Source organism: Thalassophryne amazonica, chromosome 3 (assembly GCF_902500255.1).
Source record: "Thalassophryne amazonica chromosome 3, fThaAma1.1, whole genome shotgun sequence".
Lineage (NCBI taxonomy): Eukaryota > Metazoa > Chordata > Actinopteri > Batrachoidiformes > Batrachoididae > Thalassophryne > Thalassophryne amazonica.
The window spans coordinates 39,763,442-39,907,620 of NC_047105.1; the positions used below are offsets into that span (position 1 = coordinate 39,763,442).

Consider the following 144,179-nt stretch of genomic DNA (forward strand, 5'->3'; position numbering starts at 1 on the left):
AGTTAGCATGAACTCAGTATACTTCTGCATGAAGATAGCATTTGATGCAGTTGGTTAACTGCTTTTATCATCATTTTAGTATGCTAACAGCAACTGCTAACATGTTACATGAAATCAGTATACTTCTGCATGAAGATAGCATTTGATGCAGTTAGTTAACTGCTTTTATCATGATTTTAGTATGCTAACAGCAACTGCTAACACGTTACCACATGTAGCGTTTGACAATAACTTATGGTCAAAAACAGTTAGCATTAACTCAGTATGCGTCTCCATGACGATTGCATTTGACACAGTTAACTGCTTTATCACGGCTTTAGTATGCTAACAGCAACCGCTAACACATAAGCGCATGAAGCGCCCTGACACTAACTGTTAGTGTCAACCAGTTAGCATGACTTCAGAATACAAAAGCATGAGGATAGCATTTGATGCTAGTTAACCACTTTTAGCATGACTTCAGCATAGTAATGTGTAACAATAGTGACTGATGCTGTTAGTCAACTTCAGTTAGCATGACTGCAGTATGCTAAAAGTAACCACTAACACATTACACATGTAGCATTTAACACCTCACGGTTTCTGTTCATAATTTATTTTATTTTGTTTTCTGAACTATTTTGTGTGAAGCGCCTTGCAGCGACTTTGTTGTGATTTGGCGCTATATAAAATTAATAAATTGAACTGAATTACTGTCAACTGCAGCCAGCATGACTTCGGTATACTAATGCGTGAGTGTTTTCTTTGGTATGGCCTGTCAGTCATCACATCACATCATACCAACGTAACACTGTCTGGGATACAAATATCTACATTTCATATCTGGAAGTCATTTATCACTGAAAATATAGTGAACAAAATTCCTCGTTATGTTTCCCTTTAATTAAAAAATGACAGATGGGGTTCAATTCACTCTTGCTCACAAAGACAGAAGTAAAAAAACAACTCTCTCTTTAGTGGGTGAAAACTTTGGTGATGCATAAACGGGCTAAGATACCTGAACACTTTGATTTAATATTGCTTTGACAAACTCTTTACAATAGTCACTTGACGGCACACATTTACACACACATGGAAACCTGACAAGAATTTGGCAAGCAAACATTTATGTGTATAGGGGAGCTGCAGAGAGGACTTGGCTTTGTCCTACAGGATGAAGACCGATGCTTTATGGCCGGTACGATTACACCATTTACATTTACCACCACCACCTCTGGAACTTTATACACAACAAACTGAGCATATTGCCTGGGACGCTTCATTTTAGACCTCACTGATTTTTAATCTTCTTTCTCTCCGTCTTCCCCTCAGCCAGAAATAAACTGAGATCACTTGTCAGTTTTTAAAGTCCCTTCGCGGATCCATGATCTGTGGGTTTTGGACAAAGATAAACATGTTTCCATCTGTTAGGGAGATCTGTACGTCCAACTGATGCATCTGAGACGAGTCCTTGTGTTCTTTTCCAAAGCCAAAGTCCCAGCTGACATATCTCTCAAACAGTCATCCCATAATCTGTCCTTTTTTATGACAAAGATTATGATGAAAAATCTGGTGTCCTAACTTAATCCACAAAGAGGTCCCTCGTGCTGATGATGGTGATTTAATCCTACTCGCGGGAAAGGTGTTAGATTAATCACTGGTGTCCTCCTCTTCCTAATGTCCATTGGTCTCAGCGGTTGAGGGCGGGGTAGAAGGGGTGGAGGAGCGAGACGCAACGGAAGCCTTCTCTCCTGCTGGACTGGAGACTGAAGGTACACTATCGCCAGCCTTGAACCCAGCAAGACCAACAGGAGACACCCCGGTGGCGGCGGTTGCTGTGGCCGTGGCGGCTACCCTTGTTGCACTGATTGCAGACACGGGTTTGGGTTGGGTCTGAAGCCCCGGGCTGCAGATGAGGTGATGCCTCTCCCAGTCTTTATGCTGACAGAAGGAGCCGCAGTAGCGAGCGGCGTTGCAGCCGCTACATGTCTCGCTGGCCTTACGGCCACAATTCCAACAGCACTGTGGAGAAAAGGAAAGTGAAATAAGTTGTTTAAATCTAAAAATATAGAAGATGTGACAGGTGATTGTGTTTAATTCACCACATGAACAAGAACCATCCAGGGCTATTATGACGTCACTATGGAGCTAGTTAGATAAATTCTAGTTTATACATTTATTATTATTTATTTATATTTATAAGTGCTAATTAGATAAATTAGACCTGCAGCAATCCACCAATGGACTGCATTTATATAGCGCTTTTCCATCTGCATCAGACGCTCACAGCACTTTACAATAATGCCTCACATTCACCCCGATGTGAGGGTGCTGCCACACAAGGCGTGGCACTACACACTGGCCAATCAGGCCTGTATGGTAGAATGACCACACGGATGCCACTCCTTGGTAAAAGGCACATGAAAATTCAGTAAGGTATATCTTATATATTATATTCCAATTTTAAGGCGGTACTATGCCAGTATACAAAGGTATATCTAAATATCTAAAAAGGAAGAGTAAAATAGCAGAGTAGAAAAGAGTAGAGTAGAGCCACTTAGGTGCTTGGTCTTGAGAACCAGGGATGGTAGGTTAAAAAGCTTTTTTATCCCATGGGAACTCTCCCTACACACCCAAGCAGCTCAAGAAAAAAGTATACATGATATAATAAGTAATAAGACATAAGAAGGATAAGACATCACAGGAGAAGATTGTAGTAAAGGTAATTAGTATGTATACTAGTAGTGAAATCAAATATAGTTAGTAGGCTAAGCTATAGAAGCAGAAGCTGTGAGTGTGTGAGTGTACTGGTATCTATCTAAAGTAACTGTTAGCATACTATAGGAAAATAAAAAGTATAATCATTATGTTATCAAATGGAAACCTAAGAACTTAGGTACTATATGTTGATATCTTCAGAGGAACCTAAACTGATGAATCATTAAAAATCAGCAGCCCACCTGGAGTTTGCCAAAAAGGCACCTGAAGGACTCTCAGACCATGAGAAACAAAATTCTCTGGTCTGATGAGACAAATATTGAACTCTTTGGTATGAATGCCATGTGGCATGTTTGGAGGCACCATCCCTACAGTGAAGCATGGTGGTGGCAGCATCATGCTGTGGGGATGTTTTCCAGCAGCAGGAACTGGGAGACTAGTCAGGACTGAGGGAAAGATGAATGAAGCAATGTACAGAGACATACTGGATGAAAACCTGCTCCAGAGTGTTCTTGACCTCAGACTGGGCGATGGTTCATCTTTCAGCAGGACAATGACCCTAAGCACACAGCCAAGATATCAAAGGAGAGGCTTCAGGACAACTCTGTGAATGTCCTTGAGTGGCCCAGCCAGAGCCCAGAACTGAATCTGATTGAACATCTCTGGAGAGATCTGAAAATGGTTTTACACCGACTCCCCATCTAACCTGATGGAGCTTGAGAGGTGCTGCAAAGAGGAATGGGCAAAACTACCCAAAGATATGTGCACTAAGCTTATAGCATCATATTAAAGAAGACCTGAGGCTGTAATTCCTGCTACAGGTGCATCAACAAAGTTTCGAGCAAAGGGTGTGAATACTTGTACATGTAATTTCTTAGTTTTTTATTTTTAATAAATTTGCAAAACATTCAAGAAACCTTTTTTCATGTCATCATCATGGGGTATTTGGGGGGAAAAATTGATTTACTCCATTTTGGAATAAGGCCGTAACACAACAAATTGCGGAAAAAGTGAAATGTTGTGAATACTTTCCAGATGCACAGTAGTTAGGCTATCACCGTGGCACTTGGCTAGGTCAGCCCATCAGGAAAAGCAAACACTTTTCGTGACGGGGTATGAAAAAACCGTGAGACCCGGGGTGGCTCCACTTAGTGGCAGAGAGCATGTGCCAAAACAACATCAAGGTTGTTTCTGAGCTAGCTACAAGTAAGAAGCCATGCTAGCTAGCTTAGCGAACCATTGCAGTAATGACCAAAAAATAAGTGAATTAATTGCACGAAGTCCTAATCTATCTGAAGCTATCTGTTTTTGGAACAGTTTGTGCTTTGCTACTTCGAGATGTCCGAAAATGGATTATGTGACATAGCTAGCTAGCGTGACGTGTCACACACTGTTTACACAGTATGTATGCTTGTTACCTTCAAGGTAATAAATATGAAGACAGTTTGTGATTTGGTACTGATGAAAATTTGTGTGTACCAACATCGAAATTTTGTGAAATATTCGTATAGATGACTTTTACAAATATTTCACTTCCTTTGTACAAAAGCACATGTAACACTGAAGTATGCTGAAGTTCTTTAAAACTGACTCTAAATCTAGCACCCGTAAATGGTATTGCGTATATGGTATTTACTGTACTGCCTCCACATTGACCATGTGTGTTCACCTCGCTGGAGTCCTCTTGCTCATTGATGACCAGGATGGCATCCTCCTGAGCCTTTCTCTTTGCCTCAGCAGAGTCTTTCCATCTTGGCCCTCTCAGCTGCAATCATCTCAAAGCTTTTTGCTCAGCCTCTGCCACTGCCTTCTGAACCTCATCCATCGCCTGACGCTTCACCTCATTGACTGCTTCCTCTGTATAGAGTGGAAATAAAAGTATTTTTGCTTGAAGACAGCTTGTTAAGGTCTGCACAACACACATATTGGACTCGCGTCTACCTAAAACACAATATTTCTTTCAGTTTTATGCATTCTGGCTGACAGTCAATGGGACTGAAGCCAATCGGCACCACCTAAAGTGGCAAAACTATACCTTCAATCCAGCATCAGTACATGACCGACACAAAAATGTATTATGACCTCTCCAGACGGGTAGCTATAGTCATGCAGGGGTCAATGAGGGATTACACAGGGGTTATATTTCAAAAACACTTCAGTCAAATTATGCCTCATTATTGGACTATTTACAGTCTAAGGTAACTGATTTGTCTGTGGTGGACAAGTGATACCACAACACTTCCAAATTAAGACACAACACTAACAAATACAGAAAACAAAAATACCCCCCCCCCCGCCAAAAAAACCCCATAAATTTTCCATCAGTTGCATTAAAAAATATCTTGCATATTAAGAAAATCCTTGCAAACAGAGGATACAAGCAAATCAAGCCTACAGCACATGCAACAATTTTATTTGATAATGTATCTGCTGCAAATCCAGAAAACACACGAAAACATACAACCCCAATTCCGGTGAAGTTGGGACGTTGTGTAAAATGTAAATAAAACCAGAATACGATGATTTGCAAATCCTCTTCAACCTATATTCAATTGAATACACCACAAAAACAAGATATTTAATGTTCAAACTGATAAACTTTTTTTTGTTTTTGTGCAAATATTTGCTCATTTTGAAATGGATGCCTGCAACACATTTCAAAAAACTGGGACAGGGGCAACAAAAAAGTGGGAAGGTTGATGAATGCTCAAAGAACACCTGTTTGGAACATTCCAGAGGTGAACAGGTTAATTGGAAACAGGTGAGTGTCATGATTGGGTATAAAAGAAGCATCCCCAAAAGGCTCAGCTGTTCACAAGCAAAGATGGGGCGAGGAAAAAGTGCTGTAGATATCCACAACATGAGGTGTGTGCTTCATGCAAAAGAAACAAAAGCACTGACAACATGAAAAAAGGTTTCTGCATGGAGGAATTTTACTGACGGGTCACTCAGCCCACTGCAAATACAAATATAATGTGACAAATATAGAGAGCTTATAAGAGTAAAACTTCAATAAAGTCAAGTTACTCTGCTCTGCTGACCAGGTACTACTGCATGTGCTATACCTCAGAGACAATGGACAGCCACAATCCATAGAACAATTTATGTGCGTTTTCTAAATTAGCAATTAAATTGTTACATGTACTGTAGATTTTATTTGATTGCTTATGATTGAGTGTTTTCTCCTTTTGTACTTTCTGCATATGCTAGTGTTGTCTTGTACTGTAGCTCTCTCTCAGCCCCCATCATCGTGGTCTAAAAGAGCAAAAACAGCAACAAAAGCCTACTTGGTTTTGTACAGGTATCAAAAAGAAATTGCTGCTTCAATTTTGGTAAAAGAGCGATGCACATTTCTGATTAAAAGGAGTAGTTTTGTCCAATTTAAATGCCATGTCCCCAAAGAACTGAGCAAAATCCACTAGATTATATTGCATATGCCACCACATTTACTATTCCAGTGTAATTTGCCCAAAACCTCAGAGAAAGTGCCATGTTTCTGATGAGGACAGACGTGGGCTGTCCCCGGATGTAGGATTATTGCATCATATTGCATCACTCTTTAGTGTCCACCCTCAAATGAGACTGTGGTGCCCAATTGTCAAAAACCTGGTATATGCATTATGCATAGTGACCCCAAGAAGATCATCATTTGTGGGGTCAAAAGGTCAAAGATCAAGGTCTCTGGAGCCTACTTTGCAAAATTCTCATGAGCCTAATGACCTCTTTTCTAATTGTGTGATTGTCACCACATTTGGTTTGTGTGTTAGGCGTCGTGACACCAAAAACAATATCGATTTTGCGGCCAAAGGTGAAAATCACTGAACTGTACTTTGTAAAAAATGAAGTCACTTGTCAGCGGTAAGGTTATCAATGTCTGTCCAGGGAACTGTGGGTTAATGTAGACTATGTGCTTGTTAAAAGTAAGGTCTCTTTGATCCACAGTCTATTCAACAAAACTTTTTATGACCTCTCTGTAACATAAATTTCAGCCGCACTGAAAGGTTCCCTTTTCATGGTGGTCTTACCAGCTTTCCTCCAGATCTCATCTGTAACGTAAGCCGAGCCTGGCCGTGGACCAAAGTCACGTTGAGAGTCTGCAGGAAATCAGAGTCAGAGGGGATTATCACCTGCCAAAGCCGACACAAACTTCAAGATCAAGGCTTGTCGAAATAATGGACGACTCTGTGAGTGGCGGTTCAATAAAAGGTAACAGGTGTTTGCCAAGAATGGTCGTACAGATGGGTTCACCAGGCCGCAACAATACCTTAGTCATCGCTGTGGCATTTTGTCATCTATGCAAAACACGTCTGTGCACCGCGACAGCGCCAGCGATCGTACTGAGCCAATATCTGACAGAATAGCCGATATCTGACAGTATCTGACGTTTGTCAGACAAACGCTACCTGCTTCTTTCTCGCCGACGCCGCCAGCTGCTTGTGTGTTCATTCTCTTCTTCCCATTTCACATCTTTAATATCCTCTCTTCCACCGTCACTTCTCTATTTGCATCCTCTCCCAAGCCTGCATTCGCCCTTCCAACTGCCATTCCCACCCCCCCATTTATAGCCTTCGTCAGCTCGGGCCCGGCCAGGCAGGCTTCCCGGCTGGGGGCCCAGATGGTGCTCTGGCGAGTCAGCCAGCTCTGGGTCTCTGAGCCTGCAGGACGGCAGGACGGCCCTTCTGTGGCCGATATGGCCGAGGCCGGTCCTGGCACCTGCTTGTGACTACAGACCAGCAGGGGGATGGTGAGGCTGGCACTCAGAGAGAACTCTGCCAGCACAGAACAGACCGAGGGACTAACTGCCGAGGGACTCGCAAACACAGACATGATGGTTGCAATTCTCCCAATGACCACCAGATGGTGTATTGAGTATGGACTAGAAGAAAGGCTGTCCTGGTTGGTGTTCAGGCTTTTTAGTGTCATCAAAATGAATTGAAAGTCATTCAAATGGCCGTCTATTGAATTGCATCTGAACAGATTGGAATTAATGTTGATTTTCCCAACCTCAGACGTTCCTGACAAACATCCGAGTTGGAAGACTAAACTTATGATGCTCATCTATCTTGATAATTCAAATTAAATTCAACAGTCACCTCTGAGTTGCATTTTTTTTTTTTCTATAATGGCCTCAAAGTGATACAGACAGTTTTGATTGTGTGCTGCCACATTTTAACGTATTTCTAATAAATGACTTTGGGCTTTTCAAAGCAGTTAAAACAATATTTGTGTTTTGAGATGCGAAATGAAAATTGTTTATCACAGTACAGTCAGGTTTCAAAAATATTCTGACCAACCACAAATAGTCCATGGACCTGCAGGTAAATTTGGACTTGATCTGTACAAACATAAGGTAGTAATCCAGCCTCAGTATATCATGGCAAACACAAAAATATAGACAGCCATCCCAGGGTGGTCGCTATATCCAAGTACGACGGGTCAAAGAAGAATTACACAGGGGCCAAAATTTAAACATTATCCAATCATATTAGAAAGTACACCACATTATTTATCTAATCATAAAGTTTCCAAAACAGTATAGTTGGATTATTTATGACTGAATGTTATGGAGTTATGGGGTAAAAATTGCAATAATGGTGACACAAGGTCAGTTTCAGTTTGTACAGGTGTCAAAAGTTAAAGTTGCTCCAATTTGGTAAAAATTGCAAATTATTAGTTGAGTTAATGGGATTAATCAATAGAATTGTTTTGACTATGTTGAATGTTTACTGTCCAAAGGCCACTATGACATATGTTACCGCATAATGTGATAACTAAACAGATGGTGCAACCTGCACGCTTTAAAACCATTCTAGCCCACCTAACAATTTACATTATATTCTACCAAACTGGAGCAACCTTCACTTTTGAACCCTGTACAACTTGAAATATAATGTCCACCAATCACAGACACTGCCGTTTCAATTTAAGATTGTGGTAGTGTAGTTCCTTTCGGTGAGGTCCTTACACAATGTCGCAGCTCTTAGTATGTCTATTTTGGGTGGTTACAACTTTTTAACCCATGATCTAAATCCTATCCTATCATCTATGATAATAATGGGATTTTTATTTATTTTTTTTTTACTCTTGGAACTGCACTGTTGAGCTCTATACAGGAACAATGTAAATAACAATATATATTTTTTATTAATATTTGACTATTTAACAGTTTCTTTTTATGTTTGGGCAAGTGTTTTGCTCTCATAAAAACCTCAAAAACAAAACATTGGCATCTCTAAACCCACCTGTTTCTGCAGGGCTGTGTGTTTTGGAGAAGGGGGCGGGACCCGAGCCTCCTTTACGTGGATCCTCCTGCTCGCTAGAACGCCGCCTCCAATAGTTGAGCTCCTCGCGGTCTGACTCCTGACATCTTCTCAAGACGCTCACGGATCTTCGTGTCTTTTCCACCATGTCCACAATGCAATTCAACACCTGATAAAGATCATTAAATGAAATGTAAGAAACATTTTCCTATTGTAGAACTGTGGGGGTCATGAATCGTCCAGTGAAACAGTAACTCAAAACATATATATATTAGCTGTGATAAACAAACAGAAATAAGCATTTAAAAAAATACAGGATGCAGCACAACATACACATCAGAACTTTCTTCTCTAAATTTTGTTGTTCAGTGGAGTAGTATGTTTTTCTTCTTTGTGCATTTGTGTACTGTGCTTGTGTAATTTACCGCGAATGCAGTTGACATAATTAGCAAAAAGTGAGGTCACATCATGCTAATTCTCAGGGGTTTGCACGCTTGAAATAAACACAGGACACATGAGGCTGCAGTTGTAAATTTAATAACAAGTTAGCTGACAAACCAGTTTAATGAAATTTGATGAAGAAGGATGAGCCGGAGAAAATACAGTTAAATCTGACAGATTATGGTAAGCCACAGCCTTTTATTTATTTATTTATTTTTAATAAACAAAATATTAATGAATGGATTGCTGTGAAAATATTGGAGCTGTTCTCGAAGAGTCCAGATGAAAATTCTACATAACGGTTTAGAGATGGGAAATAGCCTGCAATTAGCAAGGCGATCATACGCGCAATGAAGTCAGCGGGTTCACAAATTTCAATCATGAATGCCACACTAACTACAGCATACAGCTGAGGACCAATGAAACTTGTTTTTGGCTATGATGGCATCTTTTTGACATAATATGCAGTTTTATTATATGACTACAATGCTACGCGTGCTCAGATTGGCTGATTTCCAGTCTGATATTTTCCCATATCAGACCATTATCATGACAATCGGTCTGGATCGTGGATCAGATTCATTAGAAACCAGAAAGCTAAAAACACAATAAGAAAAAAAAACAAGTCAGACATGAACATACTCCATAAATATCTAAACAGCATTGGAAAAAAAACACACACATAAATTGAAAGCTTACCAGCTAACGACCAGACCATCTGTTAGCACGTTTTTCATGGAGGTGAAGCAAACAGGTCTCTGACTATTAGCCCAAAACCGTCAGCAGCTTTCATATTTGGGCGATACCGCATGTTTGCATGTTATATATATATATATATATATATATATATATATATATATATATATATATATATATATATATATATATATATATATATATATATATATATATATATATATATATATATATAATATCCATATAATAAATGAATTATTAACTTGCTTACTCGAGCTGTATGGGCCTATCAAACCTCTGCCACTGCTGCTTGTTTAATTTTTTTAGATGCCTAGTAAGGTTTCTTGAAGCAGTTTCACAAGGATGGATAAAAAAACAAAACAAAACAAAAAGTTCTGGACTACAATAACAGATGGCAGTACTGTCCAAGGTGGATCTGGAGTAATTGTTTTGGCAGTAAAGCATAAAACACCGCCATCAAACTTCCCTTGAGTAGTGGCAAAATTTTGATGCCTTTGTTTGATGTCTACGTGTCCTGTAGATGTTCTGAGGGTGTGAAAAGATAAAACACTTTTGCTCAGAACCACAGTAAAAACCAGAATGACGCATTACTGTTGCTAAGCCCTAATACGCCCATCTGACAATGGCTACATTCCAGGCCTGACCCAGCGTTTCAACAAGTTTTTGAAAGTAGCTTTCAGAAATAGATGAACAGACATGGGCTAAAACATAACTTCACTGATGGATGTCTGCATTTGGCATTCTGTCTGTTTCATACATCTCCAGCTGTTGGGGGTGTTTATCTACAGACTTACATGATCCAGATGCCTCCATTAGTCTCGCCCACTCTCTGTCGGTCAGTCTGTGGTCCACGGCTCTTCTCGGTAGCCTCCATTAGTACCTGATTAAAAGACACAAGAGATGCCATGTGATTAACTTTATTTTAATGTACTGAAAGCACCAGGACTGTACTATAGGACCGGGACAAACCTCCGTGACATCACCCATAGGTTTCCTGAAGACCTGGTTTGAAGCTCAATGTCACCACTTGGTAGTGCATCACTCCGCCAACCCATGAGTGTGTAAAGAGGTGGAGCGTGGGCAAGATCAGAGTGACCTGGGTGGCACAATGAAGCCCAAACATGGCCACTGATCTCATAATTACCAAGCGAGCTAACATTAAGTGGCTATGTATCTTTGTTTAGGTATTGATTAATGGATATTTTTGCAGACCGGGCTGTTGTTTTTATAATGGGGTCTTGGGTGCAGGTATTAAAAACTTTGACCATCAGACTGGCTCAATAACTGTGGCACAATCACTTTAGCCAAAGTCAAAAAGCTATCAACACCTGTTAATTAGTGCTCATATTGCTAACATACAAATCATACTAAGATTTCACTTAGTAGAAATATTGCAGCATCGACTTCATATGCTACGGTCACATCAGCTACAAATGACGGCAACATGCAGTTGGCTTTGTTGCGCGATTGGCGTTCCCTGGGCATGATAGATAGATCTCTTTCAGTGCAGCTTCTTGTTCTGACTTTAACACGAAGTTAACACCCAAGTCTTTCATCGCCAACTGTAAATGGTAATGAAAAACATTCCAATCATATCTTTCTGAACTCTTCCGCATCAAATTCTATTGTGTCAGTGTTTACAATGCTCATAAACGTTTAAGTTTCTTAAAAATTTATTATGGCCACTCTTAAAACTTCAGTTCTCTTTATAATTTTATTACTGGTAACGTTTTAGAATTAATTTTAGATGAGATATACTCATTATCTCACAGGAATATATCACCAATTATCTGGGAACTACCATTTTGCATAGGAAATTCATCAAGCACCTCAGCCGCAATGTGCGTACTAACACAGAATCAATTGTGGATTGATTCACTTTTGGCGCCGGAGCTTGGAGCTTGATCGGAAGCCACAAGTGGCTGGCAAGATGAACGCGTGTTGTCGTACACTTCTTATTTAACCACATAAAATGGATTTCTATTTTGAAAACAATTTCACAGCGTATCGATGAAGCAGTCATAATTCGGGAACACGTTCACAAACAAATGGCTGTGCATCCCCACTTTTCTCACACGGCCCCCCGCACAGACCTATGCTCCAAAATTAAGGTAATTCTTTATTATTCCCAAAATTAAGAATGAAAGGAGTGAGATAAAGGAGACCAAAATGGGACAAAGATGGACATGAGCAGGAAAGGCAGACAGAAAGAGAAGTTCGCGAGGCAAACGAGACTTGCCAGAGCCTGTGCGCATCTGGAAGTCAGCTGTCAACCACACATGCACCCACCCCAGAAAGCTCCCTTCGCGCCTCCCCTCCTGCAGCTCAGAGCATTCCAGCAGAGAGACGCTCAGGCTGAGTGGAGTGGCTCCACCCTAAACACAACCAGCCGCGCCGAGGACCATTTCAACCTTGCGCACGCAGCGTTTGTTTTTGTCACTCAATGTCATGGCCTCCACCTAAGCTGCTTTTTTTTTTTTTGCTAGGCGTTGTCAGGAGGCGCTATGCCCCGTGTTGCCTCGTCATTGCGGAGGCTTTGTGTCGTCAACCTCTGTGTGTTGTGGTCACCCTACCTCGTGCTTGCGACTTTATGCGAACGCCACACGTACAGTGGCACAAACAGGACTTGCAGTTGACATCTGTTATTTTATACACGTCAAAGCGAAATAGCACACGTGTAAGTGCAGTGCTGATGACTTAAGGGTCAACAAGTGTTGCACCGTGTTGTTTCAAGCCTTCACTAAGACGAGATGACGTGCAAACTATCACTCATAAAAGTCACGAATGCCAAAAAATGATTTGTGCAGTTTTAAAAATACTTTGATATTTATACCAGTTCCCTTTGAGAGAATGTCTTCTTCTCATCATCGAGACTCTTGTTTAATATACTTTACTACTGCCAGTTGCTGGTTCAGAGAATACTGCAGCAGAACGTGTGAAGAATAAACATGTGCACCATGCATGATCAACCCATCTATATGTCCTATAAAATATATAACTTACTTGAACTGTAACATACCGCAAACATTTAATCCAGCAGCCTCTTTGGTTTACTGTACAAGCCCAGATTACAAGAGTGGGTCAAGCTGAAGGGGTATTGAATGTATAACTGTGGTATCTGAACTGAGATTTTTCATGGGATGAGGTTGTTTATTTGGAAAAAATGGACTTGTCCCTCTCTATTGTCACCAGGATTGCAGCTACAGCGGTAATACAGTGTCCCACATGCCAGACAAGATACCTGCAAGAGTCATTCTCAATGGGATTCAGTGCAATTGGTTTGCTGCTTATGGACCATACAGTGCAGCAGATACAGTAACTGAAACAATCATTCCAATGGTGATACAAGCACCAAATTTGGTATAAATACTCCTTAGGCATTCCTCTTTTAAAAAACTTACTGGCCACTTGAATTTTCAATAGACAGCCAGATAGGGGTCAACTGAAAATTACATAAGGGTCAAAATTAAAAAATGTTCCAATCATATTGAAAACTACACCATATTATTTGTCCGATCACAAAGATTCCAAAAAAGGTATAGTTTGGACAATCTGTGACTGAATGTTATGGGGTAAAAACAGCAAGAAGTTGACAAAGATCAATTTCAGTTTGTACAGGGGTCAAAAGTTAAAGTTACTCCAATTTTGGTAAAAAGTGATGCATATTATTGGCTGAGCTAATAGGATTAGTAAATGGAATAGTTTCGACAGTGATGAATGCTTGGTCTTCAAAGTAAAGGTCAAACAAGGTCAACGTCCATTGGATTCTATGACGTGGCATATGTTTCCCTGTAACGTGATAGTAAGCATGATATATGGTCTGAACTATTCCTTTTTAAAACCCTTTTAACTCAACTAATAATTTGCATCACTTTTTACCAAAATTGGAGCAACTTTAACTTTTGACCTCTGTACAAACTGTGACATTAATGTCTCTGCATCCTTGGCCTTTGAAGTTGAGAAATGCCTGGGAAGAGTTCATGGAGTCATGAGATCCCTGGACAGAGGTGTCTGGTGATGCTGATATATATGCAGAAGAATCAAGGTCCAAATTATTTCCATCCTGGTGTTTCCACCTGGATGCTAACCAAGGTAAGAAGACTGGATGTCTTGGGTGCTAAGTCTCTTGAGCACCACTGGAATGACTTTTTGTTAAATGCGGGGGTTACGGGCAGCATTAACCACAACATGATGGCCATTTGATGTGTTTGCCTGAGGATGACCCATCATGGAGGTGCCATAGTGCTGATGAGCCCAGCACATGGTCACGCCCATGTGTCACCTGTTTGCCACAGGTAGATGGCTGGTGTTGGGTGGTGGAGATGGACTGGAGGACTGCCTGTGTGGTTGCCATTCAGGTGGTTTGACATAATAATGCCTACAGCTGTGCACAACAATAGCTCATGGGCCCAGACCTCACCTGATCTCACTTTGATTTAAAAAAGAAAATGTGTGAAAGCACCTGGCAAAATATGGAACTTTTCAATTCCAACATGTTGACACGTGCACCAGTCTTGCACTTCTGTTGTCACTATATGTCAGTACATTGTATCCCAACTTTCAGTTAGGACTATTTCCAAGAAGTAATGGAGCTCAGTACTATGGATCTCATAGCGAGCTCCTCATGACCTCTTCAGTAATCTGCATATTTGTTATAACAGTAATAATACTGTGTTTCTGTAGATAATAAAGTCTTGACATACAAATAGTACAAGACAGAAAACAACAACCTCATCAACCAAATTAGAAACATGCGTAAAAAGTCTGCTGAAGAGAATTATAATGTTTTGTCTTCTCTTGGACCTTTCCTTCACTCCTGGTTCTCATCAGTGTTCATCAGTTCAAAGCCATGAGTGTGTGTGGACTGATGTGTTTAAGTGCATGGTGTGTCTTAAGTGGCGGCAGGCAGGCGGGATTCTGTCAGACGAGGGATTCAGGCCTCATAAACACAGCTCCTCTCCCATGAACATATCAAGGTGTGTGTGTGTGTTTGTTCTTGAGCTACTGCTGTTTCCACCGTGTGCTGACAAGCTCCAAATGAAGGGTAGATATACACCAGAGTAGATCCAACCCTCCTGCCTCGACAGTATGGCTCTGTTTATATACACGTGTAGGTTTTGGAGATATATGAGGCACTCTTTCATATAGAGCCGCGGCTACACAAACAGTAAGGCCACCCGTTATCACTCATACAATATCATGTATATGCGTTTAAGTAGATTCATTGCCTTTGCCAAAGGCGGTACGCTACATTTTTAGCTCCTACCACCACGGTACAGGACCTATAGAAATTGGTTCTGTCCATGTGTGCATCCATGGCTTTCACCGCATGATCGCGCTACATCAAACTGATGCAGTTCCAAATCATTTGGGATAAAGTTCATCTTTTCCTGGGTCAAATCCAAGTCAACACGCAAAAATAATTCTTCGCTACGCAATTACTCAACATCAAATTATCTCAGACCAAAGATATTTGGCAGCATGGTGGCTTAGTGGTTAGCACTGCTGCCTCACAGCAAGAAGGTTATGGGTTCGATTCCCACCTGTGGCCTTTCTGTGTGGACTTTGCCCCGTGTTTGCAGGGGTTTCCTCCAGGTGCCCCGGCCTTTGCCCACATTTAAAAGGACATACAGGTTAGGTGATTTGAAAACTAGAATTGTCCAGGTCTCCGTTGGCAAACAAGTTCATCTCACAAGCCATTGACCTGAGTTTAGAGGTTGTCAACTTTGATCTACTTTATCTGGGCTAAAATTCACAGAGGATTTGTATACTGGCGACTGCCCTGCCCTGGTACTACACTATACTACCAGTTTGGTGGGAGATAATAGTCCTTCAGGACAGACAGGAGTATTGAAAAACAGCAAACAGTTATTCTGCACTTCTTGTAAGAGAAAGAACACAAAAATCTGGTAGCAATCTGGGTGTAAATCCCCTTCCACATCAAAATATCACTGTTATGGTAACACCTTAAATAAAACATTTACTTTGAGAACATGTGAATCTTATGAGGTTTTCAACAAATCCACAAACAGATCCTGATCAGAAAGACGGCTCCGCTCCGGAAACAAGCAACATCAGGTTAAGATGATTTTAATTTTGTCATTCAATCATCTTACCCTGGAGATACTTTTGAGAAAAGGGACCTAACTGGCTTAAGGGCCACATCACACATAGTGCAAATTTGGATGAATTGCGCATAAAGTGCGCATGAAGTAGGAATCATATGCAATACGTGTATAATCGTAGCTCCCTCCAAGGCCTCGTACACCTGTTGCTACAACTATTTGCACACACCAGCAGGTGAAAGACAGAGTGTGCACTATGAGAGCCCATTGAACCCTCTCCTGGCAGGTGTCGGCCAAATTCCAGCTGACACACATGAACATCTAACACTGCTCGCTTGGCACTTACAAAATGTGTGGCCATTCGCATTATTAGCACAACAACAGTCAGCACACGAGCTCTGTCGGGCTGGATGTGAAATTTGTCATAGTGCAGTGTTGTGTTGCAAACACAGTGACACGCTGGTGTGTGCACTGAACTGATAGGGGGTGTGTCCATCAACAGGAGCGGCTGTGGTTCTGGACGTTACGGATGGGGAAAACGTACTGTGTTTGGACGGATGTGAACTAACAACTGTCCAATGTGACGAGCGCGTCTGCTTGCTGTCATCACATGGACATACATAAAACATATATCGCTGCAATGGCTGCAGCAAGCGCGCACGCCGCGCATGTTTTCGGGCTACCCCAGGTGATCCGGACCGTCAGATCATAACACGCAGTGGGTGATCTGAATGTCACGTCACCCATGTGAGCTCTGTTCCACATGACGCGGTGTCAGTCCTGCGGCACAGTGTCCACAACACATGCGTGTCAAGCAGGACATGCGCGTGGGCCCGGTTGGACATGCCGCCAGCAGATGTGGACATGATAAGAGAGCCCTGCTTCCATTCATGTCATTTCATGACTGTACGTCTGTGGCCATGGGTCATCTACAGAGGAACAGATGGCTCATACTTGTATTGCCCACTTCATAAGAGGGATTCAATAAAATGCGGTGTTTTTATATGGTGTGCGTTTTTTATTTATTTTTTAATACCTCCATGTCCTTTTTGATATCAGGCATTTTCCCGCACCTTTTACAGGACAACGATGGCAGCTCAGTGGTAAAGTTTCTGACTGGCAAGCAGAGAGCTTTTGGAAAGTGCAGGTTTGAATCCCATGGGTGGCATGTATTTTTTATTTTTATTATTTTCACACTCACTGTGTTCCCGTGTGCGCGAAACCATCGCTGCATGTATTTTTTTGTTTTTTTTTTTTTCTTCATAGCAGCTGCGCAAGCTCTCACTGTGTTCCCGCACGCACGAACCATCGCAGTGGCATCGTGGACGCCTGCCTGTCGGCCCGAAGTTTTTTCGAGCCGACGGGCAGGCGTGAGTTGCCCATGAGTCGCCCTGAGTTGTACTTATTAGTACTATGTGTGAAGGGGCCCTAAAGTATGCTTAGTAGGTGCTGATCTACTTTGTAATGAAGTTTATTACCACAGTCAACTGACAGAGGATGACACTGATTATGTGTCTGTCTAAAGTTCATCACGGTAGACAGAATTTTGAGACAATTTTGTGCTGACAGAAATGGCACTTGTTTAATTTTTCTACACCACATTTCAGACTTTTTGTCCTAATTCTTGGTCACCAGATGGAAGCATTAGTTGTAAAAATTAGCTGGCCTGACAACTTTTTTTATTTCCTATAGGTGTTTGCGTAAGACTGCTCTGTCCGAGTACCTCTGTCCGGTTGGTTAATTGTGTTCACACCAGAATCTGATTCCTGTAAAGGACCAGATTAAGGTGTTTGACTGTAGTGTTAACTAGATTAACATCCAGAACAATAAAAGTAAGTCCCTTCGGCTGCACCCTTGTTTTGTACTCGGGGTCGCCACAGCAGATCCAAGGTGGGTCTGCATGTTGATTTGGCACAAGTTTTACGCCGGCTAGCCTTCCTGACGCAACGCCACATTACATGGATAAATGTGGCAGGGGCGGGGTTTGAACCAGGAATCTTCTGCACATCCAGAACAATACTGTATGTAAAAACTAAGCAGAGAGAAAAAAAAAGACTATTTCACAACCAAACCTTTCAGTTCACTCTTAGTTTTTGGTTAAAGGCGAATCTGGACAATTTGTTTTGTCACGTACCAGGAACTCGGGGCCTGTCTTTGAGCTCCCGCAGATCCAGCATGCGTTGACTGTGGTCGCGGTGTAGAATGTGTGGCGCTGCGATGTCATCCAGGGCATAGTGCTGCAAGGGCGGAGGCGTGGGATGGAGCTGCGTACTGAGGGGCAGCGGGTGTGCAGGACTATGTCGGGGAGCAGGACTGATGGTGCAGATCCGCTTGGTGGCAGGCTCCATGGCTACAGGTGGACGCTCGTGGAAACCGTTCTCTTTACCTCTGCAGGGGCGAGGGCAGCGTTTTTGTTTTTAGAAAATGACCAGTTAACCTCAGGCTGAAGTCGTGTTTGCGCCTCGCTCTAACCCTGCCGGGGCTGTGCCTCTTGGTTGCGGCGTCGCTCGGCTCCATCAGCAGCTCCGAGGAGTCTGGCGAGGAAGCCAAGGGTGGTGCTGAGCAGGAGGTGCTCGTGCTGGGGACAGATACTTGGCCGGGTCTGCTTGGCTGCCCTTGCACAGTGGAGCAGCTCCCTCTGCAGTAGGGTAGTTTGCCTGCCAAGAAAAGCCAAAAGTTGTTGAGGTAGGTTGCAAATATGTCTGTGCAGCATAGAAAGAAACAAACAGAAACAGGCCAAGCAGACCGTGTCATTGAAGAAGAAGAGAGCACGCCGATGCTGTTGTAGACAGATCGCTACCACATGGCGAGCAGAGGGAAAGCTGAAAACGTAAAGACACAGTGCAGATGTGCCTCCTGGGGGAAGCTGCCTGGCTTTGAATAAGAAGGGGCAAAGGGAACGATGACTCCTTGAGACCCGGCGGCCGGGTTCCATCTGGTTTCTTGGTGTTTATGCGGCTGCCTCCATGGCGGTTGTGGATTCCCTCGCTCAAATTAATTGGCCGGTTTTCTAAGCCGCTGCCAAAATACAGCACCGAGTCTATTTATCATGGCGTGACACCCGAGTACTAGATGTTCGTCAGAGCGTGCACATACGCGATCATACGCAGGCTCATGGACTTTGAAGCCTTTCAAAACAAAGTGATGAACGGAATGCACGTCTCCTTCATTTCTTTCCCATTTTCCTTTTCATATTTATCTCTGACTGTCCCCGTCCTACCTTTCCAACTCTCTTTTGTTCCCTGCATTTCCCTAATGAGGACCAGACCTCAGTGTGTTTGCAATTACGCCACTTCCTCACTCCCTCTTCCCCGACCTCACAAACTCCACTAAAATAAGCACGTTCTTCTCCGGCTCTACTTCTAATGGCATCATCGGCCATCTTCTAGGAGTTTCTACATGCCTCCTCTGACCTTTCCTGCTCTGCCTTGTCTACCTACAACCTGTCAGACTGACCAGTCCTGGCATGTCCACTTTGTGATCACACTCTTACCTCCCTGTGTGCTCCTTCACCCACCTCCTATGCTCCTTTGCCTCCCTTCTTTCCTTGGGGCCCCAGCTTGCAGACACGTGCTCTGGGTCAGTTGAGCGGAGGGCTTTTCTGATTTTCGTCAGGGTGGATGCTGGATTGGTGGCGCCTTGGCAGATGATGCTCTTTTAAACCAGGACATGGGCTCCATGTGGCGCGCGGGAGCCCGTAAAAAAGGGAAGAGAACACTTTATAGGCATGTTTCACACTTCTGAGTTCCCTCTTTTTCCTCTCTCCCCTCCTCACCCCACTTCTCTCTTTTCCACTTCTTCACCCTGAGACTCGGCCCATCTGTCAACTCCCCCCTCTCTACCACCCTTTCTTAAGAGAAACTACTCTCCCAGAGTTGGAGTTAGTTGTGTGGAGCCACCTCCTCATCATAAATTAGTGGAAGGCAGAGAACAGACGTCTTTCTGTCTCAACAGTCTCAGACGGATGGACGCACTCCAAAGGTGAGTAAGAGGTAAGTGTGGGAAAAAGAGCAGATTTCTGCTGCTTGAAGTTGCAGCCGTAGAAATGACCTAAGATTTATGATCTGCTTTCCTGAGAAGAGGTATAAAAAAATGTCTCCAGCCCAACGCAAGTGTCACTGCTAGTTGTTAGTTTCCAACCAATGCATTGTCACCCACAATGCCCACATTGTTTAATAGAAAATAGCCTTGTCCTCATCTGTGTACCCATGGATTTCTTGAATTGCACCACTGACCACCAAAAACATGGTCTAAAGTTGGAGCACAGAGTTTTTCTGCTATATATAAGCCAAAATATTGAAATCCTTGTTACATAGGTAGGATCATGACATATGTACCCTCTACTTTATTCAATATGCTTCTCTACGCCGAGGTCAGGTCAGGACGAGGAGCATGTGCCACATCCACCACACTCTGGAACAGCCCTGGGTCCCAGATAGCACCCTGAACAAAGAGTCAAACTGATTGTAAAAATCACCATGAGCTACAAAAAAGCACTGTCAATAATCATGCTTGAATTCAGTCTCGCAGAGCTAGTACTCATTTTCAATTTATTTCATTTATATAGTGCCAAATCACAACAAAGTTGCCTCATGGTGCTTCACACAAGTAAGGTCTAACCTTACCAACCCCCAGAGTAAGCACACAGGAGACAGTGGTAAGGAAACACTCCCTCTGATGATGTGAGGAAGAAACCTCAAGCAGACCAGACTCAAAGGGGTGATCCTCTGCTTGGGCCATGCTACAGACACAATAGACATTACAGGAAATTATACAGGAAATCTTGGGAGATTTTGGGAGTCTCATGCAAGGTACCTTTAAAAGGTACCTTCGAAGATTCAAGCTTCTCTACTATGGAAACCACCTGGTCAACTGAGAGCCTACACAGAAACAAGGTACCTTTAACTTGCTTTGGGTCAATTATATTGGGAATCATGATTCTGAGAGTGAGATGTATGATTCAAGACACTTTTGAGGACAAACAGAGAGACAGACATACAAATTTCTTTTGCAACTGCAGTCTGTTTTATTTCTGGCCATTTTTCAGACTTCATACTGAAGCAACATATGACCACCTGAAATGACACCATTTCCAAAAATAAATATGATTGAGGACCCTTCCAGCACGGTGGAGATACCCTATCCAGTTATCAGTGCTGGACAGAAAGGAGACGTTAACCCACATGAGATCTTCAGAAGACACATTTTCTATTTAAGTAATTCAAGTAGTTATAATTTGTCTGTCTATGCTGGAGCTATTTTCACTTATAAAATGGACAATTAGACAAACATTAAAAGTCATTTTACAATACACCTGAGGGCCAGAGATGACAAGTGCTCCTTAATGTTCAGCGTTTGTTAGAATGTTAACTGGGGAGTGATGCTGCAGCAAGAAAAAAAGGTGATCCAATGAGATAATGTGGAACAGAAACAAGAATTGGAGTGCATTTACCTTGAGAAAGGGGATAACAAAGGGCCGTAAGGGGAAGTTGGTTGCCTCCTGAAGCCGTGAGTGAAATTCCTCAATTGTAACTGTCGAATTCTAGAAAATAAAGAGACAATCAAGAAATGCCGATGCACAAAACCCAAAGGTCATGTTTTCAATAACAATAATGTTGGAAAATCTGATGAAAACCCAACATCAACTTAAGTCATGGAAATATGGGCTGCCTCAAGATATTCATTTACTAAATTCTGTTTAAAAAAACTAAACATTTAAAGTGACAACATGGGACATACCACAAGGGCCAGAACTAGGCTTCGAACACTGTCTCCAATCTCGGGAGAGATGTCATTGCCAAACTGCTGTAACGTGGTCAGAAAACGTTTCAGCTTGCTCAGCTGTCGTGCACCACAGGTTGCCGGCAGTTGCTGGTTAGCCAGTGAAGAAGAAGAGGAAGAAGATGGCCCATTGCTGTAACGCTGCGGTGGAGATGGCACAGCATTCAAAGTCGGTGGGGAATGATGATGACCATTGGTCACTGAGGGAAATAAAGACAAAACAACGCAATGAGAATCTGAGAATTAAGATCATTCCAGCACAGACTGAACATTTGTACCAGTGTATGTGACTAACTATACTTTGTTCCAAATAGTTGTCCAGCTCAGTTTAATGAAAGAGATTGTGTGCCAGAGGGTATAAATGATTTAACAACAGAAAAAAGCAAAGTGTTTCTGCTCATAGTTGAGTGGCTCACTGTTGAAGCTAGAGCCATCTGCTGGTGAACACTATGCAGCAAATGTACACCGATAGAGACTAAGAACTAAAAATAAATGGATTTTAGGACTCTAATTTTGAACAGAGAAATGCAAATAAAAAAACCTTTATTTTATTTATTTCTTTATTAAATACTGATTTCTTTTTAGACCACTTCATAGCAGTTTTCCATTTGGTCCTGATCCACTCAGACCAGATCCGCTCAGTCGGCAACAGTGGAACACACCTGATATGGCTCGTTATGTGGAGTTAGAGGAGGAAGAAATAGAAAATGCACAGTACGCCTGGTCCAGGGGACCAGGATTGGCCAGTACTTGCAGTGCAGCCTGTATCTCACGGAGTGGCGAATGCTGATGAATGGAGCAAATTTTGGGTTTCGTCAGGGTTCATAAAGGCTGCAAAACAGTTTGCAAACAGTTTTCAGGGTAACAAACAGTATTTCTTTCGTAAATAAATTTTGACATGCTCAAAATTTCTTAGCGAATACATTTTGCAGATGTTTACAAAACAGTTTTAAGAGTTTGTAAATGGTTGTAACGTGTCGCTAATGTTCTTTTTTGGCTTACACCAGTCTCTGACCCAAACAGTCTACTTTTTCTTCTTCCTTTCTTCCTCACATTTCCTTCTCTTCTACAACAGGATAGCTGTAGCATCAGCCAGGCAAAGCAATTCTTGCTCAAGAGCAGCTGAAATTTGCAACATTCCTCAGCATTTGCCGCTCCGTGAGATGTGTTTGATTTTCGCCAACAAATTTGGCAAATCCAAAAAATCACAGCATTCATCGGCATTCGCCACTCCAAGAGATAGTAGCCTGAGGGACTCAGAAAAGCCATGACTCATATTGACTCAGCGGGTCTACCTACAGAGATGCAAACAGGCGCTACATGTTGCTCTTTTAGTTGCAAAAACATTGAATCAGCCATTTTGTGATATGCATCCACTCAAAATGTAGACCAACGTAGGCATGACTGTCATGCAACTTCTCCTTGGAACCACTTATAACAGTTCTAAACAATCGACATGGCAGTGAGTCTGGCACTGATCCCGAAGAGGAATAACTCATTTAAAAATGCCATTATTCAGGAGTATTGCCATACACATCCAAGAACAGATCAGCCAATGCCGAAGTCAAGATGAACGATACAGTCTACCATGTTCAGGTACACTCCACTAACGTTGTGTCAACCTGTGTAGTTAACTTGGTGTGCCCAAAGCTGGGTTTCCATTGCAGATTTGTTGGAAAAATTAAGCAACATTTTCAGAATCTAATCAAAAAACTCGCAAAATAACAACGCTTCCATGGATTGATGGAATGCAACCGCTGAATGCAATCGCGGTAACTGTAATTCCAATGGTCATGGCGACAGAAGGGTAAATCTTCCACAAAAAAGTCCACACGTTCCCTCACTATGTATTGTAGAATGTCACATAACTCTTTCTTTATCATGTGACCTGTGATAGTGGAAAAAGTCTTTTCAATGCAGTTCTGTGAAATAAGGATTTTTAAAGACGCCTGAAAACCATTATTTCGAAATATACTTAGTGGAAACATGTATAGTGTTATAACTCTCAAATATCATACAAAAGTTTATACGCTTGCACAAGGTGGGTTTTTAGGTCCAAACTTTGGTGACCTTTGGACCTAAAAGACAGTACCACTAAGTTCACCACAAAGGAAATTATATCAGAGACCAGAACTCAAGAAAACAACAGACAAAGGTGTGATTGGGGGAACTTAATAAATGAACACCGAACAGAATCACCATGAAAGCAATGCAGCTGTACAGTATACTGGTGTCTTCACTGGGTAAGAACTTTGGGCATTGAAGAATTTAAAAGATTCTTACATGTTGTGGATGAAAATGAGGCCGGGCGAGGGCCACTGGGATTGATAGAAGGCAGGGGTGGCATCGTGGAGCTGGCACTGCTGCTAGGGGCTGATCTGGAATGAGTCTTTGCATCCACAGGAGAACCGGGCATGGCAGGACTCTTCTTCTCTCTACTGTCTGCAAAGACAGGAAAGATCAATTAAAAAATACCATGCAGCTTTAAAAAAATAAGTAAACGAGGTCATGGCTTTGCACCAAAAAATCCAAACTAGATGTGACTATACATATGGCTAAAAAATGTGTATGCACTGATAAGAAGCAAACATGCCCCCCCTCCCCCAATCATGCCCTTCTACTTGTTTTGTCAACTTAAACTTTCTTCACAAAACTATCTAGACAATAAGCTCAAAACGAGTCACAAAGAAATGCCCACCACAAGCCACTCCACCACACCCCATAATGCCTGGGCACCAACCACCCTGCCCCCAAACAACCAGATGTCTAAAGTGTAGCCCTTCACTCCAGGCCATTCAGATCCATAACAGAAGAAAAGCTGAAGAAAGGTATTGTGTAAAAGAAGAATGCCCCCTCAATGAGCTCCCCAGAAAAGTAGGGAGGGGCAAAGAAAGAAAGAAACAAAGAGAGAAAGGGACGGGCTATTTCACGCTTTACTAACAAGATCGGCTAAGCTTTTGAATGTTAAACGCAACTTTTCAATATGCTATCGGTGCTGAATGAGACCACCAGATAAGGGCTGCGGACATTGTGAAGGGTGGCGGTGGAGAGTCATGGGATCAGAAGCGGTCTTTGTCTTCTGGAGATCCATGAAGGCTGGGTCCTGTCTCCATTTAGAGTGGATCAGACTTTTGTAAATGCTTCAAGAATGGACGATTAATAGACAAGCATGGTTTCGCAGGTCATGGGTCACCAGAGAGTAGCTTTTTAAAATGTGGCTTCATGGTTTTAGGGTTTTGGCTTCAATGGAACCCTTTATATCTTTTTCACAGCTATGAACTCTGCATGGCCTTGCGCTTCACAGCTCTCAGTTTATAAAGGCTTAAGTTGAAAATTTTAAGTCTCGAGGAGGGAACTCAGAAGAAGAAATGCCCCTATTGTATAAATAAGAAACATTTTGGATTATTTAGCAGAAATAAATAAATAAAAATGAATAGCGATTCTAAGGGTATTCCAAAAGTATTTTTTTAAATGCCAAAAGTATCTTTCCCTGTGTAATAATGACAAAATACACTTGTTGAATAATTGAAGTTTGTGGTGTTTTTGCCCAAGGCCGTCAGATACAATTAGACATTTAGTTTTTTAGTTCAGTGCTGTAGGGGTGCAGGTATTTTAAAGTGAAACATTTGTTTAATTTAATTATTCTATTTGTATATTCAGAATTGCTGGAAATTTGCTAAAGCAAAGCAAATACAATAAATAATTCAAGATTTGTAATGTTTTTATTTATTGTAAGAACCACAACTACACTTCATATTTCATTATTTTGTGATATTTTTGGTTATTTGTCATATATTAGTCATAAATAATATTAAAAGCAAATTGATATTTAATGGATAAGCATTTGCTGCTTTTCAACAATCTACACACAGTATGTTTAATCCGAGCCTCAGAGAGCCGATCGGACGGTATAAAGCAAAACTGCACATTTCAGAGTGGCCTTTTATTGTGGCCAGCCTAAGGCACACCTGTGCAATAATCATGCTGTCTAATCAGCATCTTGATATGAAACACCTGTGAGGTGGGATGGATTATCTCAGCAAAGGAGAAGTGCTCACTAACACAGATCTATACAGATTTGTGAACAATATTTGCAATCAATGGGTCTTTTGTGTATATAAAAAATGTTTAGATCCTTGAGTTCAGCTCATGAAAATGGGAGCAAAAACAAAAATGGTGCATTTATATTTTTGTTCAGTGTAGATCAAGGGTACAACTTGTATTGTGAGGGAGTATCATGTACAACATTATGACTATGTCCTACTTCCTTGAGTATAATCCATCATGCAGGTGCCTCAGTGCTGAGTATCCCAGGAATGGGAATAGGCTAAGGGAATGTTCACATATCACCTGGTTGCAGCAGGCAGATGGCTACTTGCAGGTGGTGGGGATGGACTGTTTGTTCTCCTGGGTGATTGCCAAGGAGGACCCATGGTGGTTCCAAAGTATGGCACCACCACATGCTCTCTAACCTCACCTACAGACCTTTGAAGCAGCGAGACATATTCTCTGATCAAATAACTGAAGTGCAAAGGGCATGAGGTTGTTGCACCTTCTATGAAATTGGAGTTACCTAGTTTTTGTAAAGTGCACAATACTGTACAAAAAATTTTAATACTGTAAATCCCTAGCCCTAATACCATAACCCTGACTTAGAACTGGTGTGGACCAAGGGAATCTGAGAGTTAAATTAAAACACAGTGACAATGTTTGTGAAGATTCCAGCTTTTAATGAATTCCTGGACTCAGTCATCAGAAGTGTATCTGTATGTGGTGAAAGGCATTCACTTATCTTGGCAGTGACATAATGTCTCTGGGTCCTTGGCCTTTGAGACTGAGAGGCACCTAGAAAGAGCTTGTAGAGTCATGAGGTCACTGGACAAAGTGCTGATATCTTTGCAGGCAAATGAAGGTCCAAGTCTTTAGGGTCCTGATGCTGCCTGTCTTGCTGTATGGTTGTGAGACTTCGACGTTAAACAGTGACCGAAGAAGAAGACTGGATGTCTTTGGTACCGCTAATCACATCATAATTCATTGATCCAGTTAGTGTTTGTTGTCTATGTGGAATCATGAAGTGCAAACCGATAAGGTTAATCAAAGGATATGACTAAATGTGTAACGTTGTGTGGTGTTTTTGCGTGACTCGAGTTAACTGTCTGATTCATGCTTGCACTCTTCCTCCATTTGAGACATTACATCAGAGACAAAAAAAAATATAAATTTTGAAGTAATTCTATTTATTTTGTACTTTGTGTCAAAGATATCTTTTCATATGAGGTTATAATCTCATAATAAAAGAACGTGTTAAGGAACAACAGAGGAAACAACATGGCTCAACAAAATAAAGGGATTCTCTCATAATATTCTTTACAAAGTCATCTTACAACAAACAAAACAGGAACGTAGACTGTCGTGACAGCAAAGTACAATCAATCAAAGATCTGCACTAAACGTTTGACTTTAACCTAATGGAAATATAAGGTGAACAGCGCAATCTGCAGATATCAAGAGTTTGGCTCCTGAGATTCTTTGCGGGACAGAGTCACGACTCTAAACCTTCACCACATCAACGTAAGCACCGGAGCTTCTATTTTTTTTATTTCATAAAAGTATTAGACATCTTATCATGAACCAACTTCATCTGATCCAAACACTGCTATGGTGAAAGATCTGAAGAATCATCTGACCCTCGAATACACAACTGCTGATTTGGACAGGAAACTGGAATGAAGACACAAATCTTTCTGTGCTGACTCAGTCCAATCATTCAAACATCTTTTGTGAAGATGTTTGCGGATTACAGATGGGATTTATCCAGTTACCGGATGTGGAATGCACCTTTATTATTGTTACATCAACATGGCACGATGACATGTAACAGGCCATATTAAAAATAAAATTAAATTTAAAAAATAACTAAAAATTACTCCCAATAGCATATACTGATATTTGTTAGTGGTTAGCATTACATATGTGGCCCAGTAACTGAGGTTGATGTCAACTGTTTAAGTCAACTGCAGTTAGCATGACATTACTGTTAGCTGTTACTTTATGCTAATAGTAACTGCTAATACAATACAACATGCAACATTTGACACTATTACTGTCAACCACAGCTAGCATGAACTCAGTATACTAATGGATGACGATAGCGTTTGACGCTGTTCGTATACTGAAGTCATGATAAAAGCAGTTAATGCTAACAGCAATCAGTAACACATTAAAGGATGTAGTGTTTGACAATGACCATTACTGTCAACCACAGTTAGCATGACTTCAGCATACTAATGCATAATGATAGTGTTTGACACTGTTACAGTTAACCGCTTTTCACATGACTTAAGTATACTCGTGTGAGGACAGTGACTGGTGCTGTTAGAGTCACCTGCAGTTAGCATGACAGCAGTAAGTAACAGTAACCGCTAACACGTTACCACATGTTGTGGTTGGTTAACTGTTACGGTCAACCACAGTTAGCATGAACTCAGTATACTTCTGCATGAAGATAGCATTTGATGCAGTTGGTTAACTGCTTTTATCATCATTTTAGTATGCTAACAGCAACTGCTAACATGTTACATGAAATCAGTATACTTCTGCATGAAGATAGCATTTGATGCAGTTAGTTAACTGCTTTTATCATGATTTTAGTATGCTAACAGCAACTGCTAACACGTTACCACATGTAGCGTTTGACAATAACTTATGGTCAAAAACAGTTAGCATTAACTCAGTATGCGTCTCCATGACGATTGCATTTGACACAGTTAACTGCTTTATCACGGCTTTAGTATGCTAACAGCAACCGCTAACACATAAGCGCATGAAGCGCCCTGACACTAACTGTTAGTGTCAACCAGTTAGCATGACTTCAGAATACAAAAGCATGAGGATAGCATTTGATGCTAGTTAACCACTTTTAGCATGACTTCAGCATAGTAATGTGTAACAATAGTGACTGATGCTGTTAGTCAACTTCAGTTAGCATGACTGCAGTATGCTAAAAGTAACCACTAACACATTACACATGTAGCATTTAACACCTCACGGTTTCTGTTCATATTTTTTTTTTGTTTTCTGAACTATTTTGTGTGAAGCGCCTTGCAGCGACTTTTTGATTTGGCGCTATATAAAATTAATAAATTGAACTGAATTACTGTCAACTGCAGCCAGCATGACTTCGGTATACTAATGCGTGAGTGTTTTCTTTGGTATGGCCTGTCAGTCATCACATCACATCATACCAACGTAACACTGTCTGGGATACAAATATCTACATTTCATATCTGGAAGTCATTTATCACTAAAAATATAGTGAACAAAATTCCTCGTTATGTTTCCCTTTAATTAAAAAATGACAGATGGGGTTCAATTCACTCTTGCTCACAAAGACAGAAGTAAAAAACAACTCTCTCTTTAGTGGGTGAAAACTTTGGTGATGCATAAACGGGCTAAGATACCTGAACACTTTGATTTAATATTGCTTTGACAAACTCTTTACAATAGTCACTTGACGGCACACATTTACACACATGGAAACCTGACAAGAATTTGGCAAGCAAACATTTATGTGTATAGGGGAGCTGCAGAGAGGACTTGGCTTTGTCCTACAGGATGAAGACCGATGCTTTATGGCCGGTACGATTACACCATTTACATTTACCACCACCACCTCTGGAACTTTATACACAACAAACTGAGCATATTGCCTGGGACGCTTCATTTTAGACCTCACTGATTTTTAATCTTCTTTCTCTCCGTCTTCCCCAGCCAGAAATAAACTGAGATCACTTGTCAGTTTTTAAAGTCCCTTCGCGGATCCATGATCTGTGGGTTTTGGACAAAGATAAACATGTTTCCATCTGTTAGGGAGATCTGTACGTCCAACTGATGCATCTGAGACGAGTCCTTGTGTTCTTTTCCAAAGCCAAAGTCCCAGCTGACATATCTCTCAAACAGTCATCCCATAATCTGTCCTTTTTTATGACAAAGATTATGATGAAAAATCTGGTGTCCTAACTTAATCCACAAAGAGGTCCCTCGTGCTGATGATGGTGATTTAATCCTACTCGCGGGAAAGGTGTTAGATTAATCACTGGTGTCCTCCTCTTCCTAATGTCCATTGGTCTCAGCGGTTGAGGGCGGGGTAGAAGGGGTGGAGGAGCGAGACGCAACGAAGCCTTCTCTCCTGCTGGACTGGAGACTGAAGGTACACTATCGCCACCTTGAACCCAGCAAGACCAACAGGAGACACCCCGGTGGCGGCGGTTGCTGTGGCCGTGGCGGCTACCCTTGTTGCACTGATTGCAGACACGGGTTTGGGTTGGGTCTGAAGCCCCGGGCTGCAGATGAGGTGATGCCTCTCCCAGTCTTTATGCTGACAGAAGGAGCCGCAGTAGCGAGCGGCGTTGCAGCCGCTACATGTCTCGCTGGCCTTACGGCCACAATTCCAACAGCACTGTGGAGAAAAGGAAAGTGAAATAAGTTGTTTTAAATCTAAAAATATAGAAGATGTGACAGGTGATTGTGTTAATTCACCACATGAACAAGAACCATCCAGGGCTATTATGACGTCACTATGGAGCTAGTTAGATAAATTCTAGTTTATACTTTATTATTATTTATTATATTTATAAGTGCTAATTAGATAAATTAGACCTGCAGCAATCCACCAATGGACTGCATTTATATAGCGCTTTTCCATCTGCATCAGACGCTCACAGCACTTTACAATAATGCCTCACATTCACCCCGATGTGAGGGTGCTGCCACACAAGGCGTGGCACTACACACTGGCCAATCAGGCCTGTATGGTAGAATGACCACACGGATGCCACTCCTTGGTAAAAGGCACATGAAAATTCAGTAAGGTATATCTTATATATTATATTCCAATTTTAAGGCGGTACTATGCCAGTATACAAAGGTATATCTAAATATCTAAAAAGGAAGAGTAAAATAGCAGAGTAGAAAAGAGTAGAGTAGAGCCACTTAGGTGCTTGGTCTTGAGAACCAGGGATGGTAGGTTAAAAAGCTTTTTTATCCCATGGGAACTCTCCCTACACACCCAAGCAGCTCAAGAAAAAAGTATACATGATATAATAAGTAATAAGACATAAGAAGGATAGACATCACAGGAGAAGATTGTAGTAAAGGTAATTAGTATGTATACTAGTAGTGAATCAAATATAGTTAGTAGGCTAAGCTATAGAAGCAGAAGCTGTGAGTGTGTGAGTGTACTGGTATCTATCTAAAGTAACTGTTAGCATACTATAGGAAAATAAAAAGTATAATCATTATGTTATCAAATGGAAACCTAAGAACTTAGGTACTATATGTTGATATCTTCAGAGGAACCTAAACTGATGAATCATTAAAAATCAGCAGCCCACCTGGAGTTTGCCAAAAAGGCACCTGAAGGACTCTCAGACCATGAGAACAAAATTCTCTGGTCTGATGAGACAAATATTGAACTCTTTGGTATGAATGCCATGTGGCATGTTTGGAGGCACCATCCCTACAGTGAAGCATGGTGGTGGCAGCATCATGCTGTGGGGATGTTTTCCAGCAGCAGGAACTGGGAGACTAGTCAGGACTGAGGGAAAGATGAATGAAGCAATGTACAGAGACATACTGGATGAAAACCTGCTCCAGAGTGTTCTTGACCTCAGACTGGGCGATGGTTCATCTTTCAGCAGGACAATGACCCTAAGCACACAGCCAAGATATCAAGGAGAGGCTTCAGGACAACTCTGTGAATGTCCTTGAGTGGCCCAGCCAGAGCCCAGAACTGAATCTGATTGAACATCTCTGGAGAGATCTGAAAATGGTTTTACACCGACTCCCCATCTAACCTGATGGAGCTTGAGAGGTGCTGCAAAGAGGAATGGGCAAAACTACCCAAAGATATGTGCACTAAGCTTATAGCATCATATTAAAGAGACCTGAGGCTGTAATTCCTGCTACAGGTGCATCAACAAGTTTCGAGCAAAGGGTGTGAATACTTGTACATGTAATTTCTTAGTTTTTTATTTTTAATAAATTTGCAAAACATTCAAGAAACCTTTTTTCATGTCATCATCATGGGGTATTTGGGGGGAAAAATTGATTTACTCCATTTTGGAATAAGGCCGTAACACAACAAATTGCGGAAAAAGGGAAATGTTGTGAATACTTTCCAGATGCACAGTAGTTAGGCTATCACCGTGGCACTTGGCTAGGTCAGCCCATCAGGAAAAGCAAACACTTTTCGTGACGGGGTATGAAAAAACCGTGAGACCCGGGGTGGCTCCACTTAGTGGCAGAGAGCATGTGCCAAAACAACATCAAGGTTGTTTCTGAGCTAGCTACAAGTAAGAAGCCATGCTAGCTAGCTTAGCGAACCATTGCAGTAATGACCAAAAAATAAGTGAATTAATTGCACGAAGTCCTAATCTATCTGAAGCTATCTGTTTTTGGAACAGTTTGTGCTTTGCTACTTCGAGGATGTCCGAAAATGGATTATGTGACATAGCTAGCTAGCGTGACGTGTCACACACTGTTTACACAGTATGTATGCTTGTTACCTTCAAGGTAATAAATATGAAGACAGTTTGTGATTTGGTACTGATGAAAATTTGTGTGTACCAACATCGAAATTTTGTGAAATATTCGTATAGATGACTTTTACAAATATTTCACTTCCTTTGTACAAAAGCACATGTAACACTGAAGTATGCTGAAGTTCTTTAAAACTGACTCTAAATCTAGCACCCGTAAATGGTATTGCGTATATGGTATTTACTGTACTGCCTCCACATTGACCATGTGTGTTCACCTCGCTGGAGTCCTCTTGCTCATTGATGACCAGGATGGCATCCTCCTGAGCCTTTCTCTTTGCCTCAGCCAGAGTCTTTTCCATCTTGGCCCTCTCAGCTGCAATCATCTCAAAAGCTTTTTGCTCAGCCTCTGCCACTGCCTTCTGAACCTCATCCATCGCCTGACGCTTCACCTCATTGACTGCTTCCTCTGTATAGAGTGGAAATAAAAGTATTTTTGCTTGAAGACAGCTTGTTAAGGTCTGCACAACACACATATTGGACTCGCGTCTACCTAAAACACAATATTTCTTTCAGTTTTATGCATTCTGGCTGACAGTCAATGGGACTGAAGCCAATCGGCACCACCTAAAGTGGCAAAACTATACCTTCAATCCAGCATCAGTACATGACCGACACAAAAATGTATTATGACCTCTCCAGACGGGTAGCTATAGTCATGCAGGGGTCAATGAGGGATTACACAGGGGTTATATTTCAAAAACACTTCAGTCAATTATGCCTCATTATTGGACTATTTACAGTCTAAGGTAACTGATTTGTCTGTGGTGGACAAGTGATACCACAACACTTCCAAATTAAGACACAACACTAACAAATACAGAAAACAAAAATACCCCCCCCCCCCGCCAAAAAAACCCCATAAATTTTCCATCAGTTGCATTAAAAAATATCTTGCATATTAAGAAAATCCTTGCAAACAGAGGATACAAGCAAATCAAGCCTACAGCACATGCAACAATTTTATTTGATAATGTATCTGCTGCAAATCCAGAAAACACACGAAAACATACAACCCCAATTCCGGTGAAGTTGGGACGTTGTGTAAAATGTAAATAAAACCAGAATACGATGATTTGCAAATCCTCTTCAACCTATATTCAATTGAATACACCACAAAAACAAGATATTTAATGTTCAAACTGATAAACTTTTTTTTGTTTTTGTGCAAATATTTGCTCATTTTGAAATGGATGCCTGCAACACATTTCAAAAAAACTGGGACAGGGGCAACAAAAAAGTGGGAAGGTTGATGAATGCTCAAAGAACACCTGTTTGGAACATTCCAGAGGTGAACAGGTTAATTGGAAACAGGTGAGTGTCATGATTGGGTATAAAAGAAGCATCCCCAAAAGGCTCAGCTGTTCACAAGCAAAGATGGGGCGAGGAAAAAAGTGCTGTAGATATCCACAACATGAGGTGTGTGCTTCATGCAAAAGAAACAAAAGCACTGACAACATGAAAAAAGGTTTCTGCATGGAGGAATTTTACTGACGGGTCACTCAGCCCACTGCAAATACAAATATAATGTGACAAATATAGAGAGCTTATAAGAGTAAAAACTTCAATAAAGTCAAGTTACTCTGCTCTGCTGACCAGGTACTACTGCATGTGCTATACCTCAGAGACAATGGACAGCCACAATCCATAGAACAATTTATGTGCGTTTTCTAAATTAGCAATTAAATTGTTACATGTACTGTAGATTTTATTTGATTGCTTATGATTGAGTGTTTTCTCCTTTTGTACTTTCTGCATATGCTAGTGTTGTCTTGTACTGTAGCTCTCTCTCAGCCCCCATCATCGTGGTCTAAAAGAGCAAAAACAGCAACAAAAGCCTACTTGGTTTTGTACAGGTATCAAAAAGAAATTGCTGCTTCAATTTTGGTAAAAGAGCGATGCACATTTCTGATTAAAAGGAGTAGTTTTGTCCAATTTAAATGCCATGTCCCCAAAGAACTGAGCAAAAATCCACTAGATTATATTGCATATGCCACCACATTTACTATTCCAGTGTAATTTGCCCAAAACCTCAGAGAAAGTGCCATGTTTCTGATGAGGACAGACGTGGGCTGTCCCCGGATGTAGGATTATTGCATCATATTGCATCACTCTTTAGTGTCCACCCTCAAATGAGACTGTGGTGCCCAATTGTCAAAAACCTGGTATATGCATTATGCATAGTGACCCCAAGAAGATCATCATTTGTGGGGTCAAAAGGTCAAAGATCAAGGTCTCTGGAGCCTACTTTGCAAAATTCTCATGAGCCTAATGACCTCTTTTCTAATTGTGTGATTGTCACCACATTTGGTTTGTGTGTTAGGCGTCGTGACACCAAAAACAATATCGATTTTGCGGCCAAAAGGTGAAAATCACTGAACTGTACTTTGTAAAAAATGAAGTCACTTGTCAGCGGTAAGGTTATCAATGTCTGTCCAGGGAACTGTGGGTTAATGTAGACTATGTGCTTGTTAAAAGTAAGGTCTCTTTGATCCACAGTCTATTCAACAAAACTTTTTATGACCTCTCTGTAACATAAATTTCAGCCGCACTGAAAGGTTCCCTTTTCATGGTGGTCTTACCAGCTTTCCTCCAGATCTCATCTGTAACGTAAGCCGAGCCTGGCCGTGGACCAAAGTCACGTTGAGAGTCTGCAGGAAATCAGAGTCAGAGGGGATTATCACCTGCCAAAGCCGACACAAACTTCAAGATCAAGGCTTGTCGAAATAATGGACGACTCTGTGAGTGGCGGTTCAATAAAAGGTAACAGGTGTTTGCCAAGAATGGTCGTACAGATGGGTTCACCAGGCCGCAACAATACCTTAGTCATCGCTGTGGCATTTTGTCATCTATGCAAAACACGTCTGTGCACCGCGACAGCGCCAGCGATCGTACTGAGCCAATATCTGACAGAATAGCCGATATCTGACAGTATCTGACGTTTGTCAGACAAACGCTACCTGCTTCTTTCTCGCCGACGCCGCCAGCTGCTTGTGTGTTCATTCTCTTCTTCCCATTTCACATCTTTAATATCCTCTCTTCCACCGTCACTTCTCTATTTGCATCCTCTCCCAAGCCTGCATTCGCCCTTCCAACTGCCATTCCCACCCCCCCATTTATAGCCTTCGTCAGCTCGGGCCCGGCCAGGCAGGCTTCCCGGCTGGGGGCCCAGATGGTGCTCTGGCGAGTCAGCCAGCTCTGGGTCTCTGAGCCTGCAGGACGGCAGGACGGCCCTTCTGTGGCCGATATGGCCGAGGCCGGTCCTGGCACCTGCTTGTGACTACAGACCAGCAGGGGGATGGTGAGGCTGGCACTCAGAGAGAACTCTGCCAGCACAGAACAGACCGAGGGACTAACTGCCGAGGGACTCGCAAACACAGACATGATGGTTGCAATTCTCCCAATGACCACCAGATGGTGTATTGAGTATGGACTAGAAGAAAGGCTGTCCTGGTTGGTGTTCAGGCTTTTTAGTGTCATCAAAATGAATTGAAAGTCATTCAAATGGCCGTCTATTGAATTGCATCTGAACAGATTGGAATTAATGTTGATTTTCCCAACCTCAGACGTTCCTGACAAACATCCGAGTTTGGAAGACTAAACTTATGATGCTCATCTATCTTGATAATTCAAATTAAATTCAACAGTCACCTCTGAGTTGCATTTTTTTTTTTCTATAATGGCCTCAAAGTGATACAGACAGTTTTGATTGTGTGCTGCCACATTTTAACGTATTTCTAATAAATGACTTTGGGCTTTTCAAAGCAGTTAAAACAATATTTGTGTTTTGAGATGCGAAATGAAAATTGTTTATCACAGTACAGTCAGGTTTCAAAAATATTCTGACAACCACAAATAGTCCATGGACCTGCAGTAAATTTGGACTTGATCTGTACAAACATAAGGTAGTAATCCAGCCTCAGTATATCATGGCAAACACAAAAATATATGACAGCCATCCCAGGGTGGTCGCTATATCCAAGTACGACGGGTCAAAGAAGAATTACACAGGGGCCAAAATTTAAACATTATCCAATCATATTAGAAAGTACACCACATTATTTATCTAATCATAAAGTTTCCAAAACAGTATAGTTGGATTATTTATGACTGAATGTTATGGAGTTATGGGGTAAAAATTGCAATAATGGTGACAAAGGTCAGTTTCAGTTTGTACAGGTGTCAAAAGTTAAAGTTGCTCCAATTTTGGTAAAAATTGCAAATTATTAGTTGAGTTAATGGGATTAATCAATAGAATTGTTTTGACTATGTTGAATGTTTACTGTCCAAAGGCCACTATGACATATGTTACCGCATAATGTGATAACTAAACAGATGGTGCAACCTGCACGCTTTAAAACCATTCTAGCCCACCTAACAATTTACATTATATTCTACCAAAACTGGAGCAACCTTCACTTTTGAACCCTGTACAACTTGAAATATAATGTCCACCAATCACAGACACTGCCGTTTCAATTTAAGATTGTGGGTAGTGTAGTTCCTTTCGGTGAGGTCCTTACACAATGTCGCAGCTCTTAGTATGTCTATTTTGGGTGGTTACAACTTTTTAACCCATGATCTAAATCCTATCCTATCATCTATGATAATAATGGGATTTTTATTTTATTTTTTTTTTACTCTTGGAACTGCACTGTTGAGCTCTATACAGGAACAATGTAAATAAAATATATATATTTTTTATTAATATTTGACTATTTAACAGTTTCTTTTTATGTTTGGGCAAGTGTTTTGCTCTCATAAAAACCTCAAAAACAAAACATTGGCATCTCTAAACCCACCTGTTTCTGCAGGGCTGTGTGTTTTGGAGAAGGGGGCGGGACCCGAGCCTCCTTTACGTGGATCCTCCTGCTCGCTAGAACGCCGCCTCCAATAGTTGAGCTCCTCGCGGTCTGACTCCTGACATCTTCTCAAGACGCTCACGGATCTTCGTGTCTTTTCCACCATGTCCACAATGCAATTCAACACCTGATAAAAGATCATTAAATGAAATGTAAGAAACATTTTCCTATTGTAGAACTGTGGGGGTCATGAATCGTCCAGTGAAACAGTAACTCAAAACATATATATATTAGCTGTGATAAACAAACAGAAATAAGCATTTAAAAAAATACAGGATGCAGCACAACATACACATCAGAACTTTCTTCTCTAAATTTTGTTGTTTCAGTGGAGTAGTATGTTTTTCTTCTTTGTGCATTTGTGTACTGTGCTTGTGTAATTTACCGCGAATGCAGTTGACATAATTAGCAAAAAGTGAGGTCACATCATGCTAATTCTCAGGGGTTTGCACGCTTGAAATAAACACAGGACACATGAGGCTGCAGTTGTAAATTTAATAACAAGTTAGCTGACAAACCAGTTTAATGAAATTTGATGAAGAAGGATGAGCCGGAGAAAATACAGTTAAATCTGACAGATTATGGTAAAGCCACAGCCTTTTATTTATTTATTTATTTTTAATAAACAAAATATTAATGAATGGATTGCTGTGAAAATATTGGAGCTGTTCTCGAAGAGTCCAGATGAAAATTCTACATAACGGTTTAGAGATGGGAAATAGCCTGCAATTAGCAAGGCGATCATACGCGCAATGAAGTCAGCGGGTTCACAAAATTTCAATCATGAATGCCACACTAACTACAGCATACAGCTGAGGACCAATGAAACTTGTTTTTGGCTATGATGGCATCTTTTTGACATAATATGCAGTTTTATTATATGACTACAATGCTACGCGTGCTCAGATTGGCTGATTTCCAGTCTGATATTTTCCCATATCAGACCATTATCATGACAATCGGTCTGGATCGTGGATCAGATTCATTAGAAACCAGAAAGCTAAAAACACAATAAGAAAAAAAAACAAGTCAGACATGAACATACTCCATAAATATCTAAACAGCATTGGAAAAAAACACACACATAAATTGAAAGCTTACCAGCTAACGACCAGACCATCTGTTAGCACGTTTTTCATGGAGGTGAAGCAAACAGGTCTCTGACTATTAGCCCAAAACCGTCAGCAGCTTTCATATTTGGGCGATACCGCATGTTTGCATGTTATATATATATATATATATATATATATATATATATATATATATATATATATATATATATATATATATATATATATATATATATATATAATATCCATATAATAAATGAATTATTAACTTTGCTTACTCGAGCTGTATGGGCCTATCAAACCTCTGCCACTGCTGCTTGTTTAATTTTTTTAGATGCCTAGTAAGGTTTCTTGAAGCAGTTTCACAAGGATGGATAAAAAAACAAAACAAAACAAAAAGTTCTGGACTACAATAACAGATGGCAGTACTGTCCAAGGTGGATCTGGAGTAATTGTTTTTGGCAGTAAAGCATAAAACACCGCCATCAAACTTCCCTTGAGTAGTGGCAAAATTTTGATGCCTTTGTTTGATGTCTACGTGTCCTGTAGATGTTCTGAGGGTGTGAAAAGATAAAACACTTTTGCTCAGAACCACAGTAAAAACCAGAATGACGCATTACTGTTGCTAAGCCCTAATACGCCCATCTGACAATGGCTACATTCCAGGCCTGACCCAGCGTTTCAACAAGTTTTTGAAAGTAGCTTTCAGAAATAGATGAACAGACATGGGCTAAAACATAACTTCACTGATGGATGTCTGCATTTGGCATTCTGTCTGTTTCATACATCTCCAGCTGTTGGGGGTGTTTATCTACAGACTTACATGATCCAGATGCCTCCATTCGTCCGCCCACTCTCTGTCGGTCAGTCTGTGGTCCACCGGCTCTTCTCGGTAGCCTCCATTAGTACCTGATTAAAAGACACAAGAGATGCCAATGTGATTAACTTTATTTTAATGTACTGAAAGCACAGACTGTACATATAGACCGGACAAACCCTCCGTGACATCACCCATAGGTTTCCTGAAGACCTGGTTTGAAGCTCAATGTCACATCTTGGTAGTGCCTCACTCCGCCAACCCATGAGTGTGTAAAGAGGTGGAGCGTGGGCAAGATCAGAGTGACCTGGGTGGCACAAATGAAGCCCAAACATGGCCACTGATCTCATAATTACCAAGCGAGCTAACATTAAGTGGCTATGTATCTTTGTTTAGGTATTTGATTAATGGATATTTTTGCAGACCGGGCTGTTGTTTTTATAATGGGCGTCTTGGGTGCAGGTATTAAAAACTTTGACCATCAGACTGGCTCAATAACTGTGGCACAATCACTTTAGCCAAAGTCAAAAAGCTATCAACACCTGTTAATTAGTGCTCATATTGCTAACATACAAATCATACTAAGATTTCACTTAGTAGAAATATTGCAGCATCGACTTCATATGCTACGGTCACATCAGCTACAAATGACGGCAACATGCAGTTGGCTTTGTTGCGCGATTGGCGTTCCCTGGGCATGATAGATAGATCTCTTTCAGTGCAGCTTCTTGTTCTGACTTTAACACGAAGTTAACACCCAAGTCTTTCATCGCCAACTGTAAATGGTAATGAAAAACATTCCAATCATATCTTTCTGAACTCTTCCGCATCAAATTCTATTGTGTCAGTGTTTACAATGCTCATAAACGTTTAAGTTTCTTAAAAATTTATTATGGCCACTCTTAAAACTTCAGTTCTCTTTATAATTTTATTACTGGTAAAGTTTAGAATTAATTTAGATGAGATATACTCATTATCTCACAGGAATATATCACAATTATCTGGGAACTACCATTTTGCATAGGAATTCATCAAGCACATCAGCCGCAAGTGCGTACTAACACAGAATCAATTGTGGATTGATTCACTTTTGGCGCCGGAGCTTGGAGCTTGATCGGAAGCCACAAGTGGCGGCAAGATGAACGCGTGTTTGTCGTACACTTCTTATTTAACCACATAAAATGGATTTCTATTTTGAAACAATTTCACAGCGTATCGATGAAGCAGTCATAATTCGGGAACACGTTTCACAAACAAATGGCTGTGCATCCCCACTTTTCTCACACGGCCGAACAGACATATGCTCCAAATTAAAGGTAATTCCTTTATTATTCCCAAAAATTAAGAATGAAAGGAGTGAGATAAAGGAGACAAAATGGGACAAAGATGGACATGAGCAGGAAAGGCAGACAGAAAGAGAAGTTCGCGAGGCAAACGAGACTTGCCAGAGCCTGTGCGCATCTGGAAGTCAGCTGTCAACCACACATGCACCCACCCCAGAAAGCTCCCTTCGCGCCTCCCCTCCTGCAGCTCAGAGCATTCCAGCAGAGAGACGCTCAGGCTGAGTGGAGTGGCTCCACTCCTAAACACAACCAGCCGCGCCGAGGACCATTTCAACCTTGCGCACGCAGCGTTTGTTTTTGTCACTTCAATGTCATGGCCTCCACCTAAGCTGCTTTTTTTTTTTTGCTAGGCGTTGTCAGGAGGCGCTATGCACCGTGTGCCTCGTCATTGCGGAGGCTTTGTGTCGTCAACCTCTGTGTGTTGTGGTCACCCTACCTCGTGCTTGCGACTTTATGCGAACGCCACACGTACAGTGGCACAAACAGGACTTGCAGTTGACATCTGTTATTTATACACGTCAAAGCGAAATAGCACACGTGTAAGTGCAGTGCTGATGACTTAAGGGTCAACAATGTGTTGCACCGTGTTTTTCAAGCCTTCACTAAGACGAGATGACGTGCAAACTATCACTCATAAAAGTCACGAATGCCAAAAAAATGATTTGTGCAGTTTAAAAATACTTTGATATTTATACCAGTTCCCTTTGAGAGAATGTCTTCTTCTCATCATCGAGACTCTTGTTTAATATACTTTTACTACTGCCAGTTGCTGGTTCAGAGAATACTGCAGCAGAACGTGTGAAGAATAAACATGTGCACCATGCATGATCAACCCATCTATATGTCCTATAAAAATATATAACTTACTTGAACTGTAACATACCGAAACATTTAATCCAGCAGCCTCTTTGGTTTACTGTAAAAGCCCAGATTACAAGAGTGGGTCAAGCTGAAGGGGTATCTGATGTATAACTGTGGTATCTGAACTGAGATTTTTCATGGGAGAGGTTGTTATATTTGGAAAAAAATGGACTTGTCCCTCTCTATTGTCACCAGGATTGCAGCTACAGCGGTAATACAGTGTCCCACATGCCAGACAAGATACCTGCAAGAGTCATTCTCAATGGGATTCAGTGCAATTGGTTTGCTGCTTATGGACCATACAGTGCAGCAGATACAGTAACTGAAACAATCATTCAAATGGTGATACAAGCACCAAATTTGGTATAAATACTCCTTAGGCATTCCTCTTTTTAAAAAAACTTACTGGCCACTTGAATTTTCAATAGACAGCCAGATAGGGGTCAACTGAAAATTACATAAGGGTCAAAATTAAAAAATGTTCCAATCATATTGAAAACTACACCATATTATTTGTCCGATCACAAAGATTCCAAAAAAGGTATAGTTTGGACAATCTGTGACTGAATGTTATGGGGTAAAAACAGCAAGAAGTTGACAAAGATCAATTTCAGTTTGTACAGGGGTCAAAAGTTAAAGTTACTCCAATTTTGGTAAAAAGTGATGCATATTATTGGCTGAGCTAATAGGATTAGTAAATGGAATAGTTTCGACAGTGATGAATGCTTGGTCTTCAAAGTAAAGGTCAAACAAGGTCAACGTCCATTGGATTCTATGACGTGGCATATGTTTCCCTGTAACGTGATAGTAAGCATGATATATGGTCTGAACTATTCCTTTTTAAAACCCTTTTAACTCAACTAATAATTTGCATCACTTTTTACCAAAATTGGAGCAACTTTAACTTTTGACCTCTGTACAAACTGTGACATTAATGTCTCTGCATCCTTGGCCTTTGAAGTTGAGAAATGCCTGGGAAGAGTTCATGGAGTCATGAGATCCCTGGACAGAGGTGTCTGGTGATGCTGATATATATGCAGAAGAATCAAGGTCCAAATTATTTCCATCCTGGTGTTTCCACCTGGATGCTAACCAAGGTAAGAAGACTGGATGTCTTGGGTGCTAAGTCTCTTGAGCACCACTGGAATGACTTTTTGTTAAATGCGGGGTTACGGGCAGCATTAACCACAACATGATGGCCATTTGATGTGTTTGCCTGAGGATGACCCATCATGGAGGTGCCATAGTGCTGATGAGCCCAGCACATGGTCACGCCCATGTGTCACCTGTTTGCCACAGGTAGATGGCTGGTGTTGGGTGGTGGAGATGGACTGGAGGACTGCCTGTGTGGTTGCCATTCAGGTGGTTTGACATAATAATGCCTACAGCTGTGCACAACAATAGCTCATGGGCCCAGACCTCACCTGATCTCACTTTGATTTAAAAAAGAAAATGTGTGAAAGCACCTGGCAAAATATGGAACTTTTCAATTCCAACATGTTGACACGTGCACCAGTCTTGCACTTCTGTTGTCACTATATGTCAGTACATTGTATCCCAACTTTCAGTTAGGACTATTTCCAAGAAGTAATGGAGCTCAGTACTATGGATCTCATAGCGAGCTCCTCATGACCTCTTCAGTAATCTGCATATTTGTTATAACAGTAATAATACTGTGTTTCTGTAGATAATAAAGTCTTGACATACAAATAGTACAAGACAGAAAACAACAACCTCATCAACCAAATTAGAAACATGCGTAAAAAGTCTGCTGAAGAGAATTATAATGTTTTGTCTTCTCTTGGACCTTTCCTTCACTCCTGGTTCTCATCAGTGTTCATCAGTTCAAAGCCATGAGTGTGTGTGGACTGATGTGTTTAAGTGCATGTGTGTGTCTTAAGTGGCGGCAGGCAGGCGGGATTCTGTCAGACGAGGGATTCAGGCCTCATAAACACAGCTCCTCTCCCATGAACATATCAAGGTGTGTGTGTGTGTTTGTTCTTGAGCTACTGCTGTTTCCACCGTGTGCTGACAAGCTCCAAATGAAGGGTAGATATACACCAGAGTAGATCCAACCCTCCTGCCTCGACAGTATGGCTCTGTTTATATACACGTGTAGGTTTTGGAGATATATGAGGCACTCTTTCATATAGAGCCGCGGCTACACAAACAGTAAGGCCACCCGTTATCACTCATACAATATCATGTATATGCGTTTAAGTAGATTCATTGCCTTTGCCAAAGGCGGTACGCTACATTTTTAGCTCCTACCACCACGGTACAGGACCTATAGAAATTGGTTCTGTCCATGTGTGCATCCATGGCTTTCACCGCATGATCGCGCTACATCAAACTGATGCAGTTCCAAATCATTTGGGATAAAAGTTCATCTTTTCCTGGGTCAAATCCAAGTCAACACGCAAAAATAATTCTTCGCTACGCAATTACTCAACATCAAATTATCTCAGACCAAAGATATTTGGCAGCATGGTGGCTTAGTGGTTAGCACTGCTGCCTCACAGCAAGAAGGTTATGGGTTCGATTCCCACCTGTGGCCTTTCTGTGTGGACTTTGCCCCGTGTTTGCAGGGGTTTCCTCCAGGTGCCCCGGCCTTTGCCCACATTTAAAAGGACATACAGGTTAGGTGATTTGAAAACTAGAATTGTCCAGGTCTCCGTTGGCAAACAAGTTCATCTCACAAGCCATTGACCTGAGTTTAGAGGTTGTCAACTTTGATCTACTTTATCTGGGCTAAAATTCACAGAGGATTTGTATACTGGCGACTGCCCTGCCCTGGTACTACACTATACTACCAGTTTGGTGGGAGATAATAGTCCTTCAGGACAGACAGGAGTATTGAAAAACAGCAAACAGTTATTCTGCACTTCTTGTAAGAGAAAGAACACAAAAATCTGGTAGCAATCTGGGTGTAAATCCCCTTCCACATCAAAATATCACTGTTATGGTAACACCTTAAATAAAACATTTACTTTGAGAACATGTGAATCTTATGAGGTTTTCAACAAATCCACAAACAGATCCTGATCAGAAAGACGGCTCCGCTCCGGAAACAAGCAACATCAGGTTAAGATGATTTTAATTTTGTCATTCAATCATCTTACCCTGGAGATACTTTTGAGAAAAGGGACCTAACTGGCTTAAGGGCCACATCACACATAGTGCAAATTTGGATGAATTGCGCATAAAGTGCGCATGAAGTAGGAATCATATGCAATACGTGTATAATCGTAGCTCCCTCCAAGGCCTCGTACACCTGTTGCTACAACTATTTGCACACACCAGCAGGTGAAAGACAGAGTGTGCACTATGAGAGCCCATTGAACCCTCTCCTGGCAGGTGTCGGCCAAATTCCAGCTGACACACATGAACATCTAACACTGCTCGCTTGGCACTTACAAAATGTGTGGCCATTCGCATTATTAGCACAACAACAGTCAGCACACGAGCTCTGTCGGGCTGGATGTGAAATTTGTCATAGTGCAGTGTTGTGTTGCAAACACAGTGACACGCTGGTGTGTGCACTGAACTGATAGGGGGTGTGTCCATCAACAGGAGCGGCTGTGGTTCTGGACGTTACGGATGGGGAAAACGTACTGTGTTTGGACGGATGTGAACTAACAACTGTCCAATGTGACGAGCGCGTCTGCTTGCTGTCATCACATGGACATACATAAAAACATATATCGCTGCAATGGGCTGCAGCAAGCGCGCACGCCGCGCATGTTTTCGGGCTACCCCAGGTGATCCGGACCGTCAGATCATAACACGCAGTGGGTGATCTGAATGTCACGTCACCCATGTGAGCTCTGTTCCACATGACGCGGTGTCAGTCCTGCGGCACAGTGTCCACAACACATGCGTGTCAAGCAGGACATGCGCGTGGGCCCGGTTGGACATGCCGCCAGCAGATGTGGACATGATAAGAGAGCCCTGCTTCCATTCATGTCATTTCATGACTGTACGTCTGTGGCCATGGGTCATCTACAGAGGAACAGATGGCTCATACTTGTATTGCCCACTTCATAAGAGGGATTCAATAAAATGCGGTGTTTTTATATGGTGTGCGTTTTTTATTTATTTTTTAATACCTCCATGTCCTTTTTGATATCAGGCATTTTCCCGCACCTTTACAGGACAACGATGGCAGCTCAGTGGTAAAGTTTCTGACTGGCAAGCAGAGAGCTTTTGGAAAGTGCAGGTTTGAATCCATGGGTGGCATGTATTTTTTATTTTATTATTTTCACACTCACTGTGTTCCCGTGTGCGCGAAACCATCGCTGCATGTATTTTTTTGTTTTTTTTTTTTTTCTTCATAGCAGCTGCGCAAGCTCTCACTGTGTTCCCGCACGCACGAACCATCGCAGTGGCATCGTGGACGCCTGCCTGTCGGCCCGAAGTTTTTTCGAGCCGACGGCAGGCGTGAGTTGCCCATGAGTCGCCCTGAGTTGTACTTATTAGTACTATGTGTGAAGGGGCCCTAAAGTATGCTTAGTAGGTGCTGATCTACTTTGTAATGAAGTTTATTACCACAGTCAACTGACAGAGGATGGACACTGATTATGTGTCTGTCTAAAGTTCATCACGGTAGACAGAATTTTGAGACAATTTTGTGCTGACAGAAATGGCACTTGTTTAATTTTTCTACACCACATTTCAGACTTTTTGTCCTAATTCTTGGTCACCAGATGGAAGCATTAGTTGTAAAAATTAGCTGGCCTGACAACTTTTTTTATTTCCTATAGGTGTTTGCGTAAGACTGCTCTGTCCGAGTACCTCTGTCCGGTTGGTTAATTGTGTTCACACCAGAATCTGATTCCTGTAAAGGACCAGATTAAGGTGTTTGACTGTAGTGTTAACTAGATTAACATCCAGAACAATAAAAGTAAGTCCCTTCGGCTGCACCCTTGTTTTGTACTCGGGGTCGCCACAGCAGATCCAAGGTGGGTCTGCATGTTGATTTGGCACAAGTTTTACGCCGGCTAGCCTTCCTGACGCAACGCCACATTACATGGATAAATGTGGCAGGGGCGGGTTTGAACCAGGAATCTTCTGCAATCCAGAACAATACTGTATGTAAAAACTAAGCAGAGAGAAAAAAAAAGACTATTTCACAACCAACCTTTCAGTTCACTCTTAGTTTTTGGTTAAAGGCGAATCTGGACAATTTGTTTTGTCACGTACCAGGAACTCGGGGCCTGTCTTTGAGCTCCCGCAGATCCAGCATGCGTTGACTGTGGTCGCGGTGTAGAATGTGTGGCGCTGCGATGTCATCCAGGGCATAGTGCTGCAAGGGCGGAGGCGTGGGATGGAGCTGCGTACTGAGGGGCAGCGGGTGTGCAGGACTATGTCGGGGAGCAGGACTGATGGTGCAGATCCGCTTGGTGGCAGGCTCCATGGCTACAGGTGGACGCTCGTGGAAACCGTTCTCTTTACCTCTGCAGGGGCGAGGGCAGCGTTTTTGTTTTTAGAAAATGACCAGTTAACCTCAGGCTGAAGTCGTGTTTGCGCCTCGCTCTAACCTGCCGGGGCTGTGCCTCTTGGTTGCGGCGTCGCTCGGCTCCATCAGCAGCTCCGAGGAGTCTGGCGAGGAAGCCAGGGTGGTGCTGAGCAGGAGGTGCTCGTGCTGGGACAGATACTGGGCCGGGGTCTGCTTGGCTGCCCTTGCACAGTGGAGCAGCTCCCTCTGCAGTAGGGGTAGGTTTGCCTGCCAAGAAAAGCCAAAAGTTGTTGAGGTAGGTTGCAAATATGTCTGTGCAGCATAAGAAAGAAACAAACAGAAACAGGCCAAGCAGACCGTGTCATTGAAGAAGAAGAGAGCACGCCGATGCTGTTGTAGACAGATCGCTACCACATGGCGAGCAGAGGGAAAGCTGAAAACGTAAAGACACAGTGCAGATGTGCCTCCTGGGGAAGCTGCCTGGCTTTGAATAAGAAGGGGCAAAGGGAACGATGACTCCTTGAGACCCGGCGGCCGGGTTCCATCTGGTTCTTGGTGTTATGCGGCTGCCTCCATGGCGGTTGTGGATTCCCTCGCTCAAATTAAATTGGCCCGGTTTTCTAAGCCGCTGCCAAAATACAGCACCGAGTCTATTTACATGGCGTGACACCCGAGTACTGAGATGTTCGTCAGAGCGTGCACATACGCGATCATACGCAGGCTCATGGACTTTGAAGCCTTTCAAAACAAAGTGATGAACGGAATGCACGTCTCCTTCATTTCTTTCCCATTTTCCTTTTCATATTTATCTCTGACTGTCCCCGTCCTACCTTTCCAACTCTCTTTTGTTCCCTGCATTTCCCTAATGAGGACCAGACCTCAGTGTGTTTGCAATTACGCCACTTCCTCACTCCCTCTTCCCCGACCTCACAACTCACTAAATAAGCACGTTTCTCCGGCTCTACTTCTAATGGCATCATCGGCCATCTTCTAGGAGTTTCTACATGCCTCCTCTGACCTTTCCTGCTCTGCCTTGTCTACCTACAACCTGTCAGACTGACCAGTCCTGGCATGTCCACTTTGTGATCACACTCTTACCTCCCTGTGTGCTCCTTCACCCACCTCCTATGCTCCTTTGCCTCCCTTCTTTCCTTGGGGCCCCAGCTTGCAGACACGTGCTCTGGGTCAGTTGAGCGGAGGGCTTTTCTGATTTTCGTCAGGGTGGATGCTGGATTGGTGGCGCCTTGGCAGATGATGCTCTTTTAAACAGGACATGGGCTCCATGTGGCGCGCGGGAGCCCGTAAAAAAGGGAAGAGAACACTTTATAGGCATGTTTCACACTTCTGAGTTCCCTCTTTTTCCTCTCTCCCCTCCTCACCCACTTCTCTCTTTTCCACTTCTTCACCCTGAGACTCGGCCCCATCTGTCAACTCCCCCCTCTCTACCACCCTTTCTTAAGAGAAACTACTCTCCCAGAGTTGGAGTTAAGTTGTGTGGAGCCCACCTCCTCATCATAAATTAGTGGAAGGCAGAGAACAGACGTCTTTCTGTCTCAACAGTCTCAGACGGATGGACGCACTCCAAAGGTGAGTAAGAGGTAAGTGTGGAAAAAGAGCAGATTTCTGCTGCTTGAAGTTGCAGCCGTAGAAATGACCTAAGATTTATGATCTGCTTTCCTGAGAAGAGGGATAAAAAAATGTCTCCAGCCCAACGCAAGTGTCACTGCTAGTTGTTAGTTTCCAACCAATGCATTGTCACCCACAATGCCCACATTGTTTAATAGAAAATAGCCTTGTCCTCATCTGTGTACCCATGGATTTCTTGAATTGCACCACTGACCACCAAAAACATGGTCTAAAGTTGGAGCACAGAGTTTTTCTGCTATATATAAGCCAAAATATTGAAATCCTTGTTACATAGGTAGGATCATGACATATGTACCCTCTACTTTATTCACATATGCTTCTCTACGCCGAGGTCAGGTCAGGACGAGGAGCATGTGCCACATCCACCACACTCTGGAACAGCCCTGGGTCCCAGATAGCACCCTGAACAAAGAGTCAAACTGATTGTAAAAATCACCATGAGCTACAAAAAAGCACTGTCAATAATCATGCTTGAATTCAGTCTCGCAGAGCTAGTACTCATTTTCAATTTATTTTCATTTATATAGTGCCAAATCACAACAAAGTTGCCTCATGGTGCTTCACACAAGTAAGGTCTAACCTTACCAACCCCCAGAGTAAGCACACAGGAGACAGTGGTAAGGAAACACTCCCTCTGATGATGTGAGGAAGAAACCTCAAGCAGACCAGACTCAAAGGGGTGATCCTCTGCTTGGGCCATGCTACAGACACAATAGACATTACAGGAAATTATACAGGAAATCTTGGGAGATTTTGGGAGTCTCATGCAAGGTACCTTTAAAAGGTACCTTCGAAGATTCAAGCTTCTCTACTATGGAAACCACCTGGTCAACTGAGAGCCTACACAGAAACAAGGTACCTTTAACTTGCTTTGGGTCAATTATATTGGGAATCATGATTCTGAGAGTGAGATGTATGATTCAAGACACTTTTGAGGACAAACAGAGAGACAGACATACAAATTTCTTTTGCAACTGCAGTCTGTTTTATTTCTGGCCATTTTTCAGACTTCATACTGAAGCAACATATGACCACCTGAAATGACACCATTTCCAAAAATAAATATGATTGAGGACCCTTCCAGCACGGTGGAGATACCCTATCCAGTTATCAGTGCTGGACAGAAAGGAGACGTTAACCCACATGAGATCTTCAGAAGACACATTTTCTATTTAAGTAATTCAAGTAGTTATAATTTGTCTGTCTATGCTGGAGCTATTTTCACTTATAAAATGGACAATTAGACAAACATTAAAAGTCATTTTACAATACACCTGAGGGCCAGAGATGACAAGTGCTCCTTAATGTTCAGCGTTTGTTAGAATGTTAACTGGGGAGTGATGCTGCAGCAAGAAAAAAAGGTGATCCAATGAGATAATGTGGAACAGAAACAAGAATTGGAGTGCATTTACCTTGAGAAAGGGGATAACAAAGGGCCGTAAGGGGAAGTTGGTTGCCTCCTGAAGCCGTGAGTGAAATTCCTCAATTGTAACTGTCGAATTCTAGAAAATAAAGAGACAATCAAGAAATGCCGATGCACAAAACCCAAAGGTCATGTTTTCAATAACAATAATGTTGGAAAATCTGATGAAAACCCAACATCAACTTAAGTCATGGAAATATGGGCTGCCTCAAGATATTCATTTACTAAATTCTGTTTAAAAAAACTAAACATTTAAAGTGACAACATGGGACATACCACAAGGGCCAGAACTAGGCTTCGAACACTGTCTCCAATCTCGGGAGAGATGTCATTGCCAAACTGCTGTAACGTGGTCAGAAAACGTTTCAGCTTGCTCAGCTGTCGTGCACCACAGGTTGCCGGCAGTTGCTGGTTAGCCAGTGAAGAAGAAGAGGAAGAAGATGGCCCATTGCTGTAACGCTGCGGTGGAGATGGCACAGCATTCAAAGTCGGTGGGGAATGATGATGACCATTGGTCACTGAGGGAAATAAAGACAAAACAACGCAATGAGAATCTGAGAATTAAGATCATTCCAGCACAGACTGAACATTTGTACCAGTGTATGTGACTAACTATACTTTGTTCCAAATAGTTGTCCAGCTCAGTTTAATGAAAGAGATTGTGTGCCAGAGGGTATAAATGATTTAACAACAGAAAAAAGCAAAGTGTTTCTGCTCATAGTTGAGTGGCTCACTGTTGAAGCTAGAGCCATCTGCTGGTGAACACTATGCAGCAAATGTACACCGATAGAGACTAAGAACTAAAAATAAATGGATTTTAGGACTCTAATTTTGAACAGAGAAATGCAAATAAAAGAAAACCTTTATTTTATTTATTTCTTTATTAAATACTGATTTCTTTTTAGACCACTTCATAGCAGTTTTCCATTTGGTCCTGATCCACTCAGACCAGATCCGCTCAGTCGGCAACAGTGGAACACACCTGATATGGCTCGTTATGTGGAGTTAGAGGAGGAAGAAATAGAAAATGCACAGTACGCCTGGTCCAGGGGACCAGGATTGGCCAGTACTTGCAGTGCAGCCTGTATCTCACGGAGTGGCGAATGCTGATGAATGGAGCAAATTTTGGGTTTCGTCAGGGTTCATAAAGGCTGCAAAACAGTTTGCAAACAGTTTTCAGGGTAACAAACAGTATTTCTTTCGTAAATAAATTTTGGACATGCTCAAAATTTCTTAGCGAATACATTTTGCAGATGTTTACAAAACAGTTTTAAGAGTTTGTAAATGGTTGTAACGTGTCGCTAATGTTCTTTTTTGGCTTACACCAGTCTCTGACCCAAACAGTCTACTTTTTCTTCTTCCTTTCTTCCTCACATTTCCTTCTCTTCTACAACAGGATAGCTGTAGCATCAGCCAGGCAAAGCAATTCTTGCTCAAGAGCAGCTGAAATTTGCAACATTCCTCAGCATTTGCCGCTCCGTGAGATGTGTTTGATTTTCGCCAACAAATTTGGCAAATCCAAAAAATCACAGCATTCATCGGCATTCGCCACTCCAAGAGATAGTAGCCTGAGGGACTCAGAAAAGCCATGACTCATATTGACTCAGCGGGTCTACCTACAGAGATGCAAACAGCAGCGCTACATGTTGCTCTTTTAGTTGCAAAAACATTGAATCAGCCATTTTGTGATATGCATCCACTCAAAATGTAGACCAACGTAGGCATGACTGTCATGCAACTTCTCCTTGGAACCACTTATAACAGTTCTAAACAATCGACATGGCAGTGAGTCTGGCACTGATCCCGAAGAGGAATAACTCATTTAAAAATGCCATTATTCAGGAGTATTGCCATACACATCCAAGAACAGATCAGCCAATGCCGAAGTCAAGATGAACGATACAGTCTACCATGTTCAGGTACACTCCACTAACGTTGTGTCAACCTGTGTAGTTAACTTGGTGTGCCCAAAGCTGGGTTTCCATTGCAGATTTGTTGGAAAAATTAAGCAACATTTTCAGAATCTAATCAAAAAACTCGCAAAATAACAACGCTTCCATGGATTGATGGAATGCAACCGCTGAATGCAATCGCGGTAACTGTAATTCCAATGGTCATGGCGACAGAAGGGTAAATCTTCCACAAAAAAAGTCCACACGTTCCCTCACTATGTATTGTAGAATGTCACATAACTCTTTCTTTATATCATGTGACCTGTGATAGTGGAAAAAGTCTTTTCAATGCAGTTCTGTGAAATAAGGATTTTTAAAGACGCCTGAAAAACCATTATTTCGAAAATATACTTAGTGGAAACATGTATAGTGTTATAACTCTCAAATATCATACAAAAGTTTATACGCTTGCACAAGGTGGGTTTTTAGGTCCAAACTTTGGTGACCTTTGGACCTAAAAGACAGTACCACTAAGTTCACCACAAAGGAAATTATATCAGAGACCAGAACTCAAGAAAACAACAGACAAAGGTGTGATTGGGGGAACTTAATAAATGAACACCGAACAGAATCACCATGAAAGCAATGCAGCTGTACAGTATACTGGTGTCTTCACTGGGTAAGAACTTTGGGCATTGAAGAATTTAAAAGATTCTTACATGTTGTGGATGAAAATGAGGCCGGGCGAGGGCCACTGGGATTGATAGAAGGCAGGGGTGGCATCGTGGAGCTGGCACTGCTGCTAGGGGCTGATCTGGAATGAGTCTTTGCATCCACAGGAGAACCGGGCATGGCAGGACTCTTCTTCTCTCTACTGTCTGCAAAGAGACAGGAAAGATCAATTAAAAAAATACCATGCAGCTTTAAAAAAATAAGTAAACGAGGTCATGGCTTTGCACCAAAAAATCCAAACTAGATGTGACTATACATATATGGCTAAAAAATGTGTATGCACTGATAAGAAGCAAACATGCCCCCCCTCCCCCAATCATGCCCTTCTACTTGTTTTGTCAACTTAAACTTTCTTCACAAAACTATCTAGACAATAAGCTCAAAACGAGTCACAAAGAAATGCCCACCACAAGCCACTCCACCAACACCCCATAATGCCTGGGCACCAACCACCCTGCCCCCCAAACAACCAGATGTCTAAAGTGTAGCCCTTCACTCCAGGCCATTCAGATCCATAACAGAAGAAAAGCTGAAGAAAGGTATTGTGTAAAAGAAGAATGCCCCCTCAATGAGCTCCCCAGAAAAGTAGGGAGGGGGCAAAGAAAGAAAAGAAACAAAGAGAGAAAGGGACGGGGCTATTTCACGCTTTACTAACAAGATCGGCTAAGCTTTTGAATGTTAAACGCAACTTTTCAATATGCTATCGGTGCTGAATGAGACCACCAGATAAGGGCTGCGGACATTGTGAAGGGGTGGCGGTGGAGAGTCATGGGATCAGAAGCGGTCTTTGTCTTCTGGAGATCCATGAAGGCTGGGTCCTGTCTCCATTTAGAGTGGATCAGACTTTTGTAAATGCTTCAAGAATGGACGATTAATAGACAAGCATGGTTTCGCAGGTCATGGGTCACCAGAGAGCAGCTTTTTAAAATGTGGCTTCATGGTTTTAGGGTTTTGGCTTCAATGGAACCCTTTATATCTTTTTCACAGCTATGAACTCTGCATGGCCTTGCGCTTCACAGCTCTCAGTTTATAAAGGCTTAAGTTGAAAATTTTAAGTCTCGAGGAGGGAACTCAGAAGAAGAAATGCCCCTATTGTATAAATAAGAAACATTTTGGATTATTTAGCAGAAATAAATAAATAAAAATGAATAGCGATTCTAAGGGTATTCCAAAAGTATTTTTTTAAATGCCAAAAGTATCTTTCCCTGTGTAATAATGACAAAATACACTTGTTGAATAATTGAAGTTTTGTGGTGTTTTTGCCCAAGGCCGTCAGATACAATTAGACATTTAGTTTTCTTTAGTTCAGTGCTGTAGGGGTGCAGGTATTTTAAAGTGAAACATTTGTTTAATTTAATTATTCTATTTGTATATTCAGAATTGCTGGAAATTTGCTAAAGCAAAGCAAAATACAATAAATAATTCAAGATTTGTAATGTTTTTATTTATTGTAAGAACCACAACTACACTTCATATTTCATTATTTTGTGATATTTTTGGTTATTTGTCATATATTAGTCATAAATAATATTAAAAGCAAATTGATATTTAATGGATAAGCATTTGCTGCTATTTTCAACAATCTACACACAGTATGTTTAATCCGAGCCTCAGAGAGCCGATCGGACGCTTTAACACCGTGAGGCAGAGTGTAAATGTAAACTAACACACAGTAACTTTAATCCGAGCCTCAGAGAGCCGATCGGACGCTTTAACACCGTGAGGCAGAGTGTAAATGTAAACTAACACACAGTAACTTTAATCCGAGCCTCAGAGAGCCGATCGGACGCTTTAACACCGCGAGGCAGAGTGTAAATGTAAACTAACACACAGTAACTTTAATCCGAGCCTCAGAGAGCCAACTGGATGCTTTAACACCGTGAGACAGTGTCCACTCTATTGACCTTTACAGATGTATGCTCAAACACAGCAGGAGGAGACTTCCTGCAGACAGGAGACGGAGGAGCTAACAGCAGCCAGCACAATCAAATAAAAAGGAGAAATCGTTCATTTAAAACTCAATTATGAATGTTTTGAAATTCTCAAGTGCGGCTGTGGTACATTTTTAGCCGAGGCCAAAATATGGGCATCGGGTATTGCGTAGATTTTGCGTCCATCCGTCTGTCTGTCTGTGCTCAGCATAAGTCCAGTTATATTACTGCCAGGGTCTTCAAATTCACAGGGAACATTCTTGGGACACAGATCTTGGACAAGTTCAAAGATGGCTAACCTTGACCTATTATAAGAGGTCAAAATTCTGTTTCCTATTATATGCTCATACGGCTGAGGGCATTTCAGCATTGTGTTATATTATATAACAGCTGAGTGGATGCTTGTAATTTGATTGGTGCTTTGTATGTCATGTGACATAGATTATTGTTTCCACTTGTGTTGCGTTGCATTTAGCATGCAAATATGTTTCCATGCCTTTTGTACCATTGCACGATGTGAACCCCGCCCACGCACGCACTAGTGTGCGTGGGCGGGGTTACGTTAAACGGGTGACGTTAAACATTAAGCTAAACATGTTCTGCTGATGGACGACGATTTCAACAAGCTAATTGATGGTAAATGGTAAATGGACCGTATTTATATAGCGCTTTTCCATCTGCATCAGGCACTCAAAGCACTTTACAATAATGCCTCACATTCACCCCGATGTCAGGGTGCTGCCACACAAGGCGCTCACTACATACAACTAGGGAGCAACTATTGGAAAGACGTGCGGACGGGTCCGCGCGTCGGGACGCAGCCGGCGCGGTGCGGCGGCACAGGAAAAACACCTCCGTGTTGATAACCATTTGTAAAATACAGGCAGCTTTTGATGGCTTTCAGTGGAGTGAGTATATGAGAAATTGTTTAACAGCTGGGCATGTTCCAACTTGTCCTTAAGGCTTCCAACGGAGGTGTTTTTCCTGTGGCGGAGCGTCGCGGAGACTGCGAGCCGACGCTGCAATCCGTCTGCACGTCTTTCATTAAAAAAATCTCCTTTAACAGTGGAATATCCAGATAAAATGCTGAAACCGACTTCTTCTGAAACTTCTCTGCTCTCTCACGACGTCCTGGATCAATAGAGCCTGAAATGTGGAGGTTTTCAGCTTGAAACAGGCTGACGACGGCGCCTGAGAGCGCTGCGCGACGTCTCGCACCGTGGGAAGTCCTTAAAGCGACAGTATCACCTCAAAATCTCTCATCAGCCGTTAAAATTTTCACTGAAAACCATCTTAATTTTTCGAACCATGTCCACTTCGATGTGTCTCACAGGTTTAGAAAAAATTTTGATCAAACAACGCGCCAGTCTCTCAGCAACTTCTCAGACAAAGGAATTCCGACGAGGGGCTGGAACGACTCCTCCCACAAGGAGTGCTCACAGGCGAATGACGTCACCGACAGGCGTGGAAAAACGCACGAGGGTTCAAGCATGTCTGACGTAAAAACATATGAATGAAATCCATATAGTTTTTGAAAAAAATAAAAAGGACCGTTACTTTATTGACAGACCTCGTATAAAACATCATGAGGTTTATGTCACAGAAATCCTACTTTACAATCACACTGCAGTCATTGTTAAATTATTTCCTTTTGCATTTATAATAAACATTTGTATTTATTTAGTGTTTGTTTTTCTGGTTGAAATAAGATATAAATAATCTACCATTCAAAAAAATATACAAGTTTCCATGTTATTTTATTTGTCTAAAAATAAATGTCTGAGGTTCCTTATCAATCAATCAATCAATCAACTTTTTTCTTATATAGCGCCAAATCACAACAAACAGTTGCCCCAAGGCGCTCCACATTGCAAGGCAAGGCCATACAATAATTATGAAAAACCCCAACGGTCAAAACGACCCCCTATGAGCAAGCACTTGGCCACAGTGGGAAGGAAAAACTCCCTTTTAACAGGAAGAAACCTCCAGCAGAACCAGGCTCAGGGAGGGGCAGTCTTCTGCTGAGACTGGTTGGGGCTGAGGGAAAGAACCAGGAAAAAGAGATCGATCACTAATGATTAAATGCAGAGTGATGCATACGGAGCAAAAAGAGAAAGAAACAGTGCATCATGGGAACCCCCCCACAGTCTACATCTAAAGCAACATAACCAAGGGATGGTCCAGGGTCACCCGATCCAGCCCTAACTATAAGCCTTAGCGAAAAGGAAAGTTTTAAGCCTAATCTTAAAAGTAGAGAGGGTATCTGTCTCCCTGATCTGAATTGGGAGCTGGTTCCACAGGAGAGGAGCCTGAAAGCTGAAGGCTCTGCCTCCCATTCTACTCTTACAAACCCTAGGAACTACAAGTAAGCCCGCAGTCTGAAAGCGAAGCGCTCTAATGGGGTAATATGGTACTACGAGGTCCCTAAGATAAGATGGGACCTGATTATTCAAAACCTTATAAGTAAGAAGAAGAATTTTAAATTCTATTCTAGCATTAACAGGAAGCCAATGAAGGGAGGCCAACACGGGTGAGATATACTCTCTCCTGCTAGTCCCCGTCAGTACTCTAGCTGCAGCATTCTGAACCAATTGAAGGCTTTTTAGGGAACTTTTAGGACAACCTGATAATAATGAATTACAATAGTCCAGCCTAGAGGAAATAAATGCATGAATTAGTTTTTCAGCATCACTCTGAGACAAGACCTTTCTGATTTTAGAGATATTGCATAAATGCAAAAAGGCAGTCCTACATATTTGTTTAATATGCGCTTTGAATGACATATCCTGATCAAAAATAACTCCAAGATTTCTCACAGTATTACCAGAGATCAGGGAAATGCCATCCAGAGTAACGATCTGGTTAGACACCATGCTTCTAAGATTTGTGGGGCCAAGTACAATAACTTCAGTTTTATCTGAGTTTAAAATGTACAATTTCTTGTTTCTTATGTTAAACAAGAAATTATCTAATCTGAAATAATAGGTGGTTTTAATACAGATGAAAGGTTTCTAAAGAACATTTATTAATTTATTTACCTATTTTAATTACAAGTGTTCTAAACTTTTTTTTTAACAGTAATCAGAAATTTTGAGGTAACAACAACAAAAAAACATTTCCAATGATTTTTCTTCAGAAAACTGCTCTCTAAATGCGCAGTCCTGTCACATGTTAATGTTTTGAACAGATCAGTGGTTTCTGCACCAATCGGATTGGTCCAATCCATTTTGTAGAGCTCAGTGGTTTCTGCCACAAGTCTTCCGTGTTTTGGCCCGACGCGTCGTTCCTATTGGACAATGCGAAGGTACGTCACAGCTCAGAGTGTCAAACGTTGGCGCACCTCATCTCGACAGAACACCAGCTCTGTGGAATGCAGGAGATCACTTGACCGAGTGTCTATACGTTCAAATAATAATAAAAAAAATACTGTCATCACTCTTCACTCTTAGTCAGTCTCTTACAACGGTGCAGCGTAAATACACGAGCTTTCGAGGAGCGCACGTCTCCTCCGGTGCGCACTTTTTTTGGGGGGGGGGGGCGACCCCGCCCCCTGTGATATATATATATATATATTTTTTTTTTTTTTTTTTTTTTTTTTTTTTTTTTATTTTATTTTTTTTTTTTTGCCTGGTGCCGGGTCTGACAAAACGGAAGCAAAAGCACACAAGCGGAAAAAAAGTTTTTGTGTCTCCAAAGTGTGTGTGTGTGTGTGAGTGAGTGAGTGAGTGAGTGAGAGAGAGACAGAGAGAGAGAGGTAATGTGTAACCACTACTAGGATTCACACAGCAGCAAATTAAGGAGCTGAAGTTCGTAGCTGTTGCATTTAAAGATTAACGAAAGTAAAGCACAGTTAATTAAGATAAAAGAAACGATTCCAACCTTGTATCAGTAGAAGAGCGGAGAGAAGTCCAGGCGCCGAGGACTCAATCCATTCACAGGGGCAGGAGCGGCTGCCTGCTCTTCCTGCAATCTGACTGGCCACCCTGTATGCTTCTCCATTGTCATTGGCTGTTGGGCATGTCAATCATTGTGCTCGATGTAAGTCTCCGTTGTGTGATCAAATGGAAACAAAACTGAAACCTACAATAAGACTGCGCCGTGAATGAAACACTACAGAACTTTTATTTTGACACAAATTCAGGAAGTGGCTCTGCAGCTGCGCCGATTAAATGCTGTAGCTTCACCGATCACGGATTTTACTCGTGTTGACAGCAGCGCGCGGTTCGAGAACACTGTATATTTCCATAATCTCTATAAATATGGGACGGCCGGCCCACGCACGTCTAAACATGCAGCGGCCCACCGGGCAAATGCCCAAAATCACAGATTACCAGTCCGAGCCTGCGTGAATGTTATTGTGGCCTTGTCCTTGTTGGGAAAAAAAAATGTGGGAGAGGAAAAAAAGTGAGTAAAAACACCTTAATAATACTTAGAACTACAAAAAATTTGATTCTTGGTTTATTTATTTATTTTGCCGTTACAATTGGCCATCATTCTCAAAATAAAATAACTTCTCAAGGCCAAGGCTTCTCAAAGTCTGCTGCTCAGTTTGAACAGAGACTAGTGCTTTCACTTTTGAGTCACCAAACACCAGAAAAGTCTCTAGATATGTAGCTAGATATGTTACTAGTCGCTGTTGATAAAATAAGCATCCACAGGGTTTGGAAGGTCACCAGATTTAGCGAGAAGGTCACTAAGTTGGCAAAACTAGGTGTCGCAGACCGAATGGTCCGCCCCGAAAAATTGGTCCGCCCTGTCTCCACTGCACAGGTGTCATTTTGAAGCTCAGCCGCTTGTCTAAAACAGAATCTCTTCACCCAAAGCGATCAAATGGATTAATGGGATTATTAACCATCAGATGACAAGGTAAAACCTCTTAAATCATTCTAAAGTCAGTTTTAAGCAGACACGAGGCCAGACATGAGGCCATACACGGTGATGCTTTGAAATGACTGATGCCCAATGAATGCGACCGCTAGCAGCCCATGTAGCCGCAATGCTCTGATCGCTTTCTCTGTCTTTTATGAAATAATTTATGTGGAAATAATTGTTGTACAAAAGCTTCAGATATTTGTCACTGTACGAGGTCTATTAGAAAAGTATCTGACCTTATTACTTTTTTCAAAAACCATATGGATTTGAATCACGTGTGATTGCGTCAGCCAAGCTTGAACCTTCGTGCGCATGCGTGAGTTTTTTCACACTTGTCGGTTGCGTCATTCGCCTGTGAGCAGGCTTTGAGTGAGGAGTGGTCCACCCCTCTCGTCGTTTTTTTCATTGTTTAGGAATGGGCCGTCCTTAAAGCGACAGTAACACTCCGCAATCTCTTTGAAGCCCATAACATTTTCACCAAAAACCATCTGAATTTCTCGAATGGTGTCCACTTTGATGTCCCTCACAGTTTCTGAAAAAATTTGGATCAAGCAAGGCGTCAGTCTCTGAGCCATTCCTAAACAATGAAAAAAACGACGAGAGGGGTGGACCAGTCCTCACTCAAAGCCTGCTCACAGGCGAATGACGCAACCGACAGGCGTGAAAAAACTCACGCATGCGCACAAAGGTTCAAGCTTGGCTGACGCAATCACATGTGATTCAAATCCATATGGTTTTTGAAAAAATAATAAGGTTGGATACTTTTCTAATAGACCTCGTAGATGATGACTGAAGTGCAGTTTTAAGCAGAAACAAGGTGATAATCAGTGAACCAGTGAAGGTGGGGGGGGGCCGATTTTAAGGGGGACCGTTTGGTTGGAGGCACCAGTGTTCTGTCGAGATGAGCTCCCGTAGAGTAAATTGACAGTTAGTATGTCTGCTTTAAAGGCAGCGTGTACATGCAAATCTTTACTTTTTTAAAGTGAAAAGACACTTATTGCTGTATTGTTATGTAAAGGCAAAACATATGTGAGTTTTCTTTGGTGGGGAAACTGAATGCGACGGATAAGGTGTGTAGATTTTATCAGTTGCACTGAACGCAACACGGGTGTGCCGTTCCTATGCTTCGAAATATAATACATAATAAACTATGACTATTAATACTGTGATTTACTGCTTTTGATAAAGATGGTGACAATGTTTGGGCTTTTTATTTTTATTTATTTATTGTTTGTGCATTTGTTTTGTGTTTGTGAACGTAGCGCCGTTAACGGTTCATAAATATTTAATATAGAAATAAACTGTGACTTCTAATACTGCGATTTACTGTTTTTGATAAAGATGATGGCAGTGTTTGGGGTTTTATTTTTTATTTATTTATTTATTTTCATGCGTTCGCTTTGTGTTTGCCATACCGCAGTCCCTGTGGCACTTAAACTCAAAACTAGATTGTAGCTGACAGATGTGGCCGCGACTGCATCAATACTAAAAGTTAGCGGTTAGTGGTAACGTCCGCTAAATTTTTTTTTTAGCAGTTTATCGGTTTAGCGTTATAAACGTAAACTTTTCAGTTAGCAGATTAATGGTTTTCGAAGGTAACTTTTCAGTTAGCTGTGCCCACCACTGCAATCAGGTGTGTATAACCCCTGGAGTACTGGAAATGGATCCAGTTTTATAAAACTGATACTGATCCATCATAAAATATCCACATTTGTCTCAGTACAGATACTGTAGTCCAGCTCTGGACATCCCCGGAGAACATGGAGAAGTTACTGGAAATCCCCAAATGTCATTTTGTAGGCACGAACTCAGCTCTCCACTAACTGTCATGAGTGGCTTCCCAGGTGTCGCTCCGTTTTCACACTTTCTCCATCTGCATCTGTCCTATGCAACTCATCTGTCATGTCTGCGGCTCATTATACAGCTTTGACTGTTCTTCCTTCTGTGCCCCCCCGCCTCTGTCTCATTCATTCTCAGCTCTGTGGCCTGCCTGCCATTGCTCCACCTGTTCACCAACACAGGGGGCAGGAAGAAGGGACCTCTGCAGACATTTGGATCGTCATACCCACCTCACATGCACTCTGTGCCTGTGCTCCGGGTGCACTGACAAAGACACACTGGTTTAGTGCAGCACACTTTGTCCATATGGCCAGGAAATCAGAATGACGTCTCAATAACAGAATCAAAAGGGGGCATATGGCCGGAGTGTGTAAACAACCGACAAGCAGTGATATGCGGAAATGTTTATACGAGATTAATCTACTTGTTTCTGATCGGTGATATACTGACATGTCATCAGCAAAGAATGAAAACATCCCCACTGGCAGTGAACAGACGTTGCAAATCCAAGGAGAGTTGCCCTCGTAAAATGTGAATTTGACTGTCATGCGGCTAAGTGAAACCATAGCACATAAACTTTCACAACAGAGTCAGAGCTCTTATTCACGGAGGTTCAGGAATGTCAAAAGGTCACGGGATGTTCTCCCTCACTCCCTGTAAGTGCCAGAGTCCTGTGTCAGAGATGGTGACATTATGGACGCCGAGTGGACAGACCAGTCAGAGGAGAGAGCTCATCGGCTGGCTGCTGACACTTTAGTGGAGGATGGAGGGTAGCAGTTGAACAACCATAAAAGTTTCTGTCCAACTCCTTGTCTTTATGCTACGCTCCATAAAAAGTGGGATGTTGGAGTTTCCCATCTGAAGCTGCAGATGTTGGACTTCAAGCTGTTCCAACATTGAAATAAATGGAAATGAAGAACCACGGCAGCAGTGATGTCATTACTGTTGATTCATGTAGAGATGTTTCTTGACCCCCCTTGAGTGAGTCCCTTCAGCTTCTCCCTTTCTTCACGTGGGGTCACCACAGCAGATCTGCGATAGATCAGCATGTTGATTTGGCACAGATACCCTTCTAATGCAACTCAACATTACATGGAGAGGGTGATCTTCAACCAGGAACCTCCTGCTCTGGAAACCAGCATGCTAATAACTTGGCCAATGTGCCACCTTTGTCTGATCCCTGGTGACATATTGAAAGACCTCTGCGGTGAAACCCCCCCCAAAAATTAGATGCAGTGGACAACAGTCCAGAAGCCATTTCTTGTGCACATTGGTGGATGTTAGGCCATATGTCAGGAATAACTGGTTGCAGTAGAAGTGACAAAAGTATTTGGAAGATACAAATTTCTATCACCATACGTCACCCCAAAAGTACAACACACCTTGAGCAAGCACACCAGCAACAGCGGGAAGGAAACACCAAGCTCCAACGGCCGGCCAACCCAGAAGAGGGGAATAAGCCCTCTTCCTTCAACTGCTGCTTGAGGCTGGCTCCAAAAAGGAGCAAATTCCCATAGAAGCCAGTGTTAAAATATCCAACTTTAGAGAAAAAATAATCACATGTACAGCCTCGTATAAATAAAAATAAATGTAAATAAATTAGAATTTTTTGTCTTTATAGCAAGTTCCCCCTCCATGACAACAACTGTACAGGAGGAAGATTTTATATATATATATATATATATATATATATATATATATATATATATATATATATATATATATATATATATATATATATATATATATAAGACATTTTAAGCTATAAAGTTCTGCATAATTAGCGGTGTGGCTGATTTGTCTTATAAGGCTGTGTGTGCCGTTGAGTCGCTGTCAGAACTCTGGTTGCAGTAGACATGGTTGCTAGCTTTTTTGGAAGCAGCAATATTTAAGCTTGAAAGCAGTTCTTCAGGGTCTCGTCACAAACCTATGGGTGACATCACAGGGTTCGCCCAGGAATTAAGATTATATAAAATAGGAAGAAATTTCAAGAAGATCAAACACATTGGGGTGACCATCTGCTTTGGCCATGCTAACAAAATCAAAACAATAAAATAAAACAAAAGCGTGACAAAGAATTTGACAACATAATCAAGGTTAGATATCAGTTCAAAAACCAACTTGGAGGACTCTGATTGTGCATTACCAACAACTGCAAGGAAAGATTCCTTTATAACAAGAAGAAACCTCAAGTAGACCAGACTCAGTGGAGTGGCCATTTGCTTTGGCCATTCTATCACAACAAAGCTCAAAAAGGCCCCAAAACAACACAAAACAAACAGAGTTTACTTTTCCATGCAATGACTGCAATGTGAATCAACCAAATATGCCGTGCATCTGGAAAGTATTCACTCCGTTTCACATTTTCCATATTTTGCTATTTTTACATATATATCTAGATATATATCCCATTCTCCCAACAGAGGGCCTAGGGCTTTCCACGCAAATGTCTGCCTGAAGAGAGGGCAGGCTGATGCATGAGCATGGCCAGTATCATGTACATCGGAATGCCAATTTCAATATACTGTCTAATTTCTTCACAAATAAAAATATATCATAAATAACTCACTTAACTACATCCATTTTTGTCCTTTTCTGATTCATTAAATGCATTCCATGTAATTTAATTTAATTTAATTTCAGGTGGATGTTTATAACCAATTTTCTTCAAAAATGGGGTGGGCTGAAGCTTGGCCATGGGCCCTCGAATGGGATATATAAAGAAAATGTTGATAAAATAACCTATTTTTTTCCCCAGCCATGTATTGACACACTGCTGTTTTTCAGACAATACTAAGATTTTGTGACTTTCAGCAATTTTAAGATTATCTTTTTGGACTGGTCATTTTATCATATTACACTCTCACATTATATTTCTTGGCTACTTGAGAGGCATTTGATGACTCTGCTACATTTAGCAACATTATGTTAAAGTTTGCATTATGACATCTTGTAAGTTACAGGTTAATTTCCAAACTTTTGACCTGCACTCTTTTCAGTATCATCAAAATGTCTCTCTCTGTCATGTAGCACTAGCACTGTTTGTTCGTTCGATTTGTGGGTCACTTCAGTCCTGTGAAACACACTCATTTCCAAGGTTGGGTAGGATTACTTTGAAATGTAATCCAAAAGTAATCAGATTACAAGTAATCCAAATGTATGTACATACATACATGTAATCCACATGTATTCTTTCAAAGTAATCCTACCCAACCTTGCTCATTTCACAGGTATTTGGTGCCATCTACTGCTGCTGCTGCATCTACATGACATCTAAAAGAGGATAATATCACCCTATTTTTTTCAGATGTATTTTGGGAAAACACACGGTCTTATATTCAAAACAATGTTGTACTTCACAGTTGCTGTAGTGCATATTATTAAAGCAGATGATCATAGGGAAGTCACTACAGATGGATCTAGTCTGAGCTGAATCACCATCTTCAAGTGGCTTTTCATTTTGTCACTTTCACGTATCAGGTTAGAAATGTTCAAGTTCCAAAGTGTCTAAGAAGCAGCATTATTGCATGCTACAATACGCTTTTGAGTACATTTTCTTCGATTTCCCATTTAAGCTACCGGATGTTTGAATTTGTTTGCAGGTAGCAACATATCCAATTTAATCCATCAACCTATTTATATAATGTGCTTATTTGCAATCTCGTTTCAGAATGGAATTGAGAAACGAGGTTACAGCTGCACTCGCGTTATGTTAAGATTTGGTTCGAGGTGTTGGTAGCCGTGCCGGAGGTAACAGCCGGAACACGAGACATCAGGTGCGTGTGCACGTAGAGCCGAGAGCCCGCAGGGAATTGCCTCTGCTTGACAATTAGACAGCGCACACAGCTTGATGATTTCATCCGTCTTACAAACACCTGAGTCCACCTTATATTGTCACAGGACTGACAGGGAGCGCAGCTGTCGCAGCAGTCAGAAAGCACAGAGGACACTAAGTGGACCAATGTTAACTCAGGTGGACAGCTTAGAAGGAGGATGTGAGGTGTTTAATTGCCACCTGTTGCCTTCACTGTAATGGAACAAAGACAAAGTACACAAAGAACCTCACTACACATCTACAGGATTATGTGGGAGGGGGAAAAAAGCAATAATGCAAAGTTGGACAGAAGATGTTTGGATTTTGAATGTTACAATGATAAGAAAATGTTCAATCTGCAACTGTGTCAAAGTGAGTTTCTCCATTAGTACAGCAGATAATGGAATATTTACAGAGGAATAGTTCAAATGGTGATGCAAGCACCAAATGGGGAAAAAATACTCCTTAGACATTACTCTTTTGAAAAAACAGAGTAGTCACTTGAATTTTCAATAGGCGGACAGGTAGGGGTCAACAGAATAATTACACAGGGACCGCAATTTAAAAATGCTCAAATCATATTGAAAATTATACCACATTAGTTGTCTGAACCTAAAGATTCCAAAAAGGTATAGTTTCAATTATCTATGACTAAATGTTTTGGAGTTATGGGGTAAAAACAGCAAGAATGTTAACCAAGGTCAGTTTCAGTTTGTACAGGGCCAAAAATTAAAGTTGCTCCAATTTTGGTAAAAATTGCTGGAAATTATTGGTTAACAGAATTTGAAAAAGGAATACTTTGCACCTTGCATCACCCTTAGTTATCATTTTACAGGGTAACCTATGTCACATGTCATAGAATCCAATAGACGTAGACCTTGTTTGACCTTTACTTTGGAGACCAAGCATTCAACACAGTCAAAACTATTCCATTTATTAATCCTATTAGCTCAACCAATAATTTGCATCACTCTTTTTTTTAACAAAATTGGAGCAACTTTAACATTTGACCCCTGTACAAACTGAAATTGACCTTTGTCACCATTTTTGCTATTTTTACCCCATAACTCCATAACATTCAGTCACAGATTGTCCAAAATACACCTTTTTGGAATCTTTATGATCAGACAAATATTCTGATATAATTTTCAATATTACTGGAGCCTTTTTTATTTTTTGACCCCTGTGTAATTCCTCAATTGATCCCTACCTTTGGATTTTGAATGTTAAATGATACGAAAATGTTCAATCTGCAACTGTGTCAAATTGAGTTTGTCAATTCGTGCAGCAGATAATGGAATATTTACAGAAGAATAGTTCAAATGGTGATGCAAGCACCAAATGGGGCAAGAATACTCCTTAGACATTACTCTTTTAAAAAAACAGATTAGTCGCTTGAATTTTCAATAGGCAGCCAGGTAGGGGTCAATAGAAGAATTACACAGGGATCAAAATTTAAAAATGCTCCAATCATATAGAAAACTACACCACATTATTTGTCTGAACCTAAAGACTCCATAACATTCGGTCACAGATAGTCCAAACTATATCTTTTTGGAATCTTTATGATTAGACAAATAATCTGGTATATTTTTCAATATGACTGGAGCATTTTCAATTTTGACCCCTGTGCAATTCCTCAGTTGACCCCTACCTGGCTGCCTATTGAAAATTCAAGTGGCCAGTTTTTTCAAAAGAGTTAATGCGTAGGGAATATTTGTGCCAAATTTGCTGCTTGCATCACCATTTGAGGGATTGTTTCAGTTATCTGCTGCACTAAATTTGATCCGATGCCACTTGTACCTTCAATGCGTTGCCGTTCTTCCAAAAGTCTCCTCATGTGTTCTCAAATGTGGTATAAAGTGCAGCGTGCTACACACGTCATCTGTTCTGTTCAGTCGCTTATTTGCTGTGCAGAATGCTCATCAGTGACTGGGTGGAAAGAACAGCAAGCGTGTGTAGTGATGGCTGTTGTTGGCGGCCAGGTGTTCCTTGTTTGTTCAGCTTCAGGTGACACTCGTCTGCATTAATACATTTAATCTGCTTTAATTGCTTCTACCTCTGCAGGTGATGATTCAGCACCAGGCAAAGAGTGATATGGGAGAAGGTGCAGAGAGGTCCGGCTTATCATTAAAATATTTTTTTTTAAAGAATCAATGCTACCTTCAAGTGCTTGTCGGAAAATTCTTGTGGACAGAACAATCAATAATATTGGTCGACATTCAGTTAAATGTATAGAGATTAAACAGAGATACATAGGTTAAAATAATATGCACAAACAACAGCTGACAAGCTTTAAGCTGATTAAAAACTGAAAGAAGATTTAGATGCCACCCATGACAAAATCTGTCCTCTGGTGTGTTTTATAGTTGAAGGTGGTTCATTCTGTGGTAGCGGATTTACAGTCACAGTAAATTTTTAATGGTAAGCCAAAATATGGCCAGACTTTTCTGTCAGTCTAATTCTATTACTGTAGAATTGCCCAACTCAGAAACAAGTGTATTTAAATTATTTCCAAGTTTCTAGAGGGTGCTTCATGTGAAATTTACAAATTAGCAAGTCATATTTACCATAATTCCAACTGGACACGAAGTCAGGATAAAGTACTAAGAGCAATGGTTTTGTTGCTTACTTTAACCTACAATCTCTGAATAATTCCACCAATTCAAACATTTTATAGGACCTGCTTATTCCCGTTTACCAACAGTCATTTGGTAAGAGGTACACCCTGGAGAGGTTGCCACATATCGATAAACACATCCACAGTCTCACTCTCACTTACACTCACTTTAGAGCAACTAATTTACTTAGCCTGCATGCATCTGGAAGTAGGAGGAAGCCAAAGTGTCGAGACAGAACCCACACAAACACGGGGAGAACATGCAAATCCCACACAGAAAAGACCAGGTCAAAAGTGAACCTGTGAGCTTTTTGCTGTGAGGCAATAGAACCACCCTGCTGTTCCCTTTGGTGATTCAAGTCATGAAAAGATTTTTCTTTATCACTATTATAATTTCATTCCATAGTATTCAGTTGGTAACCAGTGTTGTGCAAGTTCACACTTTTCATAAACTAGTTCAAAGTTCAGTTCACACATGTTCAAAATGAATTGTTCACATTCATAGTTCACCATTTCAGTTTTGAACTCGTTCAAAGTTCAGTTCATTTTTTTTTTTAGGTGAGAAATGAAAATGAAAGACTGAACTTGTTTTTCAAACTATGACTTCAATCACTATGCCTACCTTCTAGCCTAAAACTCTTCACTGTAGATGTTAAATTCTATCACACAAAATGGAAGTTCTTGCATATATAGTATGGACAAAGGATGAGAAAAATATTTTTGGTTTATTTGTCTGTTGCCCCAATAATGTTCCTCTAGAAAAGGACCGGAAAAGAAATGTATCATAAAAAACAATACATTTTAGTGTGACAGACGGGCATCTTTGTCAAACAGCTTGTGCTGAAATACTGCTCATTAAAAAAAAGACTATGGTGCCATACTACATTTAAACAGAAACTCTTTTTTACTGTCTATCAACTAATGAACCCCGAGGAGTGCCTCTGTACTGGGAAGGTGAATACTCAAAAACTCTGGAGGTGATGGTTTAGCAGTTAAGTGTTGGGCTTGAGACCAGAGGATCCTCAGTTAAAACCCCCTCCCTAACCAGAAAATCACTAAGGGCCCTTGGGCAAGGTCCTTAATCCCCAAGATGCTCCCAGTGTGTAGCGAGCACCTTGCATTTCACTTTGAGCTTCTGATTTGTGGTGGGAGTGGTGTCTACTTCTGCAACCCTCCCGTCCTGTGCAAAATTTCCTGTATATTCATTTTATACATTGTTTTGTCAATGGTGTCGGTAGCATGGCCCAAGCAGAGGGTCGCCCCTTTGAATCTGGTCTGCTTGAGGTTTCTTCCTCAAATCATCAGAGGGAGTTTTTCCCTTACTACTGTTGCCTGTGTGCTTACTCTGGGGGGGTTGGTAAGGTTAGACCTTACTTGTGTGAAGTGTCTTGAGGCAATGATTTGACACTATATAAATTAAATAAATTGAAATTGATTTAGATGGAAAATTGAAAGTTAGCGACGCACACAGCTAATAAACATAGGCCACTAGAGATTCTGTCGGGATGAACTATGGCTAAAACGTTGACATTCCACATGAAGGTTTTGCTGGATATTTGCTCGACAAACATAAGAAAACACTCACACAAGCCTGCTGTATCAGTGGTCAGTACTCACATTCATCACTGTTGCAATGTTTTTACATGGTTTGCCAAAATGAGTCAGTGGGAAGATTACTACTTTATCGTAGCTTGATTAAAATAATTTTTTTTTCCAAGTTGTAAGGTGGAAACGCCAAGTTGTGAGTTGCAACTGCAAAATCTGACAGAGTGAACTCACTGTATTTGCTGTGAAATCCCCCCCCACCACCACCACCATGATAAATAGTTTAACAATAAAATCAGCTGTACTTTTGAGATGTACCACAGAAATACATGTACTTTATAATAACTAGATTTCAACAGGAAGCACACTTTGTCAATTCTGTGAAAAATGGGTACTATACACCTCTATGTAAAGGCTGGATTACCTTGTTTAGTTGCATTTGATGTGCTGTTGAAATACACGTCTTTGGTGTTAGTGTTTTCTTCTAAGCCCGTGCATGGTTTAACGCTGAGGTTTAAATTCTGGGAAAGGTTGGCAGCTGTGAGTCATCGGAGTGAGGCGTGCATGTGTGGTGATGTGAGATTGTTTGTGAGCTCTCCTGTCATGTTGTTATCTCTGTCCTGTCATTGTGGATGAGGTGAAAAAAGATGTAACACAGGTCTGTCTCGTTTATCAGACGGCAAAAGACAATCTGTGGTATGTACAAAATGCAAGTATGTGCACTCAGGACCAGGGCTGCAACGAACGTTTGTTTGCAGCAACTATTTTCCTCTCAGTTACGCCACAACTGATTCAACTATCAAATGCTAAAAATGTTGAATACTGTGCACTGAAAGTTCTCAGAGTGCAATAACATGTATTCAAATAACCCATGCTCAATCAACTATCAAAAATCCAAAACTTTTTGGATTTCTTTTAACAACCATACAATTTTTCTTAAATTTGGGTAGATTAATATCCATTTGCACCAACCTACTACTAATTTAATGCTCTAAACCAGTTGATAAACAGCGACTGTGAAATGGCGCACCACTCGGGAAAAGTCGGAAAAAGTCAGAACTCAATGAACTTACCAAGCCCGTGCTTGTCTAATTTTTACCATTATTTAATGCTTCGATCTTAAATATGATCAATTTATCTTTGTTAGTTGGCTATGTACCACAGGCTTTTAAGGTGGCAGTAATTAAACCATTACTTAAAAAGCCATCACTTGACCCAGCTATCTTAGCTAATTATAGGCCAATCTCCAACCTTCCTTTTCTCTCAAAAATTCTTGAAAGGGTAGTTGTAAAACAGCTAACTGATCATCTGCAGAGGAATGGTCTATTTGAAGAGTTTCAGTCAGGTTTTAGAATTCATCATAGTACAGAAACAGCATTAGTGAAGGTTACAAATGATCTTCTTATGGCCTCGGACAGTGGACTCATCTCTGTGCTTGTTCTGTTAGACCTCAGTGCTGCTTTTGATACTGTTGACCATAAAATTTTATTACAGAGATTAGAGCATGCCATAGGTATTAAAGGCACTGCGCTGCGGTGGTTTGAATCATATTTGTCTAATAGATTACAATTTGTTCATGTAAATGGGGAATCTTCTTCACAGACTAAAGTTAATTATGGAGTTCCACAAGGTTCTGTGCTAGGACCAATTTTATTCACTTTATACATGCTTCCCTTAGGCAGTATTATTAGACGGTATTGCTTAAATTTTCATTGTTACGCAGATGATACCCAGCTTTATCTATCCATGAAGCCAGAGGACACACACCAATTAGCTAAACTGCAGGATTGTCTTACAGACATAAAGACATGGATGACCTCTAATTTCCTGCTTTTAAACTCAGATAAAACTGAAGTTATTGTACTTGGCCCCACAAATCTTAGAAACATGGTGTCTAACCAGATCCTTACTCTGGATGGCATTACCCTGACCTCTAGTAATACTGTGAGAAATGTTGGAGTCATTCTTGATCAGGATATGTCATTCAAAGCGCATATTAAACAAATATGTAGGACTGCCTTTTTGCATTTACGCAATATCTCTAAAATTAGAAAGGTCTTGTCTCAGAGTGATTCTGAAAAACTAATTCATGCATTTATTTCCTCTAGGCTGGACTATTGTAATTCATTATTATCAGGTTGTCCTAAAAGTTCCCTAAAAAGCCTTCAGTTAATTCAAAATGCTGCAGCTAGAGTACTAACGGGGACTAGAAGGAGAGAGCATATCTCACCCATATTGGCCTCTCTTCATTGGCTTCCTGTTAATTCTAGAATAGAATTTAAAATTCTTCTTCTTACTTATAAGGTTTTGAATAATCAGGTCCCATCTTATCTTAGGGACCTCGTAGTACCATATCACCCCAATAGAGCGCTTCGCTCTCAGACTGCAGGCTTACTTGTAGTTCCTAGGGTTTGTAAGAGTAGAATGGGTGGCAGAGCCTTCAGCTTTCAGGCTCCTCTCCTGTGGAACCAGCTCCCAATTCAGATCAGGGAGACAGACACCCTCTCTACTTTTAAGATTAGGCTTAAAACTTTCCTTTTTGCTAAAGGCTATAGTTAGGGCTGGATCAGGTGACCCTGAACCATCCCTTAGTTATGCTGCTATAGACGTAGACTGCTGGGGGGTTCCCATGATGCACTGTTTCTTTCTCTTTTTGCTCTGTATGCACCACTCTGCATTTAATCATTAGTGATCGATCTCTGCTCCCCTCCACAGCATGTCTTTTTCCTGGTTCTCTCCCTCAGCCCCAACCAGTCCCAGCAGAAGACTGCCCCTCCCTGAGCCTGGTTCTGCTGGAGGTTTCTTCCTGTTAAAAGGGAGTTTTTCCTTCCCACTGTAGCCAAGTGCTTGCTCACAGGGGGTCGTTTTGACCGTTGGGGTTTTACATAATTATTGTATGGCCTTGCCTTACAATATAAAGCGCCTTGGGGCAACTGTTTGTTGTGATTTGGCGCTATATATAAAAAAAAAAAATTGATTGAATTGATTGATTGTCTGCGTAGGTTTGGAACGGCACAGCAAAGATGTGGTGGACACTGCATCTTCACTTCCTGACATCACTGATTCCTTCCGAGCACGGAAGCTGACGTGCCTCAAAGCGAGCGTAAGGGTTGTGATTGCACAACGTCTTTGAATTCACTGATAAGGATTCCAGCTACAGTTTGAGAGGAACATTATTATTTGACAAATTGAAGATCTGTACTACTGTTAAAAGTCATTGTGTTTCTGTCAGGGGTGTTAATATTTGGAATAACTGTCCTAATAAAATTAAAAATACTTGGTACATTGGTTGGTTTTAAAAGGCTTTACAAAAAGAACATATTTACCCGTTACAGTTTGTAGGATTAGGTTTACCATTTTTGTCATTGTTCACTATTACTTGTTTAGTTGTGTTTTGAAATTTCAGCGATTAAGTTAAATTGTTCATGCACTTTCTTTTTCTTTTTTTGTATAGTTGTCATGAGTATATATATTCATATATGTATACATTCTTTATTTTTAATGGTATAAGGGGAGGGTGCTTATAATCCTTGCTTCTACCTTCACCCTTTTGGCTACATGGGTTCTCCGTACTTTGTTCCTTTTATGTTTTGTTATTGTCTTTGTTGTTGCTCATCTGAATGCCGGATAAATAAATTCATTCATTCATTCATAATTGTGTTAATCTCAATGCAGAACCGCAGCATTGACTACGTTTACATCAATCAATCAATTCAATCAATTTTTTTATATTTGACGTTAATATTCGGGATAAGGTCAATATTCCGGTTTCTGAATCATTAGGAATAACCCGTTTACATGCTTAAGCAGACAGAGTTACTCCTGTATACATGGTCATTGGTATCATTTGGAATATCCCCATCTAAAAAGCGATGCACGTCTTCCACCGGTGCTTGATTTGGTCTGGCGTTCATGCAAATCCTGCTTCGCGTAATCCTGCTTCATGTAAAACCCCTCACTACACACTTTTCTCAAACAGGCATGAACATTTTTCTCACTTTTCTCTTCTGCGGGCTGCCTCCGCATCAAAACAGCAAGCGTAGTCTCTGGACCTGTTGCCAGATTTGGCGCAGCTGCGCACAGCAGAGAGGGGGGTGGTGTGAGTGGCCTGCTGCGGCGTTTACCGAGCCCGCAGACATGGTCAGCGCATCGGAGGCAGAGTAATCACGGTGATCCCAGTGCCACGACCGGCCCGCCTGATAAGGACGCAGAACACAATGCGCTGTTTATCTCTGCTTCTGTGGTATCCGGTGGGTTCCGCGCGCCGCATACAAGTAGTTACCATACTCAAAAGACCAAGATTAATTGTGGATAGGACATGTGCCGAACACAAAATAATGTTCCTTTCTATGGGGATATCCCGATGCGCGTTTATATGACCTGATATTTGAATATAGAAGAATTTTTAGGTCCTTATTTGAACTGTGATGAACTATCAAGTGTCCTGATCTGAACTGTATGTCCTCTGGCTGAACTAGCAGGTGTTCAACCCAAAAAAAGGGCTCTATTAGTCATTCAGTCTGTCAGGGGCTTTCCAAGGCCTCTTAGGTACTTTCCCGCAGGCCACGTGCAGGGGCCTCGGGCCAGCTGCACCTGTGGCTGAGGCCACGTGCGGGGGGCCTCAGGCCAGCTGCACCTGTGGCTGAAGGTCTTTTAAAAAAATCAGTTGTAAATCCTTCAAGTTTTAATGGGAGCGTTTATCACATTGAAATAATGGCCTAACACCTGCTTAGGGTTCACTAGAGGACGCTTCCAATAGAAAACCATGTTTTGGGAATAAAATAAATAAAAAAGTCGAAGGAGGAGCGATGCCCGCGGGTCTCCAATAAATAGATGAGCGCGGTTGTCACATATTCAGTCTCTCTAGAGGACTCAGTTTGTATAAGCTCTGTGTCAAAGGCTTAAATAAACTTAAAAACTCTGTGCATTTTATCTTGCTTAAGGCTGAATTATTCCAAAGTGTTGTGTCCTTTTCTAGCAAATCACTTGCAATTAGTTTGTGTTATCTAAAAGAGGACATCCTGAGAAGACTAAAGACGAACCACGACAGAATCCTAGTTTTACTACTGAAATGCTGCACTACGTAAAACTGATAAGCCATGTAAAAAAATCTGGTTACTTAAATTTAAATAAGCAAAGCTTGCACCAGAGGGTCCCAAAGTTGCTTCAATATTTCAAGTTTTCCTGGGAGGGGTGCATGCCCCCACGCCCCCAGCAGACGCCTCCATTTGTGTAGGGTGCATTTCAGACCTCCATTCTGCTCGACCATACAAATCCACTTTCTCATGTTCTTGACAACACCTTAGCCACACCTGTACTTCAAAGCATTGTTTCAGAGTCGGGATCAAAAGGAAGACATCATGTTTTGTGTTAAATGGGGCTTCATTACATCACGAACTGTTGTGAAGCAAATGTTTCAAAAAGTTCCAGTTGATTTTCCCCCTGTGGTTTTGAAATATAAAACACACAAATGAATGGCTAAAGCTGGCACGAGGTCTGTACGTGCACCGGTGCAGCGTCTGTACGTGCACCGGCGCAGGGTCCGTATGTGCACCGGAGCAGGGTCCGTACATGCACCGGCGCAGGGTCCGTACGTGCACCGGCACAGGGTCCGTACGTGCACCAGCACAGGCTCTGTACGTGCACCGGAGCAGGGTCCGTACGTGCACCAGAGCAGGGTCCGTACATGCACAGGCGCAGGGTCCGTGCGTGCACCAGAGCAGGGTCCGTACATGCACAGGCGCAGGGTCCGTACGTGCACCGGAGCAGGGTCCGTACGTGCACAGATGCAGGGTCCGTACGTGCACCGGTGCAGGGTCCGTACGTGCACTGTGCAGATGTTGCTTGTGTCAGGGTTTGTCCAATGAAAAGCTACAAGTCATGGATTGAAATTTAAAAAAAAAAAAAAAGAAACAAAGGCTGTGCCATAAGATAAAGGTTCTCCAGTTGGTCCCTGTGAACTCTGAAAGCACTCAGCAGACTGACACAAATATGATTGATTTTTAGCATTTCTCAGGGTGACAGGAAAAAAAAAATGAACAGAAAGAAATTAATGGGGAAAATTGATAAATGAGGTGAAAAAGAGAAAAAATGAACAACATCCTGAAAGTTAAAGCAAAAAGCGGACAAGTGAACGGCCCCTTTGCACCCATGCATTTACCCTCCTCCTCCTCCTGCTCTGCTCCCTCCTCATGTACCATATGGATCTAATCGGCCAAGAGCCAGCCAGCTGGGACCTCCAACAGTCACCTGTGGGGGGGGGGGGGGGGGGGGGGGGGTGGGGGGTGCAGAAGGGAGCGCAAAGCCAAGACGAACCCCCTCCAAAGAGAGGAGGACCAAGGAGGACGTGGAAGGGAGGGGGGAGGCACGAGGCGGCTGAATGCGAGCAAGTCGACTTAAATGCAGGGGAGGACAAAAGCTGCACCTGGTCCCCGTCCGTCCACACACACCACAACAATACAGCTCACATCTGTTCCTCTGTGCTGACCTCTGCCCACGCAAACCCTCAGCACAGCCGCATCCACGGAGAGACACGTTCAACAGTCCACGGCCTGTCGGCGTGTCACGCTGCCCTGACAGACGAGACCCGCTTACAACCAATATTTTCAATAAGTGGCATTTTTGAGTAGAAGTTGGTATCCACTCTTTTTGGATGGAATAAACTCTCCTGAATATTGGCACCATGGATACCAAGCTCCAATTTAAAATTTTCATTGGAAAAACATACTTAGAACTGTATCCCTAAATAGGCAAAATTTCATTGTATTTCAGTGTTTCAGCCCTTTTTGTTAATGATGTCGTCCAGCACGTGCAATGTGATCTTATAGAATATTGTTTAATAATGTTTCCACATATCAAGTCTGCATTTGTGCAAAAGCAACAGGACATGATTGATGTACATAAAATATGTGTTCTCTCAGCAACAATCATGCATGTTGTTGTTATGTGGAAGGTGAATATTTATTTTTAATTCTTATTTTCGTGTAATTTGTATTTTGGTCTAATGTTCATTGATGTGTTGGTCATGATTTAAAAAACATAACCTGGACATCAGAATACATGCACGGTTTGTTAGTAGTGTGTTCCTCTGTTAAATCAATAAATTACAAACATCAGTTATATCTTCTTAGTGAAATGGCATAGAACATGTAGAAATGACAAATGTTCAAAAAGATGTTCATTGTGTTTGCTCATCTTTTTAAGACTAATGCGGTTTGTGGAAAATACATAGAAATGTTGAACGCATTACTTAAAATTTGTCATTTATTTGCTGTCTACGTTTCCTATCCAAAAATAAAAATAAAAATGTTAGCTTGGTATCCTATTTTTCCATGAACCGGATCATTTGAACAAGTTAAAAACAATACTGATATACTTCTACTCAAAAATGTCGGTTAACTTTTTATAAAGCAACGATCAATTAATTCTGTCTAGACTATTACATGCTCAAAGCTGTTTAAGGAGTTTTACAGGCTTCTCTCTGCGTGCACAGTTGTTTGTGTCGGGTCAAAAAAAAAAAAAAAAAAAAATCAATAGACATGCATCCCCATGGTTGTTTCAATTCATTTCTATGATGTGTCTCTGGAGACTGTTGTCATTTATGCCCCCATCCGGTACGTTTACAAAGTTTAAAGCAACTGTTTTATCACGACAGCTTCATACCACACACACACACACACACACACACACACACACACATATACGTATATATATATATATATATATATATATATATACACTCGTATATTAATACCGAAGTGGCCTCTGTGTACCTTGATCACGGAGAAACCGGGGAGAGCTGACATTTGCCATTTGGCATGCTTATGTATTTGGGTCAAGGATGAACGCTGCAAAAACAGAAAGTTGATAGGACTAATGTTTTTGGAGACTTTTTGGAGAATATTTTAATGAGACCAAAACTGAATTCTTTGGATGCCATAATACAAACCATAAATGGCACTGCACATCACCCCAAAAACACCACAGCAACAGTGAAGTTTGGAGGTGGGAACATCATGGGGTGGGACTGTTTTTCAGTACACGGCACTGGTAAACTTCATATAATTGAAGGAAGGATGAATGGAAAATGTACTGAGACATTCTTGATAAAAATCTACCAGGATGATTAAGATGAAATGTGGTTGAACATTTCAGCAAGATAGTGACATACAGTCAAGGAAAATCTCCATAGAATTTTCAGAGAATGAAAATGAAGGTGCTAGAATGGCCCAGAGCCAAGCACCTGACTTGAATCCTTTAAAAAATCTATGAAAATAACTCAAGATCAGAGTTGATACTGTAGAAGAGGTCCACAGAACCTTCAAGACTCGAAGACTGTTGCATGCCACTAGTTTCTCCATACAGGAGGTGTCTTGAAGCTTCATTACCCACAAAGGCTTTGGTACAAAGCATTAAATACATTTCAGTGTGTTCAATACTTTTTCCCTGTGTCATTCCATTTTATTAGACATAACGTAATTTCTGTGTTTATTTGTTTTGGTTTGTTTGTATGTGTGGATTACTTGGGTTGTTACGGACATCTGGTGAAAATTTCATGTCAGTAGCACCTTTAGAAATATATTTACTGAGAAAAATAGTGAGATGTTCAATACTTATTTTACCCGCTGGCTTATTTCACCGGCATGATGTGGTTGGGACAACTGAAACCCCAGCATGCCCCATCATCTTGTACTTAACAAGCTAACTAAGGTTAACAAGCTAACTTTGATTTGGCCGTTTAATTAATGGAGAATTTTGTTGACTAGACGATGGTTTTTATAATGGGTGCATTGGGGTGGGTATAACAAAGCACGACTGCCATATTGCACCATCAGTGAGCCAGATGTCACCAAGCTACCACTTCACCAGCTAATTCATGTTAACAGTGCTAACATACAAATTAAAAATATACAATTTTCACTCACTGTAAATACTGGAGCACAGACTTCTTAGATTGGTCTGTTGCTACAATTAGCCACACAGCAAGCTATATTTTCTCAGGTATTTGAAATAAAATGCTTAGAAAGGACAACAACATGCAAAGCCACAGCCGCTAGTGGTCAGTGCTAGTGACCACTGCTACATCTGGCACACTAGTTGTCACTCAAAATGACCACTTTGAAAATTGCTTAAACTAATGAGTTTTATATATATATATATATATATATATATATATATATATATATATATATATATATATATATATATATATATATATATATATATATCAGCCATGTACAGAGTTGTCATGAGTTTGCTATCAAGACTAAAACTGTTTTTTATACCAGGGTATAAAAATGTTTTGATTGCAACGTCGGACAATTTAGCATAGGGTTCCTTGGAGATTGTGGAGATTGTGTCACTTTTGAATCCAGCCTCAAGTGGCCACTCATGGAACTGCAGGTTGCAGCACTTCTGTGTTGGCTTCATTTTCCAGCACCAGAAGACAGGAATTGGTATAGATACACTCAAGGGCCCCATTATTGTTGTTGTCATAATTAAAACAAACATCTTCACAGTGCATTCAGGAGCAGTGGATAAAAAATCATTCTGTGCATTTGAGGAGCCAGAGGTGGAATGGAGACAAGGATAGAAGCAGAGATGTAATAACAAGGATGGAAAATGCTGTTTTCATTGGGTTTCATCAAGAAGACAAGCCTGGTTGTCAGACTCAAAGTCAGGCTGTTTTTCTTGGCTCCCTCCACCATCTTCCAGGCCCGTAGACTACATATTTGGACAAAACCCAATGTCAACACTTGGCTCCTCTGCTTGGGAGGGAGCGATGGGGAGGTGGCAAAGTTGACAGTATACACACAGAGGAGCCCTGGAACGTTAGGGAGAAAGAGTTGGAATATGGGGAAAATGGGCGAAAAGAAGAATGTGGCTACAGAGACAAGACTGGAAGTACGTGTCCATACTTGTCGCTCTGCTGAGGCGTTTATGTGGCACCCAAACAAATGCGACGACGTACAGATCCGTGCCTGCAGTGAACTCATCACCTTCCCTCAGAAGAAAGGATGGTGAAAGGAGCCTTTGCATAACCTCGTCAGTCAGCCACATAATTGCAAAAACACTCCTGCGGTCCAGCGTGCCACATCGTGAAAAAAAATACGGAGCCGAGGGATGGAAATGTACTTAACGGCACAGACAGAAAATGAAAACGGGTGCTGCACTGCAGACAGAGGTCTTCAATAAAAACTACGAATGAGCAGTAAAACAGGCAAAGCAATGCTGGTAGCGGAGGGAGAGGACACTGATCCACGTGCACGTGGGGTCACACCTCACGGAGAGGAGCGGTAAACTGGAATTAATGAGGTTGTGACAGAATCCAGAACATTTTGTCTCTTTTGCCTGACTTCTTTTAATAATTAAATTGAATAATTATGAGCTTTTTTACACAGCACTTTCAAGACAGTTGCTACAAAGCACTTCACAACAAAAGATAAAGATAATTAAAAAAAATGTATATTTTATATATATATATATAACTGGTTCCCAGACTGGGTAAATCTGAAAATGCTGGATTTGCATCTCCATGTGCACAAGCAATACGGAATGTTTCTGAAAGGATTACGTCACAGCGCCACCTGTCTGACCACAGCAACTCATAATTAATCACGTGATGTTGTTGTTAATAGTACTAAAAGTACTTTTTTTCCTCTTGGTGGATCATTAAATGGACTTTGGGCAGCCAGCAGAAAGCTGAAGAGATGACGGCTGTGTTGAAAGCCGCTGAGCAATCTGCAGCCCGATTACTGTTAGGACGACAACCTGTAGCGCCAACTAACAAGCTGTCATCACGGCACATAAAACCATATTAAATTAATCCTTTTCCCACATTTCTGTACAGTGCCTTCAGTTTGGATTTACCATGTGCATTTTTTAAAACTGCTGTGAGCCTGACAGCACCTCCACGAAAACACCTCGCATGGAACGTGTTAATACATTAAAAGGACTCACCGTCTGTCTTCTTTTTCCATTTCTTTGTAAAATCCAAAGCTTTTTCCGTCTGGCGATCCGATCGGAAAAAGGACAAAAGCTGAGTTTTGTGAACCGGACAACAGTCATGTGACTTTCAGTCCTAGCAATGGTTAAAAAAAGAGAAACAAAACTTTGGATTTTTCAGGGCTGTGTTGTAAAAAGTCCAGCGAAAGGTGTTAATGATCCGTGTCATTTTTCTGCTGATTCGGTTGACGGCATCGGCTTGAATGACAGAGAAATGCACGTACACGCACAAAAGATGGATACAATCTCAAGTGTGGAAGTTGAATCATTTAATATTTAGCTCATTTTTAGCGTGTAGCTTCCCTCTCTGTTATTTTCAAGCCATTCCAATGAATGACGTAAAAATGCACGCGCGCACATTCACGCAACATACAGCGCTACCTACAGGCCTGGCATACGGACTAAACTTTTTTGGTCAATTTCAGCATTTTAGTGTACTATGCAGATAAATCTTGAAAAGTTGGCTTGTTTAGGGCCCCTTCACACATAACACAGTTGAAGCCGACTTGTGCATGAAGGAGGAATTGCATGCCAGTTGTGAAAAACTGGAGCTGCCTCCAACACCTCGTACACCTGCCGCTACAACACCAGCGGCTGTGCCCTGTGACAGCCCATTCAATCCTTCTCGTGGCAGGTGTCGGCCAAATTCCAGGTGTCACACACGAACATCCAACACCGCTCGCTGGACACTTAGAAAATGTGGTGCCTTTTGTGCTGTCAGCACAAAAATAGTAAGCAGGCGACCACTCTCGAGCTGGCAGTGAAATTTGTCTAAGTGTCCCCACAAGTGTGGCGTAGCAAAGCAACACACATGTGCCATGCTTGTGTGTCGCCACGTGTCCGGCAGAACAAGTGCGCCGCAGGACTATGACAATATGACAAGTCAACAGTGCCACAAATACGCCACTTTCAGTCACATATCACCAAAAATATGCTGTAACAAACGCCGTTTTGTCATTTATTATGGCGCTTTTTTCTTTTTTTTTAAACAAAAACATTCATCTCCTTGTTGATTTTAGGCATTTTACGCTGCTGTTATAAGACAGTGATTGTAGCACAGTGGTGAAGTTTCCGTCTGTTAATCTGAGCTTTTGTAAACTGCAGGTTCAAATCTCTTGAGTGGCATTTATTTTTTTTAATCATGGTTATTTAACTACAGGGTTCTGTATTTTATTTTATTTATTATTTATGTCAACCCAGTGATTTTCACTAATTATTCAGCTGTTTTTTATTTTATTTTCCTCTATTTTCTGTGTTTTTCATGTTATTTGTGAAGGGGCCCTTACGGAAACAAAGATTTGAAAACAAAGATCGTTTCATCCAGTCTTTTCTCACTCACATTTTCTACATTCGTCAGCTCCTCAAAATATTCCCTCCACTTTCTCAACACTCTCCTTACTTGTCAGCACATTACATCCTTCTGCATCCTTTATCACCCTAACCTGCTGCAAATCCTTTTCAGCTCGGTCTCTGTCTGGCCAATCGGTACAAGTCCTTTTCTCCTTCCTTAGTGTTTAACTTCAACTTCAACTTGTTCAACACACTACAACGCATTTCAATAGGGCTCAGATTTTAAACTGTTGTTGTTTACAACAGCATAAACAAACTCGTCAGGTTGGATGTTAACTCACAACCTCTTGGTTTTGAGGCAACACAATATCATAGCACCATCAATGAGAAGTATTGATGAACATCCCAAGAACTCATTTTACACTCAATTCATGGACAGAGTTACATTTACACCTTCAGAGAGTTACAATTGACTTGTTGAAAGCTCAATCAACACTAATGTGATGAACTGTGAAAAGCAATTCAAACACTGTGCAAAGTATAACCTACTTTTTTTCGACTGCTCTTAGAGTGTTAACATAACACTGCTAGTTTTAAAAGCAATTCCGAGCAACAATTCAAACACTTTGCAAAGTATAATCTTCTTCTCCTTTTCTTTTGGCTACTCTTTCAGTGCTGTAACCACTGTCAGAATTAAAATAAACTCTAAAATACCTGACGGTGAGATTTTAACACTGCAGTCTTTACTCTGTTCTCTCTGAATACACGTATTGGGCTGTGGGTCAGCCTGAAATCAGGTCAGCTGCAGCTGTAGTTTCTTCACATGCACAGAAAACTCTCAGACCACACCTGCAGCATAATCTGCATCTCCACCGCCCCCGTTTTGGCCCAGTATGTCTGCAAAGACATTTGATTGTGAGCAGGATTACACTCAGTAAGTTTTCCACTGTGCTCCATATTACTTGGCCGAGCAATTGCTATCATTAAAAGAAAGAATCCTTTCTGTTTTTGTTCTCATCAAGACCTGTGGATTCTGGATTATGTCTCTCTTTTTTTTTTTTTACACAGAAGAGCTAAGTAGAACATTGGACAGGATTTAGGCTACCAATATATACAACTGGGTTTGATTCCTAGTCACATTACTTGACTGACAACAGACTTCATCTGCTTTGTCCGGCTGTAAATGGGTACCAGCCTTGGCTGGGAGAAGTAACCTGTGATGGATTGGTGATCTGTCTAGAGGGAGTCATAGACCAGGGGTTGAAATACATTTTTTAACCTACTTGCACTGGTGCTAGTAACAAAAAAATTACTTGCACCAAAAAAAGATACTTGCACAGCCAAAAGTCAGTCTTATATCAACCTTAAAACTCCTCCTCTGATGTGTTAGACTCTTCCTCTCTGGGGAGAGTTTGAAGGGAGAGCAGCAGCAGCAGCAGACAGTTTTTTTTTTTTTTCACGCGAGCGAATGAAACGTCCGTGAAGATTATTTTATTTATTAACTACACAGATGTATAAGAAAACAAATGGTGAGTGATTTATAACACAATTATGACAGAGTTTGAGGGGAGAGAGAATGAGGAACTGCAGCGGCAGCCAGTTTTTTTTTTTTTTTATGTGCGCGCGCGAACTAATCTTCTGTGAAGATAATTTTATTAACTACACAGATGTATAATAAAAAAATGGTGACTGGTTTATAACACAATGATGACAGAGTTTGAGGGTAGAGAGAGATCGGAACTGCAGCGGCAGCCAGTTTTTTTTTCTATTCTTCGTTTACATGTGCACGCACGAACGGGAACCTCAAACTGGAGCTCCTGCAGCTCCAGTTATTTGCTGCAGCTCCTGCAGCAAATAATGAAACTCCCCAAATTGGGAACATCTCATGAGGATGTTGTGAACCCAGGGACACCGCCGCTGGTGACGTTTGTCAGCTTTCCGCAACAAATAGAGCACAGCAAATCGCTCCGTGTGTGAGAGTCATAAAACACAGGGAAGACAAAGACAACACACTGGAAATAGTTTTTTTCCTTATTTATTCCTTTATTGGTTCATTCTACTGGTGCTTATAGTTGATAAAACTTGGATAAAGTTACTTGCACCAGTGCTAGTGCAGTATAAAATTACGTGCACCACTCGAATATTATGTGCACAAACTAGCACATGCACGTACTAATTTTACCCCTGTAGACTCTCATCTTCTTCACACTATGGAATTTGTGGATACGCACAGTTCCCCTCAGGGCCTAGGACTTCTTCTTTAACAAAGAGACAGAGGTGTAGTTTTTGCATTTCAACACAACCTTTATTAAAAAATAAACTTATTTATTGTAATAATATTGTAAAGTTATTGTATTTTGGTCAGATTTCATTTATTATGGGGAGCTGTTGTGTAGATGTGTTGTGTATGTATTTCTGTCTATGTAGTTAAGATGATAATTTGACAAATAAATTTGCCTACAGCAATAAAAAGGCCATTAATTAATGTAGTCAATCTAGCTGTTGTAATAGGTCAGTGCAGTCTCGTTTGAACCCTGTGTGATATCGCCGGATTTGTCCACTTATGGGGACAGCCGCTCCCATTGCGCAATATATACACAACATCACTTCACACGGGGAAATAGTGTACTGTTTTGTTTTCGGCTCCAATCACCGAAGCAGTTGCGAAAAGTGTTTTTTTTTTTTTTGGCTCCCAATGGAGAAGGGAAGACGAAGTAAATGTGAGAGGTCATGTCGTAAGTGTTAGCCTACACAGCTAACCAGAATAGCACCATTCTCTCGCCTACACACCCGCCTCAACACGTTTGAACTCCAAACCGCAACACGTCCACTTTCCACCGCATCGTCACTTTTTCTTTGCATTCTCACTTTGTTTGCATGTAATTTGTCCAAAAACTCAGAGAAAGTGCTGTGTTTCTGTCCCCAAAAGTAGAGAAATTATGTGTCACATTTTACCTCTTTAGACGGCGCTGCCCAATGCAGAAATGGTTTAGCACTGATATAGCAAAAAGATACCCAATGTGATGGTTTTTACAACTTTTTAAAATAGGTCTATTCATTCTTTGTATGACAGATGAAGCAAACTGCTTTAAAGGGTGGATTGTTGTTTGGGGGATCTGGTGAGTGTGTGTCAATGGCAAAGGGATTACATGGCCCACGAGTCAGGTAGGAAGGGCCCCTTAGGGCCCCAGAGAGGTTAGTACCGACTCCGACCACGTGGTAATGTGAGCACATTAGCCACGTTTACCAGGTGCTAGTGCTGTGATCAGCTGAGACGAGAACACACACACACACACACACACACACACACACACACACACACACACACACACACACACACACACACACACACACACACACACACACACACACACACACACACACACCTGTGAAATGGCCTGCCTGAGGGGTGTGAGCATAAACACCCACACAAATAGCAACTGTGACATAACAGAGACAATTCAAAGCTGTCAATCATGACTTCAAGCCACAAAAAAAAAAAAAAAAATTGACACATAAACACACACACTCCCACACCAACAATCCTTCTCCCAGGCCAGATTATCTGCTGATCTGGTTACAGCCCTTCTCACCTCTCCAGAACTAATTGGTTAGAGTGCCCATCAATCATATGGGGCCTGACAATTCTTTCAAGCCAAAACCGCCAAGTGAAAACAACCAGCTATGGGAAATACTGACCCATGAAAGCTTTAAAATGAAGTCCTTGTTTTCTTTTTTCCTTCACTTTTCACCTCTGGGAGGAAAAAATGTTATGATGTCAGAACAGAGTTACAGAGTTCTTCCCCTGACACGCGGTGAAGATTTACATCATTGTTTTTATGTGTCCTCTGGGTCTGAAGCTTTAAGACTCTCTGGCCCCTATACGTAGGTATAAACACTGACAATCTACCGAACCGACAGACTGGCAAAATGCTGTTTCTACATAATCTGAAGCACAGACATACACACTAAAATGGTCAATTAAAGTCAACACTGAGCTGGAATATGAGTTTTAAAAATGAGAAAGAACAGTTCAAATCAACTCTAAAGACGCTGGAGATAGAATGCCATAGCTTTAGAATGACATCAGGCAAACTTGCGCAGTTTTCTCAGCGAGACTCACAAAGTCCTGGCGTCATTTCCCACTGCAAGGATTTCCTCTTTCAGCGAGAACTTTGTTCAGTTTTAGCACCACCATGTTCCTGAAACTTTCCTGAACTTGACAATAGTATGATCGTGATCGTAAAGCGTAGAATTAAAGTGTAGTGAAGCGAAAGTGTTTGCAGTGCGAAAGTGACTGGTTGTACGGCTGTCTGCATAATAAATAAATCACTAATGCATTCTGGCGCAATATGTGATATGGAGAATTGGTGCACTTTCAAACAGCAATTGAGGATACACACTGAGGCCCAGGGACTGCAGTCAAATAGACAAATAGACATTTATTTCATGTCTCCATATACATTTCAACATGCTATACTTTTTCTTGTCCCCCCCTTTTTAATATTATATTAAAATATTAAATTATTAATTATATTATATATATTTATGGGAAAATTGGAGGAGTGGGGTACAATTAGTTATACCTAACAGCTAACGTTAGCTTATCTAGCCGGCTGTAGCACCCTTTATCATAGCTTACAATATAGTTGGTTCTTTTCTGTTTGATAACCAACATTAATTAATACTTTTTCCCACATTTATTTTTATATGTATTTGTTAATACCATTATTGTAGGTTTAACTACGCTATTATACTTTATACACTAATTACCATTTTTGTTTATCTTGTTAGCTTGCTAGGTACGTTTGGCTTATTAACGGATAATTTAGCTCTTCTAACTATAACTAGCTTATTTTTGTTATTTACAATTTTATTTTACATGGTGTAGATTTTTAATGATTCATCAGTTTATGTGTTCTTTTAAAGATATCTACATATAGTACCTTAGTTCTTAGGTTTCCATTTGATAGCATATAGATTATGCTTTTATTTTCCTATAGTACGCTTACAGTTACTTTAGATAGCTACCAACACACATTACATCATAGCTTCTGTTTCTATAATAAAATACCAGATTTATAGCTTAGCCTACTAATTATAATTTAATTTTACTACTAGTCTACATACTAAATTACCTATACTACAATCTCCTGTATTAATATTTAGATTTTAATACCTACTCCTGTATATTATATAGTACCATTTTTATTGTATATGTTGTTTATTACCCTTAATATTTAAATATATATATATATATATATATATATATATATATATATATATATATATATATATATATATATATATATGATGTCTTATCTTATGTCTTATTATTTATTATTATACGAGGTCTGTCAATAAAGTATAGGTCCTTTTTTATTTTTTTCAAAAACTATATGGATTACATTCATATGTTTTTACGTCAGACATGCTTGAACCCTCGTGCGCATGCGTGAGTCTTTCCACGCCTGTCGGTGACGTCATTCGCCTGTGAGCACTCCTTGTGGGAGGAGTCGTCCAGCCCCTCGTCGGAATTCCTTTGTCTGAGAAGTTGTTGAGAGACTGGCGCTTTGTTTGATCAAAATTGTTTCTAAACCTGTGAGGCACATCGACGTGGACACGGTTCGAAAAATTAAGCTGGTTTTCCGTGAAAATTGTAACGGCTGATGAGAGATTTTGAGGTGATACTGTCGCTTTAAGGACTTCCCACGGAGCGAGACCTCGCGCAGCGCTCCCAGGCGCCATCGTCAGCCTGTTTCAAGCTGAAAACCTCCACATTTCAGGCTCTATTGATCCAGGACGTCGTGAGAGAACAGAGAAGTTTCAGAAGAAGTCGGTTTCAGCATTTTATCAGGATATTCCACTGTTAAAGGAGATTTTTTAATGAAAGACGGGCGGGCGGGTCCGCGCGTCGGGACGCAGCTGCCGCGACGCTCCACCACAGGAAAAACACCTCCATTAGAAGCCTTAAGGACAAGTTGGAACATGTCCAGCTGTTAAACAATTTCTCATATACTCACTCCACTGAAAGCCATCAAAAGCCGCCTGGATTTTACAAATGGTTATCAACAAGGAGGTGTTTTTCCTGTGCCGCCGCATCGCGCCGGCTGTGTCCTGACGTGCAAAAAAATCTCCTTTAACAGTGGAATATCCGGATAAAATGCTGAAACCGACTTCTTCTGAAACTTCTCTGTTCTCTCACGACGTCCTGGATCAACAGAGCCTGAGATGTGGAGGTTTTCAGCTTGAAACACTGACGACGGCGCCTGGGACCGCTGCATGACATCTCACTCCGTGGGAAGTCCTTAAAGCGACAGTATCACCTCAAAATCTCTCATCAGCCGTTAAAATTTTCACCGAAAACCAGCTTAATTTTTCGAACCGTGACCACTTCGATGTGTCTCACAGGTTTAGAAAAAGTTTGATCAAACAAAGTGCCAGTCTCTCAGCAACTTCTCAGACAAAGGAATTCCGACGAGGGGCTGGACGACTCCTCCCACAAGGAGTGCTCACAGGCGAATGACGTCACCGACAGGCGTGGAAAAACTCACGCATGCGCACGAGGGTTCAAGCATGTCTGACGTAAAAACATATGAATGAAATCCATATAGTTTTTGAAAAAAATAAAAAGGACCTATACTTTGACAGCCCTCGTATATACCTTTTTTCTTGAGCTGCTTGGGTGGGTAGGGAGAGTTCCCCTGGGATAAAAAAGCTTTTCAACCTACCATCCCTGGTTCTCAAGACCAGGCACCTAAGTGGCTCTACTCTATTTTACTCTTCCTTTTTAGATATTTAAATATACCTTAGTATACTAGCATAGTTCCACCTTAGAATTGGAATATAATATATAAGATATACCTCACTGAATTTTCATGGTACATATTTGTATGAAAACAGAATAAAGCTTGCTTTGTAGAGCATTTCAAAAGCATGCTACTTAATTAGCAAGCACTGAAAAGAGTGATGGGCATCAGCTCCATCACCACATTAAACAGTTCACAGCTGGACTTGGTGTGTTTAAGGGGTGAGACTCCTGTTTCACAAAGCTGATACCAACAAGTTAAAAAAAATACCTGGACAGGTTTTGATGCCTATTTTTTGGGATTGGATCAGGACATCCCTGCTATCAATCAAATTTTTTCAGGCTATCTGCACAGAATCATGAGAAACCATCATAACAATGTGTGCCAAATGGAAGCAAATCCGTCTGTAGTTCTCAGAAATTAGTATTATCACTGACACACCATCTGAAGTTATCCATGATCGTATTCATATCAATCTGATTTTGTGAAAATATCTACATTTTGTCTATAGGTATTATGTTAAATTCACTTTCACCCATGCACAGCAACCCTGATCTTATCTAGACATTACCCAGAGAAGCTGTATCTAAGAATGCAAATGTCCAAATCAGTTGGACATGACATTAAACCAATGTTAATCTGCAATCTCCAAGAGACTGTGTACATCTGTGAATAATGCAAGTCAAAGTCCGGACAATTTGCAGCAAGCAAGTGGGCATGCTGATGAAGGCTCCAAAGTAAATGTCAAACTGGAAATATGACAAGACTCTGGTACCTCTAAATGGTAAATGGACTGCATTTATATAGCGCTTTTCCATCTGCATCAGACGCTCAAAGCACTTTACAATAATGCTTCACATTCACCCCAATGTGAGGGTGCTGCCATACAAGGTACTCACTACACATCGGGAGAAATAGCGGATTAAAGGCCTTTGCCAAGGGCCCTTAGTGATTCAGTCAGGCTGGGATTTGAACCGAGGATCTTCTGGTCTCAAGCCCAACACCTTAACCACTAGACCATGACCTCCCCTCTAGCAGTAAGGGATGATGCAGAAATCATCAAATTCAATTAAAAGGCAACAGCAACTATTATCACAAGCATAGTGCCTCTACTCTAACGCTTGCCTCTACTGGTGGTTGGCTCTCACTGCGGTATTGTATCACTTCCTGTTCCGGAGCACAGCGGTGTTTTTCTGTATCTGTTAGCTGTTTAATCTGCGCAGTTAGATTGATCTAGTTATCTAGATTACGATTTGTTTCCCAGTGTAATCTTTACGTGCCTTAACTAAAGCACTCCTTCTGCTGAATCACCTCTAAATTATTTACACATTATTCACTTTGCGTGTTTTTAGGAATCCGCTAGCTTAGCGTAGCTACTAGCTCTTAGCCGATTTAGCATGGCGGCTTCTCCTGTCTCTCCCGCACTTTTCTGCTCTGGGTGTGAAATGTTTAGTTATTCCTCGGCCTCCTTTAGCAGTAACGGTACTTGTAATAAGTGTAGCTTATTCGTAGCTTTGGAGGCCAGGCTGGGCGAATTGGAGACTCGGCTCTGCACCGTGGAAAATTCTACAGTTAGCCAGGCCCCTGTAGTCGGTGCGGACCAAGGTAGCTTAGCCGCCGTTAGTTCCCCCCTGGCAGATCCCGAGCAGCCGGGAAAGCAGGCTGACTGGGTGACTGTGAGGAGGAAGCGTAGCCCTAAACAGAAGCCCCGTGTACACCGCCAACCCGTTCACATTTCTAACCGTTTTTCCCCACTCGACGACACACCTGCCGAGGATCAAACTCTGGTTATTGGCGACTCTGTTTTGAGAAATGTGAAGTTAGCGACACCAGCAACCATAGTCAATTGTCTTCCGGGGGCCAGAGCAGGTGACATTGAAGGAAATTTGAAACTGCTGGCTAAGGCTAAGCGTAAATTTGGTAAGATTGTAATTCACGTCGGCAGTAATGACACCCGGTTACGCCAATCGGAGGTCACTAAAATTAACATTAAATCGGTGTGTAACTTTGCAAAAACAATGTCGGACTCTGTAGTTTTCTCTGGGCCCCTCCCCAATCGGACCGGGAGTGACATGTTTAGCCGCATGTTCTCCTTGAATTGCTGGCTGTCTGAGTGGTGTCCAAAAATGAGGTGGGCTTCATAGATAATTGGCAAAGCTTCTGGGGAAAACCTGGTCTTGTTAGGAGAGACGGCATCCATCCCACTTTGGATGGAGCAGCTCTCATTTCTAGAAATCTGGCCAATTTTCTTAAATCCTCCAAACCGTGACTATCCAGGGTTGGGACCAGGAAGCAGAGTTGTAGTCTTACACACCTCTCTGCAGCTTCTCTCCCCCTGCCATCCCCTCATTACCCCATCCCCGTAGAGACGGTGCCTGCTCCCAGACTACCAATAACCAGCAAAAATCTATTTAAGCATAAAAACTCAAAAAGAAAAAATAATATAGCACCTTCAACTGCACCACAGACTAAAACAGTTAAATGTGGTCTATTAAACATTAGGTCTCTCTCTTCTAAGTCCCTGTTGGTAAATGATATAATAATGGGATCAACATATTGATTTATTCTGCCTACAGAAACCTGGTTACAGCAGGATGAATATGTTAGTTTAAATGAGTCAACACCCCCGAGTCACACTAACTGTCAGAATGCTCGTAGCACGGGCCGGGGCGGAGGATTAGCAGCAATCTTCCATTCCAGCGTATTAATTAATCAAAAACCCAGACAGAGCTTTAATTCATTTGAAAGCTTGTCTCTTAGTCTTGTCCATCTAAATGGAAGTCCCAAAAACCAGTTTTATTTGTTATTATCTATCGTCCACCTGGTCGTTACTGTGAGTTTCTCTGTGAATTTTCAGACCTTTTGTCTGACTTAGTGCTTAGCTCAGATAAGATAATTATAGTGGGCGATTTTAACATCCACACAGATGCTGAGAATGACAGCCTCAACACTGCATTTAATCTATTATTAGACTCTATTGGCTTTGCTCAAAAAGTAAATGAGTCCACCCACCACTTTAATCATATCTTAGATCTTGTTCTGACTTATGGTATGGAAATAGAAGACTTAACAGTATTCCCTGAAAACTCCCTTCTGTCTGATCATTTCTTAATAACATTTACATTTACTCTGATGGACTACCCAGCAGTAGGGAATAAGTTTCATTACACTAGAAGTCTTTCAGAAAGCGCTGTAACTAGGTTTAAGGATATGATTCCTTCTTTATGTTCTCTAATGCCATATAACAACACAGTGCAGAGTAGCTACCTAAACTCTGTAAGGGAGATACAGTATCTCGTCAATAGTTTTACATCCTCATTGAAGACAACTTTGGATGCTGTAGCTCCTCTGAAAAAGAGAGCTTTAAATCAGAAGTGTCTGACTCCGTGGTATAACTCACAAACTCGTAGCTTAAAGCAGATAACCCGTAAGTTGGAGAGGAAATGGCGTCTCACTAATTTAGAAGATCTTCACTTAGCCTGGAAAAAGAGTCTGTTGCTCTATAAAAAAGCACTCCGTAAAGCTAGGACATCTTTCTACTCATCACTAATTGAAGAAAATAAGAACAACCCAGGTTTCTTTTCAGCACTGTAGCCAGGCTGACAAAGAGTCAGAGCTCTATTGAGCTGAGTATTCCATTAACTTTAACTAGTAATGACTTCATGACTTTCTTTGCTAACAAAATTTTAACTATTAGAGAAAAAATTACTCATAACCATCCCAAAGACGTATCGTTATCTTTGGCTGCTTTCAGTGATGCCGGTATTTGGTTAGACTCTTTCTCTCCGATTGTTCTGTCTGAGTTATTTTCATTAGTTACTTCATCCAAACCATCAACATGTTTATTAGACCCCATTCCTACCAGGCTGCTCAAGGAAGCCCTACCATTATTTAATGCTTCGATCTTAAATATGATCAATCTATCTTTGTTAGTTGGCTATGTACCACAGGCTTTTAAGGTGGCAGTAATTAAACCATTACTTAAAAGCCATCACTTGACCCAGCTATCTTAGCTAATTATAGGCCAATCTCCAACCTTCCTTTTCTCTCAAAAATTCTTGAAAGGGTAGTTGTAAAACAGCTAACTGATCATCTGCAGAGGAATGGTCTATTTGAAGAGTTTCAGTCAGGTTTTAGAATTCATCATAGTACAGAAACAGCATTAGTGAAGGTTACAAATGATCTTCTTATGGCCTCGGACAGTGGACTCATCTCTGTGCTTGTTCTGTTAGACCTCAGTGCTGCTTTTGATACTGTTGACCATAAAATTTTATTACAGAGATTAGAGCATGCCATAGGTATTAAAGGCACTGCGCTGCGGTGGTTTGAATCATATTTGTCTAATAGATTACAATTTGTTCATGTAAATGGGGAATCTTCTTCACAGACTAAAGTTAATTATGGAGTTCCACAAGGTTCTGTGCTAGGACCAATTTTATTCACTTTATATATGCTTCCCTTAGGCAGTATTATTAGACGGTATTGCTTAAATTTTCATTGTTACGCAGATGATACCCAGCTTTATCTATCCATGAAGCCAGAGGACACACACCAATTAGCTAAACTACAGGATTGTCTTACAGACATAAAGACATGGATGACCTCTAATTTCCTGCTTTTAAACTCAGATAAAACTGAAGTTATTGTACTTGGCCCCACAAATCTTAGAAACATGGTGTCTAACCAGATCCTTACTCTGGATGGCATTACCCTGGCCTCTAGTAATACTGTGAGAAATCTTGGAGTCATTTTTGATCAGGATATGTCATTCAAAGTGCATATTAAACAAATATGTAGGACTGCTTTTTTGCATTTACGCAATATCTCTAAAATCAGAAAGGTCTTGTCTCAGAGTGATGCTGAAAAACTAATTCATGCATTTATTTCCTCTAGGCTGGACTATTGTAATTCATTATTATCAGGTTGTCCTAAAAGTTCCCTAAAAAGCCTTCAGTTAATTCAAATGCTGCAGCTAGAGTACTGACGGGGACTAGAAGGAGAGGGCATATCTCACCCATATTGGCCTCTCTTCATTGGCTTCCTGTTAATTCTAGAATAGAATTTAAAATTCTTCTTCTTACTTATAAGGTTTGAATAATCAGGTCCCATCTTATCTTAGGGACCTTGTAGTACCATATCACCCCAATAGAGCGCTTCGCTCTCAGACTGCAGGCTTACTTGTAGTTCCTAGGGTTTGTAAGAGTAGAATGGGAGGCAGAGCCTTCAGCTTTCAGGCTCCTCTCCTGTGGAACCAGCTCCCAATTCAGATCAGGGAGACAGACACCCTCTCTACTTTTAAGATTAGGCTTAAAACTTTCCTTTTTGCTAAAGCTTATAGTTAGGGCTGGATCAGGTGACCCTGAACCATCCCTTAGTTATGCTGCTATAGACGTAGACTGCTGGGGGGTTCCCATGATGCACTGTTTCTTTCTCTTTTTGCTCTGTATGCACCACTCTGCATTTAATCATTAGTGATCGATCTCTGCTCCCCTCCACAGCATGTCTTTTTCCTGGTTCTCTCCCTCAGCCCCAACCAGTCCCAGCAGAAGACTGCCCCTCCCTGAGCCTGGTTCTGCTGGAGGTTTCTTCCTGTTAAAAGGGAGTTTTTCCTTCCCACTGTAGCCAAGTGCTTGCTCACAGGGGGTCGTTTTGACCGTTGGGGTTTTACATAATTATTGTATGGCCTTGCCTTACAATATAAAGCGCCTTGGGGCAACTGTTTGTTGTGATTTGGCGCTATATAAAAAAATTGATTGATTGATTGATTGATTGATTGATTGATAGTGCCACAAGTGGTTAACATGTTTGGCTCTGAAAAAGAAGGTTCCTAGTTCAAGGCCGTGTGGGCTCCATTCTCCATGTACATCTGGAGTGGAGTCAGAAATGGCATCCAGTGCAAAACGTGCAAAAACCAACATGCACATCCATAGTGGATGCGCTGTGGTGACCTCAAGCAAAATGGGAGAAAACTCAAAGAACTTAGGCTCATGCCTCCTGGACTCTCTACCTCAGCACCAGCTTTCACAAAACCAAATGGAGTATTTTGAGTGGGTGAGAACGTGTCTCATATCAACAATCTCCTGGTGAGCTATCGACGTGTAAAAGGGAAAGCGCTTCAGAAACCTTACATAAAGATATCTGCATACACTTCTTATAGTCATGGACCATGCAGACGTCTGATCAGTTGGCCTCCAGTTTGGAGGTCCACTCCCTCTCACGGTGTTTTCACACATGAAATCCGGAGCAAGGTCTGAACCAGGGTTCATGCTTGTATATGTTTGGTCCAGTTACTCTTGCTTCACACTGTAATGTTTCAGTCAGACTAAAGAACTTTTCAGGACATTTTTACGACCTGATGTTATCACCTATGTAGGCTGGGTCTCACCAAACTTGACACTGATTGGCTGGCAGACGTGCATGCGTCTGACAGATATGTTGTCAGTTTGGTGGATAGTTCCATTTGAAGTTGAGATGAATGGTGAAAAAATAATGATGGATTCTATAGCTCATTTGGATAAATTATCACTATTTGCATTCATTTGCATTCCCATTGAATGTATATTTAACATTATAGCTTAATCAAACATGCCCCAATCACTCTCATATTTGAAAGTGAGGTGCAGACTAGCACTCACTATCGCCTGACAAAGTTTGACCCAGATCTGAGCCAGATTGTGGATTTTGTGGACATTTGTATTTAATATTGAAAAGCCCATTTGGTGTACATTTTACATTACATCTCAATGAAAAGTGTCTCAATCACTCTCATTTTTCTGTTATGGATTCACCTACACCACCAAAACTGGATGGAGGTTCCAATTTTATGCCTGTTTGTCAAGTTTCCAGTTATCAGTTGGAAACCAAGCGCCAAAAAGCAATGACAAATTGTGCATAACAGAGATAACCAATGTTTTGTGAAAATTATCTGAAAAAGAATTCTACGAGTTATCATTGTTATGCATACTTTAGGGCCCTGTCCCACTGGGGAGAGGATCAATTGTGCATGAATTGAGTACACAAATTACGGGCGTTCGTTGTTGTCTGCAACAAAAATGGCCAAAAATGACAAATGTCCCAGTATGAATTACGGATATATTAATAATATATAGCGAATATGAGGTCTGTCCATAAAGTATCGTACCTTTTTATTTTTTTTTTAAACTATATGGATTTGATTCATGCGTTTTCACGTCAGACAAGCTTGAACCCTCGTGCGCATGCGTGAGTTTTTCCACGCCTGTCGGTGACGTCATTCGCCGATGAGCACGCCTTGTGGAAGGAGTGGTCCCGCCCCGTCATTGGATTTTCATTGTCTGGAAATGGCAGAATGATTTGGGGTTTTTTCCATCAGAATTTTTTCAGAAGCTGTTAGAGACTGGCACCTGGAAACTATTCGAAAAAATGTATCTGGCTTTCGGTGAAAATTTTACGGGCTTCACAGAGAATAAGGACTGTTACTACAGCTTTAAGGACGCCCCACAATGGCGCTCGGTGCACCGCGCTCCGAGCCGCGATGACAGGCACGAACCACTGGATTATTTCTAAACAGATGGCTGTGTGGAGCTGGGACCGTCGTGTGCACTTTCTCTGGTTATCACAAGAGCTGGACATCAACCATTTTCCGGCAGATTTCACTTTTAACAAGCGATTTTGTCATGGAAAGCCACGCAGCTTTGTCTGAACTTGTCCTCTGACACGCCGAAGAGACGGTGTTTTTTTTTTGTTTTTTTGAGAGTGTCACAGAAAACACTTCAGCGTGAGTTGTGGCTAAACAGCAACTCTTCCTTTTGTTGGTGTTAAATAAAAGTCCTGGATGGCAGCAGCTATTACGTCTTTGTGGATTTACACAGCCGGACCGGCACTGACTGGCAGGTATGTTGCTTTCTGCCTCATATAGTACTTTGGGTTTACGTGACGTGTTTGTTATGCATTCACAGATTGTCCACAAATCAGCTGCAAAGCAGATGTAATAAAAACACTTTATTCGTGGCCAATTTGTATGCATTCGCTACAACATATTTTAGTTTGTGATGTGGACATGATGGGCACGATATATATCTGTTTTACACACTGTCCCGGTCCGCTGCCAAGCCGCAAATCCCCGTCAGTTGTGGATATCAGCAGTTAACGGCAGATATACAGCGCATAGAGTGAGTATGTATTGTGTATGAATTGAGTATATATGGAGTATGTAAGGCGGATGTCATCCGCATCCAGATTTTTGAACAGCTCAAAAATCCTGGCTGTGGACATGCGTGCCTCTGCGGATGATCACAGACATGATCAGATGATGGCCGACTCATACAGGCATGTTACACGGATATTGCAGACATTTGGCGAATATGGGCCAATTTTGTGCACAATCCATACGCAAATCCTACTAAACGCCAGTGGGACAGGGCCCTTACATCCTAAAGTACTGCAAAAATGTTTGTTTGTATTTGTTATCTGCTTAAAATAGCAAGGCAAAGGAAAGGGTTTTTTTTCTTCCTTGAAAATGCAGACAAAATTATAATCCTGTGAATACAGAGAAGAAAAAAAAAAACAGAAATTGATGATGAGGACAGGTGCTTCACGGCATGGCCGCGTCCAACTGCGCACCTAATGACACAAGCAAAAAGAAACTCTTGCAAGTTCTCCCAGGTATCAACTTTTTCCTCTTGGATTTTGCACTGGAAACCAGTTCTTTCTCTCCAGGAAATTCACACCAGCTTAAATGCTTCCTACTGTTTAAGCTTTTCACAGAAGAGGCCACATAATGCCCGTGCTCTCTCTGTTCCTGACTGATTGTGGAAACATCTGACAACTCAGCCTAAATTAAGATCTGTTGCATAAGCTTACAGTTGGTACCATCTAATTACATGATGCAATGATGTTAAATATAAAAAGGTCCCTCGTGTTGCAGAACCCTCTAACAAATAAGAGACTTTGCAGATCTGCATAATATTTTGGCTTCCTCCATACAAAAAATGGTTTATCCAAGTTTACCAGCTGTATATTTTTTTCAAATAAAAAATAAGAATATTTTCAGTTTAATTGTTATGTACTTATATGAGGTATAAGTAAGAGATTATACTTCACCCTCAATGGTCCAGAAACATAAAACCCCACTGATTTGGACTCGCCGACAAATCCATGGACACCTGAGAGTTAAAGTACACTTCACCTATACTGACAAGTTCACAGAAATGTTTAACTATACGTTTGAGTATATTTGACCTATACTTATACTTGCATATACTGTCAAGAACACAAGAAAATCTAAGTATACTGGTGTGGCACATATCCAGAAAAAATGTAGGGCATCTAAAATCTCAGCACATCCTTATGGTCTTGATTTTTGAGACCGTTCCAATCTAGCAAATAAAACTGAGTGGGTCTTTCAGACAAGCAATAGCTCACTAGACACATTCAAGACTTAATGGGGCTATTCCACAGAGTGCCATCCCTTCCTGTTTAATCCCGAAGAGCAAATTGTGGCACGTTTTGAAGCATCATAATAACTTCTTGGTCCATCTTTGTCAGTCTTGAACAAACTTGATATAGGTAGTAGTTACAGCCATCATCAGCACCAGATTTAAAATCAGGACCAAATTTTTGAACAGTTTAAAATTTTAGCTTGATCCTCTAAATCGTTGATAGTACTCAGTAACATCTGGGTATTCGTAGTCTTAAGAGCTTCTATCATGTTTGGCCTCAGTGACGACGCCTTGAAACTTGTTTGATTGTGCTCCATCAGGGTAACAATTTGAAGTCAAAGCAGCCCTGATGAACCTTTGTTGCGGTGTTTGTTCAAAGTTTAGCAGCTTGATCAGGATGTAAAGGCAGAGGAGGCGTCTGCAGCTGTTACTACAGGGAAGATTAAGCCTTGTCATCTTCTTTTTGCACTTTTTTTTTGGATCGTGGGCATTCGTAGTACAATGGTACCCTGTGGAATAGCCCTGTAAGGCAGCTATGGTGCACTGCCAGCGGGATTTCAAAGAGATACAGGTACGTAAAACAGGTGGTTTGATGCTCCATCCATTTTCCAAACCCACTTATTCCAGTTTAGGGTCACAGGGGGCTTGGAGCCTATCTCTGTGCAGCGCTGACAAATAAAGACAGACAAATGCATTCTCACTCACACCAATGCTCAAATTTCATGTTAACAATTTCACCTAACCTGCATGCTTTTGGAAGTGAAAGGAAGCTGGTGCACCTGGAGGGAACCCACACAAACATGCAAACTCCACACAGAAAGGACCAGGTGGGAAATGAACCTGGGAATAGTTTGGACCATGTGTCATGCTTAGTTATCATGTTATGGGGTAACATATGTCACACATCATGGAATCCAATAGATGCTGACCTTGTTTGACCTATACTTTGGAGACCAACCATTCAGCACAGTCAAATCTATTCCATTTATTAATCCTATTAGCTCAACCAATAATTTGCATCACTTTATACCAAAATTGGTGCAACTTTAACTTTTGACCCCTGTACAAACTGAAACTGTCACCATTCTTACTGTTTTTACCCCATAACTCCATAACATTCAGTCATAGATAGTCCAAACTATACCTTTTTGGAATCTTTATGATCAGACAAATAATGTGGTGTAGTTTTCAATATGATTGGAGCATCTTTTAATGTTGACCCCTGTGTAATTCTACAATTCACCCCTACTTGACCACCGACTGAAAATTCAAGTGGCCAAAGAGTCGTGTATTTGTGCTAAATTTGGTGCTTGGATCACCATTTGCAGGACTGTTTCAGTTATCTGCTGCACATATACATGCACACACTAGTAGCACAAACAGCCAGTCAAGATGTTCTCTGTGATGAAACTACCTCTCGAAAGCTACTTGTTACGGCTGGGAAGACTGAGTAAATGGCCAAACACTTTCATGTGTACATGCACTAACACACATTCAGATGCAGAAATACCCCCAGGGGCGAGATATCACGGTCTTCACCACTGGAACTAATAGAGTACTTCCTGCGTCCCCATCTTAAAGCAGCTGCTCCCCTCTATGCATGTGGAAAAGAGGCTGTTCTGTGGACAAATTCTTCAGATAATCGCATACAGAGCAGGGGTCATGGCTGGCCGGTTCTCTATTTATTACCACACTTTCAGGAAAGAAACTCACAGCTGCAGTGAGGTCAGGGAAGTAAAAAGCCCCAGAACGCTATGAGACAAGTAACCTTGTACTGGCGCAGACATGATGGCTGCAGGACACCTGGTACACGCACAACATTGCCTGCTGTCAGGAGCGCGACATTATCCAGCAGACCAGAAGGAGCCCTCCGAATTGAGACTGTGCAGTCCACATGTAGTCGCTCCTATCTCCGTGATGGACTGGTCTGGCCTGGTGTGACAGGAGCCAGGTCCCTCTTCCTCGTTCTGCCTTTTCTCTCTCACGCACCTCCACCTCCCTCCACATTTTCTTCAACCACAAAAACGTAAACACTGCTGCGACGTAGAGGGTCTAAGTCTGCGAGAAAAGTGTTCCAACCTTCAGTAAAGCAGTGATGCTCTGTCAGTAATTATTTTTAGATTACGAGAAGAAATGGAACTAGTCGACGCAGAAGAGTCTAGACTAGAGTTGATGCACCTAGAGCATCAATCCGATGAGGATTCTTTGAGTAATCCTGCTAACAAACCAACCAACAAACAAGCGGATGCGACCGAAAACATAACCTCCTTGGCGGAGGTAACCTAAAACCTGGCGGCCTCAGACAGTTGACCCATAGTTTACGAAACATGTAAATTTCAAATAAGTTTGTTTGGGTGCTGCATTTCTCCGTCATATCAAAAAGCCTTCGACTGATGGCACAATAACTTTTTGTAATGCTCTCACAATGATGTTTATCTGAGCACTATCTTGACTAATACACAGACAGCTGTCACCACTGGGGGCAGTGCTACATGCCAGTACTAGAGAACTACCAGAAAATGTAATAAAAGAAGCCAGAGTAGAAACAGACTGTGTCCTTCTACGGCTGTGTCCCATGAAGATCTGTCCAAATGAGACCACAGAGGTCAAACAAATGATCCTGAGATAGTCTAGCCCACGGAATATTTTACTATTGCGCCATCACCTTTTCCTGCCACTACCCATTTTCGCCCGGTAATCTTAACAAATATAGGTGACAAGCTAGCGTAGTGGGCGTAACCTGTACATTCGTATTGATTTTCAGTACTTATTTATATTTACTTATAAACATTAGTTATTTACAGCTGTAAATATGGAGTCAGAAGCTGACCTTTTTGTTAAAAAAAAAACTAACCAACTGTTTTGTCTTTAAAAAAAATCATGCAATGACTCATGGGATTGTTTGGTGCCCAAAGGGTACACATGTAGTATCCTTCAGTTTCGGGGGAAATAAGATTGCATTCGCCTGCCACATTACAAGGAGCCTTGGAAATGGAACAGCCAAGTTGTACCACTTATGACGTAAGAGGCCAACAAATGCAGCCTTAGTAGGGTGCAGCCCTTGAATTGGGACACAGCCACAGTTTTCATTCTGGTAGTACTGAAGACTGAGGTGAATAACAAAGATTGCTAACAAACATGTTTTTTTAAATTATGACCACCAGAGTGTGCTAAATGGTGACCCAATTACATATATGAAGGTATTCTTGCTACTTCAAAAATAACTGCAAGCATTCACGTTTTGTTTTAAATTATGCGGTATTTGATGGTGAATTTTTTAATGGCCAAAATAATGTTGTCCTACAGGTTCGCCATGCTTGTGTGACAACTATTACTGCGTCCGGCTGGCCGAATCCCGCTCTAAATCGGAATTACCTCTGAGAGATAGATGAAGTGGGATTGGGCCATACTAAAATACAAAATGGGCGAAATGGGGACTGATAATCACAAAATGGGGGTAAATTGTAACAAAATGGAGCAGAGTGAACCAGACTGACTCCAAATAATTACTTTTATTTAATTGTTTAGCTTTTGTTTTTTGTTTTTTTTTTTTTTTACATGTGCTCAGTACATGTAGTAGGGACAGCTGTGCCATCTGGTGTTCGAAAGATGAAACTTTAATCAATGGGTCAGTCTGTTCCATTTCATTGTTTTACCCTCATTTTGTTATTATCAGTCCCCATTTCATCCCATTTAGCTAAAAAAAATTCAAAAAGTACTTAACTGAATCATATTTGGAGTCAGTCTGCTCCATTTCGCTACATTTAACCCCCATTTCATTATTATCAGTCCCCATTTCGCTCCGTCGCTTAAAAATAATTAAATAAAAGTAATTAATTGAATCATATTTAATCATATTTGGAGTCAGTCTAAGCCGGATGTGAAAAATAGGTCTGAACGCGATCTGGCTAGAAAACCATCCAGAATGAATTCAACTCCAGTTGGACTGCCAACCCCAGTCTATGTCACAATGATGACATAGGAACTCTCAGCCAATCATCACCAAATGTTGAGGTTTTGAAAACCATGGCTCGGGCACCACCAGTTGACAAACATGTTTGATTCCAGACTCTCGCATGAGTGAGTGAGGAGCTAGAAGATCAAGACAATTAGCGTAGCATAGGATGTTATCTCAGACAGGAGGATATGTCAGAAAGTAAAGCTGTTACACTTCCTGTATGCTGTACTTCATATGCATCTCTTGATGTTTTGTATAAAAAACATCAGGCACGCCCACCTGATCCATTGCTGTGTTGCGGTTAAAGTCCCTCACACAATCGCACAACCAGCTTATTTTGACGTAAAGGAGAGATGATGCACCGTTGAACGCTGGCAAGGATGTGCATCAGTGCATCAAAAAAGCCTCCTGTTTCTTTTGTTTACCCATAATTCCCTTCTCTGCAGCAGCCAGATGTGACGCAGCAGTACAAAAGACAAAAGCAGCCTGAAGCTGGCTCATGTTGGCAGAGCATGAAAATGTTTTTGAGTGTAAAATACATACAGGAAAATATATTATCAGTCATAGCTTTACACATTTCGCTTAGTGCTGTCTGCAGCAGGGAAGCAGAAAGAAGGTCAGGGTACCAAATACATACTGCAAAACATGTAATAATGAGCTGATTTTCAAAATAAATAAATAAAAATTTAAAATACAAAAGTGTAGTTGATATACTTAACATGTGATGCAACACACAGGTATTTAATTGGACAGCAGAAATGTGTGACATTTGCACTGTTGGGATGTGATTTCCCATTGACTTCAGTGTTGTGTAACATGTACGCACAGCGTGAAAGTCAGACACAGCAGCGCCCGTCCTCTCCCCATATGTATGGAATACTGTACCGCAGATGCACACATCTTCTTTATCTACTTTCTTCTGCTCTGCTTGCCATGCGCAAAACTGATTACAATCTGAGTAAATGACAGCTGAGTGAGACACAGCCAATCACGTCATGTCGCTGGGCTGAGGCTGTCATTTCTGATGTTTACCCACGTCACCAGTGAATCTGTTGATTTATCTGTTTTGCTTTGTTTTTTTTATACTAAATGCATAGTCTGAGTCTGTGAGGAGGACATAGTAAGAAAATGCTCATGAGTGTTTCCTGGGTAACTTCTTTAAATTTGACATATGCACACATAAACGCAAATCATATAAAAACAAATAAATAAATATATATATATATATAAGTGTGTGTGTGTGTGTGAGGATTAAACAACGAGAAGCCGTGCATTATACGGTTTGAATGAACGACGCAGTCTAAAACAACACGACGCAAAGCCGAGTGGTGTTTTAGACTACGCGAAGTTGTTTAATCCGCTTATACCATGGTCCCACACAGTGAGCTAACACACAAATATTTATTTAAGTTAACAGAACTTGATAAAAATGCGTAAGTATTTGGGACTATTTTATGCCAGTCTCAAGATATTTTCATCCTTGGCAACCGTTCTCTTCTTCTTTCCTGTCTTCAATCTTGTCCAGTTCATCCGATGTTAAATCTTTATGCAGTTGCTCGTTTGCTCTCCTCCTTTAGCCAAAAAATATTAAAATTCACTTGGAAATTCATGTTTTATCACGTTTCTATCATTCACCTGTCAAAACACAGCTGATCTGCGCCAACTGATTTGTGGGTTGCTATGGTGATGTGATATTACTTAACTTAACTTAATATTACTTAACTCGGCGAACTAAGTGTGCGTATATACGAAAATAATGCTATATATATATATATATATATATATATATATATATATATATATATATATGTTAGTGGAAGTGTTATATAAAAACATTATTATTATTCTGTTTGTGTTTTCATGTTTCTATCCATCATTTTTCCCCACTTACACATATTCCTCTCGTAAATAACCAGACCAAAGCAGAAAATTGCATTTGAAACACTAAAACCAGAAAATACTTTGCCTTTTCGCTTGACACAATAAATTAACTAAAAGTTCTTGTGAACAGTAGAAGTGATTTTTAACGACATTTCCTGCCACATAGAGTACTGCAAAAAAATATTAGGTACTCTGACAGTTTGACAAATTTTTATTTATTTACTTTTGTGTATCACTATGTCCAAAAAAAAGGAAATTAAAAAAATCCATACTTGAAATGTACAAACATTTAATCTCTAATAAAGAAAAAAACTGACACCCCCGCATCAACTCAACAAACGCAGCAAACCTCATTTTAACTTTTTTAACATATATATTTAGAGTTTGTACTGCAAATGGCAACACATGCACATCATAAAATGATTATTAAAATCTTATTAAATAAAAAACAATTTTCTTCCATACTGCAGCACTTTTTTGTGTGTATTTTTACTTTAAGGGAAAGGTTAAACACTAATTTTTCTTAGAGCTTTGCTTGTATTTACGTTTCTGTAAATATCTGCCAGATTTTCGTTACTTTTAAACAAGTTTGGCACTGTAAATACATGGTACTGCAAAAAAAAAAAAAAAAAAACAAGAAAAAAATCAAGAAAAATTAGTCGTCTTTCTTCTATTTGTGACCTGGGAAAATTTGTTATTATATTTATTGTTATTGTTGCCAAAGAACATAACATGTAAAATAACCGATGTGCGGCTCCTGATGTGCCCACGTGACACAAACGGTCCATTTACAGTTTCAGCACCAACTTTTCAAACTTCTCCTAAAAAGCGTGAGCGGCTCTGATCGCGCACACGGCAGCAGAGAGACAAGTTTTCAGGCTGACATCGCTGCTACCAGCAGGCAAGGATGAAGAGATAAAGAGGAAAAAAGGATGAGACGCCATCTGCCCTCCACAGCAACACACACACACACACACACACACACACACACACACACACACACACACACACACGACGCGCAGAAACACTCCTACCTCCTCTCTGCCGGAGTCCACTCTTCAATCAGCTGCTGTGTTTGGGGAGGTTGTTGTTATTTTTGTTATTTATTTTTTTTATCCTTTCCTTTCTCTCTCTCTCTCTTTCTCTCTGTGACTCCCCGTCTTCATATGTCAGGCATGTGTTTGCATTTCCACATATGCGCGCTCCAGTGCGGCGCAGGCCGGAGCCAGAGGCGCAGATGGCACCCAGATGGAGACAGATCACCGATGCGAAGCAGCGCAACAGCGCACTCTGCCCCTCTCTCTCTCTCTCTCTCTCTCTCTCTCCGACTTTCTTTTCGTGTTTTTCCTCTGGTGTGAGTCCTCTCTGTTTCTCTCATATGATCTCCTTCACTCACTCTGCGCTGCAGTACTTATTTCCTCCACCTCTCTTTCTCTCTCTCTCTTTCTCTCTCTCTCTTTGGACTTTAACTCCTCCCCTGTTTTCCCACAGTTATGAGCTACGTCACAGCCACCCACCCCCTTGGATCATCCGCTGCTGACTGGCTCGATTCATCCTGCATTCACCGGGAATGGACCCTGCAATTAACATAACTAATTGCTTTGGCACCTAAGGCCAAACAAAAAAGTGCCAAAGGCGCCGGGGGGCGTGGATGTTCATGTGTTTGCATGGGGGGGGGGGGGGGGGGGGGATTCTACGCAACCCAACCCCCGTCACCCTCCCCTATGACCCTTCCCGAAAATTGGGGATCTGGATTGCGAGTGTTTAATACCAACCCACTACTCAGGCGGTGCGCTGTTGTCTGTAATGCCGCCCCAGCCTCGCCGGTCTGTCTGCCAGAGACCACTCAAGGGGCATGAATGAGCAATTCTCCCCTCTTCTACTTTCTTATCCTCCAAGTTAAACTTGAATCACCGTCTGATTTATGCCCGGCCTCAATAAGTGGGGCTAAGAGGACAATGCCGGTTACGATAACGGAGCGTGGCCGAGTCTGGGTATTGTTCACCCCAACTGTTTACGCCGACAAGAACAGAGGCTACTGCAAAGTTCTTTATAATCCTGGAGTAAATAAGACATTAATCTGTTTTTAATTAGACAGCCGAGGGTGAACATGACCAGAGTGCGAGAATCCACACTCTTGACTGTGTAAACAAACACACAAACACTGTCGGATAAACACAAACAGTTCAATGGTTCTACTCTTTGTAATGCCAATGCCCACTGGGAGGCACAGCAAAGAAAACATGATTTTTAAAGGATTCCAAATCCGTAACGATGTGCTATCTGTTTCTAAGCAAGCACAAAGATGTTTACTGTAGGCGATGTAGCCGCGGGTTGTTGTGAAAAATGAGATTTGACTGAATATTCACCCGTAATAACCTCAATCTCCCCTCCTCCCTCCTTGTAGGCCTGCTCTATTCATGGTGCATCTGGTCAGCCAGCAGGCTCAGAGGAAAGGCCAGGTGGCTCTAAGGGAGGCGGAGAGGGGGAGGAGGAAGCGAGAGAGAAAGAGACAGAGCAAGAAAGAAGCGAGAAAGGGCTGTTGTCTGTCACTATAACACACACGATATAGTAATACATAGTAGGTGCAATTTCCACCTGACACTCAGAGTAGGCAATGTGATTAGCACCTCTAATATCTGACAGTTTACGGATAAACCTCAAGAGTAACTAATGGTGCTTTTCCACTGCAGAGTACTTGCTGATCTTGACCCTACCCACCTTCTTTGGGTTTTCATTGCCCAAACCTGGTACCTGGTAAGGTTTTCTTTTTTAATGACAATTATCGATATTAATCGACACTAAAAACTAGTTTCTGATTAGATACTCATTTGGAACAGTATTGATGCCAGTAGTGCTGTTTATGCTTCCTCCAGTCAACAACACAGCCCCTCCTCAACAGCATGAATGCATGCAATAATATATTTGAGCTTTGGTGTATTTACAAGGAAAGCATATATCAGTTGGTATTAAGTTGTTTTTGGAGAAAATGGTATCTTCCTGGGTATCGGTATTGAGATTGAGATTCTAGTATCAGGACAATGCTATAGTGCTACAATGCCAGTTTTCACGTCACCTTTTGGTAATCCAGAGAGATTGCCAAAAGGTGACGTGAAAACTAGGGTTGGGACGACTAATGAAAATCATTTGTCGACTAGTCGGGTATCATTAGTCATCAAATAGTTGACTAATCAGTGACTAAATTTGACATTGAATGAATTAAGCCAATTTCGAATATTGATGGTGAAACTCAAATATGACATTTATTTTAACAAATATAAGCACAAAATCCAACCCCCCCCCCCCCCCCCCCCCCACACACACACACACACAGTATTTTTACTAGGCATAGACTACCCGTTTGAGCTGACTAATTCACCTGCCAAGGTTTACACACTTTCTTCACTGAGTGAAGGGAGTGGTGGCAGCTCCAGCAAGTCTATTCTTTTAAGGGTTAAATGAATCTAATAAATGGTTTTCGACGAGTTGACTAATAAAAAATAGTCGACTAGCTAGTCGTAGATGACTTTTACAACTAGTCGTCCCATCCCTAGTGAAAAATACTGCTAATTGCTGACTGGTGAGAGGAAACGGTCAGTGTCAGTGTCTCGCCCACTCAGCAATTTATGGCCAGTGCACCAATGAAAACAAGGTTCAGAAAAGTACAGATTACAAGACATACAGAGGGAGTGTTGCTTTGTTGTGTGTATGTGTGGGATGTCTTTATGCAGCTACAGCTTTACATTATACAATTATAGACTTTCGATGAGGTGTACCCGTGATTATGCAGACCTGGTCAGGAAGGGGTTCAAATCCGTGGCCAAATCAAGGCCAAATCCGTGAACCCCATCCTGACCAGGTCTGCATAATCACGGGTACACCGAAATCAAAAGTCTATAAGTGCTTTATTATATGGTAAACAAGAAAACTGGGAGTTTGTCAAACATACTAAAACTGAAAAATCAAAAAACTCACGCATGCGCACGAAGGTTCAAGCTTGGCTGACGCAATCACACGTGATTCAATTCCATATGGTTTTTGAAAAAAATAATAAGGTCGGATACTTTTCTAAAAGACCTCATATTCCCTAATTAACCGTTATTCAGTCCCAACTAAGCCCTGAGGCCCATTAGTGCTGGTGCTTATCCCAAGATTGTACACTGTGAAGTGCATGAGAGGCCATCACTTCTCCCCATCAGATGGGACACCAGTCCATCACAAGTTACTTCTCCAGCCAAGTGAGTGGAGTGGAGCAAAGCTGATGAAGGACACAGATATGTCATGACGGGGAATCAGACACAGGTCTACCTACATATTGGTAGCCCAACCTGTTACCCCACTGAGCCTTCTGCTCTACAATTCACCATCAATGATGCCAGTTATTCATTAAGATTTCTTTCAGGTGATTCCATCCATTTTTTGTATATCTCATGCTGTTAAAAGAGGCACTGGTCTTTGTGTGTGTAAACTAGTCACCAACTGAATATATAGTCATTAAAAACTGAAATAAATACATACAGTTAGCAGTCTAACTCGCTTAACACACATATTGTTTGATCAACTGGAATTTGTACAGTTAGTGCAGCAGATAACACAATATTTGCAGAGGAATCCTTCAAATCTGGTTACAAGCACCAAGATTTGACTGTGTATACCTTTTGGTACATATTTTAGAAAAATAATGTTCGCCATTTGAATTTTCAATAGGGGACCAAGTGGGGTTCAACTGAAGAACTGCATAGGGGTCAAAATAAAAAAGTTACAATCATATTGAAAGCTATACCACATTATGTGTCTGATCACAAAGATTCCAAAAAGGTATAGTTTGAACTATCTGTGCCTGAATGTTATGGAGTTATGGGGTAAAAACAGCAAGCATGGCGACAAAGGTCACTTTAAGTTTGTACAGGAGTCAAAAGTTAAAGTTGCTCCAATTAAGGTAAAACATGATGCAAATTATTAGCTGAGTTAACAGGGTTTTAAAAAGGAATGGTTTGCACCATGTGTCATGCTTAGTTATCATGTTACGGGGTAACAAATGTCACGTGTCATAGAATCCAATGGATGTCGACATTGTTTGACCTTTACTTTGGAAACCAAACATTCAACACAGTCAGAACTATTCCATTTGTTAATCCTATTAGTTCAACCAATAATTTGCACCAAGTTTTACCAAAACTGGAGCAACTTTAACTTTTACAAACTGAAACTGACCTTTGTCACCATTCTTGTTGTTTTTACCCTATAACTCCAGAACATTCAGTCATAGATGGTCCAAACTATACCTTTTTGGAATCATTATCATCAGACACATAATGTGGTATCACTTTCAATATGATTGGAACATTTTTTTAATTTTGACTCCTGTACAATTCTTCAATTGACCCCTACTTGGCACCCTACTGGAAATTCAAATGGCTAAAGTTATTTTTCTACAATATGTACCAAAAGGTATACACAGTCAAATTTTGGTGCTTGTAACCGGATTTGAACTATTCTTACAGTTACCTGCTGTATTAAGTTAGAATGTTTTTCACCAAAGTGTATGTAAACTTTGTTCTAAAAAAGATGTCCCAAATCACTTTGCGGGAAAGACACATGCAGCTCTTGTCCAAATGTTCCCAAAGAAATACCAAAGCAGTAAAGATTACTGCCCATATACGCTGTTTTCTTCATAACGTAAGTCAGTATCCTCTCAGTAAGTGTGTATGTGGAGCTTCTTTTCACTGAGCTCTTCAAACCGGGTGCACTGCAGCTGTTTGCCGTCGTGTCCATGTGTTCGAGATAACAAGCGAGTGAGAGAGAAACAGAGAGCGACAGAACCAGAGTGTGCAGCATCTGGTTCTGTTCACGCGCTCGGTCACCCAACTTCCATAAAGCTCCGCTTCCCCCCGGAATGATGAAAACACTTGAGAACAGGACAGTAAATATAACATCTAAGGATTTTTTTTAATGAGGTAGCAAGATGGTGATTACTACATTATTCCTTTGTGTGTAAGAGGGTAAAGCCCAAAGTGTACCGTAAAAGAATGGATGATAGTTTATTACCTGTACAAAGTTATTATTCCCCTCTGGTTGATAGGCCTGGGACGGCTGGTATAGAATCATACTCCATCTGTCATGTTTCATCTCAACGAATCACATAGTTCTATATTATTTTCAAGTTTCTTGGCTGCACCTCCAGCACTCCAGTTCCACCACTGGGGCATCTGTGAAGGTATGTTGACAAATGCAACTTTTGAACCTCTTGCCTGATATTCAAAAATCAGGTACCATTGGACTCCTTGTATCAACCCAAGTTCAATGCATCTCATGACGTTAATTTCATGCATACCACATTTTCCACCATTTTGGATTTTTACCCACGGCCAACATATGGCAACTAGGTATTGCAAAGACCTGGCGTCCGTCCGTCTGTCTGTTTGTCTGTCCGTCTATCTGTCTGTCTATCCGTGTACAGCACAAGTCCAGTTCTATTATTGCCACCAGTGATGCCGGTAACGCGTTACTTAGTAACTTAGTTACTTAGTAACGCGTTACTCTAATCTGACCACTTTTTTTAGTAACGAGTAATCTAACGCGTTAATCTTTCCAAATCAGTAATCAGATTAAAGTTACTTCTCCATGTCACTGTGGGTTACTATTATTTTTCATTGTGGGTCGATAGCAGCATTAAACTTGGTCCGTGGGCAGGAGGTCGGGGTTCGACTGAACTGCCCACTTTCAGTGAGCTGTGAGCTTTTCATACACGTTTTTTTGCAGCTGCTCGACTCGTCCTCACCTCTTAAAGCGCGGTGATCAGCACACCTGCACTGAGCTTTACAAAGACATTTTTATACTTTTTCCCCTCCTTTATTTAGAATTCTGAGCTGAGCCACTCTGTATCTGCTCGTTAAAAACAGCTGATCCTCCGCGACGCGTCAACAACTAACACTATTTTCCACTCAAATGCACCTAAACTCTTTCTGAGGACCACATGATGTGAAAACGCAATAAAACTTTCTTACCTGTAAATCTGGTCCTGTTTTCTGCATAAATAAATGTTATCCATTCTTTGTGCTCAAACGCCAAAGCAGGGGCGAATCCAGATGGAATGGGGGTGTGGGGCAAGGATGTGCCCCCCTCCCCCACAACACCCCTAGATTAAAGGTCCAGTTTTGAAGCCGTTTTTTACTACAACTACTAATATTGCTTAAAATAATAATAATTTCGACAAGTAAAATGTTTAGAGAGAATTTAAATGTTAGAAAAATGTTAGAATTTAATAGTTACATTTATAAACAGTGTAGGTTTGAAATTGCAAGTTTTACTGTTACAGTGCTGTCAACAGTTAAATATGAGGTCAAGAAAGAGGTCTTTATTTTACTTTTTATAAAACAAGTATTTATTTTCATTGAAGTCAAGAAAGGGTGACTATAAAGTGAGTTTTGGCAAAACAGGTATCATTGTATGATCCGTTTTGTGCTTGAGTTGACAATCAATTAGAGTAGAGCTGCACTGTGATGTCAGTTGCTGGTTTCTTCAAAACAGCTTTGTTTTGTGTGTTTATATACATGTTTCTCATATATTATGTAAAAGCTAGCACGATCTAAGCACTTCTGAAACTGAAACCACTATTTTTGGAAACTATTAACACCACTGAACCTATTTCTAAGACATTTTACAGAGGTTAGCATGGTGACATCACTTCTTAGTTTAGTGACTTGCTAACTGCTTCATTTCTGGTATATTATGTAAAAGCAAGCGAGAAATGAACACTTCTAAAACTGAAAACGCTGTTCTTGTAACCTGATAACACCTCCGGTGTCACTTGCAAGATATTTTGTGGACATTAGCTTGCATGCTAACTTTCGCTAACTCAAAGCTAACTTTCTATGAAGTTAAATTTGTCTCATTAATATTAATACTTACAAATGCACAGAGGGTGATCTACAAATATTCCTTGATTTGGACAACATCAATAAATGATGATTTGAATTGAATATGTACAAACTGTACATAAGACAATAGGATCGTAATAATTAACTAAACAACTGCAAATTATAAATAACGCAATGCTCATATAGATGAGGGTATTTTAGCATTGTGTTATATTACAGACTACGAAGATGTCTAATTGTCACCATAGGTCAATGGTTAGACACTGGAATCAGTAAACACCTGACCTCTGTCTAGTGACCTCATGACTCTAAATCCTGTCTTTGTCAAAGGCTCATAGACATGTGACAAGTTTCTTTGCACAAGATCCAGCACACAGGTACGTAAGTTTTGCAGACCCCAGTGGCTGGACAAGGCCAGCCCAGTCTTCGTGAAAGTTGACAAAATTGATTTTCAGACCAAGCATAATGTCTGTTTGATTATTCATAGTGTTCTTCTTGTCAAAGCCAACTTAACTGAGGATGTGACTTTATATCTCAGTGAAGACTTGTTCTATCAAAACCAAAACTTGGTATGTGGGCTTGGGACCCCAATGTGAGGTATGACCAAAAATTTGGGGTCACATAACCTCTCAGGGGCACTGCTTTCCCCACCCCATTGCTGCTTGCATCTATACATGTATATACTGTATGTTGCTTCCATTCTTGTTTCTGATGACCTTTCTCTATAAGTCAATATAGAGACAGTAGTTCCAAAATTCAAACCTCCCTCATCAAATAACAAACTTCTGATATATTCAAGTATTACAAACACATTATGTAATCCAAGATGTGTTTCTTATTGGGAGGATTTACTAAAATTTGGTGTTTTTCAACTTGTATGATGTGGATGGAATGTTGGCGATAGGACGGCAAGGTTAAAGTTGATCACTGTTAAATTCCTTGCAGGTTCTTCTCAAAGCGCTGGTTGCTCGGCCATGGGACGTGTTGTTTTCAGTGCATGCATTTACTCTGCGAGCTCACAGTATTTCTATCTTGTCATTTGTGTTACAAAATAGTATTAAAACATTTCAAAGATTTTGTAGATTAAAGAATGAATAGCAGCCTGAGCCATGTGGTATTCCATATGCTGTTTAACTCAATCCATGTCCCTTAAACACAGTCTTTTACACCCCAGGTGACCTAAATGCATATGTGCATTTGTAGGGGAAACATTGTTTTCTAAGCTCTCATTACCATGACAGTAGACGATACGAAGGCCGCATGAATGCCATAAAGAAGAGGTTCTTGTGGTTTGAATGGAAGGCTGCCTATTTAAAGCGAGGCTGGTGTCTAACCTCTATTTTACTCAAAGCTTAATTAAATCCAGATGGATGGTCTTTCACGTCAGCAATACAGTTAATGTGAGGGACTCGAGAGGTGTGGGCATGTTGGAACAGAATACAAATACAGAACGTGTAAGAAATTGAACCACCAAGTCTATCGTGAAGGGGAGATACCTTTCAGTCAGCTAAAAGGCAACTGCTCTTTCCCCAGTTTGAATCCATGACATTTTTAAAAAGCCCCTAAATGACTTTAACATCTGTACCATAAGGTTTATTAGAAAAAAAAACTTTTGTAAGATACCTTCCTTTTTTGTGCCACTTCATCATGAAGCTACATAACAAAAGTTGCACTGTGCAGTTCATCCAGTCATAGCCATAGAAGCCTATAACTCCTTCATACCTGTGTGGGTCTCTTGGTGGCTTCCCTCACTAGTCTCCTTCTTGCGTGGTTACTGTCTACTCCAGAGATATTGACCATAAAGTACCATATAGTTTGATTTTAATGATTAATCTAAGTGATGTGTATATCCATTGCCTGACTTGTCTAAAGAAAACTGGCTGCAAAAGTGAGGATTTGTATTAAAAATAATCCTGATTTTAAGTTTGGCTTTGTCACATTACTTTTGGCCTCTGAAAATGGAAGCACATGTACAAATAGCAGAGGTGGGACAAAGTCACCATCAAGTCACTCTCAAGTCATGAATCAGCAAGTCCCAAGTCAAGTCTCAAGTCATAATGACCACCTATTGTTTGCAAGCAGACTTGAGACTTGACTTGGGACTTGCAGATTGATGACTTGAAAATGACTTGACAGTGACTTTGTCCCACCTCTGACAAATAGTTACAATTCCTAAATGGTTAATGCAATATTTTGATTAAACCTAGTGGATTATAGCTAAAAGTCTACATTAGAAGTATGTGTTGATTAGTTCATTTAAACATCATTATGATTGTGTACCGAGACAAAATGACCAAAATTGTGTCACTGTCAACTACATATTAACCTGACTGCGTATATCCAAGTGTGGATTTATGTCAAGGCTCAATTTTGAGGTGTTCTCTTTTGAAATGTCTCTGGCAGAGTGTGAATTGGACAATGAGAATTGAGGACGGTTAGCTAATGTGAGGAAAGGTAAATGTTAGCTTTAGCTAGATAAAGTTACAGTAGTTAAATTTAGGCAATAGTTAGAAACTAGCTAACATAGTCATCCATAGATGCTTGACACAGTCTAAGTCAGAAATTCTGAAGGTAACAAAGTAAAGTATATTAAATGAACTAGCTAGTTAGCTACTTACATTAACCTATAACCTACTATGGTACCTTTGGCTCTTGCTACACATTGAACCATTGATTTAATGATCTATTAGGTACTAGCTGGGGTACCCGGCGCTGCCCAGGTTAACCTGTTTTAGACATAAACCAAATGCCAATCATTCTAATCAAAACAATTGCCCAACATTTGTTTTTGTAATGCTGATGTCTTATAAATTTAATAGTTAATGGGCTAAAGTTTGTCCAGCAGAACTATAAGAGGTGGACTCCCCAAACTAGGTGGACATATTTGGTTAAAAGACAAACACATTTGAAGTCCTTCATGTAGACTTTGTTTTGCAATCAAATTTATAACAGAATGACACACAAAAGGTAGGTAACAGCAAATGTAGAAATCAAGGAATCAAAATTGAAGTAGTTGTGTATTTCACTGGTTTTACATTGCAATGTTACAAACATAAAATGAATGTATTCAGACAGGAAGGCAAACTGGGTTGTACAGGACAGTCAGGTGCTTAACAGTTGAGAACATGAAGTAGTTGAAGAAAGGGATCAAATAAACAGAGATGGCCAACACATATACAGGGCTGGAAATTTGAATCTTCCTGGTCATACCCACAGCCTCAGCCTAAGCATGTTGTTGGTTTGCTGAGTGTGCTGTGGCTGTGCTGTGCCGAGTGTGCTGTAGAAAGGGATTAAATAAACAGAGATGGCCAACACATATACAGGGCTGGAAATTTGAATCTTCCTGGTCATACCCACAGCCTCAGCCTAAGCATGTTGTTGGTTTGCTGAGTGTGCTGTGGCTGTGCTGTGCCGAGTGTGCTGTAGAAAGGGATTAAATAAACAGAGATGGCCAACACATATACAGGGCTGGAAATTTGAATCTGCCTGGTCATAGCCACAGCCGGCTATTTTGGGGATAATTTTCAGTTCAACTTTTAAAAAAATGGTACCAGTTTGTTCCCCATGTCATGAGGATTCAGAATATATATATAGTTTTTAGGGCTACATATTATAGTTTGGGAGTTTATCCCGGACAGGCAGAAAGACAGACAGAAGTGGCAGCACGAAAAGCACATGGTACAACACTGTATGGTCTTACATAAATGGCTATTTTGGGGGTAATTTTCAGTTCAACTTTAAAAAATGGTACCAGTTTGTTCCCCATGTCATGAGGATTCAGAATATATATAGTTTTTAGGGCTACATATTATAGTTTGGGAGTTTATCCCGGACAGACAGACAGACGTAGCCCTTTATGTGTATGGATGAAGCAGGTAAATGAGACTTTCTGGTAATGTTAAGAAATGAATTCAGTGTATGCATGCATCAACATCGGAGATACCCCAATGCCCAATATGGAAGCTGGGTAATTTCAGCGTAATTTATTGGGATAAATAAATTAAGTCTTTTACAAGCAGTGTGTAGATCCTTCCCTCTTCCACGTACGTTTTTTTGATTTGGCACCTGCTGATGTTTTTGTCTTGGATGTGCGCGCCCTCCACTACATTTAATTTCAGCGTAAGCCAATAGCACAAAAGTGAGGTTTCCAAATAAGGTCATTTGTCACAATATATGCAGACATTCATGTACACTGAAAAAAGACATTTGAGGGTATTTGACCAAAAGAAACATCATGACAAATAACTACAAAAAGGCAGAATTAGTTGAAATGCTGAATAAGGCTGAGAGCTAATAGCTTAGCATTCCGCCATGGAAAGCCGATGAGAAGGAGGACAAATCCAATCAATGATTAGTCTGATGTGATAGAAAGCCTGGGGTCTGTTGTTTTGCTAATTCTGAAACTGCCCAGGCAGTGTGTTGCACATCTGAGTGCCTCAATGTTGACACATGCACGTAAGGCACTACTACTCCAACCATGATACTCTGTATGCCCCCATTCAGACTGCGGTTGGCAATCCACCTTAAGTTTGATTTAGGGTGATTCCAGGGTGAGACAGGTAGGCTTTATCTGAATCTGAAAGGCACAAATGTGATTTAAGACAGATTTGAGAGGTATGAACACAAATTTGTCTAGAATCTGGCAAGCTCGGGGATCATAACATCAAACTTCCTCACTATGTCCATGCGCCCACAGTGTAGGGGAAATCGGGGCACGGTGAATCACGGAGCACAGTGAATCAGTAGCTATATCTCCAAAATTACATATACATTTGCAGCAGTTATGCCATATTTTTCTGCATAAAGACATCCCCCTTATAAATTAGTGTTTTGTTTTTGGATACATTAAGGGTAAAACTAAGTGGCAAGTGAGGTCAGTTTGTTTTTTCTATCAAAAGTAAATTTTGTGGATGTCAGTGTCTTTGTATTTATTTCTCACAACAGAGGAAAGGTAGTCCAAAAAATTGTTATTAGTTAGAAGACTACCCCGTCCAACTGATGAGTATGTGTTATGTCTTCTCCAGACTATCAGCTATTTGATAACATGACTCATGTGTGTCACATGCACCCGGGGCACAGTGAATCAGTGTAGAAAGTGATTTACTAAGCCCTAGTATGAAGTGGATGACAAATATTACTTTTTCCATGAATTATTTCTGTAAGTTGTGTATATAAACAACTGTTTTCACATTTGAACAGAAGTTATGACAGTTGTATTTATAATTGTTTCTAAAGGACTTATATCACTATATAAGACACTCACACATTACACAGCTGGTTTGTTGGATTATAGTTTGTACATGCATCAGCATATATTTAATAATTTTATAGAAATATTTATATAATCATGTGTTTTTTCATTATATTCTAAGTTGATTCACTGTGCCCTGTGAATTAGTGTCCGGGGCACAGTGAATCAAAAATGTTAAAATTGATTTTAAACACCTGTAAATTACACTTGGGGAGACATAAATAACACAGCCTTATAAACAATAACTTGCTGTATTAAATCCACAATAGAATGACCTAAACCTATGCATAATGTGTTTATGCTGCTGCAACAACATTTCTGAGACACTGTGCCCCGGTTTCCCCTACTCTCCACTGTGATGGCGTTCAGTGTGGCTGCAACAGCATGGACTGCAAACAACCTTTTGGCTCTACAGTGTATTCTCACACAGATTATACACCCCTTCCATGTGTCACACACGTCCAGGTAACACACCTGTGCTGTCATGTCCAGAGTCTTGCACTCTCAGTTACAGGCACATTTCTTTCGGCTTGAGTCAGATTGAGTTTGGAGGTGTGTGTGGAGGATTTGAAAAACAGGTCTGAATGCTATCCAGCTAGAAAGCAACCCGGATTGAATCCAGCTTGAGCCGGATGGTCAACCCCACTCTGATTGAGGTCTGTTTGAACCATGCTCTCTGGGCTTCTGGGCTCAGCATCCACGCTAAGGTTGAAAGAAAAGAAAACCTCATCATGTTGATTTTCATAAAAGTGTTTGGCTCTAAGTACTCTGACGTGCTTGAAAGAGTAATCCGAGCGATGAGATTTCGTTGGTGGCAAATCGGCGTAAAACGATGACAGAGATTTGGAAAACAAAATCTGGTGCTCCGCTTTGTGCTCGTTTCCCTAGCCACGGCTGAAGCTTTCCTATTTCACACTGTGTTCAGTCAATCTGCATGAGATTTGCATGCCACGCATGAGTCTGTGGTGAAAGTGTGGGCTGCATGTGTTTATATTTTCCTGTGTCTTTGCTGATCTTGGTTATGTGTTATCTTGCAGTGGGAAAAAACGGCCAGAACAGCGTATTCTCTGACCAGATAGCTGCTAGCCTCAACTCATCTGTGTAGGAGAGTCCTACAGGAGCCTGAAGTACCTCAAAGAAGAAATGGCAACAAAAGCACACATATACTATTTCCTCTACATAACAAATGCATGCTATAAATATTAACTTGCCTCTGCTGAGCACTGCCAAGATATATGTAGCTAGAACTCCAAAAACTCCCATGTGCAAATTTCTGCATGTCATAGCAATGCCTGGAAAGAGGTTATGGTGTCATGAGGTTGGTAAACAGATGTGTTTGCCAATATCTTTGTAAGAGAACAAAAGTACAAGCCTTCAAGGTTTTCATGCTTCCTGTCTTACTGTATACGTGTGAGACTTGGATGCTAACAGTGACCTCAGGCAATGACTAGATATCTTTGGAGGATCCTAAGGTTTAAGGATTTGTTATTGATTTCTAAAGTTGTTCATGGACTGGCGCCATGTTATCTGGCTGATCTGGTGGAACCCTACATGCCGCCCTGGGTTTTGCTGTCGTAGGATGCGGGACTACTCTGTGTTCCCAGGGTAAAGAAGAAGTCAGCGTGTCAAGAGCTTTTTCTTATCGTGCACCTGCTCTGTGGAACGGTCTTCCTGTGACCGTGAGGCAGTCGGAGTCCGTGGACATTTTTAAGTCAAGACTTAAAACCTATTTTTATTCTCTTACTTATGAATAGCTTTTGTTTTTTATTTATTTTTTTTATCTGTTTAATTTTTTTACTTGTGTTTTAATTATGGATTTAAATAATTTTAATTTTTACTTATTTATTTTAAATTTTATATTGAACTGTTCTGTGTTTTGTTGCGATTTGACACTTTATAAGCTGATTAAAAATGTAAATTTTTAATCAGCTTTTCATATGGCTGGAACAACTGTGTCAAATAGATGGTTAGACAAATTAACACAAGGACAATCACTTGCATGGTGAGGATGCGTCTATGTGGAGTGTTTGTATGAACACGATCCAACAGGTTGTTGAAGCCCCCCAGATTTCACCTGGATGTAGCAGATAGATGGTTACTTTTAAGAAGTTTGGAAAGAACACTTGTCTGCTTGAGTGCCATCTAGGATTTACCGTGCTTCCATGGTGTGGTGGATGCAGTGACATGTAGCACTCACTGGTGCATAGTCTGAGACCTGACCTGGGCTGATCATAGCAACATATGCTGCAGCAGCATCTACTATACAGGTCCTAAGATCCATTGATGCTTGTACTTATCAATCCTTCATTCCTTACTGTAAAGCAGATGAGAGTCAATGATTCTCCCTGGACAGGATGCCAGTTCATTGCAGGATAATTCCCCAGTCAAGGCTTGTATTCATTTACACCTGGGTGGACTGTGACAGTGTAGACAAATGTCTTGTTCAAGGACAGAGGAATTGAACCCAGACCTATATATCAGCAGCCCAACCCCTTATCCCACTGAGCTAACTGCTTCACTCATGAGTATGAACCTACAAATATAAGCAACAGGTTGGTTTTTATTGTGTCCCATACCCACGTCTCTTGAAATGAAGCAGTTTCCCCACCTGGCAGGCATTTACCATTTATGCAGGTGTGACAGAAGCCAGCAAGAGTCACTCTGCATATGGCAGTCAGTAAACCTCACTCCCCAACACCAAAAGACAATCTTCTGGTCAGAGCGCCTGCCTCCCATGCCACAGAATGTGAGTTTGTGTCCTGAGGTGGAATGATGGAGAAGAGAAACACATACACAGCGCAGAAGTTAAACAGATACAACAGACTTTTGACAAGAGCTCTATAGTATCGTAAAACGTGACTTTTGCATAGTTAAGGACTACTGAGATATAATGGTTCTCATCAGATCATTTTCACCATTTCAGATTACAAAATTATGAAGACAACTCCCCTAAGACACAGTCAGCTCATCTATTAGCTAATGGGTACCTTAGATGTTAAATATCAACCATCTAACGCGTATTGGTCTTGAGTTGTCATTCTCTCACAAGAATGTGTCAAAGTACCGCTGCAACTGCAATAACAATCATTTTAAATAATTTCTTTTTTAAACCTTAGTTTCATTATGTACAGGACTGTAATTTGTGACCTGGAAGTGCTCTTTAAAGATTTTTTGTATCTGTGAAGCTACTTAGTCAACCAGGCCAATAGGTCATGGCATGGCAACTGGACTTGCTTTAGTTTCTATAAGATGTTTTCAGACAGTGACCTCCGATGTGCATTGTGCAGGTTTGAGGCAGAGTGTAAAATGACAGGGATGAGAATGAGCACCTCCAAAGCTGAGAGCATGGTCCAGTGTCAGGGCAATAACTCTCCCCTGATCCAGAGGAGACAATCCACTCTTTTCTAAGTGAAGGAGTTTAATTGTTGTTCATGAGTGGGAGTAAGTTGCAGTGTGAGATCAATAGATGAACTGCAGTTGTGTCTGACTTTTTATGGACCCTTTACCGGACTGTTATCATGAAGAAAGAGCTGAGCCAGAAGGCAAGACTCTTGATTTACTGCTCGAACCTTTGGTAATGACTGAAAGAAGCGGCAGAAATGAGATTCCTCCGTTGGGTATCTGTGCGTACACTCTGGGACAGGATGAGAAGCTTAGCTATCTGGGAGGCACTCGAAGCAGAGCTGCTGCTTGTTTGCATCGAAAAGAGCCAGCTGAGGTGGGTTGGGCATCCGGTGAGGATGTCGGAGGTCTTCCAGGCACATCCAACTGAGAGGAGGCCCTGGGGAAGACTAAGGACACACTGGAGGGATTACATTTCCCAGCTTGCTTGGGAACACCTCGGGATCCTCAGGAAGAGTAAGAGGACTTGGCCATGGAATAGGGGAAGTGTGGATTGAGCTGCTTGGTCTACTGCCACTGCGACCTGGATCTGAATAAGTGACAGAAATCACTACTTTGGCAGGCATCTTCAGTTCTGACTGGATTCCAAGGCATTGGGGATTAATTGAAACTTTGACAGTTCTTGAAGTTACTTGTGGGTTGTTGACCCACCCAGTCAAGGTCAAACTATGAGTGGGTGTAAAAATGTCTAGGAAGGGAATCCAGAACTGTATTATAGGTGCTTTAATCCACCTCATCTGTTTAATGATGACTGTTTATGTGCTATATAAGAAAAAAAAATATGCTCTATAAATAAAATATTTATTACCACTGGCCATCATATTCAGAAGGGGGATATAGAATGGCACTCCATCTATGCATCTGTGTGCAAGCCAGTCACACTTTCTTGTGCACATGGTAGAGGTGGGCGGATCGATCCTAATATCGATAATATCGATACCAATGCTGGTATTGATATTGAACAATCCTCATGTAAAAAGATCGATACTCAAGCTTTTTTTCTCTCCCTCATGGACTGACTGCTGCACACGCAGATTCATCAAAGTCTACTCTATGTCTGTAAGAGCAGCGCTGCGCTGTGTCACACAACACGGAGCAGTGCACCCTCCCCCCTCTGGTCTTTTGTTGTTGCGCCGTCACGTAGCTCAGCGGCGCCAGCCGAAAGCCATGCAGGTAGGCTCAGCCTGGCCCGCCCACTCAGTGCTCTCCTCGAGTCAGCCCTCTAACTCAGGAGATTTTGTTTTAAGTTGTGTTGAGTGATATTTTTTAAACAAAAATGTTGAAATAAATAAAAAAATAAATTGTAATAATTGTGATAATAAAGTGTTTTGTTGTCACGTACAATGTTTGGCGAAATTCTATCCTAGGTCTTTTAGATCCTTTGGATCTATGAAGCTTAAATATGTAAAAGTATCGGTATTGGTATCGATATCGGCGATACTGGGCCTCTATTTACTTGGTATCGGATCAATACCAAAATTCCCGGTATCGCCCACCTCTAGCACATGGTAACTTGAACATAAGGTATCTGTTTATTATGAAATTTGAATTGGATGTGCTAAATGAGTATATCTTGGACACCGAACAGACTATTGAATACTGTACTAGTATGCACCAGTATGCACGGTTATGTATTACTTTTTTCTATATCCTTTCCAGAAGTAAGGTAGACTGCATGACAACACTGAAACCATTAAAGTGTAATAGGTGTGCTGTATCTACAGTGGAGCCCCCCCCCCCCCCCCACCCCAACCATTCTCTTTGTATTTACCCACATATCAATGTGGTGCACATTATCGGGTGACAAAAACTAGAGAATATCTCCTAATTTTTCTTTCAAAGTGATCAACACTAAGCCAACTAAATGGCATGGGACAAATGGTCGAGAATGCCTTTTTGGGGATGCCAAAAACAAGACAGTAAATATTCAACAGTAGTAATAAAACTGTCCATTTGATTTGTCGTCCCTTTACAGGAATAGTCACATTGTGTTTGGATATTATCACTCCAGTCCCTATCTCTACAATCTAACCAGCACATCATCCTCTCCTTCCTTCAGTCTTTTTCCTCACTGTTTAGTTTCCTAATGTTCGCTAATCTGATGCAGCCGTACATTCATTTGTCTGATCATCCCTGACAATCTTTTCCATTACGTCTTCAGTGGCACTTTTATCTAACAAGTACACGTCATTTTCTAAGTCTGTCTGGCACATTGTTTACTGTAAAAGAACACAGATCAAATAAGATGCTTCTTGGTAGTGATTAAGGCCAAAGTGATGTATATGTCTTTCAGATAGATCAGATAGAAAAAACAACTAAAAATGCACTGATCGTGTTAGTTCTAGACAGCGAACTGTTTGATGAGAGGCAGAAGGGAGTTTCCATGAAGGCATTACACCCACATATCATCTGCTTCTGTTTTAACACTTCAAAATAGGAACTGATCATAAATTTATCTATTATTCGCATTTGTTTTAATGGCAATTTGCAAATATTTGATAGACCGGTTGACAACGTAATCTACTTTGTTTATTTTGGGGTACGTGATGGTCTAGTGGTTAAGTGTTGGGCTTCAGACCAGATGATTCTCAGTTCAAAACCCAGCAAGACCGGAAAATCACTATCATCGGTGTGTGAGTTTCTCTGTGTGAATGGGTGAATGTGAGGCTTCATTGTAAAGCACTTTGAGCTTCTGCTGCAGATGGAAAAGTGTTATATAAATGTAGTCCATTTACCATTTCAGAGGTGGGCTTGAAGAAGTCATTAAAAAGTACTGTTTTTATTGGGCAGTAATAAAAACAATACTGTTGTGAAAGTGTAGTGACACGGACCCACAACAGGGGGGCGCAAATGAACGGTCAATGGATGAGCCAAAAAGTAACAATTTAATGTTGTGAAATGTGCACAACGAAATACAGACAATCTCAGAATATAATTACAGTCAAATCACAAAGGTGACGTGTGGGCAGGCTCGAGGATAGAAGACGTCTGTCCTGAGAAGAGCCGGAACCACACGATTTCCGCCACCACCGAACCTGGTGAATACTGGAGCCGCCAAGTCCCGAATTCCCAGGTGATCACCGTCCCCGACTGTCGGATCTGGTACTGCTGGCGAGAACAAAGACAGTCAAGTGTAGGTGTGTGCACACCCAGTAACAATAAAGGTGGGAATGCCACCTCCACCTCTCACTCTATAACTTGCAGAGTACTGTAGATTCCTCAGGGGAAAATGTGCCTTCTAGCGCTCTCTCAGCTTCCACTGACAACGGTACCGGTACTCCTGCAAACACTCACAATATACAAACAATGTTGTAACACAAAAACGGCTGAGGATATTACCTCCAATGAAGTATGATATCTCGGCGATGAGGTGGAGATGACGTCTGGGTTTTATGGAGTGAGATGATGAAGAATGAGTGACAGCTGTCAGGAAGTAATGAGTAACAGCTGTCACCCCCGGCTGTGTCCGTGGCGGCAGCGCCCTCTCGTGCCTGAAACCCGCACTTCAGGCAGGGCGCCCTTTGGTGGTGGGCCAGCAGTACCTCCTCTTCTGGCGGCCCACACAACAAATACAATGATGCAAATTCTCTTCAACCTATATTCAATTGAATACACCACAAAGACAAGATATTTAATGTTCAAACTGATAAACTTTATTGTTTTTGTGCAAATATTTGCTCATTTTGAAATGGATGCCTGCAACATGTTTCAAAAAAGCTGGGACAGTGGTATGTTTGCCACTGTGTTACATCACCTTTCCTTCTAACAACACTCAATAAGCATTTGGGAACTGAGGACACTAATTGTTGAATCTTTGTAGGTGGAATTCTTTCCCATTCGTGCTTGATATACGACTTCAGTTGTTCAACAGTCCAGGGTCTCTGTTGTCGTATTTTGCGCTTCATAATGCGCCACATTTTCAATGGGCGACAGGTCTGGACTGCAGGCAGGCCAGTCTGGTACCCGCATTCTTTTACTATGAAGCCACGCTGTTGTAACACGTGCAGAATGTGGCTTGGCATTGTCTTGCTGAAATAAGCAGGGACGTCCCTGAAAAAGGCGTTGCTTGGACAGCAGCATGTGTTGCTCCAAAACCTGGATGTACAATTCATCATTGATGGTGCCATCACAGATGTGTAAGTTGCCCATGTAATGGGTAATAACACACCCCCATACCATCACAGATGCTGGCTTTTGAACTTAGCGCTGGTAACAATCTGGATGGTATTTTTTCTCTTTTGTCCAGAGGACACAACATCCATGATTTCCAAAAACTATTTGAAATGTGGACTCATCAGACCACAGCACACTTTTCCACTTTTTGTCTATCCATTTCAAATGAGCTTGGGCCCAGAGAAGGTGGCGGCGTTTCTGGATGTTGTTGATGTATGGCTTTCACTTGGCATGGTAGAGTTTTAACTTGCATTTGTAAATGTAGCGATGAACTGTGTTAACTGACAGTGGTTTTCCGAAGTGTTCCTGAGCCCACGCGGGAAGATCCTGTACACAATGATGTCGGTTTTTAATGCAATGCCGCCTGAGGGATTGAAGGTCACGGGCATTTAATGTTGGTTTTTGGCCTTGCCGCTTATATGTACAAAATTCTCCAGATTCTCTGAATTTTCTGATTATATTATGGACTGTAGATGATGGAATCCCTAAATTCCTTGCAACTGAACATTGAGAAATGTTCTTAAACTGTTGGACTATTTTTTTCATGCAGTTGTTCACAAAGTGGTGATCCTCGCCCCATCTTTGCTTGTGAATGGCTGAGACTTTTGGGGATGCTCCTTTTATACCCAATCATGAGTGTCCTCAGTTCCCAAACACTTATTGAGTGTTATTAGAAGGAAAGGTGATGTAATGCAGTGGTAAACATACCACTGTCCCAGCTTTTTTGAAACATGTTGCAGGCATCCATTTCAAATGAAAGTTTATCAATTTGAACATTAAATATCTTGTCTTTGTGGTGTATTCAAACGAATATACAGTAGGTTAAGAGGATTTGCAAATCATTGCATTCTGTTTTTATTTACATTTTACACAATGTCCCAACTTCATTGGAATTGGGGTTGTATTTAATGGCTGGATATCAATTCTTTTATTTCAGTGTAAAAGCTGCCTAGCTTTAATACTAAGCCTGGAAGGTGGCTATATTTCCTGCTTACTTTAGGCAGGCATTTCCTCCACTAACACTGCAGATCTGATGGAAATGGGCTGTGCCATATTTTTACGTCACTTTTCCCGGGCCAGCTCACAACTGAGGAATTCGGTTTTTACAGGAAGTCTGGATTTTAATCCTGGTTTCAAACAAATTCACAGACTGCTACATTATTAATATGCGTAACAATCTGTACTTTGAGACAAAAACTTATTACAAATACTAACCCCAATTCAAATTTAACAAAAAGAATGCTCATTCAATCCATTTGTGTCAGAGCACAGAACATATGTAGTACAGTTGAGCAGTTTTTAACTTACCTTAAAAAGTGATGCGGGGGACATGTTCCTTTATTTCCAATCATTTATCTATTTGTATGTGAGATCATCTCAAAGGCCAGCTGAAACTGCTGCAAATTACATGCATGGCTCATACACAGTAGTCAATGTCCAATCTTCATATACACTGTACCAGAAGGATGTAATGTGTTATTACACTACAGCAGCATTTGAAGAGTTATGTCTGTTTTCCCTGCTGATTCTGTGTGTGTACGTTTTGTGCAGAGATGCAGAATTGTGACATCTTAACAGCAATGAGCAATCATTTGGCACTGCAAATGTGTTAAAGGGAATGACAGACTCCTTCCTGATTGGTTACTTTTATCTTACATCCACAACATCCCCATAACCAATGAGATGACTTTCTCCAACCTCTTTGCTTCCATCACCGTGGTTTGTGCTGAGATTTTACACCACATAAGTAGTAATATGTGGATGACTACACCCCAAATGCACAGACTTTGTGCCACAAGCCATGTGTTATAGATCATGAAGATGGGGAGGTGGCGCAGTAGAGGTTGGAGAGCCGGGCTTGTAACCAGAAGATACTTGGTTTGATTTGCCATTAGCTAAGATACTGCTCTTGAAGAAGATCCTCAATCCCTCAGTTGCTCGTGGTGTACAAGATGTGGCATCTTAGTATCTGTCTGCCAGACGGGCTGCCATAACCTAGCTTGAACAAGAATTTTTTTCCACTTGCCATGCAAAAAGCTCTTATCTTCTACAGCGAGTATTAAAGAAATGTCAAAAATGTGGGGATACTTTGGAGTGAGATTCAGCAGTATTCATGAGTGTTAAATCATTATTATAAAGCCTTGTGGTCATCTGGCAATTAAAAAGGAAGTGGTCACAGCAGGGGTTTGTGTCAAATAAGCAGTTAGGGAGCTTCAGATGAAGAGTATCACTTGCATTGTGACGGAACGTCAGCTAAGGCATTTTGGCCATGTGACATTTTTCTCAGTGTATGCTCCAGCACATAGGTGCCTCGGTACTAAGGACTTCAGGGGCTGGAGAAAGCCAAGGAGACACCCATGTTTCAGCTGGCAGTGGCAGATAATGGCTGTTTTTGAGAAGCTGGAATGGCCAAGTTGTCTGCCTGGGTGGTTGACATCCACGACCCAGGATGATTCTGTGCTGTGGTGGATGCAGTAATGTGTGGCACCAGCACACGTTCCCAGAACTGACTTGAACATAAACTATTCCTGATTAATAACTTTACCCCAATTTTGGCCTCCCTTCACTGGCTCCCCGTCCATGTGCAACCTGGTCTCACGGCAAGTCATGCTTCAGCAGCATGAAATATACATTAATCTATTGGTTCATGATATTGTGACGAAAAGCGCCTTATTTTCACGGCAGCACAAATTCATTCTCATTCATTCCGTGATGGCTGCATGAAATTAAAAGTGAAGCGGGGGGGGGGGGGGGGGGGCGGGGGCGTCGGGGGAGGTTAAGGTTAGGGTTGGGGGTAGGAGTAGAGTTAGGAATAGTGAGTTAAAAAAAAAAGCTCCATCACGAAAATTTGACTCATTTCGTCACGGGAGCACGAAAAAAAAAGGTGAGACTGGGCTGCCATGTGAGGTCAGATTTTCAGGTTTTGTTATTCATATCCAAAATCCTAGCGCCTCCCTATCTGGCCAACCTAATAAGCGAAGTGCACAATGCATCTGCGCATGCGTGAGTCAAACTGGGTCAAACATTCTAGCTACCAAACACACACCGCTACCATTGAATTACGTATACAGTAGCGTTAGCAGACTGTGAAAGTTAAGGCTTTTACAGGGATTGTTTCAAAGGCTTTAAGCCTGAAGCGACACATACAATAATGACAGGTGCGCACTGTGGAGTTTTCAAATGCTCGAATGGAATTTATAGGCTTGAAAGGTGACTGAAAACACACGATTGCAAAGTTCTGCCAAGTCCACACAAAGACAGAAAGAAGAAGAAATGTGGTTGTCAACCTCCCTTCATTCTACACAATTTCCCCACAGCGTGTAATATTGTAATATTGACATGTTCTATAATCGAACTGCATGCATGCACATATCATTGTATGTCTGTCAACTTATCAAAACAAACGTGACACCAAAGAGGTTATATGTGAGACCCACCTTCATTGTAGTCATTACGAAGCTGGTAGAGTAGCGATTTCTCATCCCTGCTTAGCACATTTTCTGCAGTATCCACAGTTTCAGACCCTGGACTTTGTCTAACCATCTGTTAGTTGCCTTCAAGGGGTCAGAAATTTGTTTGTCTCCAATTATCAGCAAGGACCGGTAATCATTTTCCACAGCAGCTCTCTTTTCCTCCTTTGTCAGCACCAACGGTAGGTTCTGTACCGATGTAGCATACGCAAGGGCAGCCAGCTCTTCTTTCTGTTTCTCTCTACTGCCGTACGCAGTCCTGGTTGTAACAGGTAATCCGCGGAGCTTACAGAAACACTTTAAATCGTCAACTTTCCAACGGTTGAAATGGTCCAAATCATAGCACTCCTTGCTGCTTTCCGCCATCTTTGAATGTGAATTGGTAGCCGAAAAATTTAGCGTACCCATAATGCACCGCGCGGCCCGAGATGTGCACTTCGCTTATTAAAACGTACGCTCTGGCCTGTACTCTGCGTTCTCAGGATGCAGGATTACTGTGCATGTCCCTAAGGCTAAAAAGAAGTCAGCAGGCCACAGAACTTTCTCTTATCGTGCACCTGTTCTGTGGAACAATCTGCCTACTGAGATAAAACAGTCTGATTCTTTGGAGTCATTCAAGTCCAGACTAAAGGCTCGTATGTTTTCCCTGTCATATGACTAGTGAACCATTTTTTCCTCTCCTTCTTAATTGTGCCAGTAACAATGGAGCAGGTCTCAGCCTCATTATATCTAAATTATGGGTCTGTTAGTGAAGCAAAGGGGTAGCTGCTGGCGAACACATTAGTATCCTCTGTGTTACTCTTTTGGTTTACTAATGGGAATTAGTGATTGACATGCTGTTAGTACCGACCGACTGAGTCTGCTCTCTTTCTCTCTGCTGCCAAGACTGACGTCTCAAGTTTAGCGCTGCTTGATGGACCCCTAGTTGAGTACGCAGCTGAGTAATCACCTGCGACTCCATCTTTTGGGATACAGAAGTGGCCAATTGGAATGACCTATAATTGGATTTTGTTTAATTCCTGTTTTGCATGTTTGATAATTCTTTAGTGTGCTTTGTTTATTTGATCTCTGTTGACGTCCGAATTCCCTAAGCAGTGGGTCACCCCTCTGAGTCTGGTCTGCTTGAGGTTTCTTCTTCAACAAACACCGGGAGTTTTATGCTGAGGTTAGACCTGACTTAGGTTGTGCACAATAAAAATAAATCAAATTTAATTTAATTAACTTCAGTCTTTGTATGTAACAGGCATTTTGCCTGCTCTAAGGACAAATGTCTAATGATTTGAAAGGAAGGCAAAAATGGGAGAGGCAGAAGGTGAAATTTCAGAATGATCTGCATCCGTATGGATAACATTTCATAAACCACACTGATTCCCTCAAGGCTCATTCAGTGCTTATCCTAAAGACATCATTAAAAACAAATGGATGGCTAGTCAGAGAAGTCCCACGGTGCTATGAAAAAAAACCCCTGACTGGTACTTTACCCCCTCCTGACATCCCACAAGCTCAAACACGCCTCTCCGCTCCTCTGCCATCCCCCCCCCCCCCCCCCCCCCAATCCTTCCATTCCATGACTATTGTGCCCTCCTTTTCAGGCATCCTCGTATCACCCATAACAAATGGGTCCCGTATTTTCCCTCTTTTCTCCTCCCCCTCTTCTTCTTCCTTATCTTCTCTCTCCCTTTACTCTCTCTTTCACTCCTTCACTTGGTGCCGATGAAAGGCAGGCATTGAGCCGGCAGTGGCATTTCAAAACCTCAGGCCTCGGCTCCAGTGTGTCTGGCTATTCAACACTGCTGGGAGCCATTAGTTTAAGTAAGGCCTGACCCGCCTACTCACCCACAGCAAACCTTCAGATCTCCTATTACACTCGGCACACAGAGGGGAGACACACGGCTGCTCTCTGGACGCAACATCTGTGTGAATACGCAGCACAGAGGCAAACACAGAGAGACAAATATAAGAAACGCACTTATAAACAAACCAGGCTGCAGCACGACAGGACAAGCGAGGCGCTGGATGTGTGTTTAGAATTTACGAGCATCGGGTCACATGCTCACTTGGCTGCATCTTCCTAAAGTTTCCACGCAGGGAGGCCAAGAACATAGCCAGACGCCAAACCCTTCTCACCAATAACTCCTCAACGACGTTTAGCAGCCGCCCAATTTTCGAAAGTCTCTCTGCTCTCTTGTCTAACGTCCGTACCAGACACGCTGTCAGGGATATGCATCTACGGCGCTCCCAGTTAAGTCCTTAAATGCTGTAATTTTGGTAATTGGAAAATGATTCCTTGGATCAGAACTTGCTCCATCGCCAACCTCACCCAACTGTCGGCAAATAAACATGAAAAGTTCTCATAAACAAGTCCATGTTTGGGAGAAGATGTGCTTTTAAGAGCGTGCACTTGTGAAACATACGAGCCCACACACACAGTTATAACACATACAGTGAGTAGCAATCGTTCCACTCAAGTCTTCATGCGCTGGATATTCTTCTCAGTGCAATAACTATAACAATTAGCTTAAATCTGTGACTATAGAGATGACCAATAAATCATTTGCAACTTTACCAACTCTTTTAATAGGAGACAATTAAATAAATTAACTGTTTACGTCAACGTTAACAGTTTTTTCTAAGGGTATGTCATCTACATAAGTACTTTTTTTTTTTTTACAATTTCTGCATCCGTATTTACATTTTATAATGACAAACAGCCAGCATGATTTATTCATTAAAAAGACAACAGTGCAAATCTACACCATAATTCTCTAATGCTGTGTTTACACATAGACACAATGTGCTCGGAATATAATTTTCCCGTCATTTGTGGCACATTCATGACATTTGTAACGTGGCTTAAAAAAATCTTCCGCGAATGTCATGAATCACCCTCGATTCGTGGAGTTCATGGTGATTACTGGTGATTCGTAGTATTCTTGATCATTCTTGGAGACCATGCTGTCACTCGTCATTAGGAATCAACACGAAAGCTGTCAAGAATTGGAACAAATTGTCATGCGCTTTCACGTGATGATTCACAATAGCACGCAACAGTGTGGGGCGATATTTGTGACCGTGCGTAATGATTCGTGACGCCAGCGGTTCGTGCCATTAATCGTAAGGCATGATAACAGGTCATGAGAGTTCATGATGGCATGTGATGCCTCTGCTCTGAATCATCTAATTCAATTCAAATTCATGATCCTCGGTCACGAATTTAGATCTGTGGCATTTGTGACTTGTCATCGTTATGTGTAAACCCGGCATAAGTACCAAATTTGTGCATCTGCTATATGTTAATCTGTCTGGCGGAAAATTTAAAAACACCATAGTTAAATTGTCAGTTTTTCAGGCAGCATATAAAATTACCCAAAGCTGTGCAATACTTTTTTTTCACAGGAAAATTGGAACTCTGTGTTTTTAATGCACATTAAATCACCTAGTTGCTCACAATGGAGGCACTCAGTTCATGCTAACATCAGCCCATTAACATCACATTATGTGACACTAGCGGATTTTCATGCTAATGTTAGCTTGTTAGCATTGTGTTACATGATGTTAAGTTTTCAAGACACACGAACAATTAAATCCATTATGAGTCACTGCTTTAAAGCATTCCCTTCACAGTCCTTAAGGTGCCCTGACACTTGCACGACTTTGATCCGCGCACTTGCACAGACATCCCACCTGCTGTGTTCCCAGCTGGACGCCACGCTTTGTTCCACTGGCTACCACGCATTGTGCGCCGGACGCTGCGTATATAAAATAATTATTTCGTAGTGGATGAATCATTTTCTCTCCGAGTTGGCTGTTGAAAATACCTCTAATCGCTTCCGGAATCACAGCAGACTGGTCCAGCTTGAGCTTTTCTTGCACATGTGTGCACACTGAACGAGGTGGAGAAAGCATTTTGAGCCATCTAAAAAGGTAATTATTTGTCATGTTTACATTGTCATGGCTCGGTAAAACAGTTACATGTTCTTTCCTTCTCATGTGCAGCTATAAAAGTATGTTTATGATAGATTTAACATCTCATTACAATCATTCAGATGAGCTGCGCTGTGATGCGGTGCGATGACGCAATCATTCACACTCACAGTGTTTTTGAATTGTTTGCATAATGTTCACGTGAAGTTCGCGTAATTAATGCGTGGTGGAAATTTTGAATATTTCAAAATTTTCTTTGCGCACTTGCACGAAGCTGTGCACAGTTTACAACAGTTTTCAACAAGTTTAAGAGGAGTTTACTCTTGTGCACGGCAGAGTGCATGCAAGTGCGCAGATCATTGTTGTGCAAGTGTCAGGGAGTGCCTTTAGGCACCACAAGTATGTGTTTTTAAAGCACATTATGAATCCTGTTCTTCATAATGGAGGCACTCAGTTCATGCTAACATTATCCAACATATATCAAGACTGCAACTTCAAACAGTACTGCAACACAATGATGTTTACCAATTATGAACAGCAACTGGATTTAACCCCTTAACGCCTGAATTTATATAGCTGTATATAAAAAAATGTTTTGTGTTGTGTGGGCCGCTGAAGAGGAGGTACTGCTGGCCCACCACCACCAGAGGGCGCCCTGCCTGGAGTGCGGGCTCCAGGCACCAGAGGGCGCTGCCGCATCATGGGAGTAGCCTGGGTGACAGCTGTCACCCATCACCAGACACAGCTGTTCCACTCAGCACAGAGGTATATCAGGAGGACGGCGTCTCCACCTCAGTGCCGAGATATCGCCTAAGACTAAGGTAGTATTCTCTGCATTTATATATTGCATAACCAGCTAAACCTATTAAACCTTTTCAGGACTGGTGACTACAGATAGCTTCATTGTTTGGATAAGTACTCACCTTCCTGCTGTTCTTTGACAAGAGGTGGAGGCGGCTTCTCCCCTCTCCGTTACTGGGTGCGGTCATCCACGCCTGTGTGTTGTTGCTCTCTCCTGCCAGCAGTACCGGATCCGACGAGCGGAGGCAGTGGCCACCTGGGAATTCGGGACCTGGCGGTTCCAGTATTTCCAGGGTTCGGTGGCAGAGGAGATCTGGGTGGTTCCGGTTCGACTGAGACGGATGTCTCCTACCTTCGAGCCTGCCCACACGACACCAGCGGATTCGACCCCAAATTGTGTTTGTTATATTAATTGTGCTTGTTTCACAGAAGTAAATCTTGTTATTTACCTTCTCCATTGTCCGTTCATTGCGCCCCCTGTTGTGGGTCCGTGTTCCTACACTTTCACAACAGGATATCTCGGCCAGCGTCATGGATCTCGAGGGGCGTCAACCGGCTGTTGAACGGCTAATGGAAGACCAAGGCGCGGCGGAGGCTTCGGGAGGGGTAATCGGTGAGTTGCAGCGGATCCTCACCGCTTTCACCTCTCGGATCAATTTAATGACCGAGCAGCACGTTCTCCTAAACCGCAGGGTGGAGGCTCTCGCCGCACAAGTGGAGGCACGCCCTTCGGGCGCCGCTGCGGCTCTCCCTCCCGAGGACCCTGCGCGCGAAAGTGACGTTCCACTGGTCGTTCAACGGTCCCTCCCTCCGTCCCCTGAAGCATACATAAGCCCTCCAGAACCGTACGGAGGCTGTGTGGAGACGTGCGCGGACTTTCTTATGCAGTGTTCGCTCGTTTTCGCTCAGCGTCCCGTGATGTACGCGACTGATGCTAGCAAAGTAGCTTATGTGATAAATCTGCTTTGCGGGGAGGCACGCGCTTGGGCTACAGCGCTCTGGGAGCAGAACTCACGGCTCCTTCATACATACGATGGGTTTGTACGGGAGCTCAGAACGGTGTTCGATCATCCCAACAGAGGAGAGTCCGCTTCAACCGCACTACTGTCCATACGACAGGGGCGTCGGAGCGCAGCTGCCTATGCAGTCGCCTTCCGCATCGCGGCGGCGAGATCCGGCTGGAATAGCACTGCCCTCCGCGCTGCCTTTGTAAACGGACTGTCTCTGGTCCTAAAAGAGCACCTGGTGGCTAAGGACGAACCGCGGGATTTAGATGGGCTCATCGATCTAGTCATACGACTCAACAACCGGTTAGAAGAACGCCGTCGGGAACGAGGCGAAGGGCGTGGCCAGGCACGCGTCGTCCCTCTCCCTTCCGGGTCCGATCGAGCTCCGCCCTCCCCACGCTCCTCTGTCTCTGCGCTCCGTGCGCCTATGGCTCCCCCTGCTGACGAAGCTATGGACACGAGCAGGGCAACATTTAGGGCACCTGGAGCACAAAGGAGGCGGGCCCACGGAGCTTGTTATGTTTGTGGCTCGAGTGAGCATCTCGCAAACGACTGCCCCGAGCGGTTAAACTCCAACGCCCGCCCCTAGAGACTGGGCCAGGGGTGGGCCAAAACATTCACGTGGGACACACCCACATTGCTACACGACTCCCAGTCACGATCCTTTATGAGGATTCAACCCTGAAGGCCCCAGCACTGGTGGACACGGGCTCTGAGGGGAATCTGCTTGACAGTAGATGGGCCAGGGAGATAGGGCTCCCTCTGGTGGCTCTTACCTCGCCTGTGCAGGTTCGGGCGCTAGATGGCTCCCTACTCCCCCCAATCACACATAAGACACCTCCAGTAACTCTGGTGGTGTCAGGTAACCACCGGGAGGTGATCGAGTTCTTCGTGACTCAGGCCACCTCCCGTGTGGTTTTGGGGTTTCCATGGATGCTAAAGCACAATCCCCGGATCGATTGGCCGTCCGGGGTAGTGGTTCAGTGGAGCGAAACCTGCCATCGGGAGTGTCTAGGTTCCTCGGTTCCTCCCGGCTCCCAAGCTAAGGAGGAGGTCCGAGTCCCGCCCAATCTGAAGGCGGTGCCAGCGGAGTACCATGACCTCGCTGATGTGTTCAGCAAGGATCTGGCTCTCACGCTTCCTCCCCACCGCCCGTACGATTGTGCCATTGATTTGGTTCCAGGCAGTGAGTTTCCATCCAGTAGGCTGTACAACCTCTCACGGCCGGAGCGTGAATCAATGGAGACCTACATCCGGGACTCATTAGCTGCCGGGTTGATCCGGAATTCCACCTCTCCGATGGGTGCTGGTTTCTTTTTTGTGGGTAAAAAGGATGGCGGGCTTCGTCCATGCATTGACTATAGGGGGTTGAACGAAATCACGGTTCGCAATCGATACCCGTTGCCCCTGTTGGATTCGGTGTTCACCCCCTTGCATGGAGCCAATATCTTCACCAAACTTGATCTTAGGAATGCGTATCATTTGGTTCGGATCCGGAAGGGAGACGAATGGAAGACGGCATTTAACACCCCGTTGGGCCATTTTGAGTACCTGGTCATGCCGTTCGGTCTCACTAACGCTCCCGCGACCTTCCAAGCGTTGGTAAACGATGTCCTGCGGGACTTCCTGCACCGGTTCGTCTTCGTGTATCTGGACGATATACTCATCTTTTCCCCGGATCCTGAGACTCATGTCCGGCATGTCCGTCAGGTTCTGCAGCGGTTGTTGGAGAACCGCCTGTTTGTGAAGGGCGAGAAGTGTGAGTTCCACCGCACTTCTTTGTCCTTCCTGGGGTTTATAATCGCCTCTAACTCCGTCGCCCCGGATCCGGCCAAGGTTGCGGCGGTGAGAGATTGGCCCCAACCTACAAGCCGTAGGAAGCTGCAACAGTTCCTCGGTTTTGCTAATTTCTACAGGAGGTTCATCAAGGGCTATAGTCAGGTAGTTAGCCCCCTGACAGCCCTGACCTCTCCAAAAGTTCCCTTCACCTGGTCGGATCGGTGCGAGGCCGCGTTCAAGGAGTTGAAACGGCGCTTCTCATCTGCACCAGTTCTGGTGCAGCCCGATCCTAGCCGCCAGTTAGTGGTTGAAGTGGATGCCTCGGACTCAGGGATAGGAGCGGTGCTCTCCCAGAGCGGGAAGACCGATAAGGTCCTTCACCCGTGTGCCTATTTTTCTCGCAGGTTGACCCCCGCTGAACGGAACTATGACGTCGGCAATCGGGAACTCCTTGCTGTGAAAGAGGCCCTCAAAGAGTGGAGACATCTGTTGGAGGGAACAGCCGTGCCATTCACGGTTTTCACTGACCATCGGAACCTGGAGTATATCAGGACCGCCAAGCGGCTGAACCCCAGGCAAGCCCGCTGGTCACTGTTCTTTGGCCGTTTTGACTTCCGGATTACCTACCGTCCCGGGACCAAGAATCAGAGATCGGATGCATTGTCCCGGGTGCACGAAGATGAGGTCAAAACGGAACCGTCGGATCCCCCGGATCCCATCATCCCGGAGTCCGCTATCGTGGCCGCCCTCACCTGGGACGTGGAGAAGACCGTCCGGGAGGCCCTGACCCGTGTCCCGGACCCCGGAAACGGACCAAAAAACAGACTATACGTCCCACCAGAGGCTAGGGCTGCAGTCCTGGACTTCTGTCACGGTTCTAAGCTCTCCTGTCACCCAGGGGTGCGAAGGACCGTGGCAGTCGTCCGGCAACGCTTCTGGTGGGCATCCCTGGAGGCCGACGTCCGGGACTACGTCCAGGCCTGTACCACCTGCGCCAGGGGCAAGGCCGACCACAGGAAGACCTCAGGGCAGCTACAGCCACTGCCCGTGCCTCATCGCCCGTGGTCCCACATCGGCCTGGACTTCGTCACGGGTCTCCCGCCGTCCCAGGGAAACACCGTCATCTTCACGATAGTGGACCGTTTCTCCAAGGCGGCCCACTTCGTGGCCCTCCCGAAGCTCCCTACGGCCCAGGAGACAGCGGACCTCCTGGTCCACCACGTCGTCCGTCTGCATGGCATACCATCAGACATCGTCTCCGATCGCGGTCCCCAGTTCACCTCACACGTCTGGAGGAGCTTCTGCCGGGAACTGGGGGCCACGGTCAGCCTCTCGTCTGGGTACCACCCCCAGACCAACGGGCAGGCAGAGCGGGCGAATCAAGAACTGGAGCAGACACTTCGCTGTGTGACAGCCGCGCACCCGACGGCCTGGAGTACCCACCTGGCCTGGATCGAGTACGCCCACAACAGCCAAGTGTCATCAGCCACCGGCCTCTCCCCGTTTGAGGTGTGCTTGGGGTATCAGCCCCCCTTGTTTCCGGTGGTTGAGGGAGAGGTCGGTGTGCCCTCGGTCCAGGCCCACCTACGGAAGTGCCGTCGGGTGTGGCATGCCGCCCGCTCTGCCTTGTTGCAGGCCTGGACGAGGGCGAAGAAACATGCAGACCGGCGGCGAGCCCCGGCCCCCAAGTATCGTCCTGGGCAGGAGGTCTGGTTGTCCACCAAGGACATTCCTCTACAGGTCGACTCACCAAAACTCCAGGAACGGTACATCGGACCGTATAAGATCCTCAAGGTCGTCAACCCCGCCGCAGTGAGGCTCCAGCTTCCGGCCTCACTGCGGATACATCCAGTTTTTCATGTTTCCCGGATTAAGCCCCTTCACACCTCACCCCTCTGCACCCCGGGTCCGGCGCCGCCTCCTGCCCGGATCATTGATGGAGCGCCGGCTTGGACTGTCCGCCGGCTCCTTGATGTCCGTCGGATGGGCCGGGGTTTTCAGTATCTGGTGGACTGGGAGGGGTACGGACCCGAGGAGCGCTCCTGGGTGAAGAAGGGTTTCATCCTGGACCCGGCCCTCCTGGCCGACTTCTACCATCGCCATCCGGACAAGCCCGGTCGTGCGCCAGGAGGCGCCCGTTGAGGGGGGGGTCCTGTTGTGTGGGCCGCTGAAGAGGAGGTACTGCTGGCCCACCACCACCAGAGGGCGCCCTGCCTGGAGTGCGGGCTCCAGGCACCAGAGGGCGCTGCCGCATCATGGGAGTAGCCTGGGTGACAGCTGTCACCCATCACCAGACACAGCTGTTCCACTCAGCACAGAGGTATATCAGGAGGACGGCGTCTCCACCTCAGTGCCGAGATATCGCCTAAGACTAAGGTAGTATTCTCTGCATTTATATATTGCATAACCAGCTAAACCTGTTAAACCTTTTCAGGACTGGTGACTACAGATAGCTTCATTGTTTGGATAAGTACTCACCTTCCTGCTGTTCTTTGACAAGAGGTGGAGGCGGCTTCTCCCCTCTCCGTTACTGGGTGCGGTCATCCACGCCTGTGTGTTGTTGCTCTCTCCTGCCAGCAGTACCGGATCCGACGAGCGGAGGCAGTGGCCACCTGGGAATTCGGGACTTGGCGGTTCCAGTATTTCCAGGGTTCGGTGGCAGAGGAGATCTGGGTGGTTCCGGTTCGACTGAGACGGACGTCTCCTACCTTCGAGCCTGCCCACACGACACCAGCGGATTCGACCCCAAATTGTGTTTGTTATATTAATTGTGCTTGTTTCACAGAAGTAAATCTTGTTATTTACCTTCTCCATTGTCCGTTCATTGCGCCCCCTGTTGTGGGTCCGTGTTCCTACACTTTCACAACAGTTTTGTGTGTGTTTTTGCCTGTAAGTAGATGGTAAATAATGTTGAGATTATTAATTTCACTTTTGCACAAAAAATAAATAGTAATTTGGGTATTTTGGTAATGACTTTATGTTATAATGTTACAATAATAATAATGGTATGTTGCAAATTTGCGACAACAGGCATACTGGTCAATTTGGTATGTTGTATATTTGAGTCAAATATTGTAGCATATATGCGACAATACGCGTTAAGGGGTTAATATATGTAATTCAGAAAGACTTTGGAATGTGTTTCTTAGAATTTGCCCAATAATTATAGCAATTAATAATAACAGGGAAGACTAATGATTTAACAGACTACAGCCAAATTTATTGACTGTGACCATAATAGTATATTTTATTTCTCAACTCATATTTCATAAATAAAGAAACATGCTAAAATAGTAAGCTGTTGTTATTTGGATGATTGTATATTTAATTTAATATAGTTAATTAAATAATTAAAAATATATTCTGAGGTATTTTTTATTTTGGGGAATCTCAGATAGATTCAAGTGGATTTATCTATGTGGATTGCACTAGTGTTACATATAACTTAAACAAGAACTGTGGCATTTATGAACCTGGGGTTTTGGGGTTCAAATTTTCAACTGGGACAAATATTTTTGTCAGTCCAGCATTTAGTTTAAACATTAAAACTGTCACGGGCTAAACAGCTGCTAGACAGTGTAAGTGTATGAAAAACATCATAGTAAAATGTTATTTGTTACCACTGAATATGCTAAAATGGCATTAGACATTTCAGGAAACATGAAGCGGATCTCTACGGGGGTGCATGATTGCATATTTTCCTCAACAAATGTTAAGAAATAATTTAAACAACTGATTACAAGCAGCAGCTATTTACCTCAGCATTCTTCTATAATTCTGAACACACAGTGCAGATGAGCTTTTTGCATTTGATGTCTGTCCATATTCATGTGATCTAAATATACTGGTGAACAGCTGTAGCCTGTAGGAGTACATTGCTGTGTTCCTGCTACATGGAGGTTTCAGTGAGATGATCTTAATTATTACGTCCGCCAAGGATGTAATAAAATCACTGGCATTTATTTATTTGTCTGTCTGTCTGTCTGTCTGTCTGTCTGTCTGCTAACAAGATTACGTCAAAACTACTGCACAGATTTTAACAAAATTTTCACCATAGACAGATGTTAGACCAAGGAAGACTCCATTAAATTTTGGAGGTGATCTGGATCCGGATCCAGATTCTGGATCAAGTTTCGCTTTATATAGGCTTTGAATGATTACTGTTAGCAGGATTACGTCAAAAGCTACTGCACAGATTTTGATGAAATTTTCAACACAGATACATATTAGGCCATGGAAGACTCCATTCAATTTTGGAGTTGATCCAGATCTGGATCCAGATTCTGGATCAAGATTTCACTTTATATACCTTTTGGAGGATTACGTCAAAACTACTTCATGGATTCTCACCAAATTTGCACCACAGATAGATATTAAGGCATGGAAGACTCCACTGAATTTTGGATGTGATCCAGATCTGGATCACGATTCTGGATAAATATAAGTTTTGAAGGATTACTTCAAAACGACTTCACAGATTCTCACCTAATTTGCACCACAGATAGATATTAGGGCATGGAAGACTCCACTGAATTTTGGAGGTGATCCAGATCTGGATCACGATTCTGGATAAATATAAGTTTTGAAGGATTACTTCAAAACAACTTCGCAGATTCTCACCTAATTTGCACCACAGATAGATATTAGAGCATGGGAGACTCCATTGAATTTTTCCTGTATATTCATTTTGTCAATTTTGTAAATTGTGTTTGCAGCATGGCTTAAGCAGAGGGTCACCCCTTTGAGTCTGGTCTGCTTGAGACAGCGGTGTTTTGCTGTATCTGTTAATTTTGGCTCTCTGTTGGGACTGTTTACACAGAGACTGCTACCTGCTGCTTTGGACTTTGAACTAATAGTCTTTTTCAAGACTTTTTTACTTTTTTACCTTTTTATTTTTTTTTTTTTTTTTTTTTTTTTACTTTTTTACTTGACTCTACTGGTGGTCGGCTCTCACTGCGGTATTGTATCACTTCTTGTTCCGGAGCACAGCGGTGTTTTTCTGTATCTGTTAGCTGTTTGATCTGCGCAGTTAGATTGATCTAGTTATCTAGATTACGATTTGTTTCCCAGTGTAATCTTTACGTGCCTTAACTAAAGCACTCCTTCTGCTGAATCACCTCTAAATTATTTACACATTATTCGCTTTGCGTGTTTTTAGGAATCCGCTAGCTTAGCGTAGCTACTAGCTCTTAGCCGATTTAGCATGGCGGCTTCTCCTGTCTCTCCCGCACTTTTCTGCTCTGGGTGTGAAATGTTTAGTTATTCCTCGGCCTCCTTTAGCAGTAATGGTACTTGTAATAAGTGTAGCTTATTCGTAGCTTTGGAGGCCAGGCTGGGCGAATTGGAGACTCGGCTCCGCACCGTGGAAAATTCTACAGCTAGCAAGGCCCCTGTAGTCGGTGCGGACCAAGGTAGCTTAGCCGCCGTTAGTTCCCCCCTGGCAGATCCCGAGCAGCCGGGAAAGCAGGCCGACTGGGTGACTGTGAGGAGGAAGCGTAGCCCTAAACAGAAGCCCCGTGTACACCGCCAACCCGTTCACATCTTTAACCGTTTTTCCCCACTCGACGATACACCCGCCGAGGATCAAACTCTGGTTATTGGCGACTCTGTTTTGAGAAATGTGAAGTTAGCGACACCAGCAACCATAGTCAATTGTCTTCCGGGGGCCAGAGCAGGCGACATTGAAGGAAATTTGAAACTGCTGGCTAAGGCTAAGCGTAAATTTGGTAAGATTGTAATTCACGTCGGCAGTAATGACACCCGGTTACGCCAATCGGAGGTCACTAAAATTAACATTGAATCGGTGTGTAACTTTGCAAAAACAATGTCGGACTCTGTAGTTTTCTCTGGGCCCCTCCCCAATCAGACCGGGAGTGACATGTTTAGCCGCATGTTCTCCTTGAATTGCTGGCTGTCTGAGTGGTGTCCAAAAAATGAGGTGGGCTTCATAGATAATTGGCAAAGCTTCTGGGGAAAACCTGGTCTTGTTAGGAGAGACGGCATCCATCCCACTTTGGATGGAGCAGCTCTCATTTCTAGAAATCTGGCCAATTTTCTTAAATCCTCCAAACCGTGACTATCCAGGGTTGGGACCAGGAAGCAGAGTTGTAGTCTTACACACCTCTCTGCAGCTTCTCTCCCCCTGCCATCCCCTCATTACCCCATCCCCGTAGAGACGGTGCCTGCTCCCAGACTACCAATAACCAGCAAAAATCTATTTAAGCATAAAAATTCAAAAAGAAAAAATAATATAGCACCTTCAACTGCACCACAGACTAAAACAGTTAAATGTGGTCTATTAAACATTAGGTCTCTCTCTTCTAAGTCCCTGTTGGTAAATGATATAATAATTGATCAACATATTGATTTATTCTGCCTAACAGAAACCTGGTTACAGCAGGATGAATATGTTAGTTTAAATGAGTCAACACCCCCGAGTCACACTAACTGTCAGAATGCTCGTAGCACGGGCCGGGGTGGAGGATTAGCAGCAATCTTCCATTCCATCTTATTAATTAATCCAAAACCCAGACAGAGCTTTAATTCATTTGAAAGCTTGTCTCTTAGTCTTGTCCATCCAAATTGGAAGTCCCAAAAACCAGTTTTATTTGTTATTATCTATCGTCCACCTGGTCGTTACTGTGAGTTTCTCTGTGAATTTTCAGACCTTTTGTCTGACTTAGTGCTTAGCTCAGATAAGATAATTATAGTGGGCGATTTTAACATCCACACAGATGCTGAGAATGACAGCCTCAACACTGCATTTAATCTATTATTAGACTCTATTGGCTTTGCTCAAAAAGTAAATGAGTCCACCCACCACTTTAATCATATCTTAGATCTTGTTCTGACTTATGGTATGGAAATAGAAGACTTAACAGTATTCCCTGATAACTCCCTTCTGTCTGATCATTTCTTAATAACATTTACATTTACTCTGATGGACTACCCAGCAGTGGGGAATAAGTTTCATTACACTAGAAGTCTTTCAGAAAGCGCTGTAACTAGGTTTAAGGATATGATTCCTTCTTTATGTTCTCTAATGCCATATACCAACACAGTGCAGAGTAGCTACCTAAACTCTGTAAGGGAGATAGAGTATCTCGTCAATAGTTTTACATCCTCATTGAAGACAACTTTGGATGCTGTAGCTCCTCTGAAAAAGAGAGCTTTAAATCAGAAGTGTCTGACTCCGTGGTATAACTCACAAACTCGTAGCTTAAAGCAGATAACCCGTAAGTTGGAGAGGAAATGGCGTCTCACTAATTTAGAAGATCTTCACTTAGCCTGGAAAAAGAGTCTGTTGCTCTATAAAAAAGCCCTTCGTAAAGCTAGGACATCTTTCTACTCATCACTAATTGAAGAAAATAAGAACAACCCCAGGTTTCTTTTCAGCACTGTAGCCAGGCTGACAAAGAGTCAGAGCTCTATTGAGCTGAGTATTCCATTAACTTTAACTAGTAATGACTTCATGACTTTCTTTGCTAACAAAATTTTAACTATTAGAGAAAAAATTACTCATAACCATCCCAAAGACGTATCGTTATCTTTGGCTGCTTTCAGTGATGCCGGTATTTGGTTAGACTCTTTCTCTCCGATTGTTCTGTCTGAGTTATTCTCATTAGTTACTTCATCCAAACCATCAACATGTTTATTAGACCCCATTCCTACCAGGCTGCTCAAGGAAGCCCTACCATTATTTAATGCTTCGATCTTAAATATGATCAATCTATCTTTGTTAGTTGGCTATGTACCACAGGCTTTTAAGGTGGCAGTAATTAAACCATTACTTAAAAAGCCATCACTTGACCCAGCTATCTTAGCTAATTATAGGCCAATCTCCAACCTTCCTTTTCTCTCAAAAATTCTTGAAAGGGTAGTTGTAAAACAGCTAACTGATCATCTGCAGAGGAATGGTCTATTTGAAGAGTTTCAGTCAGGTTTTAGAATTCATCATAGTACAGAAACAGCATTAGTGAAGGTTACAAATGATCTTCTTATGGCCTCGGACAGTGGACTCATCTCTGTGCTTGTTCTGTTAGATCTCAGTGCTGCTTTTGATACTGTTGACCATAAAATTTTATTACAGAGATTAGAGCATGCCATAGGTATTAAAGGCACTGCGCTGCGGTGGTTTGAATCATATTTGTCTAATAGATTACAATTTGTTCATGTAAATGGGGAATCTTCTTCACAGACTAAAGTTAATTATGGAGTTCCACAAGGTTCTGTGCTAGGACCAATTTTATTCACTTTATACATGCTTCCCTTAGGCAGTATTATTAGACGGTATTGCTTAAATTTTCATTGTTACGCAGATGATACCCAGCTTTATCTATCCATGAAGCCAGAGGACACACACCAATTAGCTAAACTGCAGGATTGTCTTACAGACATAAAGACATGGATGACCTCTAATTTCCTGCTTTTAAACTCAGATAAAACTGAAGTTATTGTACTTGGCCCCACAAATCTTAGAAACATGGTGTCTAACCAGATCCTTACTCTGGATGGCATTACCCTGACCTCTAGTAATACTGTGAGAAATCTTGGAGTCATTTTTGATCAGGATATGTCATTCAAAGTGCATATTAAACAAATATGTAGGACTGCTTTTTTGCATTTACGCAATATCTCTAAAATCAGAAAGGTCTTGTCTCAGAGTGATGCTGAAAAACTAATTCATGCATTTATTTCCTCTAGGCTGGACTATTGTAATTCATTATTATCAGGTTGTCCTAAAAGTTCCCTAAAAGCCTTCAGTTAATTCAAAATGCTGCAGCTAGAGTACTGACGGGGACTAGAAGGAGAGAGCATATCTCACCCATATTGGCCTCTCTTCATTG

The 144,179-nt window shown here is 41.8% G+C and overlaps 1 protein-coding gene and 1 pseudogene across 1 annotated transcript; both read right to left on the reverse strand.

The window, feature by feature from the left end:
* Nucleotides 1-860: 860 nt before the first annotated feature.
* LOC117506567 lies at nucleotides 861-24,402 on the reverse strand (annotated as a pseudogene).
* A 4,883-nt stretch (nucleotides 24,403-29,285) lies between these two features.
* LOC117506568 (protein CBFA2T2-like) lies at nucleotides 29,286-67,163 on the reverse strand. Its single transcript, XM_034166080.1, is given in 13 exon segments — nucleotides 29,286-30,138; nucleotides 30,141-30,182; nucleotides 30,185-30,419; nucleotides 32,778-32,968; nucleotides 35,142-35,210; nucleotides 37,362-37,548; nucleotides 39,315-39,400; nucleotides 46,715-46,968; nucleotides 47,053-47,237; nucleotides 50,030-50,119; nucleotides 50,317-50,558; nucleotides 52,652-52,810; nucleotides 66,924-67,163. Coding segments are annotated over 13 exon segments (1,842 nt in total). The 5' UTR covers nucleotides 66,961-67,163; the 3' UTR covers nucleotides 29,286-30,073.
* Between the last annotated feature and the right edge of the window lie 77,016 nt (nucleotides 67,164-144,179).